This window comes from Hesperophylax consimilis, chromosome 7 (assembly GCF_061612785.1).
Source record: "Hesperophylax consimilis isolate HC1 chromosome 7, BYU_Hcon_1.0, whole genome shotgun sequence".
Classification (NCBI taxonomy): domain Eukaryota; kingdom Metazoa; phylum Arthropoda; class Insecta; order Trichoptera; family Limnephilidae; genus Hesperophylax; species Hesperophylax consimilis.
Window position 1 is genome coordinate 1,219,384 of NC_142842.1, and position 144,179 is coordinate 1,363,562.

The 144,179-nt window shown below is 35.6% G+C and overlaps 3 protein-coding genes across 4 annotated transcripts in view; all 3 read left to right on the forward strand.

Moving 5' to 3' along the window:
- The first annotated feature begins 13,636 nt into the window (after positions 1-13,636).
- Positions 13,637-35,725, forward strand: LOC149422112 (uncharacterized). Its single transcript, XM_089633605.1, has 2 exons — positions 13,637-14,035; positions 34,254-35,725. Exons 1-2 carry the CDS (start codon positions 13,932-13,934, stop codon positions 34,546-34,548), a joined length of 399 nt encoding a protein of 132 aa, XP_089489731.1. The 5' UTR covers positions 13,637-13,931; the 3' UTR covers positions 34,549-35,725.
- A 1,655-nt stretch (positions 35,726-37,380) lies between these two features.
- Positions 37,381-49,922, forward strand: Ppt1 (Palmitoyl-protein thioesterase 1). 2 transcript variants are annotated; one of them, XM_089633607.1, is made up of 5 exons: positions 37,381-37,638; positions 38,687-38,924; positions 43,893-44,057; positions 45,172-45,448; positions 49,228-49,922. In XM_089633607.1, the coding sequence occupies exons 1-5, from the start codon at positions 37,554-37,556 to the stop codon at positions 49,351-49,353; spliced, it is 891 nt and encodes a 296-aa protein (XP_089489733.1). In that variant the 5' UTR covers positions 37,381-37,553; the 3' UTR covers positions 49,354-49,922. The 2 variants fall into 2 exon arrangements, with proteins under 2 accessions (XP_089489733.1, XP_089489734.1); XM_089633608.1 differs by lacking the exon at positions 37,381-37,638 and adding an exon at positions 37,677-37,942.
- Positions 49,923-137,920: 87,998 nt separating this feature from the next.
- The window catches only part of LOC149422114 (uncharacterized), a 6,773-nt gene continuing 514 nt past the window's right edge, over positions 137,921-144,179 (forward strand). The window contains exons 1-3 of the mRNA XM_089633529.1: positions 137,921-138,127; positions 142,075-142,186; positions 144,083-144,179. The exon at positions 144,083-144,179 is cut by the window's right edge and continues 514 nt beyond it. Of these exons, the coding sequence (XP_089489655.1) occupies positions 137,921-138,127; positions 142,075-142,186; positions 144,083-144,179 (416 nt within the window). The remainder of the gene's footprint in view (positions 138,128-142,074; positions 142,187-144,082) is intronic.

A 144,179-nucleotide genomic window follows, 5' to 3' on the forward strand; every position in this document is an offset into this window, starting at 1 on the left:
ATATTGTTTTCTATGATTTAATATAATATTTTAAGCAGTTTTATTTATTCGCAGAAGCATTAATAATTTGTTTTAGTTGTCATAATAATATATCTTGGAATTAACTTGTTTTTAGAATTTTAATTTTGAAGGAATTGTTAAATTTTAATAGGGATTTTTTCTATGTGTATTTTTATACAATAATGTCTAGAAAATGTAAATATGAAGTAAAATTGTTGCAAGTTTTTATAAACACAATACTGCACTTATATTTTATTATACCTATGTTTTTAATAAACAATGTGAATGTAAAAGAAGTGATATTTATAATATTAAAACACAAATAATTATTTTATACCTGTACGCAGATGAATTTATGTAATAAAAATATATTTGCTCAAAATGTTCATTATTGAACACAATCCTTCAATTTGGGAGGCTGGTATGGGTACCGTCACCCCGGAAATCTTTGCCATAAGTCGTCCCAAGCGGTTCGCTATGTTTGGTGACTTAGCCGGGTTGCCCGGGCTCATGGGTGTGAGCTCTGGTCTGGTCTTGATGGCGGATGCATCTGTCCACCAGTTGCGTGATGGATGAGATCGGGTTAGGCCGGTTGTGGGAGACACTTTTTGACGTCTTCAGCCGGACTCTCTTGTGCAGTTTCACATTTAAAAAAATCTCCTTTCTTTCCACTACCTTCAGCTCCACAACATACAACAATAATTGGAATACCATAATCTCAGTGGCTTCAGATGGTTAGGAGCAGTTGGGACTCTTGTGTGGTATTCATAACTTAAAAAATATTAAATAATATTTTCAGGACTTGAAAGGTTCAAAAATCATCCCCTGAAGTTGTAGTCTATTGATTTATCATGATGGAAATAAATGTTTATTTTCATTGAAGCCAAAAAAGTATGTTGGTTTAAGGTTGACCAAATCCTTATTGAATGTTATCGACCTACTCGTATTACTAACTGCACCCCTGAGAAACATAAAACTCCACACACTAAGCAGAGAAATTGATACCACAATACAGTATAATATCAATTTCATGAAAATAAGCACTGGTAAGAATTTCGTATTATGTACGGTTAGGTAAATACATGATATTTCTAAAGTAAGCTTATAGCCCAGTCAATGAAGGTTTTGTGTCGGAACTAATTCCCCGGAAGCTGAATTTTTCACAGATGTTAGAAGACCTTTAGACATGTATTTTTACAAAAGTCCCCGACTTTCCCCCTTGTGCTTCCTTCCCCACCCCCTCTTGAATATGTTTTTCAAAGCCTTTCGGAATACGCTAATATCTCCTTAGTGGTTTTATTAAATCAAATAATTTATTTTTTATTTAGTTTCTGATAAGTTATTCTAAAAAATTGTATTCTTTCATTTTTGCGAGAAGAGCTATACAATCTCTACAATTTATTAGTAAAGGAAAAATATCAGTTTTTAAAATAGTATTTCAGAATATATTTGCACATAACTTTTTTCTGAGCCCGTAAATGACAAAAAATAAATCAATAAAACTTGTAGACAATACTTTTAGCTATAGAATAATGTATATAATAATGGGTTTTAATTTATAATAAGGCACGTAGGCTGTTAATAAGGAGCACGGCGCGCGGCGGCTCGACCGCGCAGCGGTTCGCGGCGCAGCGAGAAATTACAAAAACCTAAGGAAAGTAATGATTAATTCATGTGTTTGCTTTTTTTATAACAAATTCATTTAACTTTGAAGAGTTTTATTGTTATTTACCAGTTTTAGTTCGGAGGGGAGGGGGGGAATATAAATATTTTCCCCTGCCCAATGAAGCGCTTTCATTATCGTGTATATAACCGGGGCACATGTATTATATGTGCCCCGGTCTGGCTAAACAGTCATATTATGTTGTATGATTGTTTGTTACTTATTATTTAAATAAATGTATGTGGGAAATTTATGGGAATCACTTTACGCGTCCTCAACAGTAACCCACATGCTCCATGGACATGAATATTCTCGGGCAAACAGAGCCTACACAACAGCAGCGTCTCTTGTCCACGTAATCAGAGAACAATACCGAGATATTGATGGGAAATTAAGACAAATAGAAAATATGTATCAAGATTTAGTTACGTGGAAAAAATATATGGAGGAGGTTAAGACAATCTAAAAGAGACGATTCCATATACTGAAGCAAGTGAAGACAGGATTAAGGAATCATCGAGTAGTACTGCCAAGTTGTGGCTTTAACTTTTACATTGCATCGACCTCATGCTTAGATTTATATTTGCAGAGAAGTCCGGGAATCGGAAAATGCACCTAAATACTATTGTTGATATGCTTCCATTTTTCCACCCGGCAGGACATTTACCATACGCAAAATCAGCACATATGTACGTTCAAAGTATGTTGCAACTCGAATCAAGAATAACTAAAGAAGAATATAAGCTATTCACTGAAAATGGGTACTTTACATGAGACATGAGACATCGAGTAGTGTCTCATGCGACCAATGAAGTCAGTAGGAGGTTTGACACTTGGGCGCGGAATCACTGACAGGAATCAAAGTGGAAACTTGGAACCACTTACTGCGTGAAAGTGCAAGAGAGCATTGAAGAATTCATCGGTTTAGAATTTATTTAATTTTACTGAACAGCATGTTGAGCTGCGCGAATCACGGAAGAAAAGGGATGAGCTAGATATAGGAAAATATACATCATGGCTAAGACAGCACAGCCCGTTCACCAAGCTCTCGGGAGAACTGGTGTCTTTATCTTCAGGGTTTATTTCAGATAATAGTGTCAATTGTGATAACGCCTGGCAGCTATGCAAAAAATGAAAGGATGTAATTTTGGAGATATACGACTGAAAAGGAAAGACATGGTGACTACCCAGCAAGATTCAAATCCGCAACTGTTGGGACGAGACAAGTTGCAGTAAACCCCAGCAGCTATTTAACAGAATACTGTGCATTAGTGATAGTCCTAGCAAGCTTTAGACCTACTTAGGATATGAATTGGCTTCAAGACCCCTTCTATTTTTGATGAAGTCTCCCTTCGTAAAGGAACAAAATCATGTACGGCGAAAGTATTTAGCGAAAGTATTCATGACGAAGTTGATTTGGAAAATGCTGCAATAGTCATCGATGGGGGATACCTCCTACACTCTGTTGTTTGGCAAACTTAAACTACTTACGGAGACATCATTAAATCATACTCACGTTTCGTCCATACTAAATTTAGCAAACATTCTATTGTCGTTTTCGATGGATACCCTGAAGAACCGACTGTAAAATATGAAGAGCAAAGACAAAGGTTGGCTAACAACTCATCGTGCGATATTGAATTAAACTTCACTACAAGTTGTTTGACTAAAAAGGAAGCTTTCTTATCTAATAAGAAAAACAACAAAAATAATGATTGAAGCACTGTGTCATGAATTTAGTGAATCTGGTTTGAAAACAGTCACGGCCGAAGGTGATGCCGATATTGACATTGTACTAACCGGCATCGAACAACTCAACTTCTTCTCAAAAGTGATTGTTGTTGGCACGGATAGTGATCTTTTGGTATTACTTGCTCCTGAAGGAAAATTCGTTTTTTTCTGTAAAGATGTTGGTGGAAAGGCCCCTTCCAGAACTTTCTACATCATAGAGAAACCTATAATGTTACATAAAGATATTCGACGATGTTACATAAAAACTGTTGACATGATGAAAAACAATCCCGAGGCAAAACACGCAGCTGAGGCATTTCTGGAAAAAGATGCAACTGAAGAGAACTTGTTGCAAAATGGAGAAAAATTCGCTCTCGCCATGTATGGTCTTGGTAGCTACTCTAATTGAAACGAAGCTCGATACTATTAGTTTACCAGACTAACGACAAAATCAGCTTTTAAATCTAAAAACTACCACCGACTTCAGAATCGTGTCATCAACATTTGTTGAGAGTTTATTTGCAAGTACAGTTTTGGTTAGGAAACAAAACTAAACCCTATAAACTGGGGATGGAGGTATGAAAATGTAAATGAAAATTGTGGAAAGAAGAAATTTTTAAAACCATTTGCTCCTGATGACCTTCTTTCTCTGGTGTCCTGTTCCTGCAAGTCTGGATGTGGAAATTACTGTGGCTGCAGAAAATCTGGATTTACCTGCTCTGCCACGTGCTACAACCGTAACGAATTATTATTCTGAACACACCCCAGTATGACGAACAAATGGAAGACTCTCTTGACTAGAAAATTATTTTAATATTTGCCTAATGTTGTCATAGATAATATTGATAGGTATATAATATAATTTACAAACCGTTTTGTCATTATAATATTTTTTGAGGTATATTTTAAGAAGCTTGTTTGAAAGTAAACCATTTTAGATCTATGCACTGTTTTAAGTGATTTGTTGTTTCGGTATTTTATTGTTGATAGGTGCATATGATAAAACAAGTGAGAATTTCCACAAAAGATTTTTTAGAACTTCACCATAACATAAGGTCTGCAATATTTTAATGTTGTGAAAGAGTAGTCTCACGCTGTTGTCGGTATTTTTGGCTTATTTCACATAACTTTATTTAAATAATAAGTAACAAACAATCATACAACATAATATGACTGTTTAGCCAGACCGGGGCACATATAATACATGTGCCCCGGTTATATACACGATAATGAAAGCGCTTCATTGGGCAGGGGAAAATATTTATATTCCCCCCCTCGCCTCCGAACTAAAACTGGTAAATAACAATAAAACTCTTCAACGTTAAATGAATTTGTTATAAAAAAAGCAAACACATGAATTAATCATTACTTTCCTTAGGTTTTTGTAATTTCTCGCTGCGCCGCGAACCGCTACGCGTTCGAGCCGCCGCGCGCCGTGCTCCTTATTAACAGCCTACGTGCCTTATTATAAATTGAAACCCATCATTATATACATTATTTTATAGCTAAAAATATTGACTACAAGTTTTATAGATTTATTTTTTGTCGTTTACAGGCTCAGAAAAAAGTTATGTGCAAATATATTCTGAAATACTATTTTAAAAACTGATATTTTTTCTTTACTAATAAATTGTAGAGATTGTATAGCTCTTCTCGCAAAAATGAAAGAATACAATTTTTTAGAATAACTTATCAGAAACTAAACAAAAAATAAATTATATGATTTAATAAAACCATTAAGGAGATATTAGCGTATTCCGAAAGGCTTTGAAAAATATATTCAAGAGGGGGTGGGGAAGGAAGCACAAGGGGGAAATTCGGGGACTTTTGTAAAAATACATGTCTAAAGGTCTTCTAACATCTGTGAAAAATTCAGCTTCCGGGGAATTAGTTCCGACATTGGATCTTTTTTTCCCTTCATTGACTGGGCTATTATGTCAATAGGTATTCGAAATATTTAGGTAATTAAATAAATGATATTACCAAAGCGCGATTAGGTGAGTACCTATTTGATATTAAACTTGTCGTAAACAACAACTTGAGCGGGTCTTACTACTAAAACAAAAATTCAATTCATTCCGATCCAAATACAGAAAATACATGGATATTACTGAAGAGGTAAACAAATACAAAATGATTATAAATAATAAAATTTTAAAAAATATCAGCGACTTTTCATCTGAGTGAGGTCAACTCAACTCACTACATACAAAATTATAGAAAATCTACCGGGGAGCACAAAACGCCTAGAAATTTCATTTATGCAATCTTCATAACATTGGAGTTATTTACATTGCAAACTTATGATTAAGCAGGCGACCAATATCGAATTGAAAAGAATATTTTTTATTTCGTTCGCTTATACAGTTATTAGTGTTATTACGCTTTCAATACGTTTAAAAACACCTTTTCATCCAGCGACGGCCCTGAATTAAACGGCGCCTGGCGCGAGTATAATTTTGGCACCCCTTGTCAAAACCAGTAGACGCCTATGTAGGTGATCTGATTACTGTAATCAATAATATCCGGTGATTTGTACATTTGTGTAGCGCCGTTTTTTTTTAAATAATAATCAAAGGTGATGTGTTGGGACTGATAGGTGTTATCAGCGCCTTACGCCTGGAGCGGACTTATGTCTTCATCATTATGTGCTCTTGGTGTAGTTTCTAGTTTCCATGAATATGAATATGAACGTAGTGAAAAAATAAAATACCATCGTGATTTATTTTTCGGGTACTATGCCGAGTTGCATTTCCTCCTTCTTTAGACAACGTCTCGGGCAGTGTTACAATGTCCATTTGCAGTTGATGTTGAGATTACATCTGCCCTGATGTTGGACACTGTGACACCGTTGGAAAATTTGACTAAAGAAGGAGAAAGCGTAAAACTCCATAATACCTGAAAATAATAATTTGGCTACTAGGTAGGTAGGTAGGTAAGTACAACAATGAATCACTGACTACTTGTCAAATAGATTAGTATTACGAATTAATACGAGTTAAGTGTGTCACCTTTTCTGATCTTTCATTGTAATTGCTTTTGTAACTCAGATTATTAGAGATAAACGCAAAACGTTTTCTGGTAAGTTCGAATCTCAATAAATTGGTATATTGCTCATAGCTCCGCAATTTGTCTTTAGAATCCGGGAAAATCGAGTAAATAGTATTTAAATAAAATAAATATCTTTGCAGGATAATGAGCTTAACAAATATAAGAATAGACAGACAAATAAGTACCTATATAGACAAAAATATTTCAATGAGCTTTGATTAATAAGTTATTATTGTAAAAAAACATTATATAAAACAGGTTGCATTTACAATTATTGAAGAATACAGGGTTCACAGACACGGGAGGATTAAACGTCAGACATCATGTCCCATTCGGCTTTCTGTTCTCCTGTCACACTGGAGGTGAGGTTATTTCCGAACTACAGAGGAAATTCATTTTTTTATGAATGTTTCTCTCAACTTACTCAGTAACTTTTCTCTCTTTTTCTCTTTTGACACATTACTTCCAAATATTTCCAAGCTGTACGGGAAAATCTTCCAAAACTATAACTACCCTATCTCATTCCTCCCACAGTCCCATTGGTCTCAAAATATACCCCAATACTTGGGTGTGCCGTGTCTGAGATTCTTGTGCGGTATTCACATTTAAAAAAACGTTATGTTCTCATTTATACTTCTTCCGCACATTTATCTATATCACATAATATTAAAATAATTACATTCATGCGTCGATAATAATATACTCGTAACTCAATTTACAATTAATGGAGTTTTTATTTAAAACATCAATCGGTCGGGACTAGCCTTGCATTTAATGAATATGGCCGACGAAACCAAACAAGAATGATTCAATGTTATCACGCCAAGGCTGTTCTGTGTTCACTACACAGGTAATGCAATAACACTAATAATCATACATAGTATTTCTTAGCAAGAAGTCCCTACTCCGGGTACTCTGAGTAATGCCGTGTTACTCATCGCTTATTTTGTAAACAGTCTACTTCTCAGAATAAGTTTAGGAATGTGAAACACTGTGATGTGTATTGATCAGAATTCGATAAGATAATGACGAGCTGTGAACTAACTACGACGCTGAGCTTTGCAATAGATTTCTGACTAAATATTCTCTTGTAAATATTTTTTTTATTATATTATTGAACAAAAAATTAATCATCTACATACAGTACCTACTCAAAATTTTTTTAAAATTTATTTTAAAATTTCGGAAGATAGGTCCGTTTGATAGATTCTCCTCTCTTAACAAACGGATTGCAATCCTTATAGCCAAGGCGTCAGATAGGTATGCCGTCCTTGTTCTAGTGGTATTACAATGGAAGATGCTCCGAGGAACCAGCTTCATTGATTCCTTCGGCAACGGTGCATAATCGGGTGACATGCCAAACTCGCGCCCACACGGTTGACATTTGTCACATGAGAACGGGTCTTTAAGTTCAACAGCTTGGCTGTGAACGAGTTTCTTCCCTCCTATAACATGGGTCTCTTCAAGGTCAATGTTCACTCCTTCCTTTCCTCAAAAAGACCCCCCCCACAGCATCCTCAGAGATGCTATAGGCCCTGAGGGAAATTGTTTTCCTCGAAAAAAAAAGAATAAAAATAAAGTTCCGCCCTGGTGTAAGAGCACCATTCAGAATTGAAACTTGAAATGACTTTGGCCGTGTTTGGTGACCAGATCTGAATAGCCAGGTACTTTCCCAACTTTCTCTTCCCCATATCCTTCCCCTCCCCACTACATTCAGCCTCACAACATAAACCAATTGGGGATTCCATATTCTCATTTGCTCCAGACGCAGTTGGAAGCAGTCAGGACTCTTGGGAGAGTTTCGGTTTCCAAAACCATTCCTCTTATCATGCTTTGCTGTGCTAGAACATATGTTCTGCCATGTGGTTTCTTGAACAAGTCGTGGAGACGACTAATAAAAATATAGATATTCTACTTCAAGGGTTCATTTATATTATATTGTATGTTGTATCTATGCGTGTAGGCAAACGTAGGTACCTACTTTAATAATTTTTGGTAGACATCCGGGAAGTTTAGCGATAAACTCACAAATCACAAAAATACCACTAATTATCTGATAATTTCTACGAATAAATGTCCCCAGTTCAAGTCATGATATCCAGGAATCGGCGAATCCACATTTTAGATATTTTCAATGACTGGCAAATGGTTATCTCTATCTAGATTATCTAGATTAGTTGCAGACATTAAATATTAGGTAACCTGTAATAATTTCCCACTGAAAAGAAATAATCTAAACAACATATGAATTAAATTCAAGTTAATATTTACCATCTAACTTTTACAGGTGTTTTAGCACGTTTTTGTAAATACTTTAATTTTTAAAGTTTGCATTTTTACAACCAGCAAGCTTTGAACATAGGTTTCCTTCATATGTGTCCATCTTCTCTTTGGGCGACCTGTGCTTATCTTTCACTGCCACCACATGCATCCAAAACATTGTATTTCTGACTGGTAGCTAATGGCGTAGGTTCCGGTGACGTCATAACGTCCGGAGCGTTTACGTATTTTGGTTATTGAATCATTATTCATTATTCTAGAACCAAATATTTATCTTACCCATCCTACTTTATAAATTTATGATTTACACGGTATCCGAAAACTCGTAGTAAATCACATTATTAGTATTTGTGGTATATATTTTTTTGATTTGATGTTTCGTTTTGGAGTAAATAAAGTGCGAAGTTGGATTTTTTTTGAAATAACTAAATTTTTTACAAAATTATGGTTTTAAATATTTTAATAATCTAGTTTTCTTTGCAATATCCTTTATCGTTGAAAAAAAAATTCATATCATAATTTCACCCTTAAAAAAAAGAATTTGAAAAACATAGAATAAAAAGATCACTGAATAAGGATATTTTGGAGACCAAAAATATGATAGAGGACAATCGTTCGTAGCTGTTTAATAATTCGATGACCAGCCTCACAGGAGTATTTTTTAAATTAAAGTTGCTGAAAAAAATATCGAAAAAAATCGCCTTTTTTAGCATCTTTGTGTGATTTGAAATTTCCCGCTTGAAGTACGAGTTTCCGGGCACCGTGTATAAATATTTTTAATACAGGTTAACAATTTCCAGCATTTTCCTGGGAAATGCAACAACCTTTGTTTGTTTGTTTACCTATTTTAATTTCCCTTTTGTTTTCTGGAATGAATCTTGGAAGGAGAAATTAACTCCCTTCCCGACATCCGATCGAGCTGAAACTCGACAGATTGACTCGTTTTAGATGACGACGCATTCTATTAACTTTTAGCTCCAAACAAGCATACACACGCGGATATACGGACGAACTGAAATCGGATAAAATTACAGCAGTAAATATACGAAATAAATGTCGGTCCCTCCCAATCGGCATTTGGCAAGGTTGGTAGAGTTTTCGACTCCAGGCCCTAGGTAGGAAGGTTCAATAAACAGTGAAACAATTTTTTAGTTTAGTTTTAAAAGACATTTAAAAACAGATGTATTATATGTTTTTTTTTACTTTTGTTTTTACGAACGATTTTATGTTTAAGGTATTTTGAATCAAAAATGTTTTGATCTGAATTGGTTGAGTAATGTCACGGACATGCAGACGCCAGGTCACTGGATAGCGGTGGGGCGGCAGACCGCACTAGCAAGAGGCACCTTCAATTCATTAATGATTATTACATTAATATTAACGTGGGTTTATAGCCCTTTACAAATACTGAATCATGTTCTGTCAACCATTGGTTCATAACTGGCGAGCTCCGTGTCTGGTTTGTGGCTGAGTGGTCCAAAACAATGGGCAATTTAGTGATCCAAATAAATTTATTTGGATCACTAAATTGTAGAGCTGCTCGATCGATCATTTTACACGACCTCCTGGCAGTGATCGGGTCGAGAGTACCCACTCTTTGATCAGGTACTTGTACACATGCAAAAAATGTCACAGAGAAGAGAGAGCTACCGGCCTCCGTAAGTCGAACGTACCAGTTGTACCCGAGACCTGTCATTGATCGGGTACTTTCCTTTGACGTACGAATGGTAGGTGTAGAGATGTTTTTATTTGAAGTTGTATGTTCATCTCGACAACAGGTTTCGGAAATTAGCGTGTACGAACTACGAACACAGTAAAACATGATTTTTATAAATTAAGATAATAGATATAATATTTTTAACAATTTCCATTTCCAAAACTGTTTTTTAAGGAATTCAGTTTATAACGTAAATTTTCATGGGTCTGCGCTATTGTATAGGTGCAACATATAACACTAAATAACTTTTCACATTTGTAATCATTTATCCATTTATCTACACTTTCAATCAAATATTATTTGTAATACTTAATTACATTTAATATTAGTATTCAGAAATACGGATGCAGAAAAAATCATGACAAAATTAATTATAAATTGAAACTGTGGTGACATCCTACAGTTGTTATCAGTGGAATAAATTACCAAGTTACTGTTTTTATTTGACAATTATAATTAACCGGTCGAATAATTGAAGAATGTTCACAGTTGATTGAGTTGACATACCTATATGTGAATAATTGAAGAATGTTCACAGTTGATTGAGTTGACATACCTATATATGAATAATTGAAGAATGTTCACAGTTGATTAAGTTGACATACCTATATGTGAATAATTGAAGAATGTTCACAGTTGACATATATGTGAATAATTGAAGAATGTTCACAGTTGACATATATGTGAATAATTGAAGAATGTTCACAGTTGATTAAGTTGACATACCTATATGTGAATAATTGAAGAATGTTCACAGTTGACATATATGTGAATAATTGAAGAATGTTCACAGTTGACATATATGTGAATAATTGAAGAATGTTCACGGTTGACATATATGTGAATAATTGAAGAATATTCACATTTGACATATGTGTGAATATTTGATAGTTGGGGTTTTCCAACATCTTTCCGGTGACGATAGATTTTATCTTCTGTAATGAATACACTTTCCCGATAAGAAAGTCTGGTCTATTCGCGAAATAGGTATATATGGTGGATTATGATTATGACAATAAATTTCAACAGAAACCCATTTCAAAACACATTATTATTAGTTTCGATTCACTAAAAAATGTAGGTACTATGTTTATGGCAAAAATATATATTTTTTGAGCCAGTCTGACTACGGCATCCTCAATTGAGGTATGTTATGAGGCTGAAGGTAGTGGGGAGGAGAAGAAGTTAAGGAAGAGGAAAGTGGAGGAGTACCTGGCTATTCAGATCTTGTCACCAAACACGGTCAAAGCCATTTAAGGAAGATTTTAATTCCGAATGGTGGTTTTACACCAGGGTGATACTGAGAGTATCTTCTACTCTAGTGAAAATAAATGCTAAACAATTATTTACAATTACATTAGTGGGTTGTTTATCAGTTGTGTAAAATTTAAAATTTAGAAACACGTTTATTAGTAAGGCCCGTACTGTGTATCTATTTTTTATGTGGGGCGTGTAGGTAATTATTTCACCCGAACACGATTATTTCAAAACGAAAATCGAAAAAGATTTTTCATGTTTCATGTTGTGTTTTTGTAAAATTATTTATTATTTGAAGTAATTAATTAATAGTTACAATGAAAATCGATGTTTAAGTAAGATTATTTTGTCGTAATATGTATCATTAGCGAGAACAATGCGTGTCGAAAGTGAGTTAATTAAAACCTTACCAGTGTTATGAGTGCAATTTTCAGAAATGCTCACCGTTGGTTACAGAGTAAAATATGATCCGTGTGGCAAGCTAAAAATAAGTATTTCTCTAAGCTTTGATAAATAAATAATCTTTTTACACACCATTATGTAATTACTACCCGGCTTCGCCAGAGTTTCAACAATCTTTGTTTTCGTCTCGTATTATTTATTGATTAAATTGCATTTCAATAATATTATGTTTTTTTTATTATTTAAACACCCACCTTGTGGAGTAGTAGAATAGTTATAAAAAGGGTATTATTTTGTAAGAAATATATATAAATAAAAATGTTTGAATACATATTTTACTAAACATAAAAGGGATGAAGTCTCCCAAACACAAAAGAAAAATAAATTGCAATTAAGAGATTCACGGACACGAGACGAAACATGCAAAACAGATTAGATTGCCAATTAGGAAAGCACCTATGAATAATAAAATTCCGAAAGAAATTACTTCGTCAAAAAATATAAAACGTTTAAGCTTTAAAAATTAAAACAAAAACTTTCTGCCAAAATCATTGATGTTTAGTATGCAATTGAATATCTTAATTTTTTTTTAATATGTTTGCCTCATAATATTGTATATTTATGTGTGTATATTATTTGCCCGCATGGTTATGTGAGCTAATTTAAAATGATTAAATATATCATTCAAGAAGAAGATAAAACTAATAAATCGAAACGAAACATGAAACAGAACAAAAGAAAACGGTCTCAACTGGGAATTGAACCCAGGATCTTTGTCTTACCGGTACAACTTCACCATTGGAACCTAATTATTATACGTCATATTTCAAATTCAGAATTAACAATATCATCTTGCAACTAATTTTTCCCGTATTTTGAATTTTACAAAGTTCTAAAAAAACTGTTTGTAATTGTATTTATATAAGATACCCATTGACTTTTTCTAAAAGTCTAAATGAATATTCTATTTTTGAACAGAACGTTTTTTCTTCACTAACATTTGAAGCTAATATCGATCAATATCCGTTATATCCATCAATTTTGACGTCAGTGGCTAAGTTGGCATCGCGTTGGGGTCCCACCCAGACGTAGTGTGTTCAATTCCTCGGCTAGCTAAGTCCTCCATCACAACACAAGCAACATTTTCCGCTTACTGTGGTGATAGTAGGAGAATTTCAAATATCGTCAGGTTACTAGCAAGCCCGGGAATGTTTATCTTTCTTTTTAAAAATTTATAAAAAAAATAACATATCGTTGAAGAGTTAAATAATACCAACAAACCAATAAACCTAAAGTTATTAAAGAGAAGTTGTTCCAATAAAAAAATATGATATAAATATACTAATACTAATCAATTCCAATAATAGATAAAAGTACTTATCTAACATTCAGAGCTGATAATCATTACTGCCGACCTTAATAAAATGTTCCGCATCGCTTCGAATACTTCAGTGCATATTGCTTCAATGTCCTTATCACTTCACTTTCCCCAGTACGCTCTTCGTGCTTCATTCCCCAATCCCCACTTACTTCACACTTCACTTCCCGCCCACACTTCGGCTAGGCAACACCTATCACACATCAAGTGGACAAATATTGCAGAACTGTTCTGAAATATCGATAACCGAGTGTATTCAATGTAAATCATTACCACGCGACAGTCAAAGTGTTTTTTCGTGTTCGTAAGTTGTTCGCAGCTCAATAACAAAATTATAACTCAACACAACATTGTGTAAAGTTAAACAGTTGCATAAGTGAAGTTAATAAAACGAATTAAGAGTATTGTTGTTGTTTGGTACATGTGAAAAGTTTCAAATAATAGCGGACAATATGGAGTTAAGTTTTTACAACAGAGTTTGGGAATCTCTCTATTATGTGCTGGTTGTGGTTTCGTGGAAGTTCAGACTACTTTGGGAGTATTTGGAAAATAACAGGTAATACATATTATTGATAAATTAATTAATTTACAGGTAGCTGTTTTTTTCGTAATGATTTTATACGTCAAGACTGTTTTTATAGTAAATACAAACGTACCTGATCAGTTAATAAATAAGCACCTACCAATTAACAGGTAGGCATGATGCGAGTACTCAGATTATACACAAGTATACTCCTTACATTACAATATTAATATTTGAATAAAAAAAGCTTTACAATCTTATGCCGAATATTATATTATTTTGTGGTTTTATAATTTTTCTAGTGCACGGCTTTGCTCGGGACTTATGAATATTTACGGGTAAAGTTTTGAGGTTATGATGATTTCATACAGTTTAGCCGGCGTTAGCAATATAAGCGCCCGGAAATATATGTTTTACGACTTGATTGCAAAACATAGATTTTTCTGTACTTTCTATAAATATAACATGCGTGTGTTATATACAGGGTGTATCGGCACTAACCCGACAAACTTTAACCAGCTATTCCTTAGCACATTTGGAGTAAAAAATGTTATGGCACTTTGCTGTCCGGTAGCATTTTTTTTTTCAATTAAAAACAAAAATATTAAAAATTTCCACACTCCATCACTGTCATTGGCATTGCTTTTCTTGTTCAACAGCTGTTATAAGCAAATATGTCGAAAAGCGTCTTCACTCTTTCGCACACACTAAATAATAATAGTTAAAAATGAGACGAATGGTGCCGTGCCATTTCGTTGTGATTGTAAAAGCGCGCCAATATAGGAAAACACGTACATTATTCAACGGAATTCGAATAAAATATTGCCAGATGGTTTTTCAAATTTTGACAAAGGATAAAACAGTGGTGACATGTGGTGAAAATATGAATAGTAAATTTTTTTATTAAAAAAAAACGTTACCGGACAGCAAAGTGCACATAAGATTTTTTACTCCAAATATGCTAAGGAATAGCTGGTTAAAGTTTGTCGGGTACGTGCCGATACACCCTGTATATAAGCCTTCTCGAAGAAATTCTCTAAATTATAGTGAAAACCCTATCAAAATCTGTTGCGTAGTTTAAAAGAACTAAGCGCACAGACGCGGAAAGTTACTGTTATATATAATTTAGAGATTAGAGATTAGCACGAACCTGTGAAAAATCATTGGAAATTGTAAATCCAAATTAAAAAAAAAAACACAATTAAAATACGGTAAAATTGCAGAAGTACGTTGCACACTCAGTACCTACCCATTTTTTTAAATGGCACTTGGTTTCAGCTTCACTGCAAGAAACTGCAATTTGGGTCGGGATAGATGGTAATAGATACATTCACGTCTTGTCAATGATTAAACTTCCCTTGTTAACTTTAAATAATACAAACTAAGAGCATAATAACCTATTGTGTGCATATTATCTCCCCGATATAAATAATAATAAATAGTAATAATGAAGCTGAAATCAAGTTTTTATATTTTTTAAATCTGTCTATTTAATATTATATTACCGGTTACTTTAACGCTTGTCTGTGTTTGTTCAAACACATTTCCAAATTTGAAAATGACTCTTAAATTCAAAGCAAATCCAAGTTCATTGAACAGGAGTTGCAAGACAGGACAGGGCAAGAGGAAGGCGGGGTATGTCACTTATAGATCGCTATTCTAATTAGGTACGTAAATAGTAGTCCCACGGGTCAGTAAGAAATCAACATGAGCCAAATGCTGCAAGACACTGTGCCGAAAAGTCCCACACTGAACAGCGACCCGTGGGACGGCAGGCTTACTCACATCGAATAAAGACGCATTCGCTCGTATTTCCTTCAATATTTCTTTGTTTAAAAATATAATGAATTAATTATTGCGTATGTACCGGGCGCAGACAAATGCGAGTAATTTGTTTTAATATTTTAACAACTTGCAGAAAGTGTATTTTCATAAAGTAATTAAATTAACGCCAAATATGAATGCGTAGATTATAACATTACGTTTACCCTTAATTTTATCCTTCACGAAAAATACGGGGCAAATAGCCCCGTACAAAATCAAAAGATATGTTTTTTCTTCATATTCCTCTGGAAAAACACGGGTTTGAAAGTGTTAAATGTGATTGCAGTAACTTTGCTTATAAGTGAAGTTAGCGTGTTTATTTTCATACCTTATTATTAGTCCTTTTTGGGTCACTGTGCCTTGCCCTTGTGCCTGCTTTACACGCGAGGGACTCACTGCAATGGGCACGGCATAGTAACCCAGATACAAAGCATGAATAAGGGAAACTTTCACTCTTTTACATTAAATAATGTACCACTAACCACTCATCACTCACCACCTACAATACGTATTGTATTGCTAATTGCATATCGAGGCGGAAATTGAACCCTCAACACAATTAATAGCTTATTGGACAAATAACACAGACATAATAATTATTATGTTATTATGTTAAGTTATCATCTAAATGTGGCACAGTTTACAGTGCTATATTATGGCGCGTACATATTTGCAAGCCGTACCGCGATCCGAACCAAAGAACGAGCGGGAAAAGAACGAACCAAGGATTGGAAAATGGGTACGTGATTTGAAAATGTATTCCCGCGTAGTGCGTTAAATTCAAGTACAATGAACTTATTATTTTCAAAATTGGAACTGATAAGTATAAATCATATCAGAAAAAACAGCAAATTAGGAACCAAATCATTTTCTTAATAATGTATAATAACAAATGTGTATTTATTTTGTTTAAATGTTTGACAGATTCTTACAGATGTCCTAATTATTTTTATTCGAAAGGTACATTTGAAAAGAGGCAAATATTTTTTTCATTAAATACTTTCAGCTTCACAAATCCAACAATTATAATATCCCGTGATTTTTCGGCGCGCGTATGTGCTAGAACACATATAAAATTTCCGGTTTATAATCCTATGGTTATGTTATATATTTTTGATATAAAAACATTTCTGCATTACTGCAAAATCATGTGTTTTCGGTTTGCAAATTTGATCGCCTGGAAATATTCTAGAGGCTTTAATTAATCTTGGCGTTTGAAACAATCGAGGGTTTTTATAAGCCCAGAAAAAATAAAGTATCCGGCCTACAGAAAATACTTTGAAGTTCAAAATCTCATAATTATGAACCCCATTTTGGGTATGATTTTATTGTACGGTGTGGAAAATTATTTTCTTATATAAAATGAACATTTAAATATACCTACGTATGTAAATTTAAATGTCCCTGAATTCCTGTTCTTGTATGTGACTGAACTTCGCAAAAAATTAACTTTTTTCGACGTTTTTTTTGCTTGCATAATTCAAAACAAGCGGCTGGTGTTAAGTAGGAATTAAAAACTTATCGCCATCTATACATATAAGGAGTGTTGTTGGTAGCGGTCCGATTCCAAATGTTACACGGCGTGGTATTATTTTATTAATATTAACATTCCGTCTTCATTAGCAACATTTCACACTACTTGTCTAGCCTGTTCCTATATTAATTACTTATTCTACATTTATTTTATTTTTAGGAAAAAGAACAACAATGTTCGCATCCTATAAAGCACAAAGCCACTATCTCTTGTAGTCTGTTGATTATGTTCAAGGTTTATCGTATGTCGTTTGTCTTGTATGGGCGGTATGGTGTATGGCACAGGTTGTTTTTTGTCCAACCTGATTGTAGTCGGTTGGAAATTATGGCTAGTGACTGACCCTGGGAAGCAGCGAATCCTGAAACGTTGACTTGTATCTTCAGTGACCACTGAAGATACATGCCGATACGATAGGATAGAAGTGTGTTTTGATGCGTCCGTGCGAATGAGATCAGTTTCTCGTTACTAATTACACTAAAGCCCCAACTGCTCCCAATAATTGTCTGTTGAAAGGAGCGGGGAAGGGAAAGAGATAGGGAATTCCCGAGTTTTCTCTACACGAGGGAGTATGGGGTACCCGTGACTCTATCCTACTGACTTTCTTTTTGGTAAGCTCGGAATGGACCATCTACGGGTCAGAAGAGATGTTCACATTGCTACACATTTCTTCAGACTGATTCATGGATGGTTTTAAAAGTCGGTCATCACGGAGAGCATTCATTTCTATGTTCCCGATGATTATCTCCGTCACTGTCACCGACAGCATAGACTATTTATAGACTGACACGTGAAATTTCCGTCTAGGAAAAATAGAGATTATTTCAAACATATTATTTTTTTAATGATAAAATAATGTTTAAGAGAAAGGGTTAGAAGCAATAATTGTTGAATGAAAAATCCCAGTACACATTGAATAATTTGGCGGGTTTTGAATAAGTCGACGTAGCGCAATTGGTATAGCACCTGACCGACGATCAGAAGGCTGCGAGTTCAATTCCCGTCGGCGGCATGTATTTTAATTGATAGATTTTTTCAATTTATCAATATAGTTGTGTCAGGCTAATAATTATTGCTTAAAAATAATATATTATTTATAAATTGACCGTTGCCGTTTGAGATGAATTCTATTTTTTTAATAACATGAATGTTTTGTGTAGGTAAATATAATCCAAAAAATGAACTTTTATATTGCGCCAACAAAAATATCATTTCTTGTTGTTGTTATTTTCTGGGAATTATTATTATATTTTATGATATATTTTTATTGTATAAACGAAATAAAAAGTAAGGTGGCAGTTTTTTTTATTGATTCTCTAAGTAAAAGGAATGTGCTTTCAAGATTTCGCATTCTACAATTTTTCGACGTTTTGGGTAAAAATTTGTCGTTTTTTTATTTGTGTCTGGGGCTTGGGGATCGAAAGGTCTTATGGTACGTATACGTATTTGCAAACCAAAATGCAAGCCGAAGCACCAAGCGGCGTTTCGCGCCATTTGCGATTGCTTCGTTACTTTCCTATAAGTTGAGGTTCAGCTCAGCAGTTCGGCTCATTGTTCAGCATTACGTTAATTTTTGACGTTATTTATTTTCTTTCAAATCAGTATATATCGCAATTCTCGGAATGACCGGTTCAGTGGCAGTGACGTTACCTTGTCAGGAATTGAGTTGGCTGACTGCTGACTGTCTGAAGCTTGAATCCCAAATTCCCCCCAACCTTCCTAAACACCTAACTGCCACTGCCCGCTACTGCTACTGCTGCGGCTACATGCCATCACGTCTGGCCTATTGTTGCTTCATGAAGGATGAACAGGGCTGCCTGTAATCTCTATCTTCCAAAAAAGATCAACTATGGCTTTTATAAAATTTGTCTTTTCCGTCTAATTTTGTCTAATCATTTAGAATCACCCCCCAAAGTTAGTACACTTTACCCTCGGACACCCTGTATTTGTTTGATTAAAAGTTATTCCAATAAATTGAATTTTAAATTTATTTTACTTTCTAAACAGCTATTTTTTGCTCCGCGCTTTTAAATATAGTCTAATTTATGTGATTTCCAAATTGTATGACCTATTGTCCGAGGGAATTGGAAATTATAATAAATAAGTTTTAATACTTAAAAGCGCTTTAAGGAATAAGAAACATAAAAAACGGCGAAAATCGTAAACAAATTGTTTACTGCGCACCTTTGTCATTATATAGATAGATATACATTACAATCTTTGAAGGACATCGTCTATTTTTCTTGAAAAAGAAGAATGTAGGTACTTACCTTTTGTCACTAATACACAATAAACAAACAAAATGTACAAACAATTGGGTACCTACTTTAGATTGTTGTTATTTGGAATTGTATTGAAATTAGATTATAAGATCTTCGTTTATTTAGCCCGATTTCGCCATCATTACATAGAGCAACAATGAAAGACGCTGCTGCGTAGGTACTAATATTACGTAGAAACTTGTTCCAATATTATAACGCGTTAAGCGGTGCTCGTAGACCGGATTCGATTGTTTTAGTTAGAGCGTTGGAAGAGTTGGAGGTGAGTTGAAGGTAAAAAAGCGTAACCTATTTTTTCGCTTCATGCCTCATCTAAATATAATATATACATCAATGTATCATTATATATTAATACTATCGTGTTACAAGCACCGAGATTCAGTTAGATAAAAAAACGATGTTGTTTGTAGCTAAATTATTCATAAACTTAAGTGCGTGTGTAATTACCTACTACGCCATAAATGAGAACACATTTATTAGAGATATTTTAGTTTTTAGGCTGGGAGGACCCCACTACGATTTCTAATCATAAAGATTGTCCAGTCGCTAAAATAAAACACATTGTTTCAAATACAGGGGCACACAAGGCGATACAAGACTGTAATAACGGGGGTTTGCTCGAGTTTTTACTGTAAAATTAGTGGTATGCAAAAGATTTTATTTTTCTAGACGCTGAATTAGTAACTCCTGAGCTATTCGCTTAGAAAAAATTGAGATTTTAGTAATACGTTCATCAGAAATACTTCAAATAAATCCCACGAAAGACCATTTCTTTAGGCCTGCTAGCACAAATTCAACCGTAGGTCCATCCATCACACTGTCACTTATTGCCACTTTATTTTAGAGATTTGTTAAGGCAAATTCAACCATAGGTCTGTCCAATACACCAGAGCCGCGCGTCGCATATTTTTGTGCATGTCTTCATCACTTACGTCGTTATGATTCTGATTTTATATTATGGTATTATTCCGTCCTGAACAATCACACGATTGCAGCGGAGTCATCCCCTTACACTCCGATTGTACATTGAGATTAAAAAATCTTTTATGCTTTTGTGTAAACATTTTATTTTTGATTTAAATTTAAAAAAATAACTCATTAAATTCTAAGAAAATAAAGATAAGATTGTTAAACTAAATTAAGATTAAAAAACAAACAACATTATGCATTATATATCACATACCTACTTCAGATTATATGGGAATGTAATGTCTAATGAAATCACGTGTAATTAATTGGTAGTTATCAAATTTAGGGCAGGTGTCAGCCCTGGTTACGATTGCCCTCTCGCGGTTCCGTCCAATGACGTAATAATGTACCCAATGTACCCAACTTGCACCCAATGCACTCAACCAATAGGGACTCTACTCACCACTCTATTGAATACTTAACTACATGTTTAGTACACAAAGAAAACGCATTAGTTAGTGGCAAATGGTGCTCTTGTACTTTAATAAAACTCGACGGTAGTAATATAACAGTAATTATTTTGGTGTTAAATAAATTTTAAAGAGAAGATTGGTTTGCGATTTTCACTAACAAAAGTATTTTCCTGATTTATTTTTGGGATGTCATGCCGTGTTACGCTTCCTCCTTCTTAGCGTTATAGTATCCATAATCAGGGCTGATGAGTAATTACCTACACATACATTACATTACACATCCGCCCTGATGATGAACATTGGCTAAAGAATGAGGTAGCGTAACACGGCATAATATCCCAAAAATAAAGATATAGAAAACATGAAAAGTAAAAATAAATATAATTAAAAAATGGTTCCAGATATTTCTTCAAAATGACAATTAAACCCACATTTAAAAAGTTATAGAGTCATTAAAAGTGATGAAACAAAAACTAGGTTAAATAGTTACCTATGTAACCTATTTAACCTAGTTTTTGTTTCATCACTTTTAATGACTTTATATCACTTTTTGTAGGTGTGTTGAAATGTCATTTTGATGAGATACCCGGTCACTATTTTTAAGCTGTTATGCCGTGCTGCACTACCTACTCCTTTAGCCAACGTTACGGACAGCTTTACACTGCCCATCATCATAGCAGATGTGTAGATCGTGGTGAAGTGTGGGTTTATGAATGTAGAAGCAATAGTATTGCAAGCGTTAATCATTTTAATATGTAGCCGTCTTAAATCGGATACAAAGAACTATTAAGCTTGGCCCTGATGACGGACTGAAACTCTGTCCGAAACTCTAGCTAAAAAAAAAGAATGCGGCATCGTAACCCAAAAAATAATACGTATATAATTATGTTCTGTTGAAAATACCATAACAGTTGCCGGGTTAAATAATATGTTGTTATTTTGTATGCATGACCTCCTGGCAGTCCAGCCCAAGGATCTTACCGCTCTGCCACGAAGGTCGTCAACCTACGGGTGGTTGTCAGATCACGATTTTAATTTATCGACAAACCCTGCGGAAAACAGTCTACCTTCGTATCTGTTACTTTTCATGGTCAATCTTTTTTATCGTAAGTTATCTTTTAAAGTCATGTTCCATAGTCGTGCTAACTTGTCGCAAATATCGTGCACATCACTTCCAACAATAATAATGTTAGATTTTAATACAAAGTTTAAAACAGCTACATAATAATTAGTATCCACACCATTTGATATATAACAAAAATCATTTAAAATTTTTAAATGTTTAGACACTCTTGAGTTAAACCTGATGAAATAATCCAACATTCAGCAAATGTTGGCGATGTTGGAAGTGGTAATAGCCGTGTTCCGTGTTTACTTTTTACTGACCAGATCTGACCAGACCTTTCCCGTGTCCAGCTTCAACTAGGGATGCTATAGTCTCACTGGCTCCGGACAGTTTGTACGTTGGTTAAAAAACTACATTCCTTATGATAACTTATCCACTAACGATTCAGACCTTAGATCGTTCGAAATTTGGTAAGTCATTGTAACAGAATAATTACATAATACAGGGTGCGTTTTATGTCCCAGGTCGATGTTTTTTTCTCAAATTACTGTTAAATGAAATACAATTATCTAATTTATATTTTATTGCTCGATTATACAGTCTTAAACATTATGTATGGAATATAATGGCCGTGGCAAAAAGGCGGCACATTTTTGCAGACTTCTGGCGTTATTTCAGCAATTTCGTTTTTTTCGAGGTTGTGGTTGGTTTATTGGTGTACACCTTTTTCTTGAAGTATCCCCTTAGAAAGATATCGTGGGGGCCAGTTGATATCACCACTTTTACACGACATTATCCGGTTAGTTACGTAATTTTCTCCACGTTAACAATTGAACAATGATTTAAATAAAATCTTTTAATAATTTCAACACATTGTTGAAGATTCTCTACGACTGTCAAATGCCAACTCACAAATGTTATCAAAACCAAAAAGGTGGCCAAAAAAAATTGACCTGTAACAAAACCTGAGCTAAAAGTAAAAACTTTACACCCCTTGTCAAAACCAGTAGACGCTAGGTAGGTGATCACTGTAATCAATCATATTCGTTTGAATTGTATTTCTTTGTGGCGCGGTTTTTGTGAAAACTAATCTCATGGTCGATGTGTTAGGACAATTTTAGGTATTATCAACGTATTAGGTATAGTTAGTGTTATGTATAATCAACGCCTTGGCGCCTTGACAATTCGGCGCCCGGATCGGACTGTTACCTTTGCGCCGGCATAGGGCCAGCCCTGATTGCTGGAAAAAATGAAACAAATTTTTGGTCGTTATAATTGGACATTTCTTTGTTAAACAGGCATATATCGATTGTTCGAAGCCCAAATGGCTTAAAATAACTAGAAGTGCATTTATAATGGATAGTTCCGGTAGCAAGTATCCAGTCACCCCACTGGCGCTGCCCCATTCTTTTAAATATTTAACGACTTCGATTTTATAAACTCGGTGCATTCAATATTTATGTCGGGGTATCTATAATAAAGACGTAAATTATAATAATTTGTTCATATTTTATGGCTCCATTTTTATTAAAGAAGTTTTCAAAGTATGTAATTCTAAGGCGTGATTATGGAGGCAATTGAAAACATGAAAGAAAAATGTATGGAAATGTTAAATCAAAAGAAACACTATAATAAGTATATTTGTTTATGTTACCTACCTTTTAATTCACAGAATAAATCATTTTTATAAAAAATATATTATAAAACTACAGGAGAATCAATTGATATTACCCAAAAACTGATTCTTAGTTATGTTCAAGAAAAAAATTAGATATCCAACTTATATACTGTATAAGGAATGCAATGTCATGATTGACCTCTAAAATGTGTCATTCGCAGTGCTGAACTCGTGAACCTAAAAAGAACAGTGCATGAGTGCGATTTTGTATGAATAAAATTGAACTCAAATCTAGAATGAGGGTAATTTCCTGACTTGGAATGATTTGAATGAAAGTCGTATTATTGGTAAGTAAGTACTATTTTTATTTTTATTTCATATTGTTAATGCGATTATAACTGCTTATGATATTTGGGGAATTTTTGATGACAGGGAATGGGATATAACTGATATGTCTTTATTCAAAGATGGACTTTATTAGGATGTTCTCCGAACTTCTGACAACATTCTACCTGAAGAATTAGTATTAAAATGAATTAACTCTTCAGGTAGGATGTTCTGTCAGAAGTTCGGAGAACAAACTTCAGGTAGAATGTTCTCCGAACTTCTGACAGAACATCCTACCTGAAGAGTTAGTATTAAAATGAATTAACTCTTCAGGTAGGATGTTCTGTCAGAAGTTCGGAGAACAAACTTCAGGTAGAATGTTCTCCGAACTTCTGACAGAACATCCTAACTGAAGAGTTAATTCATTTTAATACTAACTCTTCAGGTAGGATGTTCTGTCAGAAGTTCGGAGAACAAACTTCAGGTAGAATGTTCTCCGAACTTCTGACAGAACATCCTACCTGAAGAGTTAGTATTAAAATGAATTAACTCTTCAGGTAGGATGTTCTGTCAGAAGTTCGGAGAACAAACTTCAGGTAGAATGTTCTCCGAACTTCTGACAGAACATCCTACCTGAAGAGTTAGTATTAAAATGAATTAACTCTTCAGGTAGGATGTTCTGTCAGAAGTTCGGAGAACAAACTTCAGGTAGAATGTTCTCCGAACTTCTGACAGAACATCCTACCTGAAGAGTTAGTATTAAAATGAATTAACTCTTCAGGTAGGATGTTCTGTCAGAAATTCGGAGTATTTTATATTATTCTGTATTATAAATAAATAGAATTTTTCTGAACGTATCTGAAAACTGAAAACTGTTTTCAAAGGATGAAATGCGAAATAAAATTGTATTATTAGAAATGAACATATTTTTTTAAATACAAAAATTTTCAATGCAAACATAAAAAAAACAAATAAAAATGGCTCACCTTAAGTTTTTTGTAACTAAAATTACTGATAACAGAAAATATATATCATTATACAAATGTTTTACAAACGTGTTTGTCTCATTCATCTCACTTTTTTGTCGTTTCATATAAAAATAATATATTTAAGTTTTTTTTTGAAAGAAAGTAACATTTCCGGGTTACGAATAACCTGACAATATTTGAAAATCTCCTAAAAGTACCCATTTTATTACTTATGTGGCTTATTTCTAGATTTGAATATAAAGCGAGGTATTTTCTCGTTCTAACACTGTTTAGATCATTTCTTACCATGACAGTAAAGGAGATAAAAACGATTTCCGTGAGACCATATGAGTGGTTCCCAAAAACCAACAAATTAGCCTGAATTGTTCTCGAATATCTCTGTCCAGAGCCCATTAGGTTCATGGTTGAACCATTCGTGTTTAATGAAACATCGACCTCAAGGAAAACAGAAAATGACATCACCATCGCAGTAGTAACTAGTACGTAGTTGATCATTGAACCGTTTCATAATTTCACAATAACTTGATACAATTTTTAGTGCGACAACTATTTATAGCACAGATCAATGCTAGCTGATAAAGCCGTGATTAAGAGCATAATAGAATAATAATATGACTGTGTATAGTAATATGGTGTGACCACGTTGACTCATGTGTTATCATCATTGCGAGAAAACCCACTCATGGATGCGTGAGACGCCAAGTAGGTACTTGCCTACATGGTACACACATCGTATGACTTCTTCCACTGAGAACTCCGTTGTGACCTCTCTAGTGTTGCGTGCGTCGTTTATTGAGTAAGAGAGAGACGCTACAACTGAGCTATTAGCGGTATGCAGTATGCCTGTATATGGAAGTATAGCGTATGGTGACCTATTCTTATATCTTATGATTTAGGTAGGTAGGTACTTAAGACTAGAGCGCCTTGAATGCATTTAATATTCCTCTACTGAGAATACGGAAGTAAAAAAGTTCTTACCTACATAGTACAGTTACATCATCTTTAAAGAGATTTTCGCTTGTGCAGTGGTGGTGTACTGGATGTATAACAAAGTGCCTAGTACCTTTTAACGTTTGACGTTTACAAAGACCAGATTTAATGTTTAATTTCATTTTAAAAATCACTACCTAATTTTAAAGAGGAACTGTGGTCGAGCTGAAGGTTGATTTTAAATGGAGATTTTTTTTAGTTTTGAAGGGAATCTTTGGGCTGCGGGGTAAGAGGGGACTGCGGGCGGTGTTTTGAACTAGTTCGTAAAACTTTCGATACTAATCGGTGTGCACAGATGTGACTTTATTTAATGTTACCCAATTTCAAAAATTGCGTATATATCTAAGTGTGTGTGTGTGTGTGTGTGATTACCATCAGTTGACAGAATGCATTGTCATCGACAACAAGTCTAACTGCTCGATCGGATTTCGGGAAGTTGGTTAATTTCCCCTTCCAAGATTTGCCTTCAATCATTACCGAAAACAAAAATGTAATTCAAATAAATGAATTTAAAAATGAAGATTTCTCGGAACTCCTTCCCGAACCGGAATAAAATAAATAAAAGAGGTTTGTTGAGACGAAAAAAAAATGTTGATCAGAATTACCTACATAAATATAGGTAACAATTACCCATGATTAAGTATTTATTATAAAAGTGCGCTGATTGTACTCTTGCAGTGCACTGAGTGCACTCGTTATCAGGAAGTGTTGCTAATCTTTATAATATGGGCATATTTATAACTAACTATCGCGATAACTCTATCCCATCACGCCGTTTTCTGGTAGGGGCAGACAGACAGGATAGACCGTCAAACAAATCAGTTTTGAAACACACTATTTGCTTCATTCAAATTCATACATCGTCACATAGTCCTCTTCTATTTATTTATTTATTGTTTATTTGCAAAAACAGTATGAACCAGAACATTGCAATATCGATAATTAACATTTACAAAAAATGAATAACAAATAGGTACATTTACAAGTGGGACAAAGAAAAAAGTTTCAAATTTAGATTTACAATTTTAAGTATTGAATAATAATATTTCACGTTTAAATACGTTGTAGGACATGTGGAAAATATCCACATTTCCTGCGAGGCAGTTAATTAACATAGTGATTCTTCCCAAGGGCATCACCATTGGTAAGTTAGTTCTGCACCTAGGAAGAATCAAAAGCCTGTGTTGGCGGCCTCGCGCAAAATTATCCGGGACATAAAATCTTATTTTAGCCAGAATGTCTGGTATTGATACTAAACCGTTTAGTAGCTTATACGCCATCAGGAGTAATGCAACATCCCTTCTGGAACTGGGCTGCATACACCCAGCATTCCCAAGATAAATGCTGTTGGAAACAGCCATGGGTAATAACCAAACTCTCTCATGTAGAGGTATCGTAAAAACTTTTTTTGTATCTTCCCGACCATTAGTACATTGACAGTGTCCTCTGGCCCCCATACCTGAGATCCATTCTCGAGAATGCTACGCACTAAGCTAAAGTAAAGCAGCCTTATTACTGCAAGGTTCGTCAAGTCTTTCGAATTGTGTATGACAAAACCCAACATCTTAGTGGCTGATTTACAGATCTTTTCAATATGAGCGTGAAATGTTAAGCGAATGTCGTACACAATTCCTAAGTCCTTGCAAGTTACCATGTGCTTCAGTGACGTATCTTTCATTTTGTAATTAAAATATATGGTCTTGTGTGCCCTTGTAAAGCACATCACTGAACATTTTTGAAAGTTGAACCCAAGTTTGTTATCAATACTCCAGTCAATAATTGCATCGATATCTTCCTGGAGCTTTCTACAGTCTTCTATCGATCTTATTCTCAGAAAGAGTTTGATGTCATCGGCGAAACGTAGAAAACGGACGAATTTAATCTTTCCCCGAATATTGTTTATAAAAATTAAAAACAATTGGGGTCCTAAATTGGATCCCTGCGGCACACCAGAATTTGTGGGATATGCATTAGAGTTGAACTCACCATAGAACACGAATTGTTCTCTTTCACTCAAATAGTTACAAAAGAGTTTCAATAAGTTTTCCGAAAAACCAATTTCTTCGAGCCTATTTAGAAGCACTAAGTGATCAACTCTATCGAAAGCCTTTGCAAAGTCATGGTAAGATGCGTCAACTTGCTCGTTGTTATCGAGTGCTCTCGACAAGTAATCTGTAAATACCATTAAATTTGTAGTGGTTGATCGGCCATGTCTAAATCTATGTTGTTGTTCGATCAAGAATGTTATTTGATTTCTGTTATTCTGACTCTTGATATGACCCGACTCCTCGGGAGTTCCCAACTTATACCATTTACATTCGTGTCATATTCTTAGATGAATTAAATGGGAATATAGGTTACTGAGATAACGCGCGTGGTTTACGGGCAAGCATGTGCGCGGCGAGCAGTCTGAGCATAACGTTGATACAAAAATGTTCGTCGCACCTGCCGCTTTAAGCTCGCAACTGGTGTCGCGAGGAGGCAAGAGAAACGAGGGGCGTTCATAATAATATAGCCGTTTCACCTGTACACATATTCTTTGAATGGTTATCTCTTTCTAATGCGTTCCGTTCATTTAGCTATGTATGACGTTGTTAGTAGCCATTTCATTCATTCACACAAATTCGTTGCGGCTATTCTTTTCTCGTGCTTTTCGTTATTCGATTTCAATCTAGAAACAGGAACGTGTCATATTTGGTGTTCGATTAGTAATACACTCCTTTCATCGCACAATTACAATACATGCAAGAAATAGGCGACCTGATTTCGTTATGCCTACATTATTTTACTATCGTGACTGCGGGCTTGATAGCGAGTCTAGGTACAAATGCACTACAAAAGATAACAACGCGATTATTTTGATTAGCATTAAAAGTAGTTCCTCGTGTTTCTTATCATCAAAATAGAATAATCTTGGCAAAACATCACCTTTTCTAAGACTTACCTCAATAATTCACCTTAATTTAAAAAAACGTTATATCTTTATATGATAAGAAACGTGAGAAATGATTTGTCTATTCTGACATCGTGATTTACTAAAAGTTTACCAGGAAACCTGTTGATTCATTCGTTAAAGCCTGCAATCCTGTTTTTAACCGGATTAACAATCATTTAAAGAGATTTTAAATAAATTAGCAATACTCATTTTTCTCCTCGTATAATGTGAAGTTGTGAAGAAACCTATTTATTTACGTATGTTCAAATTGTAAGTTACTAGTGAACCAAGGAGCTCACTTCTCTATCACTGAGATCTAAAAAAATGTAACACTCCCATTAAATTGGGTAGGTACTTATATAGTCAGTATTTAAAATGGATTACCTACCAGTATAATACCAATGCCCTTTGGTCATTATCTAAAATTTAAACCACAGCATTACTACCTACTCATATTGTTACACCATCGTTACTTACACAAAATCAAATCGCATCGCTTGTGTACATCGACTAAATATGACTACATCAATTCTTGTGTAGATATTCGGTGCATTAATTTATTTTTATATATTAAGATGTGACAAGTTTAGTACCAGATACACACATCAGCGTCGTCTCGGTCAGGTCCGGACTTGAGCCTAGGGTTCCAACCTTGGGGTGAGGGCCCCGGCGCGGCCAGGGACTGATTTTTATTTATTTTAAAACATTAATTCCACATAGGAGGTCCCGATAGGAAATATATTACGTTTAAGGCATAATATGGCATCTTTGGAGATGCTGTGAATGTATTTTATGTACACACTGAGGATACAGGAATTAAAAAATTCAATTTTCATATTTGTATGTAAGCGGAAATGTTGCTTGTGTAATGTAATGATGCAGGGTTTTGCTAGCAATTGTTTGAACTTGCGACGCCTGGATGGGGATTTTGTCCACTCGTCTACTAGCCAGTTTAGCTGATGCATTTTAAAGGTTTCCGTTTTAAACAACACGAAAATATCAAAGGACTTTCTTCTAAATATTGTTGGGATACAGACTCACCGAAAAATAGAAATCGAAAGCATACCTATATTGGTTTGCTCTTTTAGATAAATTTTCGCCTGCGGCGCTTTTTCCGTGTGTTTGTGAATGCAATAATCCATATTCCACTCCCCTCACCTAGACCACACACCTATCCCAATCGATGAAAACATGGAAAAATTTCACCCTCGGCGCTTTCCCGTGTCTTTGTGAGAGTTGTAACTAATTTCCATTTTATTCGTTCTCGTCACTTACTCCAGTTTGGGGTGCCATAGTTCCATAGGCTCCGAGGTTTTTAAAAATTTTCTCACAATATATCTCCAAATAATCACGATTACTACTTCAATAAAATTATATTAAAAAATATGGTTTGTTTGGGCCCCAAACTTGTATGCCCAATGCCCATGGCCACTTCACGGCTTTAGGAGGCCCTCTTCATAACCCCGACCAATATTTCTAGTTTATTCTGACTACTTCCTTGTTCCTTCCCTCTAGCTTGGCTGATTACACTATTACACTTAGGTGTATTATTATAATATTTTCCCTCAACAATCGTATCTTTGTGGTTTATCCTATTCCACACTAACATCGCATTCCATTGAGCTTCCGTCATATTTAATTGTAATGTGTACATTCCAGAATGTGCCAACATTATGAAAGAGTCTAGATAAAAATAAATGGTTTTATTCATTAATATTCTTTCAATAAACAATAGCTACTAATATTCCATTTAAAAAACACAAGTTTCTGAAATGTACATAATATAAAACTATTTATTTTGTGTATTATTGTTATAGTTTTAATTGATAGAACTCCATTTTAATAGAAGTTTTTTTTAAATATTTTATGATTACTATATTGAATTAATATTAAATTGATTATTCTTTGATTTCCAAGTAAATTATCAGAAATCCCGTTACTAATACGGAACAGGGCCGGCCCCATGCACTCAATTGGGTGGGCGTCCTTAAGAAGCCAAAACGCAGATAATACCTTACACCCAATACAGTGCCCTTGAGGTATTTACTAACGCCAGGCGCCGTTCGAATCAGAGCCGGAAGGCGACATAAGACTCTAATAACGAGGGTTTGCTGACGCTCACATTTCAATTATTTCTGATGAACGTATTACTAAAACCTCAAATGTTTGTAGAGGGAACCCTACGGATGTAAGTTATTTATATTTCAGATTAATAAAAACAGAACCATCCCATGAAAATATTTTATGTAAAATTTTATAAAACGTTTTTCATCTATAAAATTATATTAATATTTTATTTTTCTAGACGATGAACTAGTAATTTCTCTATGTATCCCTCTAGAAATATTTGAGATTTTAGTAATACGTTCATCAGAAATAATTAATATATACCCTGCGGAAAGATCGATTTTCTGGGCCTGCTAGGGCAACGTCGACCGTAGGTCCGTCCATTACGCCGGTCCGAGCGCCGAATATTGTTTGTACATGACTTCATCACTTATTTCGTTAAGATTCCCATTTTATTTTAGAGATTCGATATGGAAAATTCAACCGCATGTCTGTCGAATACACAGTGCAGCGCGTCGCATATTTTTGTGCACGGCTGCTTCACTTACGTCGTTAAGATTCTGGATTATTTTAGGGCATTGTCTCGACTTTGTTTCTATAATTTTCTTGAAAGTCAATAAGGGCGTAGGTAATAAAAATAAAGCAATTTGTCAAAAGATTTACACTATGAGAACCTATGTAGAAATAATATATCTAAATAAATAGATCGTCTATTAGCGGCTTCACCACAGTTTGATAATACCTAATACCTAGTTTAATAATTACACAGCAAAACTTGTTTATATATAACGTTACTACATAATTATTAAACACACTTAAACATTTAGTATTTTTATTTTCCTTTACTTTATATATTCTAAACAAAAGTGCTTTTATCCTAGGACCCTAGCAAAAAATAATACCTTCGTTTTCACTAAAAAATGAATATAATAATTTTTATCTTCCCCATTGTTATTTTTTCTGTTTTATTTGCGTAGGTATCTGTCTACATTCCAACTTACGACCCGTTTATTGTGCTTATCTGTTGTTTTTATTTAGTTCTTTCATGGCTAGATAATAAATAGAGAATAGAGATTACGCAAAGAAACATTCTGATGTTAGGGCAGGTATTTTACTTGCTTCATGCGCAATTCAATTCAATTCTCATGATAATGGGTGAGGAAAACCAACACATTCATGTATGTATTTCTGAAAAAAGGGGATTTTTTAAGATAGGGAAAATGTACTCGTAAATGATAAGAACCTTTAAAGAAAAATAATATATTTTACTTGTAAATAAATACTCTACTTTTATCCCGCAATAAACCTACGGAAATAGTGGATATTATCAAACATACTAATTTACGTTGGCTGTGCTGTACGTGAAATCTGGTCTTGAACTCTAAATTTCCTTTGAATGTAAGTGGGAGATACAAGATAATACAAAATATAATATAAAACTGTAGATATTGTTACACTTAAACAGGATTTTTGAACGAGTATATCTCGTAGGTATATGAAATTCAATGAGGTTAAGTAAATTAGGGCCGTCTATATTACCATTTACAATTTTGAACTTAAATATTAAGTCGGGTATATTTCTTTGATCTGAGAGTTTTAATAATTTTAGTTCTTTCATTACGTAATTATAGTTTATGCTTTCAACGGGAATACCGAGATGGTGTTAACATAATGTGTAATATCCAGAGATGTGCAAAATGGGTACCCAAAACCATTTGAAATGCAAAATGGAAATGGGTCAAAACTTTTCCATTTGAAAATGCAAAATGCAAAATGGTTTTTAGAAAAGCATTTCAAATGCAAAATGCAAAATACCTATTTTCAAAATGCATTGAAAATGCAAAATGGTTTTTCAGGTCAAACAATTAAAATAATTATAGAATTTTTAAACAATTTTGTCATTTAATAATGGACATCAATGTAGAACAAACATATTACATGATGGTACATCCAAAAACACCACGACTACAGATTATGAAGCCACAAAAAATTTGCGCGGGTCTAATGTTGCCAACGTAAAAACATAGAAACTGCTATCTAATATTTAATATTACAGCGTCATGGCCCCATGTTCAGTATTTGAATCAGTATTTTTTGTGATGGTATCACTCAATTTCCAGGGCTCCTACCAGGGAGCAACTTGACAAATGTAAATTATATCTCATAGCGAGGTTGAGGACCGACTGATATTTGGGGCTAATGAAAAAAAGATGAGTGGAGATAGTAGGAAGAATGTTGCAAAAAAGCATTTAAAATGGAAAATGCATTGAGAAAAGCATTTAAAATGCAAAATGCAAAATGGTTTTTAGAAAAGCATTTAAAATGCAAAATGGAAAATACCTATTTTGCATTTTGCATTTCCATTTGAAATGGATTTATTTGAAATAAAGCACATCTCTGGTAATATCATATATGATATAAGTACTTATAAGTAGAAAATTGGTCCCGGGGAGATATGACAATCGATTGAATCAAATTACCGGTTTGTGGCCGAGTTGTCCAAAGCGTCATGTTCCAACACAGGCGTCACAGGTTCAATAATCTGCTAGTTATCGTCAGTCACATATGACGTTTCAGTTCGATCATCGAACCTAATTCAAACCCGTTCGTTTGCCGCCCGAAACTAAAGCAACTTTCTTCAACTAACAAACGGTCCAATAATTCGTCACAGGAGGATTTATAAATTTATCCCCGAACTCTGTAACATCCGCATATAAATGGGCATGCGCGGTTTCGCGGAATGCCTAGGAAACGTACACAATGCATTTAGAAAAAGTTCGGTTATTGGCATTCACCTTCACTGTTCTTCATCATTGCACAAGCAATGTTCTCCGCTCATGGTAGTACAATGCACGAGTTCGGGTAAAAATATCATCAGATTATTCGCAAGGGGAATGTTTGTCTTCATTGTTCAAATGTACGAATGTGGATGAGATTTATCTGGAGACCGATAAATACCTCTTAGAAGATGTAGTTGAACTGATTGGCCGTTCAATATTTAACTAACTGAAGTTCTAATTAATTCATGTTTTGATGGTTGACTTACTTCAACTGTTTGTAGTTTTTCGAAACCTAGAGAAATCGTTTCTCAATTTTTCACAACGGATCCACTTTTACTAAACACCTCCACCATCTAAAAGTATTTGGTATGAAAAACAAAAGAAAGTATGTTAGTTATCTCTATTCCGATTGTTCTAGACTTTTATAGCAATTTAATATAAAAACCTTTCTTTTTATTTCCAGTGCACCAGAAGGCTCCTGCTTGACACAAAAGACCCCTCCAAATCCGAAGACCTTCACCCCCGTCATGAGGTCTAAACGGCTCACATCTTCCAAAAGGATCCTGCACAGCAGCTACAGAAAACTGACCCCCATGTCCAGACAACTGAACAAGAACCTTTTTGGAGACACTAGCGCCCTGACGACCCTTCGCCCCACAAAAACCCTATTCCTCGACCCCCCGAATAATGACCTTCCAGAAGAAGAATTATTTTTCCAACCAATCAGATACAGCCATGAACTTTGTCGTGAATTATAAATATAATAATGGATTCGTTTTAAATTCCCGCTCACTCAATATCGATTGATTTAAGTGTTGCACTCTCTATAAATGTAATCTCGCTAAAAAATAATGTTACGATGCTAGAAAAATAGTTTAAGAAAATTAAAAACACTACGTGGACGGTCAATAAAAATGTCGATATTTACGTCAATTATGCGACCAATTGACCATTTACAGAGGCAATTGAAGCGATTCCCATTTGAGACTTTTCACTAATAACGAGATTCCCGTGAGAATTTTGCAATCATTAAGTTTTATTGAACATTTATATTTATCGTCTCCACATCGTGTAAAAAGTTCTTGTCCGCACAGACTGAGAATATCCAGTTCTGAATAATATTACATTTATTATAGTATCATGTATGGTTATGATTCGGTATTCGGATTCATTTGCAGATAACGCTTTATGATACTAAATTAATTGATCCAGAATCGTTGCATTAAGCATAGCATCAATTGACTTAGCTATGCTTAATGACCAAATCTGAAAATGAGTAATCAAGAATTCTTTACACTTTCTATTCCCACTCTCTTTCCCCTCCACAACTTTTCAAACAGTTTTACAAAATTCCCCAATTTTGGAAGCTACTATTACACTGGCTATCACATAAAAAAACAGTTCAAAGTAACTGAAACATAATTTAAAAATTTGTTTCGTAAATGTAATTCCACTAAAAGCAAATATGTTGCATCTAATCGTAAAATAATTTATTTTAGAATTTGTTGTGTAAAGTACAGTCATTTCGCCATATTACCATACTTTTAATTAAAAATATTATTTACTTATAATTAGTCATTGTGTGAAAAGTAGAAAACTTCGTATTTTTTATAAACCTGAAAAAATAGAGACTGCTTGATATTTGTTAGACTTAAAATGTTATCGACGTGAAAAAGGTAAATGATTTGTTACGACTTTTACCTATTTACGTTTTTCCATTAAATGTAGTGTTCAATGTGTTGGGTGAGAAAATATTATAATTTTTGAAAAACAGTAAATTTAAAAAAAGTACCACAGTAAAATTATTGATTTTGAACAGTCTGTTTTTTTTAATATTATTAAAAGATACATTCTAAGAAAAGCGACTGTATTGTGTTCAATTATTTCGCTTTGGTATTATAATTTTAAACATAAAATAATGTTATTAATAACAGCATAAAATGTTCAAAGTTCCTTAATGTCTCAATAGTATTACAATGTTTTGCTCAAACATTAATTTTATTAATAATTCTTTATTTATAATATAATACTTTTAGATTAAGATTGTGTCGAGAAAATGGTGGACGCCCAGTATCATATTTTTATAATTTTAAATGTATGATATTGTAGATAGTAATAACCTAATTATAATTTTATAGTGATGATGTTTTATTTATTTATATTTAAAAAAATATTTGGGTGTACACATCAAAATAAAACTGAAAACCAAAGACAAGTTTTATTTTTAACCTCTCCCCTTACTTAACCAAAATAATAATAATGTTTGATAATGAACTTATTGCTAAAGTATGCTTACTTATTGTTGAAAATGATGATGAATTTCTATGACTTATAAAAAAATCGTTTTGCCTTTTTATTTGTTTTAAGAAAGACGAAAAAAACTTAATTTCACCTTAAATATTTGAAAATCTTCTACCATTACAGTTTATTTATTTCAACATGAGGGAGAAACAGTGTAGGAACCCATGTATAAAGGTATTTAATTGGAATTTAAATTCAATTATGGCAGAAAATCACTCAAAAAAGTAAAAGCACAACTAGGCGTAATAAAATGAAAGCTATATTTTTGCTTACAGAGGCAGCCTACGAATATAATGGATAAAAATAAAATCCAGCTTCCATTAGGGGTGGGGCAAGAAGAGAAAGACGTATTTCAAAATTTTGCATTAAAAGTAATTTAATATCATATGTATTCTGTTCGCCGAAATAATAAATTAATAATCGCCGCGCGTGAGCCGGATTTTGTAGTTTCCCTTCGTTCGGCGTTAGAGCGTTGGATGCCAAATCGGACTAATTGGACGTATAAATTGGAACCTATTTTTATTTGCTTCATGTCTCATCAAAATATAATCCACTCGAGTGATTGGTGTCATATTATACATACATTTACCATATTATTTCATTAATACCATTCATCAAAATATCAATATCTAAACATATGAAACTGCTTACTGCGGTTTAAAGCAAATGAATTCAGATAGATTTCACCATCTATTCCAAATTTGTAGGTTCTATAAATTTGACACATTATGGCAAATGATCGCTCAAACGTTTTTGCAAACATGGCATAATTTGCTAAAAATCACCCCAGTGGTTAAATCACAGTAGAAATATCGGTTTTTTCATCACTTTTGTTCAGTTTACACTGTTTTCTGTGTATTTCAAATGCGCTATGTGCACATTTTTTTAAAATTTTAGGTAAAATCAGATACTGTTCTAGAAACAAGATAAAATTATCTTTCCGGTGTAAGCATTTAAAATAAAAATTACTGTTTCTAAATTATAAGATTTCAATTCAAAAAAGAAGTCGGGGTCGCCCGAAGAAGACATGACACGATCAGGAAATCAAATACTTGAGTCGGGCCATGTCAAGAGTCAGAATAATAGAAGAGTATGTATGAGACGATGTATGACTGTGAATGAGGCAAGGAGTTTGTGCCAAGACGGAGTTGTTTGGCGGTCCGTCCTCTCTGCCTAACCGTGAGCAAACGGCGTGAGTTAATTAAGGTAAGAGGTACTCGATATAAATCTCGCCATATTTATTGATTTACTTAATGTGGCAGCACCACATTAAATAAATGGCCAAATGTCAGGCGGTGACAGTTTGACAGCGGTGACTTTTGTGTTGACATTTTTCGCAATTGTTGTTTTCTTCTGTCATTCGAAAAGCAGCATTGTGGCGCTTGTTGTTATCGATTGAGTTGTTTACAATAATTCAATTATTTTATTAATATAAAGGTTATCACCGGCGATCACTCTAGCAATGAATTTGTTAAAATTTATTGTAGTTTTCACTCTTTTTCAAATTTGTTATTGTTCTAAGCCGATAGTACTTTGGCATGGGATGGGTAAGCAAATACATATTCAATTTAATAATCTTGTAGGATAGCTGGACACGCCTTATACAATATTTTTTTGAGGTAACAGTATCGGTTCAATTTAATTACAATAAAAGACAACTATTAATTTAGGTCTGGGATACGATAAAAGATTGATTAAAGTTCCATTTTTATCAATCAAAGTTTAAAAAATTCATACCTTTTGATAGTTCGGCCATGTTTTTTTTCTTATTTGACATATTCGTACTAAGCGTGTCTAGTTACTCTAAAACTTAACTTTATATTTTTACAATTGGCATATATTTTTGATACGGTAAGTTCTTATGAACATTCTTTAATTTTCTGAAAAATATTTGAATTGTATTTGGAATCTTTGTTAGTATAAATAAATCAGACATGTTATATTCAGTATTCTGCCGCCGCCTGGACTTGAGAGCCCAGCTTTGTATACCCACGGGTTGGGTTGGGTTAACTACTCTTACTCAGTTATTATACCGCCGTCTAGCTTGGTTAGAGCTGACAATTTCACCAGGTTTAATTATTGGTGTTTAAGGACATTTTGGTTAGTCCTATGTATATTCTAGCAAATGTTGCGTGTGTATCTGTTCATTTCGCTCTGCCACGTCTTTCATTTGATTAACTTTACAAAATTGGGCCTTCTCACAAGTGTAAACATGATATGTAACAAATTTCACCCTAAAAACTCTTTTTATGAAATACTAGTGCAGAATTTTTAAAAAGATAATTTATTTAAATAATTTAAAGGATGTCTCTTGTAATATTATATTTTATTTTTCATACAAGTAGTTCAATTTTGAAATTTTTTTAAAATTCAGTGTAAATTTCAGTTCATTGAACATGATTAATTTCGCGCAGGAATAATGCACATCAAAGACAATCGAAATTAATATGTTTGGTGTGTGTTAATTTAGCCATATTTAGTGTGCACACACTATGTGCGCCACTTTCACTAATTTTTGGGTTTTTGGGGTGGTGGATTAGTGAGGGAGTACTTTATTCCCATCTAAAGTACATTGGTTACTTCCTTGACTCTCAGGTGATGCATGCTGCATGCCCTATAGCCTGGGTCCCTTCAAGACCTTCCTGGAGGAGCAGCTGGAAGGGGTGTACGTGAAGTCTCTGCGTATCGGAGACTCGGTGGCGCAGGACCTGGAGAACGGCTACTTTATGGCGGCGGACCGACAGATCGAGATGGCGTGCCGCCTGCTCAAGGAGGACCCCCTCCTGGAGGACGGCTTCAACGCTGTGGGCTTTTCACAAGGCAGCCAATTCTTGTAAATATACCGCCTATAAATACAAATTTAAATATACAGCTTTCTAAGTTTCTACAGGTCCAAAGACATGGTTCAGGAACCATCAATAGGCTAATCAATATGTCTAGCAGGGGTGCTCGGGGTGTTCATGGGGTGAGGTTTGTCCAGGTCTTGGCGGTGAGTGTGTGGCGGTGATTTCTACTAGACGCGGTCCGTCCATACATGCTGTGGATGCTCCGCATCCCTTGCATTTTAGAGTAAAAAGATTTGGATTTCTACAGCGACCCTAATGTGATGTTTTTTACAAAAACGGCGTGATAAAAATTCATACAAATATTATTATTATAAGACATCGTGAAGTAATCTGTAAACCATATCCAAGAATGCTAGATCGTACTTTTTTTCCGCGCATGCCCACTGAGACCCACAAGCCAATATCTTCGTCAACTTAATACGATTTTAATGACAGCATCCAACGTACAAAAACCGTCTGTAATGCTCATATGTATAATACACAGAATCGTAAACTCTATTACTAATCCATTGGATTGTATGCGCCCGCTGCTTTGACAGTTTGCTTTGAGCTTGGATACTTCGCCAACGTGTTCTAAATGATAAAAGTGAATTGTGTGGTTGTATAATTGAATCATTAATGCGAAAAAGTTTTGTGTCTCGGCCATTTGGGGAAAAAAAATGTTATGGATTATTATAGTTGTCACAATGTTACGATACTTACTTAGCCCATAGATGTGTTAATAGGCTGTTATTGTGTGTGGTTTTTCTAAGTACATTATTGACTGTTATTATGATTGAATAGTGGGTGGCCAAGTTTGACTTTGTTGGTCTTTGAAGGCCAACGCGCCAGAGTCCCTTCCAGTGGTTGAACTGGAAAAGAGCTCGCCAAACCGACCTACCGACGGTAGAGCATAATTCTCCATTCAGGGCGGGGAAAAATATATCCCATCTACATGATGTTTGAAAGGAAGTTGCAAGGTTATAGAATGAAAGTAATCTGGATAAACTTTGGACTGGCCGTAACAAGTTATATTTGATAAATTTCACAGAGAAATACAAAAAAAGGTGAAAACTTACCCCCATCGACCAGAACGTAGAATCTATCTACCCTGTCTAAAATAATATGAACGCACGTAGTTATGAGGAACGAACACTGAGTGCCGCGAATGGCGGAGTAGATGAATCAGCCATGTAGCTAGAGGACGGCAGCATCAGGATGTGGCTGGCCGACGGCCCAGTGTGGTCCAGCCAGTAGGAGTAGACGGCATCAGAATGTGGCTGGCCAACGGCCCAGTGTGGTCCAGCCAAGAGGAGTAGACGGCATCAGAATGTGGCTGGCCAACGGCCCAGTGTGGTCCAGCCAAGAGGAGTAGACGGCATCAGAATGTGGCTGGCCAACGGCCCAGTGTGGTCCAGCCAAGAGGAGTAGACGGCATCAGAATGTGGCTGGCCAACGGCCCAGTGTGGTCCAGCCAAGAGGAGTAGACGGCATCAGAATGTGGCTGGCCAACGGCCCAGTGTGGTCCAGCCATGAGTAGACGGTTAATCCGTAAGTTGCCCTTCCACGAGGCAAGGTGGAACATAATAATGCTCTGAATCAAAATGCACACGGCGAAAACAGTTTATCGGCAGAAATAATCACGGATCGCTTGGATAAATTCTGATTACCCCCATGGCCACACATGGCGAAAATACGTTTTCATTATCCACGCCACCCGGGGCGAATTCCACTCGCGGGAAATATTATTAGACTTCTAAACTTGAATCACAAACTGAACATTTCGGTATTAATCACGAATCCATGAAATATCCTCAGAGCCCCAGAAATAATAATTGACCCCCCGACCGGACACTCTCTCTCTTGTCTGTCCGGCCGGGAAGTGAATCCATCTTGAATTTCTTTTCACTTCCTCTTAAAGTTCTAAGTTGCCAGAGCATAAACAATAGACAAGATAAATCACAGATTTGACAGGTTCTTACTTAGAGTGAAAATCGTATGTTATTTTCATAACAAAAACTTATTCTGGATAGTGGAAATATTGAGTTTTGGACCTTAATGGATTTATGGAGATAATTTTAGACCTTACCTAAACGTATCTTGTTCGCGGGCTAGCGTCTAGATGTGCATATTTGATATCAAGTACTATGTATGTACGAGTATAAACATTTGATGTCCAGCATCCCTTCTGCAAAAAGTCACCGACCGCCACTGATTCCTACCTACCCCTCATAACTTTTTCCCAAAACCTCCTCCATTTCCTTAAAAGATTCTCCACACAGCATTTTTATTTTTGTGAATACTTCTAAAAGTCCCAACTGCTCAGAGCCAGTGAGACTATGTCATCCCCAATTGGGGTATGTTGTGGGGCTGAAGGTAGTAAGGAGGGGAAGGAGACGGGGGAGAGGAAGGTGGGTGAGTACCTGGCTATTCAGATCTGGTCACCAAACATGGCTAAAGTCATTTCAAGCAACGTTTCAATTCGGTCCTACACCAGGGCGATACTGAAAGAATCTTCCACTCTGGAACGTGCCGCAAGTAAAATATATATTATTTTAAATGAACGAATTGTGAAATAACAATTAATCAAATAAGTTTTACTTGAGCGTGCCGTGATTTGAACCCACGACCTTCGGATAGCTAGTCGAGAGCCTTACCCCTCGACCACAAAGGCCGGGTAAGGCCGGAGCATCCCCTTTTCAGGGTAATTATTTTGCTCGGGGCCTTCTGTTCAGAGTTAATACAAAAAAAAAGATTGCAATGGACTAGACATGTTGAAATAAAATGTTGTGTACATAAATAATTTCAAATAGGTTTCATAAATAATCTTGAGCAATAAACCGAAGTGAATGCGTGACTAAATAATATTCTGCATTGTCAATATTGCATTATTATAAGACTTAATAATAACACATTTGATTCTTTTCAATGGTAAAGTTTTGTCCCAATGGAAAGTTGTTAAAGCTATGCACTTAGTTGTTGTTAAAACATCGGCTCACCGGCCTTGGAAATCACTGTTTTCTCTAAACATAAAGTATTATTATATAAAGTTCTTGAAATCATAAGGTAGGCGACACATTACGCTATGCACATCATGGCCAAGCGATGCAAATATAGCGCGCTTATAGAGTGGTCTGTCACAGGTTAAACCAGCAATTGAAATATATATTGCTTCTGTAAATTGACTTTGATGTAACATTGTTGACTCTGCAATATATTATGTTAATTTTGAGTTTTTAAAGTTATATAAGTGCACAGTAAGAATATCTGCATATCAATGATTGTTTTCTTACACTTAATCTTTGTTTAAACACTTTGTCTCTGACTCAGATACCTCCAGATTACTGAATCAGTGAGAATTTACTGTAAATGTTATTGTATTATTTATCTTATTAGCTTCTACACCAGTCCACAATGGAGTGCTGATACCAACTCTGATGTATGTCAGTAGAAGGAGGAAAGTTAACTGAATGCTGTAGAAATGAAATCCCTGAGGTGCAACCATCACGCCGTTTCCCGCAGGGGTAGGCAGAGTGGAAGGACTGCCAAGAAACTTGTTCTTGGCACACACTCCTTGCCTCATTCACATTCATTAAGGCGCATGAGTGGTAAGACCAAGTACGACCACAGTTGATGTAATCGTAATAAACAAGATTAAGAAAAGGACCTTAACCGGTCAGCAACGTAAGCAGATATACACGATAAAATAACGATAGCAGTCAAGTACAATAAGCGTGTTTACACGTCAACGCGTGTGTTTCCACAAAAATCGTCATAACTCCGTTATTCTTCTAGTGACATCCCTAAAACAAAAAGTAGAATATTCGTATTGAATGAAGCTTCACATCTCTATTCAAAGTTATCCATAGAAACCCGTAAAAAGACCTACTCAGTGGAAGCAAATTTTACCCGCCAAATCGTAAAACGACGCCAAGAAAGCCGTTTGACGTGCCGACCCGCCTCGCAAGTTTAATTATTTTTTTAAAAATATATTTTGTATGAAATGGTCAAAAAGTGAAGTGACAGAATTGTTTATTGTACATTTGTACGATGAAATAAGTGTTTTTTTTTTACATTATCCGTGATTTTAGTATCGTTTTTACATAAAACATTACAGGTGAGTCATTTTTACAATTTTTTCATGTTTCCATTCTAAATTTAAATATTTACAAATGTTAATATTTATTTATGATACAACAATTTGAAAGCCTATTTTGTAACCTTTCTAAAACAGTTTTTACTATTCGGCTCCGTTCAGTAATGTTTCATTTATAGAGCTTTGATTGTGAGGCGGTAATAACACAACGTTTTCGTGAAATTGACATTTCGGTAAAGACATCTTAGCTTCAAGTTCGCGAAAAGTCGGAGGGGTTAAATGGCTATGTGATGAATGGGTATAACGAGAAAATACAGTGCAAAAAATTATACAATTAAAAAACACAATAACTGCAGTCAACAAACATGAAGACGAGGTTTGCAAACTTGAAGATGAAGTTTACAAACTAGAAGATGAGGAAATCAACAAACATGAAAATGAGGAAATCAACAAACACGAAGATGAGGTCCACAAACATAAACATGAGGAAATCGACGAACGCAGTCAACAAACATGAATATGAGGTCTACAAACTTAAAGATGAGGAAATCATAAAAATTATGAATTAACTCCAACACTCCCTATTGAGAAAGACTGTGAATATACTATTATACTATTTGTATCTTTAATAGTCATTGTTATTAATAATTAAAATATAAAAATGTGCATGGAAGAGAAAGTCAGGAACACCCCGGGGAAAACATTCCACAGTCAGTGGAATCAAATAGTTGAGTGGGGTCATGAAAAGAGTCAGAATAACAGAAGAGAATGTATGAAGCAAGGAGTGTGCGTCAAGACAGAATTGTGTGATGGTTAGTCAATTAGTTATTAGGATTAATAAACAAATAATGATTTGTATTGCTTGCACCTTATTTCTCAGGAGAGCTGTTGTGCAGAGATGCGGTGACCAAATCCCGCCTATTTTCAACCTGGTGTCCTTGGGGGGCCAGCACCAGGGCGTGTACGGACTGCCCAACTGTGGGGCCCTCGCGCACTCGGCCTGCGACTACATGCGGCGTCTGCTCAACCATGCCGCCTACTTCAGGTATTTCACGCTCACCGAATATCTCGCCCTGTCAAAATATTAAATTCTTCAAAATCATAGTGTTGTCAAACTAATAGTATTAGACGTGTGGTGTTTACAAGGTTTGAAAAAACCTGTTGTGACCATTCGACTCTTCAACCCAATCAATTTCCAAAAACATAACTTTTTCAAACAAGAATTTCAATATTTGAAAATGTTTTATCAATTTCACGCATAGTAAGAAAAAATTAACCTTACTGGTTTATTTCAACAGTTTGTATGACAATTTAATAAAAATATATGTTTTAACTTATATTTAAAACATTTTCAGAAATATAAAATTACCAAATAGATGACTGAGCATAGTGAAGTCCTGTTTTAACTCAATCATTTTGTATTTTGTCCGTCTGTAAATTTGTTTGTGCGTTCCGTTTCCAGTTCAAGATGGTGGCCCTTTTAATGGTTCAGTAAAGATTATTTCGTTCAAATGTGTAATTGTTTGACTTTCTTATTTGCATTTTTTAATATTGTGGTAGGTACCTACCTTTCTGAAGAAAGTTTTCTTTGGAAAAATTGTATAATTCCTTGTCTGAACAAAATATATATTACATAAAATATATGATTTTTATTTAAGTAGGTAGGTATTTATGTACCTACTTAAAATTCTAATGATTTCAGTGTAAATTTTGGTTTTGATTAATTAAATAAGATAAAATTAGATATATACTTTTTTGGACGCAAGGTCTTCTGTTTACAGAACTATGGGTAAATGGTAATGCTGACGCGTCAGCTTAAGTGCAGAAGGGAGTTTAAGAACTCAATAACGGTTAAGAACATGAACATATTATTCATTTACGCCCGTAGACCTTTTACATTAAACAAATATAAATTAATTACGTAATATAGTGCATTCAAATTAACATAATAAATGAAATAATAATATTTATATAGCATCGCAAAAAGCGTATTTTAATAAATCGATCAATGAAGACGTAGATTACAATGAACGTCACGTTTAACCCTAACGGGGACTGTTCTGATGTCAAAATTCTAAATGGAGTTGAAAGTCGATTGGATAGTCATCAAATGTAATAAAGTTTTTTTTATTGTAACATAAATTCTTCTAACTTTCCAGCTGGGTTCAGCACCTCCTAGTCCAGGCCACTTATTGGCACGACCCTCTCAATGAAGATGAGTACAAGCAGAACAGCCTGTTCCTGGCTGACATCAACAACGAGAACTCCGTCAACCAGAGCTACGTGGACAACCTGGCCCAGCTGCAGAACTTTGTGCTGGTCATGTTCGAGGATGACTCCATCGTGCAGCCGCGCGAGACCGAGTGGTTCGGCTTCTATAAGCCGGGACAGGCCAAGGAGATGCAAACTTTGCAAGAATCCGACGTTTACCAGGAGGTTGGTTGATTGAAGATTGTTGTTCTGTTATTAATTAGTATACTCCCCTAGTGTAATGCAATAGCTTTTTGCAACAAATGGCATAGAAACAAAAAATTAGAGATAAACACAAGAATGATACAATACAATAACTAACTAACGGTCACGCTGTTTCTCTGCGCAGGGGTAGGCAGAGAGGACGGACCGCCAAACTACTCTGTCTTGGCACATACTCCTTGCCTCATTCACATTCATACATCATCTCATATATACTCTTATATTATTCTGACTCTTGACATGGCCCGACTCTAATATCTGATTGACTTGATCTTGCCATGTCTTTCTCGGGCGTCCCTGACTTTTGCTACCATATTTGCATCACATACTCTCCTTTCTTCGCTCATTAGCTCTACCTGCCCAAACCATCTAATCGTCCCTTTCTTAATCTTACTCATTACGCTTACATCAGCCTTGCATTATTTGCAGATCTCCACATTTCTCACACAATCATGCATGGTTTTACCACACATATAACTTAGAACAGCTTCATCAATAGTGCGAACAAAATGCTTTATTTTTGAACATTCAGAAATGTCAAGTTATACGATTTTCCACAACTCGTTATAATATCATACATGAATATACAATAAATAATATCAAATTAATACCAGTGTCACAAATTCGTGACTTGGGTGTAATATTCAATGAAAACTTGTCATTCATTGCACACATTAACTATATAACTAATAAGGCTTTAAAGATGCTTGGCTTCCTTTGCAGAACTTCAACTGATTTTAAGTCCATAGACTGTATGAGAACCCTCTATATTTCATTAGTCAGAAGTCAATTGGAGTATAATAAAATTCACCTATTTGGTCCCCTTTATATAAAGTTCACTCCAATAATAATGAAAGAGTTCAGCACAAATTTCTTAAGTACGAAAATTTAAAGCTCAGAATTCCTATTGATTACATTGATTATGTCAGTTTGATGAATCAATTGCATCTAATAACACTGTCTGACAGGATAATTATTTCAGACCTGGTTGTGTTACACAGAGTCATTAACAACTTCATTGATAGTCCTGCCATCGTTGCCACTATTAAATTCCATCTGCCAACTAGGAATACAAGACAACATATAATTTTTTTCTGCAATACATACACAACCAACTATCAGACACACTCACTGACCAATAGGATGCATGATCTGGGCAACAAGTATGGGGGTTCTATTGATTTATTTATTGTCTCTATTTATAGAATTAAGGCGATTTCATACGTAGTAATGCAAAATCATGTATTTTTGGTTTGAAAATTTGGTCGCCTAGAAATGTTTCAGATGCTTTAATTAAATACTGCGAGTAGAATACATCTTGGCCTTTGAAATAATCGAGTATTTTTTATAAGACCAGAAAAAAATAATGTATAAGGCCTATGAAAACTGATTTTAAGTTCATAATCTCCTACTTACGAACCCATTTTCGGTTATGATTTTATTGTATAATGTGGCAAATTAAGTTATTTATAAAATTATCGAATAAAAATTAAATATTTATGCCTGAACATCCACAAAATAAAATAAAAGTCACTTTTTGGCCATGTTTTTTCTTTCATAAATCAAAACAGGCGGATGGTGTTTAGCGGGAATTTAAACCTTATCGCCATCTACGTAAGGGTTATTATTGATAGCGGCTCAATTTAAAATATTACACGACGTAGTGCATCGCCTTAAGCATAATCTATACCAACACTTTGTCAAATCCTACAAGTTAGAGTAGCGTTGGTAAATTAGTTTTAATGTTTTGTCTTATATGCAGTGTTGTTGTAATTTCTTTTTACTTTATGTTACTCTTCATTTTACTAATATTGCTTCATATTTAGTTTTTTTTTTGTTTTTTAATCATTTCTTAATATTTTCTCATTATACTTGTAATCACAATTTTACAATTGTGTATTTTGTACCTACTTTACAATGGATTACATCTATATACTGTCAGTATCTCTTGTATACAAATATTCTCCTATGTACACTGCATCATGTATCACTTTTATGTAAAAGCCTTTTTAGGCGTACAAATATAAATAAATAAATTTGCCCCAGGAATCTTATTTGTACGGCATTTAGTCTACTTTCATCCTTCCTCTGCCAGTTCTATGCCTCACTGCTATTCATCAGGGTAGGTACCAGCACTCCATTTTGGACTGCTAGCTTCGCTTCTTTGGACAGTTTTTTGTTAGTGTAAATTCCAATTATTCCAATACACAAGTACAGTTACATCATTTTAAAACGACTCTTGCTTGTGCCACCTCTGGATCTGAAGCCCCAAAATACTTGAAAAAACCCTTGACTGCAAAATCATTGTCCGTTTCATAATTCCCTTATCCAATCAAACAGCTAAGATAGGGGAATTATTAATTAATTATTATTAATTATTATAGTCCCTGTTCTACTGGTATTTCAATGGAAAATGCACCAAGGAACTAGCATTATTGATCTCTTCGGCCCGCACAACATTTGTACATACATGTTTGACATTTGTCACAAGCGAACAGGCCATTTCTAAGACTTGTTCTTCAGTTTAACTGCTCGACGGTGGGAAGATATACCCGCCTCTCTGTTTCCTCCCTCCTACAACATTGTCTCTTCAAGACCCATGGACACTCCTTCCTCCTCGAATAAACCAAAACCATTAACACAGCATCCTCAAAGGGAGGTAACTTATTTTCCTCAAAGCTTCCTGTGTGGATTAAAAAATGTAATATTTTATTTCCAGCATTGAAATCATGACTGTAATAAATTTCTTCACTTGGTACTTACAAAGATTAGATTCTTGCTGCTCATCCAAGGTGATAGTCCATATCGAACAATGAACAAGAATACTATTGGGTCATGATTTTAACCTTCAAATCAATTGTATTATTTATTACTACGTCTAATTAGTGTATTGTATTATTATCTCTCATGGCTTTATGGGTAGTTGTGTTATTTATTGCTAATTTATAAATTTTAATATGGTGAGAACAATAATAAGCAATAAAAATGTTGTGATGATCTGCAACTATGTCAGTAACGTGTGTAATTTTTTTTACATGGCTGCTCTATTCTGTATAGGTACTGCTGTTCCGATTATTTGTCAACGTGCTCCCCCCACTTAAACGTTTTCTTTACAAATAGACTCTTTGCCAAACAGACGTGTTGTCATTTTGTATGTACATACTTCTTTTTCTTCTTTTGTATGGTGGGGATCACAAGGGAACTATCGACGGTGAGTCTAGGTCAGTGAGTCAGTCTAGGGCCTTAGGCGTCGCCCTGTGGCCCTCATCAATCCCGTCGGGGAATGATTGCAGCGGGCATTCGTTGACCATATGTTCAGTGGTTTACACCGCACGGCATTCACACATCCCCGACCCTTTAAGGCCCCACCTATGCATCATGGGGTACGAGGCAGTGAGAATCCAGACTGTCGCTGAGTGGGGTTGTGCACGAGAAGGGGATACCTCACGTCGGCTGATTGCCACTCAAGTTTCCACGTGTCTTCTGGAGTGAGAGGTAATCGGAGGAGCCTCTCTTTTTCCATTTAAGCGAGATTTGTACGTGTGTCCGGCCATCTACCGCTGACTCGGTACATAATATTGCCATCTATTTACCGAATACCAAACTATATTTTAGTGTGTACCTTAATTAACTTATGCCAATGTTGTAATTTATTCATTCTAACTATTAGAATTTTGTCCATTTCAATACAATTTTATAAAAAGCTTCCACACTTTTTACTTTATTTGTTATGTATTTTTCAGGACCGTTTAGGTTTAAAAGCGATGGACGAAGCGGGGAAGTTGGTGTTTCTCTCAACTCCGGGAAACCATCTTCAGTTCTCCGACAAGTGGTTTATCAGCAACATCCTGAAGCCTTACCTTCTATAGATTAAACACCCAATAAATTAACCAAGGTTTTTATTTTTTTAATGATAAATTAATGTTTATAAGACAAGGTTTTATGCATAGCATAAAGGATAAAAAATAATTATAAGCAATAATTAGTCACCTGAAATATCAATACAAATTGAAAATATCTCCCGAGTAAAAATAAATGCCGCCAACGGGAATTGAATTAAATAATAATATTTGACAAGTCAAAAATATTTCACCAACAAATGAAAATATAATGTATCAACGCCATCTAGTGAGAAATTTAGCACTAACAAAGCCTTTCCTACTAAAATAAAGTTGGTTGTTTACAGGTGGAAAAAATATAATAAGCAGTAATTGTTGATTGAGGTATTAGTACATATTGAATCATTTGGCGGGTTGGAAATAAGCCGACATAGCTCAGTGGTTTCAGAGCACCTGACCGGGTTCAATTCCGTTGGCGACATTTATTTTTACTCGGGAGATATTTTCAATTTGCATTGATATTTCAGGTGACTTATTATTGCTTATAATTATTTGTTAACCAAGGTTTTATTATAAACACTATGCAGATCAATATTTAGGATGTTGTACCGGACGTGTACACCGACTTTATATTAATTTGCATAAATTTGAATTTACGCAGAGGCAGTTTCCTTTACAAACTCACCTCTGCGCGTCTTCGAATTTATGCAACAAACTCTCTCTAAAAATCTGTAATCTTATCTGCACTTGTGTAAAACTATAAATCTTATCTGCTGATTAATAAATAAAACCACGGGGTCAAGCAGTCATCATTATAGACAAAAAACAAAGGCTTGACCCCCCAACACCCTCTTATAAATTAAATACCTATCATCTGTACAAAACATGGAAGATTTGCATAAAATTTTGAAATTGTGCAAACGCAGTTTCCTTTACAAAACTTGCCGTTTGCACAAAATTGAATATTGTGCAAATCTTCCCCATTTAAATATATGTTTTCTCTCTTCAATATGTAAATTTGCACAAATTAAATATTGTGCAAAGCTGCCTTGTAAAAAATATTTTCTCTCTGTAATATGTGCAAACTCACAAAATATAATTGAATAAAAATGACACGGGCAAAGTGGTTTGAAGAACAGTCAGGACCTAGTCAAAATCGTCCCCTTCCAAGTTACGCAACAACGGCGCTCTCTCCTGTGACAAATTCCGGGAACCCAAAAATAATTCTCGGAATTTGTCGCTAACAAAGGGAGAGCTAGGCCCGTTGGTCCTTTAAAAGGCGGACAACTTGTGCAATTTGGCAGAGAGCCAGCAACGATCGGACCATCAACATCTCTCCTGGACTGCCCCTGACTGCCTTCTTCAAGCCTCTCCTGCCCTGGACCTTCACTGCAACCTGGCCTTCTTCTTTCACCCGGCTCCCTGGTGCTCATCAAGAAGAAAACATTTTCACAATAGTCGAAGCGTCCCTAGTCAGGGCGCAGGTTCCCCCCTACCTTCCTCCCCCCTGCCTTATACCTTTCTCCCACATTTTCCCCATTTCTCCCTTTTCCCTATATTTTTCCCCATTTTCCCCCACATTTTCCCCATTTTTCCCTTTCGTAATTTTTCCCCATTTTTTACCACATTTTCCCCCATTTTTGCATTTTCCCCATATTTTTCCCCATTTTTTCCATTTTTTCAACATTCTCCCTACCTTTTCCCGACCTTCCCTTCCAAGGCGTCGAAGCGGCCAGCCGGCCACTCCCGCTATATCGTCTGTGCGGCCGGCGACTACAGTGCCGTCCCGTACATGGTCCTTCGAGCCGGATCGCCTCTTCACGCCTTCACTCCTTCACGCCTTCCAGTGACGTCCCAAGATGCCGTCCCTGCGGAGTGGCCGCGAGGCTTCAGCCTCCACCCCAGATTCACAACCCGACGTGGAGCTGGTGACAGGCCCTCACCCAGCCGGCCCTGCCGGCCCTCACCCTGCCGGCCCGGCCGGCCCTGCCAGCCCTGACCCTGCCGGACCTGCCGCCCCACGCGCTGCCAGCCCTGCCGACACTCACTTTGCCGGCCCTGACAGCGCACCGTCCTCCGATGCAGAGGAGGATTCAACCACAACAGAGGACACGGTCAGGCAGCTCCGGAAGGCGAACCGGACAATGAGCAGGCAGCTCGCCGTGCTGCTCGCAGCCCTCCCCACCGCGACGCAGTACCTGCCAGGGGCGGACCCCCCTGGCACCCACCTGGGCGCCTACCCTGGTGCGGCCCCTGATGCGCACCCTGCCGCCTACCCTGGTGCGGCCCCTGGTGCGCATCCTGCCGCCTACCCTGGTGCGCACCCTGCCGCCTACCCTGGTGCGGCCCCTGGTGCGCACCCTGCCGCCTACCCTGGTGCGGCCCCTGGTGCGCATCCTGCCGCCTACCCTGGTGCGGCCCCTGGTGCGCACCCTGCCGCCTACCCTGGTGCGGCCCCTGGTGCGCACCCTGCCGCCTACCCTGGTGCGGCCCCTGGTGCGCACCCTGCCGCCTACCCTGGTGCGGCCCCTGGTGCGCATCCTGCCGCATACCCTGGTGCGGCCCCTGGTGCGCACCCTGCCGCCTACCCTGGTGCGGCCCCTGGTGCGCACCCTGCCGCCTACCCTGGTGCGCCCCCTGGTGCGCACCCTGCCGCCTACCCTGGCGGGCCCCCTGCTGCGCCCGCTGCTGCGCATCCTGGCGCCTGCCCTGGCGAGCACCCTGGCGCAGCCCCTGGTGCGCACCCTGCCGCCTACCCTGGTGCGGCCCCTGGTGCGTAACCCTGCCGCCTACCCTGGCGGGCCCCCTGCTGCGCCCGCTGCTGCGCATCCTGGCGCCTGCCCTGGCGAGCACCCCGGCGCGCCCCCTTTGAAGGTTACACCCGCCCTGTCCCACCCCGGTATAGGTGACTTATGGTCACCCCTTCGGAGTTCTCGCATGAATCTAATTTTTGAATAAACGGCTCTACAAAGTATATAAATGAAGCTAGACCTTCAATGTCCCCGCATACGGTGTTAGGAAGCGGTAGCGGTAAGCGGTAGGCGCGCCCCCTGGTGCGCATCCCGCTGCCTACCCTGCTGAGCGCCCTGGCGGACCCCCTGCTGCGCCCGCTGCTGCACATCCTGGTGCCTGCCCTGGCGAGCACCCTGGCGTGCCCCCTGGTGCTCATCCCGCCGCCTACCCTACCGCCCACCCTGGCGGGCCCCCTGCTGCGCCCGCTGCTGCGCATCCTGGCGCCTGCCCGGGCGTGCAACCTGGCGGGCCCCCTGCTGCGCCCGCTGCTGCGCACCCTGGCGCGCCCCCTTGTGTGCATCCTGCCGACCCTGCCGTGCACCTTGGCGCGCCCCCTGGTGTGCATCCCGCCGCCTACACTGCTGAGCGCCCTGGCGGACCCCCTGCTGCGCCCGCTGCTGCACATCCTGGTGCCTGCCCTGGCGAGCACCCTGGCGCGCCCCCTGGTGCTCATCCCGCCGCCTACCCTACCGCCCACCCTGGCGGGCCCCCTGCTGCGCCCGCTGCTGCGCATCCTGGCGCCTGCCCGGGCGTGCACCCTGGCGGGCCCCCTGCTGCGCCCGCTGCTGCGCACCCTGGCGCGCCCCCTTGTGTGCATCCTGCCGACCCTGCCGTGCACCTTGGCGCGCCCCCTGGTGTGCATCCCGCCGCCTACCCTGCCGTGCACCCTGGCGGGCCCCCTGCTGCGCCCGCTGCTGCGCATCCTGGCGAGCACCCTGGGGAGCACCCTGGCGCACCACCTGGTGCGCATCCCGCCGCCTACACTGCTGAGCGCCCTGGCGGGCCCCCTGCTGTGCCCGCTGCTGCGCATCCTGGCGAGCACCCTGGGGAGCACCCTGGCGCACCCCCTGGTGCGCATCCCGCCGCCTACACTGCTGAGCGCCCTGGCGGGCCCCCTGCTGCGCATCCTGGCGCCTGCCCTGGGGGCGGGCCCCCTACTGCGCCCGCTGCAGCGCATCCTATTGCCGACCCTGCCGTGCACCCTGGCGGGCCCCCTGCTGCGCCCGCTGCTGCGCATCCTGGCGAGCACCCTGGGGAGCACCCTGGCGCACCCCCTGGTGCGCATCCCGCCGCCTACACTGCTGAGCGCCCTGGCGGACCCCCTGCTGCGCCCGCTGCTGCACATCCTGGTGCCTGCCCTGGCGAGCACCCTGGCGCGCCCCCTGGTGCTCATCCCGCCGCCTACCCTACCGCCCACCCTGGCGGGCCCCCTGCTGCGCCCGCTGCTGCGCATCCTGGCGCCTGCCCGGGCGTGCACCCTGGCGGGCCCCCTGCTGCGCCCGCTGCTTCGCACCCTGGCGCGCTCCCTTGTGTGCATCCTGCCGACCCTGCCGTGCACCTTGGCGCGCCCCCTGGTGTGCATCCCGCCGCCTACCCTGCCGTGCACCCTGGCGGGCCCCCTGCTGCGCCCGCTGCTGCGCATCCTGGCGAGCACCCTGGGGAGCACCCTGGCGCACCACCTGGTGCGCATCCCGCCGCCTACACTGCTGAGCGCCCTGGCGGGCCCCCTGCTGTGCCCGCTGCTGCGCATCCTGGCGAGCACCCTGGGGAGCACCCTGGCGCACCACCTGGTGCGCATCCCGCCGCCTACACTGCTGAGCGCCCTGGCGGGCCCCCTGCTGTGCCCGCTGCTGCGCATCCTGGCGAGCACCCTGGGGAGCACCCTGGCGCACCCCCTGGTGCGCATCCCGCCGCCTACACTGCTGAGCGCCCTGGCGGGCCCCCTGCTGCGCCCGCTGCTGCGCATCCTGGCGCCTGCCCTGGGGGCGGGCCCCCTACTGCGCCCGCTGCAGCGCATCCTATTGCCGACCCTGCCGTGCACCCTGGCGGGCCCCCTGCTGCGCCTGCTGCTGCGCATCCTGGCGCCTGCCCTGGGGGCGGGCCCCCTGCTGCGCCCGCTGCAGCGCATCCTATTGCCGACCCTGCCGTGCACCCTGGCGGGCCCCCTGCTGCGCCCGCTGCTGCGCATCCCGCCGCCTACCCTGCCGTGCATCCTGGCGGGCACCCTGCTGCGCCCGCTGCTGCCTACCCTGGTGCGGTCCCTGGCGCCCCTCCTGCCGCCTACCCTGGTGCGCCCCCTGGTGCGCCTCCTACCACCTACCCTGGTGCGCCTCCTGCCGCCTACATTGGTGCGGCCCCGGGTGCGCATCCTGCCGCCTACCCTGGTGGCCCTTTTCACCCTGGCCCAATGCAGGATGCCCAAACCTAATGCAGCCTGGACCCTCTGGCCCCGTACCGCCCGCCCCTTTGATAGAACAGAGGCAAGCCGTACGAGCTGGACCTGTACCTCTGGTGGACCAGAGGTACGCATCACATGCGCAGCAAGAGCCAACAGGCCCTGCGCAACCAGCACCCTGGGCCATTCAGGGATGCCCAAACCTGATGCAGCCTGGACCCTCTGGCCCCGTACCGCCCGCCCCTCTGATAGAACAGAGGCAAGCCGTACGCGAAGTGCCAGCTGGACCTGTACCTCTGGTGGACCAGAGGTACGCATCACATACGCAGCAAGAGCCAGCAGGCCCTGCGCAACCAGCACCCTGGACCATTCAGGGATGCCCAGTACTGATGCAGCCTGGACCTCATGGCCCTGTGCTGCCCGTACCTCTGCCCCACCCGGGGTACCCAGCGCCGATGCAGAGATCACCTACCGGACTGCTGGAGCAGTGGGACATGACATGGAGACAGCCTGGACCATCTGGACCATCTGGACATGTGCTGCCCGTACCACTGCACGAAAAGGAGTATGGCGTGCCGGCACGGCCAGATGGCCAGCCCACAGCCAGTACCCAACATACCAGAGCCTGGGTTCAGCATGATGGCAGTCCCATGCCGCAGCCAACCTCCGCCCTGACAGAAGCCATCAGAGCTTCAATGGCCAAGGACCTGCCTCCCTTCTCTGGAGATCCACGGGAGCACGCCGAACGCTGGAGGGACTGGATGAGCCTGCTCCAGGATAGCAACGTCTCCATCCCACGACGGCCGCTCCGACAGAGGACAAGCAGCGTGACCCTGCACCTCTTCTGCGACACCTCGGAGCACGCTGAACGCTGGAGGGACTGGATGAGCCTGCTCCAGGATAGCAACGTCTCCATCCCACGACGGTCGCTCCGACAGAGGACAAGCAGCGTGACCCTGCACCTCTTCTGCGACACCTCGGAGCACGCTGAACGCTGGAGGGACTGGATGAGCCTGCTCCAGGAAAGCAGCGTCTCCATCCGGCCGACATCGGCACCCGGGACTTGGAGCTGCCCGACCTGTCTCTCCAAGGAAGATGGTTCAACGGCCCCGCCTTCCTCACCACACCAGAGAGCTACTGGCCAAAGGAGCGCACCCTCACAAAGCCATGACTACCAAGGGCATCGAGTGGCGCTTCTTCACCCCCCCTCAGCCCCACATGGGGGGAGCCTGGGAAAGGTTGGTGCGCTCGGTGAAACGAGCCCTAAGCGCCACCTTAAACCAGCGCCCGCACCGGCACCATCACCAGCGCCCGCACCGGCACCAGCACCAGCGCCGCCCTCTACAGCACCCGGACCACGGATGCCGCATGGGAGCCACAACCCCCAGCGGCCCAGGGGAACCGGACGTCGAGGACGCCGCCGACCTACACGTCCGGACCGCTAGGCGCAGCCGTGACTGCACCGGGGGGAGAATTGTACCGGACGTGTACACCGACTTTATATTAATTTGCATAAATTTGAATTTACGCAGAGGCAGTTTCCTTTACAAACTCACCTCTGCGCGTCTTCGAATTTATGCAACAAACTCTCTCTAAAAATCTGTAATCTTATCTGCACTTGTGTAAAACTATAAATCTTATCTGCTGATTAATAAATAAAACCACGGGGTCAAGCAGTCATCATTATAGACAAAAAACAAAGGCTTGACCCCCCAACACCCTCTTATAAATTAAATACCTATCATCTGTACAAAACATGGAAGATTTGCATGAAATTTTGAAATTGTGCAAACGCAGTTTCCTTTACAAAACTTGCCGTTTGCACAAAATTGAATATTGTGCAAATCTTCCCCATTTAAATATATGTTTTCTCTCTTCAATATGTAAATTTGCACAAATTAAATATTGTGCAAAGCTGCCTTGTAAAAAATATTTTCTCTCTGTAATATGTGCAAACTCACAAAATATAATTGAATAAAAATGACACGGGCAAAGTGGTTTGAAGAACAGTCAGGACCTAGTCAAAATCGTCCCCTTCCAAGTTACGCAACAACGGCGCTCTCTCCTGTGACAAATTCCGGGAACCCAAAAATAATTCTCGGAATTTGTCGCTAACAAAGGGAGAGCTAGGCCCGTTGGTCCTTTAAAAGGCGGACAACTTGTGCAATTTGGCAGAGAGCCAGCAACGATCGGACCATCAACATCTCTCCTGGACTGCCCTGACTGCCTTCTTCAAGCCTCTCCTGCCCTGGACCTTCACTGCAACCTGGCCTTCTTCTTTCACCCGGCTCCCTGGTGCTCATCAAGAAGAAAACATTTTCACAATAGTCGAAGCGTCCCTAGTCAGGGCGCAGGTTCCCCCCTACCTTCCTCCCCCCTGCCTTATACCTTTCTCCCACATTTTCCCCATTTCTCCCTTTTCCCTATATTTTTCCCCATTTTCCCCCACATTTTCCCCATTTTTCCCTTTCGTAATTTTTCCCCATTTTTTACCACATTTTTCCCCATTTTTGCATTTTCCCCATATTTTTCCCCATTTTTTCAACATTCTCCCTACCTTTTCCCGACCTTCCCTTCCAAGGCGTCGAAGCGGCCAGCCGGCCACTCCCGCTATATCGTCTGTGCGGCCGGCGACTACAGTGCCGTCCCGTACAGATGTTTATCACAGAATTTGAACAATTCATCAAATTTCAAAGTTAAGATTCAAGTTCTATGAAAGTCCTATTCAAGTTCTATCATCATTCAAGTATTGTGAAACAACCGGCCCATGGTGAAATAATAACAGAACTTTGAAATTAGATGAAATGTTAAAATTCTGTGAAACAACCCATCCGAAGAATAAGTCAACAATAATTAAATAAGTTTTTTTTCTCCGTAGTGAAAAAGGGTCAATAATTATAATAATACTCATTGTGAGATTCCAACTGATATTAATTTTTTAATTAAATACTAATTAATTACTACTCCGAGTACTATGTTACCAATTCATTTTCAGAGTTAATATTATTTTTTTGTAAGTAAAATATATTTTTACTGAAAGACAAACCAATGTGATAATAAATAATGATGTATTTTGGCCCGACATGTTGGTAGACAGGGTTGGGATGAAATTAGTTAATAAATGGAATATAAAAAATATTATAACTGTTTTATTTTTATGTTATACCACACAAGAATCTGATTGAGATGATTGTATCTTCGATTTTTTGTGAAGAAAGGTGAGGGAGAAGAAGAGAGGAAGGTTGGCAAGTGCCTAGCTATTATTTATATTTGTACGATCTGGTTATTTATTCATTTATTTACGCCCCATTTGGGCTTTTACATTTTATTAGATACATTACACGCATGATACAAATAAGGATATAATGTAATGAAGATAAAAATACAGAGTGTAGTAACAAAATATCAACAACTGTTTAGAATTTTAGAAACATTATTTTTTTAGTGCAGTGGCTGTTTGCGGGATTAAAAAGTGGGGAGGCACAAACATTTGTTTTAAGAGTAAGTATTATATGTACCCACACCTTCCTAAATAGAAGAAATAAAACCTTTCAACTATTATCTAAGAAATAAAACCTTTCAACTATTACAGCGCCCTTGAGGTGATTTCTCACGAAAACGGCGCTATATAAATTAGCCAAATATTATTAAATATTATCTAAGAAAAACTGTAAGAATAATAATGATGTGCAAACACGATCAAGTATCACAAACACAAGGAAGACCGTCAACTCTGCAAATTAATTCAAATAGGCGTACTCCGTAGGTAACATCACAAATCCAAACAAAACTTGGTCACCGTAGAGTTAACTTCCACTTCGGAAGTGTCAGTTTTTTGAGGCTCGCCTCAAACTAAACAATGTACAACTATGTCGGCTACCGTTTATTTCAAGTCCATGTGACTTCCCCTCTCCCCTTCGCCTATGTGGAATCAGCGATTCTCTGAGGCGGGCCCTATCTCTGCCTCACTAGTGTATTATTGTACTGCGTTGTGCAGAAATCCACTTGTGGCCGGCCACGTAACTCTGGTATCATGAGTTACATAAAATAAAGACAACCGGTTCCTAGTGAAATACGAAAATATTAAAATTCAAGTAATTTTGTACAATTTATAAATTGGTAACATTTGAATTAAAGTTATACTACCCCTGCTTCATTGCACGAACTGCCACTGCCTTGGTGTCAATATATATAGTGCTTATTTCCTGAACTGTGCATTCGGTTCATTGTGGAATTTAATTCTGCGTTAGTCCCTTTATCGTTACAGCAGTTGGGTAACTTCTGATGAACAATTCTTTTTGGTACATGATAGTCAATCAACAGGATCAATCGTAGGAATCGCTTTAAAAAATTAATATTATTGTTACGAATTTGTCAGAATTAGTTAAAATGGAGGCCTCGAGAAAATCCCCGTTATTAGAGTCTTGTGTTGCCTTAAATTCGAACTGGCTTCTGACCGGGTGTGCACATAATATTTTTAAAATCTTGAATCTTTGGAACTTCAATATGAAAGCAATAAAAAGTGGTTATGCTAGTCATGTGAGAAATTAATGTTAATTTCGTGTCAAGGCAGAACTTATTACATGTGAATTGATTCATTATTCATTTTTTTGACAACAGTCTTTCGAAAGTAAGGTATATCAAACAGTAATCAGGATTGCAAGACTTGCAGCGCCAATATATACGGAAACTGGTGGTACAAGCGGGAAACTGGTGAATTGAATATTACATTTGAAGTCGATTTTGAGGTGTAACTTTTTTGATTTGAGCTTTCGTTTTCGAGTTCAACTCCAAAGATGGTAATTTTTAGGTTAAATTTGAGAAAACTTCGTTGCAAGGGGTTAATGTCTACTGTCTTTTAAAATACGTATACCCGCTCCAAGAAATTTTTTAACGTAATTGTAAAAAGCATTCACTTTGTGGCTCATCATAATTTATAATAAAAACACATAAATTTGTTTTTGACCACGATAGTTTTAAATATAAAATATAAAACAGTTTTAAATATTCTCCTGACGAAGGAAGGGATCTTCCGAAACCGGTAGAGTGAAAATAAAACTATCGTGGTCAAAAACAAATTTATGTGTTTTTATTATAAATTTTTTTAACCCTTAGGTTGCCGAAAAAAAATCGAAAATAAAAAAAAAGTTTTTGGGTTCTCTATGAAAAGTAGATTCCAGTTTTCTGATTATAACATTAGTTTACGAACACCGTGTATTTAATATGCATTATTGTTTTTTATCGCCTGCCTTGTGCCATTTATTATCACCACTCGTGAAATAAATAAGTAAAATTTACGTGAGTATGACACAAAAGTACCAACTGCTCCCAACACCTGGAGCTAGTCAGGTTATGGCATCCCCAATCGGGGGGTGTTGTGAGGCTGACGGTAGTGAGAAGGGGAAGGAGACGGAGCAGAACATTGGGGAATTACCTAGTTATTTAGATCTGTCCACCAAAGAAGACCAATGCTTCGATCCTGAAAGCTCTGGGAAAGATCCTGGGCAATTTTGAAAGTAACTACCATTCTGTAACGTGCCGCAAATAGACTACATATTGTTTTGATTGAATAAATACAATTTATTTGCGTACACCGAATTTTAATCCGCGACCTTCGGATTCGTACTCAAGGGTCGTAACCATTCAATCAAGGAGGCTGTCAAATTGAAAGCCCAGTGCATAAGTCACTATGCCACGTCGCCCGCCACGAGATACAGTTGTTCTGAAGGTAGGAGTGAATGGTACAGGTAAATGATATATGTAACCCCTTTCTGAAGAAAGAATCTTACACATTTCATGCACTCTACGAAATGTGATATTTTTCCATGACACGCGGCGTTTCACGAGTCACGAGCAGCCCCGCCTGCGTTGTGTCGACTGTTGTAACAACGGGAGCGTCTTTTCACCTTAATGAAATGCCAACCGGAGCATTAATATAAAGATGTGGCATACGTGAGAGAAAGGTGGGGCAGGCGAGGTACGGACCACACCAGGACCAAACTCAGGTATTGTTGTACCACCTTTTAACTACATCAAATGGCAGGTAATCTGGAAAGCTCTAAGCAGATGGCGCTAGTGTGGTTGGGGGTCATTTTCATGACATGACAGCTATGTAATACGGTTTAAAAATAATTTTATTTGGATATAAAGGCATTTTTTAAAAATGGTTAAAAGATAATTAGGAGATTTCCAGTATTGTCGGGTTATTCTTAATCTGGAAAATTTGTTTTGTACGAAACGATAAAAACGTGGGGTGAGGAAAACGTGTGTAATATATGTGTATAATTTGTCTAATAATATATGTGTGTATTTGTCTAATAAAGGGTGAGGTGAGGATAACATGTGTAATATATCTGTCTAATAAAAGATGAGGTGAGGATAACGTGTGTAATATATTTGTCTAATAAAGGGTGAGGTGAGGATAACATGTTTAATATATCTGTCTAATAAAAGGTGAGCTGAGCATAACGTGTGTAATAAATCTGTCTAATAAAAGGTGAGTTGAGAATAACGTGTGTAATATATTTGTCTAGTAAAAGGTGAGGTGAGGATAACGTGTGTAATATATTTGTGTAATAAAAAGTGAGGTGAGGCTAACGTGTATAATGTTTGGGGATCAATGGTGAGACACGAAATAAAAGTCGGTGTCGTGAAGGTCACAGTGTTTAGTGAGTCAGAGTAGCCGTAACGAGAGTTGACGTAGGACAGATGTATTCACCGGATGCTGACTGTGTTGGCAGGTCAAGCGCGGGTCAGTGAGTCGACGCCGGGCGCTGGTGACCGGGACTCGTTGACTGTCAGGCACTGGCGATCTGGGGAATCAATACTCCAGTGCTGACGGGAAAGCCGAAGGTGCGGTGGACCTTGTAGGCGATTGAGCGGGAGCTGCGTAGACCAGTGAGGATGCTGCGTGTCCTCGTGGTGGTCATGATGCGTGGATGAATTGCTGGTCAGAGACGCTGGAACCAGGGCGCTGTAATCCGTGGTAGCGCTGGCCAGGGACGTGGCCGAGACGCTAATATGATGTCCCGATGGAGTCCATGATTGTACGGGCGAATCCGGGTGTATTGTCCTTCGTGCAAAGGTGCGCGAATTATCACTCATGAGATTTGTCCGCTGACGGCAGATTGATGACTGACTGACTGACTGACTCGCTGCGTCGGGCTTATTTATACTGTACGACCAGTGGCAACAGTAGGTAGATGAATTGCAACTAAATCCTAGGCACTCGCACAGTCTGGGTGTTTCAGGAATCTTCGACAGCGCGGCAATTATGCATAGGCGGTAGACTCGAACCTTCTGACGAGTTCTCGTAATGTGCCAGACCGACTGCGCGATAGTATTGTCGCCGGTAGGTTGCTTTGTTTTGTTTACTTATTTCGGCTGCAGGCACGTAACTCGGGAGTAGGTACTAAGTAGGTCGAGCGGTTTATTATTAATTAGTTAATCTGGATTCTTCTCGACCCCACAAATGTATGTGTCTAATAAAAAGTGAGGTGAGGATAAAGTGTGCAATATATTTTTTTACTAATAAAATAAGTGTGTTTTAGAAAGTCATTCCATTTTTTATGTAAAAATATTTTATTTACTAACAATGAAATATGAGAGCGTATTTCACCACCTCACATACTCGGTTTTTAGTTTTCGGATACGTTCAGAAATTTTCCATTTATTTTGATTATATTGGAAAGCTGAAATTCTCCGACCGTCTGACACAATATGCCTGAAGAGTTAAATATTTTGAGGTTATAAACAACTTCCAAAGGATTCCCCTTTCCCAATTACTTTTGAATTTCTACTCTAACAAACCGTAATATTTATCAACCATTTTATTGATAATGCAGATATTCTGCCGTTTTTGCAAACGGCTTATTCCGAAATGTTAATAAATATAGGACGAATACATCCCTGGTCCGGTGTATTGTGTCCCCCTACGAAGGCGTCAGGGGTGTATTTCTTCACTCCGGGTTATTGCAAAGCGAATGAGTGTATACCATTTGGCTGGGGTCTTAATCACCGTCGTATGCACTTTTCTTGTTGCCATAATGGATCTCTCTTTTTATTGTCAAATCATCCCGCGGGTGCATTTGACTTCAGACTGTACAGATGTGTACAGGTATGCCACCTACAGCCTGTCTACCTTTTCACCTTGATGTCGAATGAAGGTGGATTATTAGTTAGGTACCTACCTACCCGTTCCCAACTGAGTGTTATGTGTTTTTTATATTTTTAATTAGGCAACACTACGTTTTCCGTAGTGTCTTAGACGCTGTCTTTGAACTTGGAACACAATTCTTGAATTGTTCACCTTTATAAAACGTCACATAATATTCTCTTCCGTTATTCTCTTGACTCTTGACACGATTCGACCATTTTTTATGTTAGTAGATATCGCACAAGAGTCCCGATTGCTCCCAACCGTCTAGAACCAGTGAGAATATGGTATCCCCAATTGGGGTTTGAGGTGATGCTGAAGGTAGTGGGTAGAGGAAGGATTCATATCCTCGTAGAAGAGGAAGGAGGGCGATGTGTTTGGTCATTCAGATCTGGTCACCAAACACTGCTAAAGCCATTTCAAGCAAAATTTCAGTTCTGAATGGGGATCTTTCACAAAGGCGATAATGAGAGTATCCTCAACTGGGTAACATGCTGCAAGAACACTTTATATTATTTTTAATGAATTTATTACGAAACAACACAAAGTAATTAATTAAAGTTAATTGTACACGTCAGCATTTGAACCCGCGATCTCCGGTTTGTTGGTTGTGAGCTTTAGGTAGGTACCCCTTGACCACCGAGGCGACTAAATTTGTAGTATAGTAATTACTGTACCTAGGCCATTAGACAATATTTTTGATATCTGCTTGAACACAAAGAGATGTTATAAAATGGAACTGTTGCTTGCATTGTTCCCGTCCTCTGATTAGCTCTGCATTTGCGGAGGAAAATGATGAATCCAAATCTAAATGGACATTTGCCGGCAGTTGGTTTGTAGTTTAGTTGGAGGTAGTTGAGGAGGTACTAACTGTCCCTGTTCTGTTCATATTCCATCATTAATGGAGGCTGCATTCACCATTCACCCACCGGCCGGCGAACAAACGAATACCTGTAGTAGGTTGGTAAGTACCGCCGCGTCGCCCTCGACGAGGAAAATTGACAAATCGGCAACCATGTTTTTTTTCTTCATCATTTTTTATCATTATTAAATTATAGTTAAAGAACCAATATCTTTCGATTTCTAGCTACAAATTACACGGAGAGAAATCGGTTTGTGCTGTCACAATAAATTTAAAACATCAATTTAAGAATGTTTTATCGATTTGTCTTGATAATATAACATAACGATATAAAGGATTTTCTCCCTGTGGTTATTATCAGGGTGTTAATAATGGCATCCATATTATTCACAAAAAATAATAAACATAATTTACAAATTATATTATATAGTATTTTTATTTATTTTATTAATTGAGAATAACTCGTATTTAGAGAGGTAATAACGTTTTAAGTTTTTAACATTAGTTCATTTTTGGAATACTACCATACATTTAAACTTCGAAATTATGAACATATGTGTACAGAAAAAGAGAATACACTAGATATTGCAAAAATAAATAAAATATTTTACTCTTTTTTTTAAATTCCCTAGTGTATGTAAACAAATATTTCTATTCAATAATATACCAAACAACCCAATTAGTCTGAGGTATAGTGTATTTTTAGTTAGTTAATATCTATATTGCGATAAACTTAGAAGAAATATTAATTCTATTTCTAGCGACAAAAAACGTATCACCGCACGACATATTGTTTTGTAATATATGAGCTCCTTGTGAAAGCTGAAGAAATTATCCAATTATCATAAGGCATTATTATTGGTCGTTACTTTGGAGGGTGCTTATACAAAACTGCACAGGAAAAGGAGATAAACAAGGTTATTACTCAATGAGAGAAAATTGAGGGCCGCATTTCAAATATTCACTATTTGAAATCGGTTTTCAATAAAAATAATTGTACGTCAACCACTGATTAGTTTCCCCTGCCACAGTAAGGGTAGTATCGGTGCTGCTGCTGGTAGGTACCTGCTGAGGATATGGATCGCATCAGTATGAACATTGCGTAATTAAAATGGGGTTTTAATCAAATGGCTTCCTATGACTGTCGCGTCTCCGCCATTGTTATTATAGCTGGTTCTAATGCTACGTATACACACGCGAGCCGAACTACCGAACTGAACCTCATTTATGGGAAAGGAATGAAACGCCGCTTGCAGTTGCTTCGTTCCTTTCCCATAATTCGTGTCACGGTTCGCGTTTCAATTCGCAAATGTATTCGCACCATTACAGGTGGGCAGTGAGCGTTGCGCACTACCTAGTACCTACCCGCCCGGTGGGTGGTGCAGTTGCCCATACGGTTCGTACACACAACGCCCGCACAAGGCACTGAGCCGCTCCCAACCGGCAAGTAAATTAAGACAAGAGGGCAAAATAAAGTGTATAAAATCAATTGTGACTAAAATGGATAGTGTATTCGGGCCTTTTCATGGATAGGGGATTAACCCTTTCAACGGCATCACTCAGTTTCCAATAATGATTTTATTTAACTATTGAAGCTAATATTATCTATCTTTATGTATTATTGCAAGATTCTTCCCAAACTAAATGTAATCTAGATTAGTGTCCTGGATAAATATATCCTTTTTTATTTGTGCGAAATCTATTGACTTTTCTACAAGTTTAGGATGAAGATTTTTGATTTTTTGTTTCAAATTTTCATTTTGAGAATCGCTAATATTGTCTTCGATGATTAAATATTACGATTTGAGGTTTTTCAAAAATAAAAAAAATATTTTATTTTAACTGTTTGAAATACCGTAGTCGGGTTAATATACTAATATGTTTACTGTTTACTAAGTTTCTTGTTCTATAGTAATATAATATTTTATGTAATGTAACAAAAAATACTATTACACTATAATAATATTAACTAATACAATATGCAATTAAATAACGCTTTTTATTGTTCCTTCAAGTTTCTTCCCGACTACAATTAAGCAGTTTGTCAACAAGATGTAACCTTCGTGGCAGCCGGACAAGTCCGAGAACGCGTCCTGCAACCGCTCTGTGTCTTTTTAGTATTTTCGAGGGAAATGTGGCAACATCCCTTTGAAAATATTTTTAAAATCAACATTTTAAATAAACTCAACAACCAGTTATTAAAACTTAATAGTAATGAGATTTGAGTGCAATGTGTCAAAAGTGAATATTCGGAAATTTTGCTCAAAAATATTCGACATTCACTCGCGATGAACGAACGTCGATCGGTAAATGCACCCCAGATGTTTGCAACGGAATTCACGAAAACTCTGAAGGACCTAGCAAGTGTTTCGCTAAGCCCGGTGTAATTTATTATCCCGACCGTCGTTTTTTATTGCGGGCAGAATGCACCACTTCAACAATCACCAGGAACAGGATTAAATGGAGATGAATGATGGACTCGCCGAACGTCACAGCAGTGCTGCCAGGGTCTCTTATCTATGTGAGGATATTTTGTGTCAGCGTTTTATTAGCAGCAGACAGATACCTGGACGGATGACGAACCTCGTGCTGGTACTGTAGGTAGACGCGGTGGACTCTTCACTTTATTTTTGTAATATTTAATTTTTTTTGTAATATCTGCATCAACTGAAAGCGCCCCTGAGGTGATATCTCACAAAAGCGGCGCTATACTAATTGTCTAATAAATAAAATGTGCACGTTCAATTATAATGTAAATACGAAAAAAAAAATAAGAAAAAACACAGATTTAGGACATAAACTTAAAAGAATTTGGCATTCTCAGACTACAAAAATATTACCATTTGTTATTTCAGCTACTGGCATTATACCTAGCTCTCTCATTCAAAATTTAGGCTTATTAGATCTGTCAAAGAATTTATACATAAAAATGCAAAAATCAGTAAATTTAAATACATGTAGGATTACGAAATATTTTTCAAATATTCATATTGAGGAATCAGTAGGATTTATAGGTCCAATTAGAAGTTCTACCGAGCCGAACCCTCTGATATGAAAATATCTGGAGTCGGTGAATTATTTTCCCAAGTGATCTCTGGTGATTCGACGTGTTTTTTGTATTTATTATGATTATATAAAAAAACTTGCATAATGTGGATTGACTAGATGATAATTTGTGGAAAAGTGTGTGGAAGGGTTTAGTTTTTCCTGTGGGGAAGATTTAACCCGGACACAAAGTCGAAAAATTAAAAAATACATAAAATTATTACTAATAATATTAATACGTAATGTTTTGGCAACTTATTAGATACTCAGGTTATTATTATTGGCACACAGTCTACTGTCTATAACACTAAATCTACATGCTAATAAATAACAACTATTGATCGATGGTAATGATTAGTATAAAGTATTTCTACTTATGAGCCATGTTTTTAGCATATATCTGAATCTATTTGGGAATTTAAAATGTTTTATTTCTTGGCAACATGTTGAACATTTTGGGCACGTTGTATTCTAGGGTTCGCTGTCCGTATTTATTTTTATATTTTGGAACAAGCATACATTCTTTCTTCGTGAACCTAGTGTTGTGTTCATGTTCCAATTTATGTTTATATTCATAGTTAGACATATGCTAAATCAATATTTTGTCCCAAAGTAAAGTCTGCACAGGCTAGATATTGAAGTTTCAATATAACAATGAAATGTTACGTCTCTGTGAAAAAAATATTCAAATCATATTTAAATTCATTGCACGATTAATAAATTGAGAAGATCCAAAAATAAAGGCCACAAAACTGTTGATAAAACTTCGCAAAGCTCCCCACCATTGTTTTACGTTTTGATTTATGAAATTGGAACACAAACAAAACAAATTTAGCGTTCGACAGTTTGTTGCAAAGCTGACGAACAATGGGAATAGTTTGTCTATGGTAAAACGAGTTGCTTTTGTAAATCTCGAGACGAGAGCAGATGAGGACAATTTTCGGAATTAAAATTACTACAATGAGAAATATGAAATTTCTACGTCTTCTTTCTCCGGACAAAGCGAGTGACTTGTAAAGGGAAACTTACCAAATTGTTATGCAGAAAACTTAATGGCAGACGTCAAAGAAACTGCGCTACACAATAAATTGTCATCTTTCTACGAAATAATCTGCACACCAACGAAGTTGTTCAATTTCTGTAAATTATTCCATTTAACTGTTCCATATCAATTAATGAAAATAATTTTCTGATTATCGTGATTCATTTTAGTACTGTTATGCCGTGTTGTGCTTAATATAACTACGCACGTAGTCGAAATTTTCGTAAGAAGTTTACCACGGAAAACATTGCGTTTTTATCTAAGTAGGCAACAAAGTAATATTGGAATTCTAGTCGCGAATTTTAAACATTTACGTGCTTTTCAATTAAATAAAATAAGTTTTCCCGATCTTACAATAATAGATTTATACTATAAAGCCGGTGGAGCAGGTGCGCCAATTAGAATTTAGTGACGGGAAAAGTGATTAATGTATTTTATTTTCCTAACGGTGACAGCAGAACAACAATGGCGCCCATCAACCTACAACAGATATAACAACATGTAATACATACAGAGACCTACGTTCGCTTATTCCATTCCTTATTAATCCACATCTCCAAAGATTCAGCCCACGATATTATATATATTCAAGTACTCGTGCACTGGGTACAGGGGGAACGTACCTACAAAAGGTAAAATACATTGAGCGAAAGAGGATTTGTTAGATTCCTGACTAGACTTTCGAGGTATTTGTATACCCTTTTCTTCATCAGACAAAGTAAATATTAACATTCTTCTCGCGAAGAGCCCTTGGTATAGCTGAATAGCTACCGAAAATTGAATGATATTTTTTTTTATAAATTTAAAATAACATTAGGAGTGCCTCAAGGCTATCATTTAAACCCACTTCTTTTTATTATATTTATAAATGATTTGCCTTTGTGTTTCCATGTTCCATGTTAATGTTAAATTCATTATATTTGCAGATAAACTAGGTACATACAGCTTTTACCCCCCCCCCCCTGTCGAACTCGGTAATCCGTTTGGAAAAAAATACAATAGTACTCATAGACCACATTCCTGGAAAATACAATAATGTTATTTGCAATGAGTCTAGTTTTTGCACTGTTAATTCGTGGTGGAATTCCATTGTAATAGAATTAAAATTAAAAAACTTTTTCACTTTGTTCCACTTATTTATTATTACCAGGACCGGTTTCATCCTACTACGGACATTTTCAGACTGGTAGTTGAAACTCTTATGCTACTGATTTTATACAAACTTAGGCAGGGGTACACAACATTATTTATATATAATGAATGATTCTATTTTGTTAATTTGAGGTAGGTATTATGAGTTATTTTGTTAATTTAGGGTACATTAGGTAATTATAAAGTTTATTTTTACAAATTATGAATGATGTTACAAAGCAAGTAGATATTTATAGTTCATATGAATATAAAAGAATTTATATAATTAAAAAGGTTTGTGATTTCTGATATTTTATTTTTGTAATGTTGGGATATTCCCTCCTTGTTGCTTAGGGCTTATTGTCAAATATTGATAGCACTTAAATAATTATTATTATTAGGGTTCCCCACATATTTGGGTTATTACATCTTTAAATTGCATACTTAAATTATACCACTGCTCTCTGAAGTAAAATTATTCTAAGTGAATTATAATGGGTAAATTAATGGTGATTGAGCATTATGTTCCAACTGTTTATTCATAACATATTTACGATCTATTTTCTTCGTTAAGCGATTGATTTCTAGTGACTCTAATCTGTCTAATTTTTGTCCTTTGTTGCAAACATGAAGGATTTTTACATCTCTATCTTTGTCAAAAGTATGTTGGTTTTCTAGTAGATGCAAGGCAACGTTCGATAAATCTCCTTTTTGATTAACCCAACTAGCGAAATGTTCTTTTATACGGGTTGATACTGCTCTTCCTGTTTGTCCTACGTAATACGCGGGGCAATTCGAGCAGTTCACCTGGTAGACTCCAGAGTTTTCCAGATTACCTCTTTTATCTTTATTGTTTATAAATATTTTACCCAAAGAATTTACATTATAAAAGGCTGTCTTACATTTTTTATCACTGTCTATTAATTTTGAAATTTTATTTGATATTTTGCCAAGGTACGGTATTTTAGTCCATTGTTTTGTTTCTATTTCCTTGTCCGGCGTAAGGCCATATGTAATTGAAGCTACGGTGAGTTTTTTATTCTTCTTCTTTATTAGATTATCAATCATTATGCTATCGTAACCATTATTTTCTGCAATAGTTTTGATAACTTTTAATTCATTATTGTAATTTATGTCGTTTAGTGGTACATGTAATAGTCTATGGATTAAAGAATGGAATACCGACAATTTATGTGAAATGTGGTGTCTTGAGGAGCTGTGAATAATATTATCGCTATATGTCGGTTTCCTGTATATCGAAAATTCTAATTTGTTATTAACTATATTCATTCCTATATCTAAAAAGTTGATTTTATCTCCTCCTATCTCCATCGTGAATTGAATTGACTTATTGATTTGATTTATTTCTTTGATGAGGATATCTAGTTGTCTCTGCGTACCGGTCCATATGATCAAAATGTCGTCTACATATCTCCGATAGAAAATAACATTTTTAAATGATTTTAACTTTTCGATGGTTTCTTCTAAGTGGTCCATCATGAACTCTGCTAATATTGGTGAGATAGGACTGCCCATGGCCAACCCTTTTGATTGTAAATAGAATTTATTATCAAATCTAAAATAGTTTTGTTCAATGCACGTATTTATTACTTGATTAATTTCTCTCTTTTTTATTATATTTAAATTGATTTTCTCCATGTAATTATTGATTATTATTTTTAATTCATCTGTGGGTACGCTTGTAAATAGACTAACAACATCAAATGACACCAGAGAGGCGTTGTTTGGTATATGTATATCCTTGATGAGGTCTATTAATTGCAAAGAATTTTTTATTCCATATTTTGGTTTGAAATTTAAAGTGTTTTTAATGATTCTATTTGCGTATTTTGCTAACTTATAGGCTGGTGCTGAGTTATATCCTACGACTGGTCTCACTGGTATATCTAATTTGTGAACTTTAGGTTGTCCATATAGCCGCGGACATTGGGGGTTCATGACAGTGAGGTTGGATTTTTGGAATTTATCTTTAATGAGTGTTTGGCATGTACTAAGAATTGAATTTATTTCTGCGGTAAATTTTGGGGTGGGATCCTTTTTTAATAAAATTACATCACTAGAGTCCAGCACATTTTGGACTTTTTCAATATAAATATTTTTTGGTAGAATTACAGTGCTATTCCCCTTATCAGCTTTTGAAATAATTAAGTTATTTTCTTTAATTTTATTTTTAATTGATTTTATTGTACGAGCTTCGCTTGAAAACTTACTATTAGTTATAGCGTTTTTTATTATTTTTGAACATAAATATTTTTTACCGTAATCTGATGGAATTGCAATGTCTACGTCTAATGCAAAATTCTCGTAATCTTTTATGTGAATTGGTAAGTCAGGGCAATGTTTTAATCCTTTATCTAGCATTTTTATTTCATCTACATTAAACTGTACCTTGGACGTGTTTACTACTTTTTCGTAAAAAGTTGTTTGAGGTAATTCTATATTAACATTAGTCGGTGATTTTAATTGTTTTTGTGTCCAATACTTTAATTTTTCGATTTGTTTCTGATATGTTGAATGTATTTTATTATTTACCATAAGGGTAGTTTCGTTAAAAAGGCAATCAAATTCTATTGGATGTAATTTTGATGTGAGAGCAGTGTGTATGTAAAATAAGTACGTACTGACATTATCCCGGATGCTGTACCACTTCTTCATCTCCTGTGTGGTCCAAGTCCTCTGGGCTGCTGCAACTGCAAGTGTGGCTGCTCTGCTATTCGTGTTCGTTTTGATGTTGATGTATTTTGGTAAAAGTCCTCGTTTTTTACACTCACGATTGAACCAAAGGTGTTGTGTCGCCATCCGTCGCTTCAGGTTGAGTTTCTTGTATAGTCTCTTCAGTGTTGCTGTGTTTGCTGCTTTTAATGAGTCTAGTTTTTGCACTGTTAATTCGTGGTGGAATTCCATTGTAATAGAATTAAAATTAAAAAACTTTTTCACTTTGTTCCACTTATTTATTATTACCAGGACCGGTTTCATCCTACTACGGACATTTTCAGACTGGTAGTTGAAACTCTTATGCTACTGATTTTATACAAACTTAGGCAGGGGTACACAACATTATTTATATATAATGAATGATTCTATTTTGTTAATTTGAGGTAGGTATTATGAGTTATTTTGTTAATTTAGGGTACATTAGGTAATTATAAAGTTTATTTTTACAAATTATGAATGATGTTACAAAGCAAGTAGATATTTATAGTTCATATGAATATAAAAGAATTTATATAATTAAAAAGGTTTGTGATTTCTGATATTTTATTTTTGTAATGTTGGGATATTCCCTCCTTGTTGCTTAGGGCTTATTGTCAAATATTGATAGCACTTAAATAATTATTATTATTAGGGTTCCCCACATATTTGGGTTATTACATCTTTAAATTGCATACTTAAATTATACCACTGCTCTCTGAAGTAAAATTATTCTAAGTGAATTATAATGGGTAAATTAATGGTGATTGAGCATTATGTTCCAACTGTTTATTCATAACATATTTACGATCTATTTTCTTCGTTAAGCGATTGATTTCTAGTGACTCTAATCTGTCTAATTTTTGTCCTTTGTTGCAAACATGAAGGATTTTTACATCTCTATCTTTGTCAAAAGTATGTTGGTTTTCTAGTAGATGCAAGGCAACGTTCGATAAATCTCCTTTTTGATTAACCCAACTAGCGAAATGTTCTTTTATACGGGTTGATACTGCTCTTCCTGTTTGTCCTACGTAATACGCGGGGCAATTCGAGCAGTTCACCTGGTAGACTCCAGAGTTTTCCAGATTACCTCTTTTATCTTTATTGTTTATAAATATTTTACCCAAAGAATTTACATTATAAAAGGCTGTCTTACATTTTTTATCACTGTCTATTAATTTTGAAATTTTATTTGATATTTTGCCAAGGTACGGTATTTTAGTCCATTGTTTTGTTTCTATTTCCTTGTCCGGCGTAAGGCCATATGTAATTGAAGCTACGGTGAGTTTTTTATTCTTCTTCTTTATTAGATTATCAATCATTATGCTATCGTAACCATTATTTTCTGCAATAGTTTTGATAACTTTTAATTCATTATTGTAATTTATGTCGTTTAGTGGTACATGTAATAGTCTATGGATTAAAGAATGGAATACCGTATGCAATTATGCAATGCAATGCAATTTAAAGATGGATGCAATTATGCAATTATGCAATTATGCAATGCATAATTGCATAATTAATAATAAGTGGTACATGTAATAGTCTATGGATTAAAGAATGGAATACCGTATGCAATTATGCAATGCAATGCAATGGTATGCAATTTAAAGATGTAATAACCCAAATATGTGGGGAACCCTAATAATAATAATTATTTAAGTGCTATCAATATTTGACAATAAGCCCTAAGCAACAAGGAGGGAATATCCCAACATTACAAAAATAAAATATCAGAAATCACAAACCTTTTTAATTATATAAATTCTTTTATATTCATATGAACTATAAATATCTACTTGCTTTGTAACATCATTCATAATTTGTAAAAATAAACTTTATAATTACCTAATGTACCCTAAATTAACAAAATAACTCATAATACCTACCTCAAATTAACAAAATAGAATCATTCATTATATATAAATAATGTTGTGTACCCCTGCCTAAGTTTGTATAAAATCAGTAGCATAAGAGTTTCAACTACCAGTCTGAAAATGTCCGTAGTAGGATGAAACCGGTCCTGGTAATAATAAATAAGTGGAACAAAGTGAAAAAGTTTTTTAATTTTAATTCTATTACAATGGAATTCCACCACGAATTAACAGTGCAAAAACTAGACTCATTAAAAGCAGCAAACACAGCAACACTGAAGAGACTATACAAGAAACTCAACCTGAAGCGACGGATGGCGACACAACACCTTTGGTTCAATCGTGAGTGTAAAAAACGAGGACTTTTACCAAAATACATCAACATCAAAACGAACACGAATAGCAGAGCAGCCACACTTGCAGTTGCAGCAGCCCAGAGGACTTGGACCACACAGGAGATGAAGAAGTGGTACAGCATCCGGGATAATGTCAGTACGTACTTATTTTACATACACACTGCTCTCACATCAAAATTACATCCAATAGAATTTGATTGCCTTTTTAACGAAACTACCCTTATGGTAAATAATAAAATACATGCAACATATCAGAAACAAATCGAAAAATTAAAGTATTGGACACAAAAACAATTAAAATCACCGACTAATGTTAATATAGAATTACCTCAAACAACTTTTTACGAAAAAGTAGTAAACACGTCCAAGGTACAGTTTAATGTAGATGAAATAAAAATGCTAGATAAAGGATTAAAACATTGCCCTGACTTACCAATTCACATAAAAGATTACGAGAATTTTGCATTAGACGTAGACATTGCAATTCCATCAGATTACGGTAAAAAATATTTATGTTCAAAAATAATAAAAAACGCTATAACTAATAGTAAGTTTTCAAGCGAAGCTCGTACAATAAAATCAATTAAAAATAAAATTAAAGAAAATAACTTAATTATTTCAAAAGCTGATAAGGGGAATAGCACTGTAATTCTACCAAAAAATATTTATATTGAAAAAGTCCAAAATGTGCTGGACTCTAGTGATGTAATTTTATTAAAAAAGGATCCCACCCCAAAATTTACCGCAGAAATAAATTCAATTCTTAGTACATGCCAAACACTCATTAAAGATAAATTCCAAAAATCCAACCTCACTGTCATGAACCCCCAATGTCCGCGGCTATATGGACAACCTAAAGTTCACAAATTAGATATACCAGTGAGACCAGTCGTAGGATATAACTCAGCACCAGCCTATAAGTTAGCAAAATACGCAAATAGAATCATTAAAAACACTTTAAATTTCAAACCAAAATATGGAATAAAAAATTCTTTGCAATTAATAGACCTCATCAAGGATATACATATACCAAACAACGCCTCTCTGGTGTCATTTGATGTTGTTAGTCTATTTACAAGCGTACCCACAGATGAATTAAAAATAATAATCAATAATTACATGGAGAAAATCAATTTAAATATAATAAAAAAGAGAGAAATTAATCAAGTAATAAATACGTGCATTGAACAAAACTATTTTAGATTTGATAATAAATTCTATTTACAATCAAAAGGGTTGGCCATGGGCAGTCCTATCTCACCAATATTAGCAGAGTTCATGATGGACCACTTAGAAGAAACCATCGAAAAGTTAAAATCATTTAAAAATGTTATTTTCTATCGGAGATATGTAGACGACATTTTGATCATATGGACCGGTACGCAGAGACAACTAGATATCTTCATCAAAGAAATAAATCAAATCAATAAGTCAATTCAATTCACGATGGAGATAGGAGGAGATAAAATCAACTTTTTAGATATAGGAATGAATATAGTTAATAACAAATTAGAATTTTCGATATACAGGAAACCGACATATAGCGATAATATTATTCACAGCTCCTCAAGACACCACATTTCACATAAATTGTCGGTATTCCATTCTTTAATCCATAGACTATTACATGTACCACTAAACGACATAAATTACAATAATGAATTAAAAGTTATCAAAACTATTGCAGAAAATAATGGTTACGATAGCATAATGATTGATAATCTAATAAAGAAGAAGAATAAAAAACTCACCGTAGCTTCAATTACATATGGCCTTACGCCGGACAAGGAAATAGAAACAAAACAATGGACTAAAATACCGTACCTTGGCAAAATATCAAATAAAATTTCAAAATTAATAGACAGTGATAAAAAATGTAAGACAGCCTTTTATAATGTAAATTCTTTGGGTAAAATATTTATAAACAATAAAGATAAAAGAGGTAATCTGGAAAACTCTGGAGTCTACCAGGTGAACTGCTCGAATTGCCCCGCGTATTACGTAGGACAAACAGGAAGAGCAGTATCAACCCGTATAAAAGAACATTTCGCTAGTTGGGTTAATCAAAAAGGAGATTTATCGAACGTTGCCTTGCATCTACTAGAAAACCAACATACTTTTGACAAAGATAGAGATGTAAAAATCCTTCATGTTTGCAACAAAGGACAAAAATTAGACAGATTAGAGTCACTAGAAATCAATCGCTTAACGAAGAAAATAGATCGTAAATATGTTATGAATAAACAGTTGGAACATAATGCTCAATCACCATTAATTTACCCATTATAATTCACTTAGAATAATTTTACTTCAGAGAGCAGTGGTATAATTTAAGTATGCAATTTAAAGATGTAATAACCCAAATATGTGGGGAACCCTAATAATAATAATTATTTAAGTGCTATCAATATTTGACAATAAGCCCTAAGCAACAAGGAGGGAATATCCCAACATTACAAAAATAAAATATCAGAAATCACAAACCTTTTTAATTATATAAATTCTTTTATATTCATATGAACTATAAATATCTACTTGCTTTGTAACATCATTCATAATTTGTAAAAATAAACTTTATAATTACCTAATGTACCCTAAATTAACAAAATAACTCATAATACCTACCTCAAATTAACAAAATAGAATCATTCATTATATATAAATAATGTTGTGTACCCCTGCCTAAGTTTGTATAAAATCAGTAGCATAAGAGTTTCAACTACCAGTCTGAAAATGTCCGTAGTAGGATGAAACCGGTCCTGGTAATAATAAATAAGTGGAACAAAGTGAAAAAGTTTTTTAATTTTAATGTTATTTGCACCTATCTCTTTTAGCGATGTGATTTTGTTGAAATTAATTCAACGCAGGAGTTTAAAATTTTTTAAGGGGCCTATGTCGTCTTTGAGGATTCTGTATGGAGTGTGTCTTTTTAAGGAAATGAAGGAGATGAATTTCTAGAAAAGAAAAAAATCATGAGGGGTGGGTAGGAATCTGGGGATCAATGTGTCCAATAACGGTGAAGAGATTCTTAATATTAGCAAAAGTAATTATTCTCCGTGCACCTATGGATACTCCTTCGATACACCCATCTAGAATTCTATTATCTAATCTAAGTCCTAACACCAATTTGGAGTACAAATCAAATGTAGCGGAGAGTAACCACAGTTACATTATCCCCAGAACAGAGGGCAGGTACCTCCGCATTTCTACAAAATGAATGTGTATTCGACGTTCTACAATATTAATATTTGTTCGGGCGTGACAACAGGAATTCTGGTGGTAATAATGACATTGGAAATGTAAAGCGCGGTTCACACGGCTGAAAATGTTTTCCGGTTTCTTTTTGTTGTTGTTGCGCTATCTCCCGATATCCCAAACACTGAAGATTGTGAAAGACACTTGAAAAGAGATTTGTTGAAATCTTGTTGAAGTATAAAAGATAATTATTAGTCAATCGAATCATACTCATAAATGAGTATTGATATATTTCTTCTCAATTGCTATTAATTATAAACACAAACCGTGAACACTATAAACACTATCCATTGATTCGATAACCAACACCACTGCGATAGGTCACAGCAAGTCGCTACTTCTGGTGACTCAGCGGGGGTTATAGGGTGAGGTTTTTCCTTGTGTACTGGCGGCAGATGCCCACCAACTGCGTGGCGGGCCAGATCGGGAGAGGCCGGTTGAGGAAGACCCTTTGTCCTCTCCAGCGGGACTCTCTCGACCCATCTGGCTGTTCTCTGGCGCTCCCGAAGCTTGCCGGCTGCTTTTTTCTAGCGCTCCTAGATATATTTTGAAAATATTGGGAAGTCCTTGTTTGTTAAATTGTGTAAATATCTAAAAATAACCGTAATCATTTTTATGTTAAGTGTATACAATCAAAATAATTTTAATATCGCAGTTTCTAGCTTAATTGAACTTTTAATAAAATAACTCATATTATTTTAAAACTCTCGTTTCTTAAAACACAGTTGCGCTTCCATCCGATGGTCAACTGGACACATGTGCATACCGCACGTGGCTCGACCTAGCAGCTAATCCCAAGTGTTCAGTTTGTAGTGCAGTGATTTACGATGTTTACTTTGTTATGCAATGCATAATATAAACACTACTATTGTGTATAATAGGGCAACACTATTAAGTTTTAAAAATAAACGTGTATTGTTGGACCCTCTGGTTGCCGCAAAAGTAACCTTGTACAACCTTGTGCGTGACCCAAATGTGAAAGCTAGGTACCGGGGTTGTCGTGGAGGACAAAACAGGAAAAAATATCTATGCAAGAAGGAACAAGACTTTAAAACTAACAATAACTCTAATAATATTAACTCTCTATTAGAACAGGGTATTCAAGTGGTCATACCAACTGACAAACGGAGCGTCCTAGCTTCTGAAGCCCTACGCGATTCTGATAAATGTGACAATCTGAACTTGAATAAAATTCGATCAGAACGACATGCGAATTTTAGAAGCAGACGGCTTGCGGTGGGTTCCTGGAATGCACGTTCTCTGAACAACAAGTTAGAGGAGGTGGATGATGTTTTTAAAGATCAAAAACTCCACATACTCACCATCACAGAAAGCTGGCATGAAAACAGTGAATCTTATTCAATCAAAAGACTTCAAGCTCTTGGGTATGTCGTTCTGGAGCAGGCTCGACCCAGAGCTACGGAACACTCTAATAGTATATCACACGTAAATCATGGGGGTGTCGTGATAATAGCCCGACAAGGACTGCGGCTTACCAGGGTCGAAAATGGCACATTCAGTACATTTGAGTACATTGGCTGCCGTGTTTCTTCTGCGGGATCGTCATTTATACTATTAACGCTGTACCGACCCGGTTCGAAAACGATCTGTGTAGAATTTTTTAAGGAGTTTTTGCGTTTTTTGGAATGGGCAGTGGGTCTTTCCGAAACTCTCATCATCACGGGTGATATAAATATTCACCTCGAGCGCGAGACATCACCCAACGCTATCAAATTCATTGACCTACTGGATAGTTTTGGACTCCGGCAATGGGTCAACGAACCAACTCATGATGCTGGTGGAATTATAGACATTTTTGTATCCATGTGTAGTAGCCCACCACTGACCGCTAAAGTCTGTGATATAGGCTTATCAGATCATCGACTTGTCCGCACCGAAATTCATTTCAACCCGCCAAAAGTGTCCTATAAAACAATAGAATCGAGGGAATGGCGTAAATTTAATTTCGAAAATTTCCTTGAAGATCTCAAAAATTCTTCTCTATGCATAGAAAGCAACTGGGAAATTAAGACGACGACAGATCTAATCGAGGAATATAACACCACTCTTTCAAACTTATTAATAAAATATGCTCCAACCACCTCGAAAACGCGGAAAGTTCGAAAGTCTGACGGCTGGTTCGACGAAGAGTGCCGAAGCCAGAAAAGGCGAATGAGGAAACTAGAGAGGTCATATAGAAGAAACCCAGATGTTACTACACGAGATCAGTGGATAAATGCTCAAAATGAGTACAGAAGCAAAATAAGTGCCAAAAGATCCGATTATTGGATCAATAAAATTGACTCTGAGCGGAAAAATCCACGACGTCTCTGGAACTCGGTCAAAACTATCATCGCTGGTAATACTGTTCCAACTGCTACAGAAATTACACCGCAGGCCTTTTCTAAGTTTTTCTGTGAAAAAATAGAAACCATACGCGCCTCCACATCTTCTGCCCCTCCGCCAAGATTTACAGCCAATTCCACAAGGATACTGTCATCTTTTGAACCTACAACGCTGGAAGAAGTAGGAAAGTTGATCCTTAGTTCGCCAAACAAACAATGTACTCTTGACCCTATCCCAACGTGGCTTCTCAAGAAATGTTGCAACGTGTTATCCCCTTTCCTGGTTCACGTGTTTAATAAGTCCCTAAGCACAGGTGACTTCCCGGAGCCACTTAAGTCTGCTGTAGTTACCCCAATTATTAAAAAACCACAGCTTGATGCCGACAACCTGGGTAATTATCGACCTGTATCAAATCTGCCTTTCGTAGCTAAACTACTAGAAAAAATTGTGGCTTCTCAAATAATCTCCCACTTAAATCTTAATAAATTAATCACAAATCATCAATCTGCATATAGGAGGTTCCACTCAACAGAAACCGGATTACTTCGTGTCCTGTCAGATATAACCCTTGCCATAGAGTCAGGTAAGTTAGCACTTATTTCACTTTTGGATATGAGCGCTGCATTTGATACCATTGACCACGACTTTCTCATTAAGAGACTAGAAGTAACGTTTGGCTTACATTCTAACATCAAATATTGGCTAGAATCCTATCTATCCAATCGCTCGCAAGCAGTAAAGGTTGGAAATAAACAGTCCAACTTCTCAAAACTCTCTTCAGGGGTACCCCAGGGATCCGTTTTGGGTCCACTTCTCTTCATTCTTTTTACAAATGACGTCGCAAAAATTATCGAGTCATTTGGCCTTTTATCTCACTGTTATGCTGACGATCAGCAAATATACTTTTACTGCTCACCAAATGAGATCGACGGCCTAAAAATTCGCACAGCTGAGTGTCTAGAAGCAATCAATCTCTGGATGTCCTCAAATAAACTTAAGCTAAATCCTTCAAAAACGGAGTTTCTCTGGGCAGCCACACATAGACGCCAACATTTAATAGAAAACTCACCAATCGCTATTTCCGGCAACGACGTAACTGCTAAAACAACCGTCAAACTTCTGGGAGTTTATCTGGATTCAGACCTTTCTTTAAAAAGTCAGGTAAATAAGACCGTTAGCACGGGGTTCTTCTACCTTAGACAACTTAAGTCAGTTCGTAGAAACCTTTCAACAGAGGCAACTAAATTACTTGTGAACTCATATATAGTATCACGTCTTGACTATTGCAACGGCATTTATGCAAATCTTCCTAAATGCGAAACTGATAAACTACAATCAGTGTTCAACGCCGCAGCAAGGCTTATCACCGGGGTACCCAAGTTTTCGCACATTTCGGAACACCTCCGAAATCTTCACTGGCTGAAGTGTCCTGAAAGGATCCAGTACAAGCTATGCTGGATGGTGTTTAAAGCTATCAACGAAATTGCGCCACCGTATATTACTGAGCTATGCATTCCGGAAAATACTGGTCTAAGGCAGTCAACTCTTAGATCAGCGACATCATCTGCAATTGGAAGGTTGAAAGAGCCTAAGCGAAATCCGAACACTAAGTTTGGTGATCGTGCATTCGGAGTATCCGGCCCCAAGGCTTGGAATAAACTTCCTATGGAATTGAGATGTATAACCAGCCCAACAGAATTTAGATCCAAACTAAAAACTCACTTTTTCAGACACTCATTTCCATAAATCCGTCATTCTATCCAAATATTTCTTTTTTTTCATTTTTTTATACCGTAATTGTTACATTATCTAGCGATTCCGTTCATTCAATTTTGCTATTGACTTGCCTACCAGTGGACAATGGACAATATCAGCGGGAACATAACAAGTTAATCGGTTTAATTGTTGGCAGATGAATCATCTAAATGCGTTTAAGATTGGCGATTGATTGATTTTATTCATTAGTTTAATTCATTTAACATATAATATATCCAGCTAACAATAAATCCACCCTAATATAATAGAACTTCCTTCTTCTTCTGGCGTTAGTAAGATTAAATTGTTAATTTTAATTTTAGTTTTAAGTTGCCAAATATGTAAATACTCGTGTATATGTCGTTAAGATAGTAGTTATAGGCCTTAGTCGTAAGTCACTAGATATAAGTCTTAGAGATAAGTCAGTAGTTCTAGTATTAAATATTTAAGAAATATATTTGTACAGCGCCCTTGAGGTGATTTCTCACGAAAACGGCGCTATATAAATTAGCCAAATATTATTATTATTATTATCGCCTTGCAACGCAGTGGCAGAGATGGATTCATACGTCATCCCTGGTCACACTGACCTCCAGATTTCTATTCAACCCATTTACCATCTACCCATACTATTTCCTTGATAAAACTTTCTCTTCTTCCTTTGCTTGAATACTATCCACACCGCATCCCTAAAGATGAAAGCCCCGAGAGAAACTATTTGTGTCGGCGTCTCATATATGCGGAGTTGACTTTAATAAAATCTAATTTGAAATTCTAAAAAATAAACACGAAAACAACGTGTGTTTAGTAGAAATTAGATAAATCTAAATAAATATTTTCCATTAAAAAGAAAGTACGTGTATTCCACGTAGAATCGACTTCTGAGCAATATACAGAACTCTGTGGCTTTTTATAATGAATCTATTATAACTATTCTACATCCATTCATGAGTACAAGTTTATCTGGTTGTCCAGATCCTGTATTTTATCTCCCAGGGCGGTCGTGATCACTTTGTATTTTATCTCCTAGGGCGGTCGTGATCACTTTGTATTTTATCTCCTAGGGCGGTCGTGATCACTTTGTATTTTATCTCCTAGGGCGGTCGTGATCACTTTGTATTTTATCTCCTAGGGCGGTCGTGATCACTTTGTATTTTTTCGGCTTGAATTTCCTTACCTTTTTATTTTTGCCATTAAATTTTTTCTCAAAGATTTTTTTTTATTATTCAATATCTCCACCTTTCTAACGATCCAGTTAAAAATATGAAAAATATATACACCGAGAAATTTATACTGTTCATACTACAGACTTCGGCGGTTTTGTACCTATACGTAAAAACGTATTTTTCCTCTCCTAAATTGTATAATAATTTGTCCCAACGTGTAAACGTCATAATATCTGCCAAACAATAGCATTGTGTCTACAGAAGAGAGAGGAATCCTATAATTCTACATTTTAGCCCTCTCCATCCAATGGTTCTCAAACTTCAATTTCATCTCAAAAATCAATTTATATATCTTGTTTTTTATCTGTATTTATTTTAACAAACTTGTGTAGTAGTTTTGTTTAGTCGTTGTATAGTTGTTGTCCTTTTCAATAGAGATAAATAATATTATATGAATAGTAAATATTTTTTTAGAGAGCCAATAAACGAAAAATTATTTTTATATTTTCAATCATTATTATAATCATCCCCTAAACTGCCAAAGAAGTTTGTCAGCAGGTCAATTTCACAACATTAATTATAACACTACAGCACATATATAACGAGAATCTACAATATATAAAATATATATAGAAGAATAATATTTCAAGTGACAACAATACAAAGGTATAAAATACATGGACAGATAGATACAATACAGTCAACATACTCAAAGGCATACAATATACTTAAAGACACTTATAGTCATAATTATACAATTACATAAATATAATCAACGGCTACTAATGTAGCAAAATAGACAAACCAATAAAAAAATCTAACTAATCTGTTAACTATTTTTAAGATTTTTTCTGAGTTCACTGGTCCAATTGGTTTCGGTTTTTATATGCATTAGAAACTTATTAAATAAAGAAAGTACAAGATAATTGAATGTTCGTTGCCCGTTTATTAGTAATTTTTGGAATGGTAATAATGGTAAGTAATACCTTCATTTTGACTTTATCTTGTTATGTGGCGTGGTCTACTTTTTATTTATATTTGAAATCCGACAGTAGGATTTGGCATACAATTTCAAATGTAATTCAGAGGAGCAATATATAAATTTATATATTTGTTTTCTTGCGTTGCAAATACCGTTTTAAATAATTTTATATGCAAATTTTAGAAGTTCCCGAAATATCAACACTACATATTGAAAACTAGGGACGAAACATACTTTATTCTATGGAACCAAACAATTGCCCTCTTCAAGACTCGCATTAACAAAATGGAGGCCGTATTTTATTTTTTATTGCTTAATAAGTACTTATTAATTGCATACATTCAGAATTTGTACCCGTTAAGTTACCGCAAGTAGCTTGTTAGCAGGTGCGTACAACAACATTATTTATTGAGTGATGACAAATAAATAATACGCAATGCACCTTCGAGTATGTTTGAACTGCATGCTTGCCATAAATAAACCACCCACATACTTGCGCAACTGAATATTGCACAAGTTTAATCAAACTTGTGCAATATTCGTCCCACACACCTAAAATGTAAGTGGTGTATATATACCTTCAATAATTCAAGTCTACTTGCTCGTGCACAAGTCTCAGCTCAAGTATACTTGAAGGTGTATTGTGGAGTACCACAGGGTTCAAATCTTGAACCTTTACTAAGTTTCTCTCATTTGCGGATGACATTAAACTATACCGTTTAATAAAAAAAATTGTAAAATTGCTTGCTGCTACAAAGCTATATGTATTCTGTCGTCGGATTGGGATTTAATTTTAAGAAATGAAATATGTGCTTCACCAAAGCTCCAAAAAACCCCACCCTTTAATCCAAATACTTAATAAAACATATATACGTGTTCGACAATAGTTAACACACCAAATAAAGTGAATTAATGAATTTGAATGATAAAATATATAATTCTTCAATATCCAAATGAAAACGCCAATTAAAAACGTGGGAAATGACAAACATTCAGCGTACAAACTTTAGCGAATAAATAAAAAAGTTAAAAGTAATTTACAATAAATTATAAAGTATATACAGAAATCTTAGACAAACGTCCATACTTCCTACTCCTTAATTTAGAAAAACAATAGGACAGTTCAACCATGAATATCTCGGAGTTAAATTTTTTAACTCACTACCAGAAAAAATTAGAAACATGAATACAAATGTAAACGAATTCAAAAGCCACCTTAAAAAGTATTCCGAACAGTTTTTTTTTATTTTTTTTTTTTTTTATATTTTTTTTTTTTTTGTTACATACATGGTTTTAAAATACAAATTATGTTTTTTACATACATATTAAAAAAAGAAAGAAACAATGCGAATTACAGAAAAGTATATGTACACATGCACATATGTATACATATATAGTGTATTACACACCATACATAACATACACACACAATACACGTACACACACACGAGTTCATAAACAGCATATACATAAAAATAATAATATGCATAAATGTATGATAGCAAAAAAATCCCACATAGGCATCGCCAGTTCGTGGGTATACTTGTGTTTCTTTAAGGCAGTTCAGTTAAGATTACTCTAAATATACATATTTTATCTTTGTAGAAAATTGAAAAGAAAAGAATGAAAATATTTATAGTAAAAATCATTATTTACTGTATTTACGGGATTAAATATGAAAAATAAAAGTTAATAAAGATTTGTTAAAAGTTAATAGAGATTAAGATCAGATGTTACAGCAGGTAAATATTAATATCTATGGTATTTATCCAAGACATTATTACATTTTTATGTTTCCTGTAGGATGATATATTTTCACATTTGATTTCTGTATTGGTATAGAGTGCATTATAAATTTTTGGTGTAATAAAATAAGCATGTCTTTGCGCAAGCCTTGTTTTGCACAGTGGAACTTTAAATACATTATTTACCCTATTACTAGACCGATTTTCATTTTTTATAAAAAGAAAATTTCGAGCAAATATATATTTTAAACATTGTGTACAGTAAATTTTTCTTATCTCTAACAATTTAGCCTCTTCGAATAATTGCAAGGAGGGGTAGGTCATATCTTTATGCAACATTATTTTTAGTATTAGTTTTTGTGTTATTTCTAGTGGCTTAATATGGGTGTTATAAATCCCCCCCCATGCAATTATTCCATAAGATACTGATGATTGCACCAATGCATGATACACCAATTTGATTCTTTTGATATCTACTATGTTATTTAAACGTTTAAAAATATAAGTTAAATATCTAAGTTTATTTACAAGCTTTTCTACATGATTTGTCCATTTGAGTTGGCTGTTTATTATAATTCCTAAATATTTAACTGTATTCCCCGATTTCATTTCTGTACAGTTAGTGCATAAGACAGGATTGCAAGTATTTTTGTGAAACCTTATACTTAGATGAGTTAAGGGTGCCGCTTTTTTGGTATTATAAAAAGGAATATATATAGTTTTTCACAGTTCAGAGTTAGAAGGTTTTGATTGAGCCATTCTTTGACAATAATTGTGCACTTATTTGCATTTTTAGAGACCTCGTCCCAGGATTTACCATGAACTGTGATTGCAGTATCATCAGCATACGAGAAAAGTTTTCCCGGAATACTAATATTACATAGGTCATTAATATAAATTAGAAACAAAAGCGGACCTATAACTGTTCCTTGTGGAACCCCATGTCTCATAGATGCTGGTTTACTAATATTTACGCCAATTTTTGTGGATTGTCTGCGATCAAGTAAATAATTTGTTAAAAGTGACAGACAATTATTTTTGATTCCCATATTATTAAGTTTTCCAAGCAGTTTATTATGATTGACGGTATCAAAAGCCTTTTTTAGGTCTAAGAATATTGTTAAACTTTTCATATTCGAATCTAGATTGGTGTATAATTTTTTTGTTAGATTAAATAAAGCATCATCAGTACTAAGACCTGATCTGAAACCATATTGGTGTGGTGACAAGAGTGCATTAGATTCTAGAAACTCTAGTACTTGTATCTTTATGATTTTTTCTAATATCTTTGCAAGTTGGGATATCAGCGATATTGGTCTGTAGTTGTCAAGTTTAGAGATCGATCCAGATTTATGTATGGGTACAATAATTGAGAGTTTAAATGCATTTGGGAAAATGTTTTTTTCAAGGCAGGAATTAAAAATGTGTTGTAAGGGCATAGAAATGTGTTGTTTAATAGACTTGATTGTGATACAGCTTAATTCATCTGGACCATTGGCTGTATTTGTTTTAAGATTGTCAATGTGTTTTATAATTTCAGATTCAGTTATCCGTTTAAATTGAGATAAATTAGGAGTATATTCGGGGGTGGGTATGTCTATTTGGGTTGATTTATGTATACTGTTTTGAAATGAGGGATTATTATTTATTAAATCTGCGGCAACGTTTGTAAAGAAATCATTGAATTTATTTGCGATTTTTCCTACATCCGTTATGACTATTTTATCGTCTGTTACAATTTTTTCGGGAAATCTTTTTATTTTGTGTGTTCTATTCGTTATTTCATTTATGACTTGCCATGTTTTTTTAGAATCATTATCAGCTTTTTGCAATTGGTTTGCATAGTATTCTTGTTTACATTTCTTCATAAGAATATTAAAAAAATTTCTATAGATTATGTATTGCTGACGTAAATTTCCATTAGATGGTACACCTTTTACCATACAGTAATTCTCATGGTTTTTGTAAATTTTGTACAGTTTGTTCCTGTGTTGACTTGCAATTATCAGTCCACGCGTGATCCATGGTTTAATTTTTTTATGTTTTCTTTTAGGTGTTCGTGTTAATTCTAGACTATTTTTGATATTATTATTTAATATCGAATAGAATGTATTCAGTGATTGATTTGGGTCATCATTGGATAAAACTTGGTTCCAAGTTTCTTTTTTTAGAGAATTGTTTAGTGTTTGGTAGTTAATTTTATTTTTTTCCACTTGTTGTCCTTTAGTTGTATGATGAAAATTTAATTTACTGTGACCGAAAAAGGTTGGGTAGTGGTCTGTGATATCGAATTTTAGGACAGCTGATCTGGGTATAAAATTTTTATTAGTTTTGAGTAATATATGATCGAGGCAAGAATCAGCGTGATGGCCATATCTAGTGGGTTTATTTATGTAAGACAGATAACCCTCGCTATATATAACATTTAGATATTCGTTTGCAATAGGGTTTAGGATCGAATTATCAATGTTGATGTTTATATCACCTACAATAAATGAGAAATCGGATTGATTGCAATTATTTTCATTTATAAAATATTTAAGTTCTGTAATAAAGGATTTAGAGTCTAAGGAAGGGGAGCGATATATAGCAAGTATAGAGTATGTTTTACTGTTATGTGTGAAGGATAAATGTATGGCATTAGAATACTTAAATTTGGGGATATTAATTATTACGTTAGTTATTTTATTTGAACTGTAAAATATTGAGAGACCATCGTGAGAAGTATGTTTACAGGGTAGTGAGTAAGTCTCATAATCGGAGATGTGGTAGGGTATTGAGTCACACATTTGCGTTTCGGTAAGTATGATTACATTTGGACGAAAATCTAGAGAATTGAGGAAAATACAGAAATCATCAAAATGTTTGCGTATGCTTCTTATATTTAAATTTATTAAATTGAAATCTGTATTTCCCTCAATTATGTAGTTATTTAGTTCTGTCATATTTTCATAAACCTTAGTGTCTGGGACCGAAAAATCGTCGTAGTAATCCATTTTCAAATTTAATTATAAAAATTTCTTACTCTAGTAGGTACATGATTATTGGGTTGGAATGTCGTTAACATCATTTATTCTTATTATAGGGGATTCTTCGTTCTTTCTCAGTAATACATTTCCATCCTTCGTCCAAACGTATTTATATCCCAAAGATTTGGTAGATTTTGTTAACCAAAGAAGTTGTTTATTCTTTGGGGTAAGTTTATCATTTATGAATATTTTTTCAGTTGATTCTGAGTACCTGATGTCCTTGGGAGTGAAGATTCCTTTATTTTTTTTTTGTTTGATGACCTTATCCTTCGTTTCCTTTGTATCAAATTGAATAGTAATAATTTGTTTCACCGGGTTGTTATAGTAATTCACCAATGAGTTATTTTTTAGGAGGTCACTACAGTCTAGTGTCGACATCAGCATTTCTACTGGTTTTCTGATGTCGTCATTTTTTTTCAGTGTGATTCCTTGAATTTCAATGGATGTTTCTAGTGAGCTCTGTTGGATATGGTTTACTGACTGTTTAAGATTTTTTATTTCTTTTTGTAGTTCTTCAATTTTCGATTCATTTTTTTTTTGATGTTCATTGGTTTTTTTTAATTCATTTTCGAAATCATCAATTTTGTTAGAGCAGAATTCTACGCTCTTAACTATATCCTGAATTTCTTTTTTAATGTCTAAGAATATTTTATTGACATCTTTTTTTAGAAAATTTTTTAGTTGAAGGTCAATTCTGTCGCTCATTGTTAGTAACAATTGTTCTTTGAAACATTCTAATTTTTGTTCCATTGTATCACTTTTGGGAGCCATTTTTAAATGATTTTTATTTATTTTGGATAATATAAAATTTCAATTTTGGGCTAGAGTGACATCTATTGGCAGCAACTTATTTATGGTGTTTTTGGCAGCAGATTAAGCTTCGTCTATTGGTCGATAGATGTGATAAGATAAAAATAAATAATCAATATCAACTTTAGTATTATTTATTGCATTTGAAATTTATTTTTATACTTAATTATTAATTTTTATGTATGATGAGTAAAACCGCAGATGATTTAATGTCAAATTGATTGTTTTGAGTATCACTTTTTGTATCCACTATTAATTGTCCAAATTGTTATTGCCAATTTCTAGGTTAAGTTGATAAAAGTTTTTAACTGATATTCTTTTGCTTTATGTTGAACTAATCAGCTGATTATTATTATTTAATTGCTATGGAAAGCCACTGTTTTGTTCACTTTACATTTGCACTTATTGGATACTGAAGAATATAGTGTTGACAAATTCTATTCAAAGATAGTTAGAATTTGTCAGATAAAGTTCGTTCTATTGTGTTTATTTTTATTTAGGATTCACTAACTTGTGTATCAATTTAGGATTAATTCACTAGAACAGTTTTCTGTTACTATTTCACTTCAAATTCTCAAAGATTTCAAAAAAATATCGGAAGATACTTTGACAGCTGGTAACTGCTCAATTATTATATATATTGCACTATCACTATAAAAGCACTATGATTGAGCTATCAAATCACTTGGTAAACATAAATACGACGAATAAAAATCAGACACGATTGAAAGAGTTGTTACTTAGCCCTAGTTGTTTGAACCCCCGTCACATTTGACACCGTCACATTTGACATCGTCTAAAATCGTTAATCAGAGCCATTCACAGTTGAACTGAATCATAACAAATATAAACCAATATAACAACACCCCCATACACACAAGCCCTGCTTATTTATGGGGGTACATCAAATACATATATTATGTAATTAATAACTGTACTATATTCAATATTGTGTAATGTAAATCATGTATCTTTTTTTACTAATAAAAAAAAATAAAAAAATAAATAAACAGGCATTAAAGTTGAGAAGTCCATTAATTGAGGACAGGCGAATGAGTTTGAGTTGATTACGTTTGTAGGCGAGATGAGACTGAGGGGCGGGGTGGGTAGTGGTTGGAAGGGGGAGAGGGGGAAAGAGGAATAATATAAAATCATCTCCGGCCTCATCATCCATTTCCGTAACCAGCCTTGCCAGCTTCTTCCAACTCACACCACCCCACCCGCTCACCCATTCCGCCTTAACACTGTGAAAAAATTACACCCCCACCCCACTTTCAATCCTCCTGCAGCCCCTTATAGAGAATGGAAAACTAGTGGTCGGTGTTTACTAACAAACATTCATATTATAACCTCAACACAGGCTTGTCCTAGTGAGGTTAAAAATTCTAACGTTAAAAAGATACAATGTAAAGAAACCATCAACAATTATAAATATATATCTTGTATAGCTAACACTTCGTGGTTATCCATTGTAACTTCATGAAACAATATTTCACACTTTGTTTCAAGCCGTCAGGCTAATTTGTTCGGTTTTGCATTCAAACAGCTATTACCCGTGAAGTCAATTTGTTCGCTTTTAGGAACAGCTCATACAGTCTCAATGCAACCGTTGTGTCTACCTTCTTTTCATAGTGAGCAATATGATCTAAAATCTAAACGGTGTTAGAAACAGGAAACATCACACTTTATATTCAAATCTAGAAATTAATTATAGAAGAATTAAAATGTAAACCTCTACGAAACCAAAGGTTCGGTGACAATTTGAGAAAAAATTGTGAATTTTTTATAAATTATTTATGAAACGGCAAAAAAGGTGACGTGACAGTAATGTTAATTATTTGTCTGTTGGAAAAATGTTGAAATATTGTAAGGTAATAAAATAAGAAGATAATAAATTAATTACTTATTTCTCACCTTCAGTTTTTTGGCATTTAGTGCCTATTTTTATTTCTTGTATTCAACTATTAAGAATCGAAGTTTTGAAATGTCTTTAGCCGTGTTTTGTGACCAGATCTGAATAGCCAGGTACTTTCCCACCTTCCACCCCCATCACCTCCCCCTCCCCACTACCTTCAGCCAACATACCACAGTTGGAGATGTCATAGTTTCACTGGCTCCTTATGGTTAGAAACAGATGAGACTCTTGTGGGCTACACACAAAGGTTTTTTAAAAAAGACGTTGTATAAGACGTACATTGTCAGATCTATTGTTCCTATATGATCTGCTCAATAATAATATATACAGTCCCGAATTTTTATCTGTCATTGGTTTAAATATTCCAATAAGGCGTACTTCGCTTTTTATTATGGAAACCAACAACACCATTGCAGCAAATAACTTACAAATCACTCGCACAATCACAAAATACACCCCTGGTAAAAACTGCTAAGCCTGGACATTTTTCATGATTCTTTTCTAATATATAAAACTAATTTATCAAATTTTTTGGCGCGATAAATCATTTAAAAACTATATGCATTAATTATCTAAAACTTGTATTGATAATGTATTATAATTCGTGAGTTTGGTGTACTTATTTATTTAAATGAAATTCAAAAAATCTCTTCATCTCTCCACACACCTTCTTCCTATTTTGTACTATTTCTTTTTATTACTCATATTTACATCATTAGAAATAATTAAGAACTATAATTTTCATCAAAGACGAAATTAACAAGACACTTTAAGGACATAAGTATGTTAACTATTAATTGTATAATTTTATTCGAACCATATAACTTGAAGTAAAATGTACTGTGAACGTCCAAATAAAGAAATGCCGCCAGCAAATAATGTTCCTTGACGAAAGTCCGAATAGTTATTTGCATTGCCGAATGGTTTGCAACCACCACTTCATAACAGAGTCAAAACTTCCAAAGCACAAGATGAAGATACTCATTTACTAATATAATATTTAGCCCGACTGGAGAGGGCCGGGTGGGGCAGGGTGGCGCAGGGTGGCAACGGGTGGAGCAGGGTGGGATAGGGTGGCGCTCGGTCGCCCTGGGGTAGGTGGGCGTGTACCATTGTGAGTGGCGCGCTCTGCCGGGCCTAATGAAAATTATGCATTAGTTCTGTTTTGAAAAAAAGGAAAAGGAAAAAGGAAGGGTTCGCTTTTATTCCATGGAGATAAACGTATATGCGAGGCGTCTATTCAATTTCGTATGCGCAAAGTTCTCCATTGTAGTCTGTAGTCTCTAGTCTCTAGTCCCTAGTCCCTAGTCCCGCTTGCATATGAAACACCGGCTTTTATTTGATGTATGCGGGTACTCAAAATAAATGCATTTTGCAATCAACTCTGTAAAAAACGGTGGGGTACATGATACAAGTCTAAATATATTTCTGACCTAACATTTTTCATTTTATTTTATGATTTATTTGAGTTGAGTTAGGTTTGCTTTGAATGTGATTTAAATGCACGGAGATAAATGATGCTGATTTATTAAAAATTTCTTCGATTTATTGGTATCCAGTTACAAACGAGACTGCATGCCGCTTCCTGATAAACTTTTTGTAAATTCGTAATAATATCGAAACACGTGTTCATGCACCTGCGTTTGTCTGAACAATATATATAAATACATATTTAAATTAGCTCCACACAGGAGGCCTTGAGGAAAATAATTTCTCTCAAGGCCAATGTCATCTTTAAGAATGCTACGTGGAGGGTATTTTTAGGAAAGGAAAGGAGGAGAAAGTTCTGAAAAGGAAAAATTAATGAGGGTTGGGAATCTGGGGATCAGTGTGTCCAGGAGTGACGAATGTATGAATCCAAGCTGACATAATGACGAAAAGCAAAAATTTTGGGAAAATTCATTGGTTTTTTACTAAGAGTTTATCTGTAAACCTATCAATTAACTCATTAAGGGCCCGCAATCCCGTTTTAACCAGATAAATAATAATTTGAAAGAGATTCTTAATAAATAAACAATATTTTTTATCAGTAAGTTTTCTCCGAGAGACATGAGAAAAATGCATTGTCCTGATGTTTGTCATATTACGTTACTTAATTTTCTCCGAGAGACATGAAAAAAATGTGTTGTACTGGTATTTGTCGTATTATGTTTTGTAATTTTCTCCGAGGGACCTGAGAAAATTGTATTTTCTTGATATTTGTCATATTATGTTGTGTAATTTTCTCCGAGAGACTTGAGAAAAAATGTATTGTTCTGATATTTATCATATAATGTTATGTAATTTTATTTTTATTAGGTTGAATATATTTTTTTTTAATTTTAATTTTAACGACCCAATTTACCTTTGACTAATATAGAATTTATTACATCGGTTGAAATTATTGAAAATACTTTTATATATTTTTAATTTTGCAATTTTTATGTATTATGTTGAATTTATTGACAATTCCTTTTACATTGTTAATTCTGAAAATTGTTATGTCTTGAAATTATTGACAATAGCTTTTAATTTTTGATAGTGAAATTGTTGGCTTTTATATTTTTAACTGTGAACTTTTTGAGTGTTGAAATTTTTGTTCAAATTATTTTTGTATTTTTTATTTTAATTTGTTTTAATATATTTTTTTACTATTTAAAAACCTTCCATTGAATCAATTTTTCCACCTGGAATTGATATGCTCTTATATTCAGCGTTTTAATTTTATATTTTATTATATATATGTGTGTATGATATACAAAATCAAATTACCCAGTGACCTACACATCACAGGTGAAATCCAATGACATCGTGAACTCTTAGTGCGGAGGAAAATATACAATCTCTGTAAATAAACCATATGTTTAGAAGCTAAGATGAATTATAACAAAAAAGGGATGTAATAGTAATAATGCATAAGATCAAGAAAAGGAAACTAAGAATGTGATGAATATTTCGTTTTCTCCGCCTTCTAATACAAAGAAAAATGGCTGAGATTTAATTTACTTTTTGTATAAAAGGAAAATTAAAATATTTCTAATATTATTATTTTTCGGAATAACTTATTGAGTAAAACCTCAAATTATAATATTTAAATATTGAAGACAATATTAGTGATTCTTAAACGCAAATCTGAAACAGAAAAATCAGAAAAGGAAACGGTCACATCTGGGACTCGAACCCAGGACCCTTGTCTTTCCGGGACAATGCTCTACCAACTGCGCTAATGGGACCCTATCCTCATCGGTCACTTTTAACTGTATCATACTTCGAATAAGAACTACCAACGTTGTCTTCATTTTTTCACCGCACATTTTTTATTGGCAACTATCTTTATGTATGATCGCAAGATTCAACCCGAACTAAATGCAATGCAAAATTAGCGCAGTTGGTAGAGCATTGTCCCGGAAAGACAAGGGTCCTGGGTTCGAGTCCCAGATGTGACCGTTTCCTTTTCTGAGTTTTCTGTTTCAGATTTGCGTTTAAGAATCACTAATATTGTCTTCAATATTTAAATATTTCTAATATTTTATTTTTTTATTGTCTGATATTTAAAGATTTTTTTTTTAATATTTGTAGATTCCAATCTTTGGATCTGTAATCGAATAAACTCCTGTAAATTTTGCTTGTAGCAAGTGTACCGTGAATTATTTCAGAAGAAATTATATAACATTTTCAGACGCGGCGATTCAAGATTTTTATTTTCCTTGTAAAATAGATTGGAGCGCTTCCCTTTGTTCAATGTACGAGATGAGGTAGATGAGTACGAGGTAGGGTGGCGGGTGGCAGGTGGCAGGTAGGGGGGTGGCAGGTGGGAGGTGGCATGGGGCAGGGGGCAGGCGGCAGGTGAGGGGGACATTATATTACAATCAATTGTGATTGTATCCATACAGAAAGGAAATATTAAATTCTCAGGAAAGTCAATAATTCCGAAAGAATTTTGTTTTTCTCTTGAAATTTCTTATGGAGTTTGCGCTTCAGGGGGTTTTTCAAATATACAAAAAAAACAATCGTATATTTTTGTACAAATATATATGTAAATTCTTAGGTATCTATATTTGTTAAACAATTTAATATCCAATGAGGCGACGATAACGTGAGAATCAAACTGTAAGAAAGGTATCCGTTGTAAATATTTCATAACTTGCTTTCCCGGGCGTTGACAAGGATTTGGGCAGTTTTTTTTTTTAAATCAGAAATATACAGTAATTTTCTTTTATTTGAACATCAAGTGTTCAAAATTTCATCAATAAGTATAAAATTCTTCTTTAAAGTGGGCGAAAAGGGAAAAGAGTATTTTTTTCAAATCTCATATACGATATACGAAGAAAACTTACTGATGACATATTATTAATTTATTAAAAATCTGGTCAAATTATTAGTTTTCGTGTTAAAAAACGGGATGAATAACATATAAAGAATGAATCGACAGATTTCATAACAAACTATCAATAAAACACGAATATGTTTTGAGGAAGTTGGAACACGTGTTCTTAATCATATTGTCGCACGTCCATTGTATTTATTCGGACACACCACCTGCGTGTCCAGACATATTCTGAAGTAGTAATATTTTATTAGGAAATGGTCATGCAGTCACATTTTCAACACTATCGTGATAAAAAAACCGCACTAATTTTTCTTTGCATGTCATTTTGAAAGATTACAAAGTTCTAAAGAATTTTTTGTATTTTTGAAATAACTTCATGAGTAAAACCTTAAATTATAATGTTTAATTATTGTAGTGAATATAAGCGATTCTTAAACAAAAATTTGAAACAGAAAAATCAGAATAAAGATACTGTCACATCTGGGTCTTGAACCCAGGACCCTCGCCCTGCCGGGACGCCGCACAGTGGGCTGAAAATCGCCTTTCATAGACATAGAGACTTGAATTTTCAAGGGTATTTTTTTGGCTAGAAATGGATTCTGCTGATCATTACTATGCTATAAAATTTCATATGAAGCAATTGCGTGTACAAATGAAGGAGTTATCATTTTTTTAAGAAAAAATTGTATGGCACTGACATTAAAAATGAGGCTATCTCTGGAATCATAAGGTTGGCCATTCTATCCTTACACACAGATATACTACTATTTTTTTGTAATTTTTTGACATACTTCGTATAGTGGCGCAACGTGCGATTTTTTTTTTAAATCCTCAATGTTGAAAAAAACACTTTTTAATGTTGATGATTCATTTTAATGCTCAAATGCTTTACATATGAGTAGGCTTGCAGTGTTAAAATATTTTTAACTAGATAAAGCATACAAGATGCATTTAAGTTCGATCATAATTCGTCAGCAACACACCAGGCGAGAGCTCCTGTTTCGTCTGGTGACTTGATTCATCAGCAACACACCAGGCGAGAGCTCCTGTTTCGCCTGGTGACTTGATTCGTCAGCAACACACCAGGCGAGAGCTCCTGTTTTGTCTGGTGACTTGATTCGTTTGCAACACACCAGGCGAGAGCTCCTGTTTCATCTGGTGGCTTGATTCGTTTGCAACACACCAGGCGGAGCTCCTGTTTCGTCTGGTGAATTGATTCGTCAGCAACACACCAGGCAAGAGCTCCTGTTTCGTCTGTTTACTTGATTCGAGCAACACACCAGGCGAGAGCTCCTGTTTTACATAATCATAGACAAATATCGGAAAAGCAGTGCATAAAATCATCAACGACGAATTAATGACTGTGGTTGCATATTTTATATGTAACAAACAATCTAATAGTCAATCTTTGTAAGTCCATTTAAAAAAAATATATATATGAAGAAATTATTTAGGGGTATATGATATAATGTAATGAAAATCTGATATAATTCGTAAGTAATCAAGAAAATGTTTTGAATACATATGGCTGTTAACTTCAATCATAAATTACTTGTAATAATAATTATATTATTCTCAGATTTAATGTAGGTAAACCGTTTATATGAAAAGGATTCTGTCCGGATATAAAGTTATCTTTGATATGATTCAGGATGTATTGAAAGCTTTACTGCTGAATACCCAATTGGGTACAGCCGCTTACCAGATTAATCGGCCGATAGCTTTTGAAAGGAACCTTTCCCTCACCCCTATACCCTCCTCACCTCCCCTCTTCACTCTTCCCTCTTTACTTCCATACGTCAATCTCGTGTGTATTCTTAATTTTCAATACAGACGATATAAAGAAGGACCGATAACGTGAAAAGCTTGTAGATTCACTATAGAATTCCAATAATCTCTCATTTAAGACTCGCGTGTGGTGAAACTGACGTTCTGAAATTATTTTTTTTTTTCTTGACTTGGAATTTTTGCTCTTTTATTATTTCAGTTCGCAACGTAATTTCCATAATTACTAAGGCCGACTAAAGCATATAAGGATTAAGTCAGTGCCATCGACCAACGACAGTTTGCAAACGGCAGCGATTATTGTTGATACTGATTGATAATTTTATTCAGTGAAGTTAACTTATCGATAGCACTGACTTCGTAATTTGGCGGCAGCGCGCTGTACTCTAGTCGATGTATTTTATTTTTTATCAAAACCTTAAAAAACATTTAATAGTTATTTTTTATATATATATTTTTGCAAACTTGGCTTAATATGCCAAAAATCGCTTGAGTGAATACCTCGCAAGGTATTATACCTGTTCTGAGGTCTACATAATTAAATATTATTGTTTTATATATTAAATAAATAATAATAATAATATGTACAACATAATTTTACAAATATTATTTTTATCTAATAATAATGATTGGTATTAGAACTTATTATTCTTTTATTACTCATTATTCTTGTCCAGTTACATTGCAATTTTGCTCACTTATCTTGAGATTGACCTTTTTTTGGTTAATTATTTATTCGATTCTACGTTTTTAGATTACCGAGAATAAATGTGTATACGTACAGCCTATGTTTCTTTAAACCCTCCAGCGTTTTAGGGTCATATATGACCGAGGGTCCATATTTTATAAAAGTATTTTTACCTTTTTCTATCATTTGGAAATACATATTTTTTTGACGTTAGAAAGAGAAATAATAATTCTTTCGAGTTTGCCTCAAATATTTTTACTGGATTCCATTAATAAAATCCTAAAAATAGCCAAAATGAATAATTTATATTTCACGCCGCTATCGTATCAATTCAACTTTAAAAATCATTTCTTATTTTTTTATTATATGAAAAAGATAAAAGTGAAGTTACAGTTTTCTCACAACTTTTCCAAATAAAAGGAATGTGTTTTCGAAATCTCTTTATTTTTTCTATGATTGGAGTAAAAAAAAAATAATAATTTGGTTAGCGTTTTTGACTACATTTTTCACGTTTGATATTAAAATTTTATTATTTAGAAATAATATTTTTGATATGAAATGATAATTTTATCTAGTTTCTAAAACAGTTCTTTTACGGAAAATTAAAACATAAAATGTATACAGCGCATTTGAAATACACAGAAAACATTGCAAACTGAGCAAATGTGATGAAAGTACTGAAGGGTTAACCACTTTCAGTTTTCTGTATTGGTGTAAAATGTATGCACAATGTTCATTGACGTTTTTATAAATGATTCGTTTGTTTCCATTTGTAAATTAATAAGCATTATAACATATTCGTACAGTATTTTAATTTTATTTTCAGTTAATTCATTTCTTGGTATAATTTTTGATAATAACTTGGTTATAATTAAAAAAACATTTTTTTAAATAACAATCCGGAATGTTACCACTGGCAACACTGAGCATCTACAACATTACAAATTGCAAATGGTGCAACTGGTGGGTATTTATATGGACAGGCTCGTGCTTTTGTTTGGCAGTTGGTCCACCTTTTGTGGTGCAGATATTAAAATATTACGTACGAGTAACTCCGGGGGTTCTGGCGGATTAATATTCCGATGTAATTGTCCAACAATGAGATCGCAGAGGCGGCGACGGCGGCTGTTGGCTGTTGACTCCACTGATTATTTAAATATACCGAGGGGAGATGTATGAGATGCACTTGATTGTTATGTTTTCATTGTGATCAAATTACTTTTTCTTTTCAACCGGGATTTTGGTTCTCTATTTTCATTAATTTAATCAAACCTATAACTCCTACGCGAATCAAGATTAATAGTATATTCAGTTCAATGGTTTACTGTCACTTTTACATTTTGGATGTATACAAATGTGGTGTGAATTTGGCCTTTATTCAGTGCAGAAACGTGTTTTAAAATTAAATTAGATTATAATCTAAAGCACATTTTTGTTCACATCGCTTTTTATATGAACGGTGTCCAGAAACTCATAGTTCAAGCGGGCAACTTGTGAATCTACGTCGCATAGAGAACCAAAAAAACTTTTATATCTTCATTCTGAACATTTCTTTTTTTTACATTTTTACTTTTATCATCAAATAAAGGTATAAATTTTTTTTGGAGCCACATTTTGACGCATTTAAAAAGACAGTCCTCTGATATTCAACATTATGTGAGGTATTTCTAAAATAAAAAAAAAAACAGCATTCATGGCAGGTTGAAAAAAATCTAAATTGTAAAAATCAATAAAATTAAACATATTAAATGAACGGTATAAAGGGTTTAAACGCCGACGGTCCAATCAATTTAATCGGTTTTTAAAAACTCAAAAAGGGCGGCCGGTCCTTTTAGCCCCTGCCTCCCCTGCTGGTTCCGGGGCAATAATTGATGTCATTTGCTAATTAGATTCCATTCTCCATACAGACCATACTGCTGTAGGGGGGACGCGGGGCGAGTTTAGACCTAAGGGTTTGTTTGTATAATACTTATTGAATTGCTGTGAATGAAGCTATTAGCGGTCTGAACGAGATTAGTGGGGTGATAACGACTTTTAAATCCAGTTATATTAGTGCTATTTATTTGTTTAAAACCCTTCACTTTTTATTATTTTCCTGCCAAGAAAGTTCTTTTTTATTTAGTGTTTTAAAACATGTAGTTATATTAAATTATCCAGATATAAAAATACATTATGTTTGCCTAGTAAAATATAAAACACAGTCCATCTTTGTGGTGCTTAGTAAAATAAAAATCAACAATTTTTTGTATATATTTTATTTAGCTATAAAATTTAAATATTATGTTTAGTACTACTAACCTTTTTCCAAAAACTACTAAAAGAATATTCTACTACCTACGTACTAATATGTGGACTTCACCACATTGAGACCAGAGATGTGCTTTATTTCAAATAAATCCATTTCAAATGGAAATGCAAAATGCAAAATGGGTATTTTCCATTTTGCATTTCAAATGCTTTTCTAAAAACCATTTTGCATTTTGCATTTTAAATGCTTTTCTCAATGCATTTTCCATTTTAAATGCTTTTTGCAACATTCTTCCTACTATCTCCACTCATCTTTTTTTCATAAGCCCCAAATATCAGTCAGTGCTCAACCTCGCTATGAGAGATAATTTACATTTGTCAAGTTGCTCCCTGGTAGGAGCCCTGGCAATTGAGTGATACCATTACAAAAAAATACTGATTCAAATATTGAACATGGGGCCATGACGCTGTAATATTAAATGTTAGATAGCAGTTTCTATGTTTTTACGTTGGCAACATTAGTCCCGCGCAAATTTTTTGTGGTTTCATAATCTGTAATCTGGTGTTTTTGGATTTACCATCATGTAATATGTTTGTTCTACATTGATGTCCATAATTAAATGACAAAATTGTTTAAAAATTCTATAATTATTTTAATTGTTTGACCTGAGAATCCATTTTGCATTTTCAATGCATTTTGAAAATAGGTATTTTGCATTTTGCATTTGAAATGCTTTTCTAAAAACCATTTTGCATTTTGCATTTTCAAATGGAAAAGTTTTGACCCATTTCCATTTTGCATTTCAAATGGTTTTGGGTACCCATTTTGCACATCTCTGATTGAGACATAACCCACGACAAGCTGCAAGACTTTTAGCTTCCTTAACATTTACGACGAGTTCATTTAACATTTTAAAACATTTATTATAAATATTTTTTTGTGTTGCCGATAAATTTTAACGCGAAATAGTTGTCGAAATAACGTTTTTTCGATGAAAACATCGGAACAAAACACCAATGATGCTTCGTTGTGTCACACATTTGTAAATATGCCTAAAAATGTATGATTTGAGATTTGAGATTGGTGTATTATGCCGTGTTGCGCTACCTACTTCTTTAGCCAACTTTCCAGACAGCATCACAGCGTCCATCATCAGGGCGGGACAGATGTGTAATCTAACACTGAAATGCTGTCTGAATCGTTGACTAAAGAAGGCGGTAGCGCAACACGGCATAACACCCCAAAAACAATGCGACAGCGTCTTGCAAAAAAATTCAACGCCTATCGGAAAAAATAAAATAACTGCGCTTTTGTTTTGCAGTGGCTCTCTGTTTGATTCGTGAAGTGTTTCAATATGTTATTTATAATAATATTCTCTGTGCATAAAATTTAAAATAAACAATTCATTCAAATTCAGTTCCAATTTAACAAGTAAGTAATACATCTCCTTCCCATCGCGCAAATTAGTTAACTCAACGAATCTATTCTCTCTACTACGAATATATTCGTATTGGTGTCCACAGAACTTGAGAATTAACTTGGTCGTCTTGTCAACATATTCACTGAATTCGTTGTAGAGAAATTGAATGCCAATATTTTGCTGAAAATATTCATTTGCTAACTAATAATTAATCTGTTTTTTTTTTTTAAATTTATTTATTAATTAAACAGTGGTATTAATAGTACAGGGTGAGTATTTTAAATAACGGACTTATTATCCCGGATAGCCAATAAATAATAAGGTGTTTTCAAAAAACTGTACAAAATCTCGTGTTCTTTTGTAGTTGGAAAGTTGGTATCTGTATTTGCAGTAGATATTCATTAACTGAGTTTAATCATATGTTATCAATGAAGTCTGAACGGTTAGATATGTTTGAAAAAAACTAGTGAAAAAATACTACTTTCGGTTTGAAATTTTAAATTATAAAAAAATATAAATTAAATTATTATTTTAATTAAAATTTACATGCGTAATGCGCAAAATTATTCAACTTCAATGGACTTTTTTTTCAATATTGGAACTGATGAGCATTAAATAATGTAGATACCAACATTATTTCAAATTAATTAATTATTATTATTCTAAATGTATTTGAAATATACACTGGGAAAATGAGTATTGCTAATTTATTAATAAATTATTGGTAACACGGGATTGCAAATACAGATTGAAACCTATAAATTTATTCGTTAAGGGCCTGCATCCCGTTCTTACCGGATTACCAATAATTTGAAGAGATTCTTAATTAATTAGCAATACTCGTTCTCCTCCATGTGTATTTCTTTTGGTTACATTTTTGTCAGATCTTTGACAAATGCGAATAATGATTTTTAAAGTTTACTTATTTGAATCGTAAATTCCTGATCGTCTCTAATTATTTTTTGATGGAACCGATCCTGAGGCAAATACTTTCAGCTTCACAAAACTCAGAATTAGAATATTCCGTGATTTTCACGGGTCTAGTTAATAATAAGTGGCGCCCCAGAACCAAACAAATCTCATCCCCTCTCCCTCCCTCCCCCTCCCACACCTAGCCAGACCTCCCCCACCACCGCCCCCGCCCCCGGCCCCTTCCACGGCACGGCACGCCACTGCGGAACGCTCTCTACTTCATTAATTAAGCTGCCACTTTGGCGGGACGGCACTGCGTTGAAGGAAGGGCACTCTAATTTAATATTTAAAAAAAATCTCTATTTAAAAGTTATTATCAAAAATACTAATTTCTTTGGTTCAATGAACACGGATTGTGTCATTTAAAAAATTGGAATTGATCATGATACTGTAAATAATTCACACAAACAATAAAGTGCTTACATATAATTTAATATTTTTAGCACAAAATTATTTTGATAAAAAACAACTGATTTTTCAAAAATTCAGACTACCCCGTGATTTTTACCTGGTCTGCGCCAGTCAAACATATTATTTTTACCTGGTCTGCGCCAGTCAAACATATTATTTTTACCTGGTCTGCGCCAGTCAAACATATTATTTTTACCTGGTCTGCGTCAGTCAAACATATTATTTTTACCTGGTCTGCGTCAGTCAAACATATTATTTTTACCTGGTCTGCGCCAGTCAAACATATTATTTTTACCTGGTCTGCGCCAGTCAAACATATTATTTTTACCTGGTCTGCGCCAGTCAAACATATTATTTTTACCTGGTCTGCGCCAGTCAAACATATTATTTTTAGTTGTCTATCTGTGATTGTTACTCAGGTTCAATAAACTCCGATTTAATTGTTTGTTCTTGGTTACGGAAATCCTAGGCTACTGGAGAAACAATAACTGACCGATTTCAAACTTTAGAATATAAAAAAGCTTTATTATATCTAGCAATGAAAAAGTACCCCCGTCAAAAATAAGAATATATTTAATATATGCATTTAACGACAAAGACCTACTAATTCGGTTTATTTTTGACAAAAAGGTTGACAGGTAAAATAGTTTATCTTCGACATCTTCGTTTTGTAAGGAATCTGTCTTTTTGCAGGCGCTGACTGGACATGACTCATTGCTGAGGAATTGTTCAGTTAAGCAAACAAACTAATAACTGCACCGGTGTCAAATATTAAAACCTAGTAAAGGACCATTTTTGAAATCCTGTGTTTTTGCTATTCCGTTTTTAATATCTTATAATATACTAATCTTTCTCGGGCGTCTCCGACTTCTTCCTCCATTCACTACTGTCAGGAGTGCCAGGTCGGGCGCAATTAGAGCAGTCCGCTCCGGGCGCGGAAAGGCCAAGGCGCTGATAATATCTATCTTACAGTCATAGTGATTGAATAGATATTATATATAATAACAAAATTGTTTAATCAATGTGATAAATTAATGACTTTATCCGGATATTATTCATAATATCGGGTCAAAGTGAGCCAAAGTAATAAATACGGTCCAACTGACTTGTTAACCCCCTATCCTAACCTAACCTATAATAACCCAACCTAACCTAACCTAACCTATCATAACCCAACCTAACCTAACCTTCCTAACCTAACCTAACCTAACCTAACCCAACCTAAGCTAATCTAACCTATAATAACCCAACCTAACATTATCTAAAATAACCCAACCTAACCTAACCTAACCTAAAATAACCCAACCCATCACAACCCAACCCAACCTAATCTATGCTAACCTAACCTAAATTAACCTAACCTAACCTGTAATAACCCAACCTAACATAACCTAATCTAAAATAACCCAACCCATCCTAATCCAACCCAACCTAACCTATAATAACTTAACCTAACCTAACCTATAATAACCCAACCTAAATTAACCTAATCTAAAATAACCCATCCTAACCTAACCCAACCTAACCTAATCTATAAAAACAAAACCCAACCTAACCTAACCTAACCTATAATAACCTAACCCAACCTATAATAACCCTACCCATCCTAACCCAACCCAACCTAACCTAACCTATAATAAACCCAACCTTATAAATAAAAGGCAAATTGAAATATAATTTTATAATCTTTACTATTCCTACTTGTTTTATTACTTTATCCAAGTCTTTGAAGATATTATATAAAATGGCTAGTTAATGTGATTAATTCTGTGTCAATTATCACATTGTCTAAATTGGGTAGATATTATAAATAATTGCTGGATAGTATATGTAATATCCGGATTTATTACTTTGCCTGTGACACCTAACAATCCAAACACATCGCCCTTGAGATTATTTTTCATAAAAAATACAAATCCTTCGAATATTACTGATTACAGTGATCATCACCTGCCTAGGCGTCTACTGGTTGAGAAAAGGGGCGCTAAAATTTTACTCGCCCTGACTAATGTATACCAGAATGTTACTGTTAATAAACTAAATTACATCGCCTTTCATTCGACTCCATCTCATTCCGGTCCAGAGATATTGCATAAGTATTCCTCCAGCGTCCATGACTTCTTTTACTAATCGAACCAAGCTCTAAACACTCCGGGTACCAATAAGAAGAAACTTTATCGGTATCAGTCAACTACTTTTTTGATGAGTTTAGCGAGCGCAAACTACGCAGGCCGAATTTTTTTTATATATTAAGAAGATAAGATGAAATCAGATCGAATTCGTTAAATCCTCGGAAAAAACCTCAAAAGCTAACACGTCACGATGGTAAATTTAATTAAGCTTCGTAACTAAAATTTACTTACTGGGCTATGAAATCGCTACTTTTTAATTAATTTTTAAATTTTAGTTTATAGTTAAATCAAACAGATATACGTATTTTATATAAATAATTACATGTTACATGGTTGTATGAACCAGTAAAGTTTCCGCATAAAATTCATCCTACATATAGGAAAAAGAAACTTATAAGAAAGAAGAAACCTAAACGATAGATAAGTACAAAAATAATAGATACTTACCCACATCATAAAATAATGTTCAAATATAAACAAAATAAAGAAATAAAAACAACATAATGAAAAAGAGAAAATAACTTAGATATCTGACACCCAGTTAGGGTAGAGGGTACGTAAATAACAAGTTGATTTATTTATTTTCCAATATGCATTTAGTAAATTGAATAAGGACAAATGTAAAATATCGGGGTCTGAAAAGATATTATTGTATTTTGTGCACGTCCCTCTAAAAATGAATGTTGTGTGTAATAAGTTTTTGAGTGTGGAATGTGGATGGCTACAGGCACATACTGGGTTTTGAATGTGGGGTGTGGATGGCTACAGGCACATACTAGGTTTTGAATGTGGAATGTAGATGGCCAAAGGCATGTCCTAGGATTTGAGTGTGGGATGTGGATGGCTACAGGCACATACTAGGTTTTGAATGTGGAATGTAGATGGCTAAAGGCACGTCCTAGGATATGAGTGTGGGTTGTGGATGGCTACAGGCACATACTAGGTTTTGAATGTGGAATGTAGATGGCCAAAGGCACGTCCTAGGATTTGAGTGTGGGATGTGGATGGCTACAGGCACATACTAGGTTTTGAATGTGGAATGTAGATGGCTAAAGGCACGTCCTAGGATATGAGTGTAGGTTGTGGATGGCTACAGGCACATACTAGGTTTTGAATGTGGGATGTGGATGGCTAAAGGCACGTCCTAGAATTTGAGTGTGGGATGTGGATGGCTACAGGAACATACTAGGTTTTGAATGTGGGATTTGGATGGCTACAGGCACGTCCTAGGATTTGAGTGTGGGATGTGGATGGCTACAGGCACATACTAGGTTTTGAATGTGGAATGTGGATGGCTAAAGACACGTCCTAGGATTTGAGTGTGGGATGTGGATGGCTACAGGCACATACTAGGTTTTGAGTGTGGGATGTGGATGGCTACAGGCACATACTAGGTTTTGAATGTGGAATGTAGATGGCTAAAGGCACGTCCTAGGATTTGAGTGTGGGATGTGGATGGCTACAGGCACATACTAGGTTTTGAATGTGGAATGTAGATGGCTAAAGGCACGTCCTAGGATTTTCTACATACAGGCACATACTAGGTTTTGAGTATGGGATGTGGATAGCTACAAACACATACCAGGTTTTGAGTGTGGTATGTGGATGGCTACAGGCACATACTAGGTTTTGAGAATGGGATGTGGATAGCTACAAACACATACCAGGTTTTGAGTGTGGGATGTGGATAGCTACAGGCACATACTAGGTTTTGAGTATGGGATGTGGATAGCTACAAACACATACCAGGTTTTGAGTGTGGGATGTGGATAGCTACAGGCACATACTAGGTTTTGAGTATGGAATGTGGATAGCTACAAACACATACCAGGTTTTGAGTGTGGGATGTGGATGGCTACAGGCACATACTAGGTTTTGAGTATGGGATGTGGATAGCTACAAACACATACCAGGTTTTGAGTGTGGTATGTGGATGGCTACAGGCACATACTAGGTTTTGAGTATGGGATGTGGATAGCTACAAACACATACCAGGTTTTGAGTGTGGGATGTGGATAGCTACAGGCACATACTAGGTTTTGAGTATGGGATGTGGATAGCTACAAACACATACCAGGTTTTGAGTGTGGGATGTGGATAGCTACAGGCACATACTAGGTTTTGAGTATGGAATGTGGATAGCTACAAACACATACCAGGTTTTGAGTGTGGGATGTGGATGGCTACAGGCACATACTAGGTTTTGAGTATGGGATGTGGATAGCTACAAACACATACTAGGTTTTGAGTATGGGATGTGGATGGCTACAAACACATACCAGGTTTTGAATGTGGAATGTAGATGGCTAAAGGCACGTCCTAGGATATGAGTGTGGGTTGTGGATGGCTACAGGCACATACTAGGTTTTGAATGTGGAATGTAGATGGCCAAAGGCACGTCCTAGGATTTGAGTGTGGGATGTGGATGGCTACAGGCACATACTAGGTTTTGAATGTGGAATGTAGATGGCTAAAGGCACGTCCTAGGATATGAGTGTGGGTTGTGGATGGCTACAGGCACATACTAGGTTTTGAATGTGGGATGTGGATGGCTAAAGGCACGTCCTAGAATTTGAGTGTGGGATGTGGATGGCTACAGGAACATACTAGGTTTTGAATGTGGGATTTGGATGGCTACAGGCACGTCCTAGGATTTGAGTGTGGGATGTGGATGGCTACAGGCACATACTAGGTTTTGAATGTGGAATGTGGATGGCTAAAGACACGTCCTAGGATTTGAGTGTGGGATGTGGATGGCTACAGGCACATACTAGGTTTTGAGTGTGGGATGTGGATGGCTACAGGCACATACTAGGTTTTGAATGTGGAATGTAGATGGCTAAAGGCACGTCCTAGGATTTGAGTTTGGGATGTGGATGGCTACAGGCACATACTAGGTTTTTAATGTGGAATGTAGATGGCTAAAGGCACGTCCTAGGATTTGAGTGTGGGATGTGGATGGCTACAGGCACATACTAGGTTTTGAATGTGGAATGTAGATGGCTAAAGGCACGTCCTAGGATTTTCTACATACAGGCACATACTAGGTTTTGAGTATGGGATGTGGATAGCTACAAACACATACCAGGTTTTGAGTGTGGTATGTGGATGGCTACAGGCACATACTAGGTTTTGAGAATGGGATGTGGATAGCTACAAACACATACCAGGTTTTGAGTGTGGGATGTGGATAGCTACAGGCACATACTAGGTTTTGAGTATGGGATGTGGATAGCTACAAACACATACCAGGTTTTGAGTGTGGGATGTGGATAGCTACAGGCACATATTAGGTTTTGAGTATGGAATGTGGATAGCTACAAACACATACCAGGTTTTGAGTGTGGGATGTGGATGGCTACAGGCACATACTAGGTTTTGAGTATGGGATGTGGATAGCTACAAACACATACCAGGTTTTGAGTGTGGTATGTGGATGGCTACAGGCACATACTAGGTTTTGAGTATGGGATGTGGATAGCTACAAACACATACCAGGTTTTGAGTGTGGGATGTGGATAGCTACAGGCACATACTAGGTTTTGAGTATGGGATGTGGATAGCTACAAACACATACCAGGTTTTGAGTGTGGGATGTGGATAGCTACAGGCACATACTAGGTTTTGAGTATGGAATGTGGATAGCTACAAACACATACCAGGTTTTGAGTGTGGGATGTGGATGGCTACAGGCACATACTAGGTTTTGAGTATGGGATGTGGATAGCTACAAACACATACCAGGTTTTGAGTGTGGGATGTGGATGGCTACAGGCACGTACTAGGTTTTGAGCGTGGGATGTGAATGGTTACAGGAATTTACTAGGTTTTGATATTGTTGAATGCTGAACTTTTTTAGGTAGAAATTTGAGAACTGTGCCGTGATCATCTGCCTTAGCACCCGTTCAAACGCCCATCGCCATTACTTTTAATTATAATGTTCGAATGTAATCGTTTTCATTTGAGACCACCACCTTCAATAAAAACGATGAGAAAACTTTACAACAAACCATTGTAAAACGATTTTAATAAACAATAATAATAAATAAATCGTCCAGTCAACGCAACGCTTTTCCTACCCAACCACGTCTGATATATTGAATCTGCTCTTGTGGCTTGAGCCAGACAAGCCGCTTTTGTTTACAGCGGATCCGTTTATTAGCACTTTTTAATTAATTAACCGCTCACCCATATAGCGGTACGGCCGGCGAGCTCGGGCCCAGCAGTTTGTAGCTAGGAATGCAGCACAAAAGCGCATACAAATTCTTGGAAGGAAATCGAACCTGTCTGTAAGCTACTCTCGCAACAATCTGTGGAATATCTTGGAATACATTTTACAGGATTATTCCCTTGGGATAAGGTAATATCCATTAACTAACGCGATAAGTTACTACCCGAGTAAGTGGGTTTTGTAAAATTACATTTTGTAGAGATATTGAAGATTGAGTTGACTATTATCGACTAATGAAAAGTGAAGTTGAACTTTTTAGGGACGATTTTATATGCTTTACCATTTCTCAGATGTTAGGTACCTACATATTCCAAACATTGAATTAACTTAGATGGAATTCCTACAGACAGACAACGAAATGTTAGCAGTACAATCACAGTACAATAATTAGAGGAGAATAACTAAGATAACTACATATTCACTTTTGTATATAGACTTTCCTATGTAAATAGAAAAAAAATACATTCATTCTTTAATCGGGTTTTTTTAATTAGTCGTTGGGTATGCAAAAAACTCAATTATCAATGTGCTTATTCAAATTTTATATATATATCAACTAATATTTTGTATTTGAAAGCAAATAAATTAAGCAGAAATATAACATCAGAACTTTTTTTATTTTCTACATTACAAATGCACAGTAATTATATTTGCAAAGCGATAAAAAAAACAGATGTTTTATTTTTTTTAAATAATCGTTTTTTTTAATTGAACACTCGTAAACATTGTCAAAAAAGCACCAAAAATACACTAAAAACCACGTAAACCTACTATTTCGTAATGAGACTTCCTTTTTTTACTGTAACAATATTATGTCAGTTTTAATGAAATTCACCATCGTATGTACAATTCAATGTCTCTTCGCTAAATAATTCACCCAGTTGTGAAAAAGGCTTCAAACTTTCCAGTCAATGTGTTGCCTTCCTCTGACTTTCTGTTAAGGTTCCGGTAAGGTCTTGGTAAGGTTCTGGTAAGGTTCTGGCAAGGATCTAGTAAGGTTTTAGTATTTATAGTGAAAAATAAATCGTTCTACTTACATTTCTATTAGAAGTTTGAAAATTATGTAGTTTTTGGAGTGTATAGAGAATTTTTTAGAATCATTATATATAAATACTTTTCACCAGAAAACAATAATTGAAAAGTACTCAATTAAGTATTCCACAAAACGTAATTGATTGTAGCAATCAAATAATGGATTAAATATTAGCATGTTTGAACGGAACTGATTTTCGCTCAAGGAAAGTTTGCGAATCTCCGAAATTAAATTTGCCAAACCGAAACGAGATTTTCATTAACTGTTGCTGTAAAACACAGATGGGGTCTCCTACTATTCGTATACATTAATTTACTCTGAGCCAGCGCTTCTCAACATGGCCAGTATTCACGGTCAGCTCATTTAATATACATTATATTAATTAATATTTGATATTAATTATTATTTGAGTAATAATAATTAGTAAACATAATATTAATTATTATTCTTTGGCATTTATTATATTTTATAACTTCTTTAACAAATTTTACTTCTTTAATAATGTTCCACTAAATTATTATAGCCTATGTTTGTAAAAGCCCGTATGGGCGTATGATATAAATAAACAATAATAATTTTGGCGATTTATTAAATGTGTACCATCCACAAGGATTTAAAGTTTTTTTAAATTAATTTTTCAATTAGTAAATGATAATTATTTTCGAAACTGTTTTGTCCTACGTGCTATTTAAATGTGATGAAATATAAAATTTAAAAAATTAAAAGATTAATAATCATTTTGATGGGTTTAAAATTAAATTCTAGGCGGTGGATTTACGTTGGAATACAAATAAGTCGTAAATATCTATCTATCTACGTAAATAAAAATGTAAATGTTCGTTTGTTCAAAATCTTAAATCTATGAAAGTTCTTCACTTCATTAGAATACGCGTGTGTTTTTATAAACCTATATTATATAAATGTCACCTGTAAAAGGTAACAGGGTTTTTTTCACCTACCGAGTGCTCGGCCGAGTCAGTCAGTGGAAAAAAAACTGTATTTAGAATTTAAGGAGTTTTTGATGTTTGTTGTTATAAACTAATTTTTCATACTTGGCTAAACCAAGACAACACCACTTAAAACTAATCACAACGAACTGACTCGCCCACTGTCTCTTCTACATGTGATAACCTCCTCTCCAATAAGTTTTTCGGCGGAGTAACAAAGCCAGTGACGCGGCAGGTGCATTTCGGCCATAAAAACCAACACGCGCTACTATTTATCTATCTGCACAGACAGACTGAACCACACCAATGTGGCGGGGTACAACTAGTATTATAGTAAAAAATATAACTAACACTTGGTCATAAAAACAACTTTTTTAAGATGTTTATTTTTTTATTATTTCATATTTGATTAAGTATTATTAATTCTAGTAGGTAGGATTGTTTTTTAAATAATTATTATCGGCTCACAAAAAATGCCCAAGTTTTCTCTAAAACTGGGAAAAATTGAATTCTATGGCCTATGAATAAATACAATAGCTCACATCTTTACTAGATATTTGCAAAAAAGCAATCTCATAAAAAGGTCTCAAATGGAAAATTAAATTTTGTGATGAAAAAGCCCCGAAACCCTTCCTCAAGAGGCCATGCAACTTTTACTAGTAGAAATCAACCAAAGCTTTGATATCTGCTGTTCTGTAGCAGCAAACGGGTATTTATTTAAATAATTATAATGTTATAGTTATCTCCCAGAGACACAAACACGACATTAACGAAACTTGCCCGAATTACAAAAATATTCATATATTTTTGTAATTCGTTAATTGTATTAATGCCCGAATTACTATTAACTATTATAAATGTTACAGCATAATACTTAATAATGCATCAGAAGCATTTATATCACATTGTAAACAAAAACTTCATTCATTATAAATGTTTATACTATTAAGTTAATAAAGCTAAATAATATAAACTGCATGTATGAGACTGTTTATAACTGTTGAGACTGTTTTATAACTGTTGAGACTGTTTGATACTGTTTTATTACTGTTCAGACTGTTTATAACTGTTGAGACTGTTAATAACTGTTGAGACTGTTTATAACTGTTGAGACTGTTAATAACTGTTGAGACTGTTTATAACTGTTGAGACTGTTTTATAATTGTTGAGACTGTTTATAACTGTTGAGACTGTTTATAACTGTTGAGACTGTTTATAACTGTTGAGACTGTTTGATACTGTTTTATTACTGTTGAGACTGGACAATATAATTATGATGTGGTTTAAGTTAACATTAAAGTCAATAACCGAGTTTATTAATCACGGACTACTTTAAGTCGAATTAGCCAAGTCTAGCGTATTGGTGGCCGGAATGGTTTAGAATCAGATGAGGCCTTCTGATCTGCTACCCCTTCTGATCAAATTTGGGGTCAGCTGAAGGGGTGTGCGACAGGGGGAGGGGGGGGGGGGTTAATGAATTCACTTTGTGACTGTAACATGTAGAACCGATCAATGGATAGTTTTAAGTAATTACATCGGAACGGAGCGGGCAGGCTGGGAGGAAGTCGGATTAGACTGTAGCATATTCGTAAGTTCCTATTTATGTTAAATTTATATTTTTTAAATAATTTACTTTGTGAAGAAACAATTACATTGAAAACAATAACTTTTTTATATGTAGGTTATTTACTACTACCTACATTACAACTTCGTGTTTTTTTTTATTCGTGTTTTATTTAATTTAATGAGATACGTCCATTAATGTCTAATTTATAATCCTAAGAAGATAAGAAAAATACGCAGATTACATATTTTAAAGGCTTTATTATTATTTTCTTTGGCAGTTAAAACTAAACAGTTTTGTTTTATTTAAATCATCTCAAATTATTAACAAATGCCCTAGGTAATGACACACATGAAGCAATATTTTTAGGGTTCATAAATATTATCTGATGTAATTTCAAAACCCGCATTTTACATTGCGGGTTTTGAACACCCCCGTTTTCAATTTTGTACATAAGGGTTATAAACAATGGTTGCAAAAAATAATTTATTTCAGTAATGAAAGTGGTTAAGTGGTTTAAAACTGTATCAAATAAATAAAAAATAAACTGAAATAATATGTTGACATAAAAAATTTGTCGAAGTGTGTTTTAAACATCGAAATTGTTGCATTAAAAATGTCAATATAATTGGTACATTCATTAGGTATGATTTGAGATTTTCACGGCCAAATGTATTATAGTGATTTGTTTTCAAGGTATTATGCCGTGTTGCGCTACTTTAGCCAACGTTCGGACAGCATTGCAGTGTCCATCATCAAGGCAGATGTGTAATCACGTTACAAATCACATTCTTCAATACTCTCCGTGTCCCTATTCAAATAGTTCAAATTATTTTCAAATATATTTCGAAGACGCTATCATTTAAAAAATTGAAATAAACATTGTGTCTTGAGTATTCGCAAAGACAATAGATTGGCCTGAAAGTTAAAGTGCCCATCTGCCAATTGGGAAAAATCACCCTCATTGAGAGGAGCATCTCCTTTATTGGTGTGTAAGTAGTGTACACGTACAGTGTAGGTTGTTTTGCTCGCTGGAGTTCCGTTGTGTTTGTTGTGTTGGCGGGCGATTGTTTGAATTTAGAACAAAACCCCGTTCCACGGATCCACAGATCCACAGATTCAGCAGATCCACAGATCCCATACAATCCACAGAATAAAACAGATCGCGTCTCTTTATCCGCATTCAAATAACAAATAACCGATGGGGTAAGATTTGTGGAGGGTGCGATACTTTGACTTCGAGTTAAATGTGGAGCTGAGTCATGTATACTAAATCAATTAATACATTTTAGTAGAGATACTGCCCCGAAGAAGCTAGCTGGTAGCGAAGTCTGGTCACCAATATGTATAAAAATAATAGATATGTTTACATAGTTATTAGTTCGTTTTAAATAACACAGTATCTGCTTCATTATAAAATATAAATTTGAATCGATTAGACAAGGTCCAAATGACACCCTTGAGGAATTAATTAATAAAGAAAGACCAATGTTTAAGATCGACTTCTCTTCGTTTTTATTTTCGTTTGAAAGTTCATTTGGCAGCTATTTACGGCCTTTTAATCTAGTTGACAGTTGATATTGGCTTCATGAGAATGGGTCGCTTCTTCGACTCGTTTTTTGTATAAGACTCGTAGGTGGAACAAGTTACTGGCATCTGTTTTTCCTCCTTCATATAATTCGGGCTTTTTTAAGAGCCGCATTAATAAATCCCTTCCTACAGCCTCTGCCCAAACGGGTGGCGACATAGCTCCTCTGCCTTCAAACTGTACAGACAGTGGTCTTCTTGTGAGGTGTCACATAAAAATAAAAAGTTTCAGTCCGAAAAATACAATTTTAAGAATATTGTACGAATTAGCCGATATTCATGTAGGTCTTTTATTGATGATAAATAAATGTATGTATTCAATACGCAGAATGTCGGGGCCTCGATTCTCCTCGAAGTAATTCCACTCGAACAACGAATGGTTCGACCCACTCGTTGTTCGAGTGGAATGACTTTTAATGTTTGGCATATGAACATACTTACATACGACGAGACTCAAAATTTTGACCAATATACAGGGTTTTCCAATAAGAGGTGTTATTTTGAATAGCCCGCTATTTCGGTAGATGTTACTTTTGAAGCTGTCATTTGACATTTGACAAGTAAAAAATACGCCAATAATAAAAATGGAATACACGCTTCAACAACGCATTGAAATTATTAAAATTCACTTGAGTGAATCAAATGCAAATCATCTTGAGTGATGAGGCCCATTTCCACCTCGGTGGCTTCGTCAACAAGCAAAATTGTCGCATCTGGGGATCGGGAAACCCAAAGGTTATTGTTGAAAAGCCTCTCTATCCTGAACATGTGACTGTTTGGTACGGTTTATGGTCCGGCGTAGTTATTGGACCTTACTTTTTCGAAAATGAGGCTGGAGCAACAGTTACGGTTAATGGATTGAGCTATCGAGAGATGATTAATGATTTTTTATGGCCGGAATTGGATAGTATTGATCTGGACAACGTTTACTTTCAACAAGACGGCGCTACGTTCCACACAAGCAACGAAACCATTGATCTTTTACGATTGAATATCAAAATAACACCTCTTATTGGAAAACCCTGTACGTATTTGGACGGCCTGGATTGGAGAATCGATTTTCGAAAAGTCGAGAATCGAAACAATTCAATTTATCTACAAAAAATAAAGAAAATTAAAATGCTTTTTAAATATCCGTTGCAACAGCCAATTTTCGAGTAAGGATTAAATTTTTGTCATTTTTAAGTTTTATGGAATGTCAAAGATTTCTATGAAAAATAGCCGTTTTAAGATAAAAATTTTGGGAACTACTTTTTATTTTTATATAATTTGATGGTTAAACCCCCATCAATGTAATATATCGCCGAAGAAGAAGATAATACTCATAAATCTAAAGAAACGTGAAACAGAACAAGACAGAGAAAAATAAAAAGATAACGGTAAAAACTAGAAATTGAACCCAGGATCTCTTGTCTTACCGGTACAGGCGTCTTAAACCACTCGACCACTGGCACCTATTTATTTAGCGTTATATTTCAATTTCAGAATTAACAATATCACCTGCAAATATTTTTTTAAGGTTGTTGGTCGAGAGCCTCACCCTCGACCACGGAGGTTGTGATTGCTAAAAACCATGTTTAAAGCCGGGGAAAGCGGGGGAACTCAGCTAGTTGTGGATAAACTTCTAACAATTTGCAAGGTACAGAAGAGTTGGTTTTACATTGATTGTGGTTTATGCATCACATATTTTTCCTTCAGAATCTAAGAATATTTCAACATTTCATCTTCTTGCTTCATCCTCCAACATTACAAAATATAAACAAATAACCAACGGAATTCAGGTATAAAATGGCGGGCTCCGAACAAAGCGGGAAAGCGCATTTTCAGCTGAAAACAATCAAATGGTGTATTGGACGGGGCGGCAAATAAAGCAGCCCCTTCCCTCGCCCTCCTCTTTCTCCCGCCCCACAATGGCCAACGTAGCCCTGGCCGGACGGACGGAGCTGTTTTTTTTTCATTTTTGTCGAACGTGGATTTGCAATATTCATATTTTCGCTTCTCAAAACAATGAACGATGTACTCTGGTAGTAGGTAGTAGGTTGTAGGCAGTGTACGGTAACGTGAGGAGGAGTTGGACTTGTTAAGGAGAGTGGCTGTGGTGCCATTTTCTAATACAGGTTGTTATATATATAGTTACCTTCTAGATAACTATAACTTCTAGGTACCTTTAGAAGTCATAAAACGAGGATGGGTATGTTTAAAAATGTATTCCATGGAAATAATAACATTCAATCTACTAACAACAAAATGTATTAAAAAAACTTCTTTATACTAGCGACTTAGATTCAATTGTCTCGCTAAAATTCAAATGTAACATTGTCATCAAATGGCCATTCGAATTATTTTGTTTTTTTGACATTCGATTATTCTAGGTCCTAGTTTCAGCTTTCCATCAAATTGTAATAAGCTGACAAGTTTAACAACATTATAGTTGTCAAAAGCTAAAACGGACCATCAATCTGCATTTAATGGGAACCTTTCAACTACTGTCAAAAACAAAATTGCACTGAATGTCCATTTGATGACTTGTCACATTTGAATTTTTGGAAAAAAACAGTCCAAGAGGTAAATTAGGCTTTCAATTTGCATAAAAATACTACTAAATTTAATTTTGAACCAAAAACTAAATTTGAACAACCACAACCCAACATTAATAAATCAGTTAGTCGAGCGTATATACAAAACATAAAAGCTCCTTCGAAAAGCACAATCTTTGAACAAAGACACTACAAATACAAAATAAAGGAAACAAAAATCATTTTATAAACAAAATTAATATATGGATAAAACAACAAAAGATGCGATATTATTAAAAAAAACTTGTTTCCAAAAAAATATTCATTATACACAACATTACCAATAAGTAAGCATACAAATCGCCCATTTATATTTGACTTTATATTTAATTTTTATTAGTTTATTCATTTTATTTAATATTAGTTAGTTTAATTTAACTCAATTTCAACACAGTCCATTTTATTTAAACAAATATTTTGTTATACAAAATTATAAAACGGTAAATTGTAAACCACGGCCGAGCACTCACATTACCAAAAAATTCTGCTAATGTACCTATCAATATTTATTATTGTAAATATTGGCATCATTCCTCCTACATTGGAGACTTTCGTAGAGCGTTTCAGAGGGCTAATCCATGTTTCTTACAAACTGTTTGTTTAGTTTTGTAAGATTTGCGTAAAATAAAATATGTACCTACATAAAAAAATTTAACTATATACTTTTAAAAAATGTGAGGCATGAATCGTGGACTCACCGTCCATTCTCATAAAAACCTTAGAAACTTTTTTCAATTTGTTTAATTTATTGTATATATTTTTTTTGGTGTGAGGCTCAAAGTGCTGAAGCGTTTTCTAGTTTTAAAGAACATCGATGTCATTACTTGCTTATTACGTTCTTATCACAAATCCTCTTAAGATTCTATGAAGAACGCATATTATATGTTATACATATAATATGATTTCATCCTGACGTTGAAACCATTGGTTTTGAAGCATGTCGATCCATTTTGATTGAATAGTGGTTTATACAAAGTTCTTTATATATTTAAAATGATGCCACAAAGTGAATTTGCAATAGTTATTGAAGAAGCGATTATATTAAAATTTATTAACTTAAAATTATCAATGTTAATTGATTTTTAAACAACGTTACCATTCGCTTTCCATGCAAATAAAAAAGTACTTTTTTTCAATAACATAAATAATAATAATGGAAAATGTAATATCCATCAGCACAATGGCAACACAAAAGGTCAAAAGCTTTTAAATTTGAATATTCCATTGAATATATATTCATATGAATTGAACGTGAATTCTCCCGCCTAATTCCAATTTGGCGGGAAAGTTGCATAAAAAAGCGCCATTGAAAAGGCAATTTCAATTTCTTCACTGCTCTCTAGCTCCTGGGATTCGTTTCATTTTTAATACGTAGGTACTTTAATCAGAACGATTGCTAGTTTTTGATAACATTTTGGTGTCTTAAATTCGACAAGCTATCATCAAAAATACTAATTTCGGTTTTGAGTATGTGATTGTATCTCTGGTTCAATTAACAAGTGTCATTTTCATAATTCAGACAATTTATAAAGTACCTACCCATACTGACGTGACGTTTAAACATAAAATTATTTTAATTGTAATTTTAAAACTTGGAACCGATATATCAACAATTCTCTTCCTTGCAATAATAATAATAATAATAAAATAAAAACCTAAAATTGTCTTAGGATGTGAAGGTTATATAACTTTCGGAAAGTACGATTAGATAAATCAGAACACCATTTAGAAAGTAAAATTTTTCAAAATATTTTTAAAAAATAAGACCACTATGCTTTTTCGAACATGCTTGTATCTTCCTTATGATTCATCTTGATGTTGCCATTTAAAATCTTTTAATCGATTGCATCGCCCTTATTTCTTGTCTATCATTGTCAGATTGTATTCTGTTCTGTTCATATTATAAGCAATAAGAATTAAAAAAAACACTAATTTCGTGTGAGACACCGTCTGTCTGTAACTCCAGTTCAATGAATTCTAGAACTTTTGTTTTGAATTTAAGTATTCGAAGTTTGTTTGGAGAATTCAGACAAGCGATACAGCACCTCTGTTTGGTTTTGAAATGAGAATACGCTCGGTTCCTACAGGGATGTCAGTTTTCCAGTTTCTACCTATCCCTAACCATCACCTTGCTGGAAAAGTATATGAAAAAAATACAGAAATAAATATAGAAATTTGGAACAATGGTAAGAAAAATAATGCAAATTCGGGTGCGTTTGTTTTGAAAACAGAAAAACGTTTTAGACTACCTTGGAAGCACTCGAAAGCAAATTGTTTGAGTTGTTCATGTAAAAACTAAGAAAGGAGGAAATTGACTATCTTGGAGGTGCTTAACATCGTTATAAGTACTTTGTTGTTCCGATAATTACCACGAGGTATCGCGGTGGAACTCACTATATTGTGATTGTGTTGTGTGCTACTTCCAGAGATACAATGGTAAGTGTTTTTATCCTGTTTTTCCTTCCTTCCGTACATGATTCATTTCTACACATATCCCCCAATTCCAAAAAACACCAATTCATTTCAACTCGTTTAAATTATTAACAGTCCACTTTCAACAAGCTCATTACGTATAATATAATAATTTTACTAGAAAATAATTTTAATAGTAATTTTCATTTTTGGAAGTAATCTGTTGTAGTAGTATGGTATAATTACGTTATGGAAAGTTTAATTAATGTACCTACTTGTAGGTAGTATAATACCAGCGGTATAATATTCATTCATTCGGTGCAAAAAAGTAATCTCTTAAAGCCATTAATTAATACGGGCGTGGGCGGGAAAATAAAATAAACTCCGCGTTCCGTTTTCCAGTTGAAATAATTTGTCTCGTTCAGTATTCAGTGGGTGAGTGAGTGAGTGGGTGAATTGTAATGAAATAGAATATAATAATCATTTAGGGAGATTGAGAGCTCGCACAATGAGAGGTCGAACAATGCCGCGCAGGGCCAGGGTCAGGGGAACCTAACCTTTTATACTGCTTACCCACATAGCTTATATACGGTAGTTCTGTGAACAGCTGACCTCACGCCCAAAAAGCATGTTTCTAATTTTCTCTTAATAAATCAAAACCTAAATTTCCCCTGAAATCGTCATATTTGTAAGTAGCTATTCAATACCTACCTACTTAATTATAAACCATACATTATATTCAAAATCTCAGTTAAAGCCTCAATACCCTATAATAAAGTACAACTCCATAGTATAATAGTGGCAATATTAACAACGCTGGCCGCTAGGAGCACTAGTGTAGTATATTGACTTTGACATTCCCTTCAATGGCGGAAAATTGAATTTATTTAGAACTTTGTGGCGGTGTTTTGCGCTTTCTCATTTATATTTTGATCAATATAGATAAAAATATATTAAAATGTTTGAAATAGTAGGTTCTGTGTGTGCAGTTTACGAATGTAAAAATTACAAACAACAAAAACACTCAAGTCATTATCGGGATGCAAAAAAACGGTTACCGGTTATTTTGATGAAATATAATACGAGTTCGAAAATCCTGCCAAATAAAATGTTCTTGGTTACATAAAAAATTTAAATCTACAAAAAGGAAATTAAAAATAGTTCTTACAAATATGCAAGTATTTTATTACATTTCTAAGTCATCAAAGACAGATTATTAGCCGCTTAGTAGTTTTTATTTTGAGCAAAAAAGCTGTAAAATCGCACGTAGGTTAAATATTTTTTTCGATTTCTCTAATTTACTAACGTAGAATATAAAATTATTACTTACACATAAAATGGATTAACATGTGTGATAGAAAACCAACGCGAAAAACTCACGCCGCTAGTATGCGCTAGTGAAGCATTTTGCCATCAAAATGTATGGCAAAATGGTCAAAGTTAGCCACTGAGTCGAAGTCAAAGTAAGCCTTAATAAAGTGAATGAAAATGCAAATCAGTCAACTATCTAGAGGAAGTAAGCCTTGCTTGAATAATAAAGTGGATTCAACACATTTTCGAAACCGGGAGTGGAACGTGCAAACAAATTTATATACATTTAAAATTCGCTACGCTCAGTGAATTATGTAATCTTTCTTTCCAATGGTTCTGTATTTTTTGCTTGAATGCTTAGATAGTATTGGGGGTTTTATAAGAGTTCCATCAAAATAAATCATCTAGGTACCTAACTATTTCCGTAGATTTTGAATATGTATTATTATATTATTTTGAATATGAATATGTAATATTAGTTCAAATGCTCTATATTTTGTTACTAAATCTGCCAATAATTACTTCGTAAACTCTCCAATTAAAAGGCTTCATACACTTGGAAACAAATATAGTTCAGTCGATGTCTATCATTTCCAATCGGTTTCCAAATATAAAACCAAAATATTAGAACTTTTAAAATAAAACAATAAACATCTAGCTATTGCACCTCTTATTGAATTATTTCCTCAAGATTGACAAAACAGGCTTATACCTACAAACTATCATGTTTAGATTTGCCTTTTGCTTGGTTTTATATGTCTAATGGTGAATGTTATATTATTGCTTTACTAGTCTATATTTATAATCTTCACAATATTTTTTTATATAAACTATGTAAAATGGCTGACCAATCGCCCTCGATTTAGCAGGCCACTACAACCTGTCAAACGCAGTATATTTGTTAACAATACTGCCAATAATTATTTCGTTAGCTTTCTAACTCAAAGGCCTCACACACTATGTGTCGTATTGTATCATGTTACTGCTGCCACTACCTAGCATTTACATATAAACTTTACATTTATTATTAACTAATTTAAGTCTGTATAACTTAGGAGTAGGAATATTCTTATTCTTATTTTTGTACTATTTACTTGCTGTTATAATATGTCAAATGGATATGGTTATATGTATTTTTACTATTACTTTTGTGAACTTACAATCTTCAGAATATTATTTTTTTATGAACTATGTATGTAAAAGCCCAATGGGCGTATAAATAAATAAATAAAATAAATAAATATAACATTGTTCTCAGTGCTGATGTTAACCTGAAATGGCGTCTTGAAATTTAATGGCGTCATTTATCTACGTGATGTCCGGAAACTAGTGGCATAAGCGGGTAATTGTAAGTTTTTAACCGGATTACGAATAATTTTAGGAGATTCTTAATAAATTAGCAATATTCAACATTAGTATTTTTCTCCATGTGGTGAATTTACATCACATTTGAAGTCAATTTTATGGTATTTTTTGTTTTGAACTTTCGTTTTCGAGTAAATCGATTTCGAAGTAAAAATTTTCCAGCTCCAAGGGAGTGAATATCAACTGTGTCTTTTAAAATGCGACGAAGAACAGAATCGGCTCCAAAAGTTTTTTAGTGTCACAAAAAAGAAGTTTTTTTTTATCCATCTAAAGCCTATTTTTCGTTTTGGGTTAAATATGTTTTACAGATTCACCAGTTTCCCTCGTGGATATTTAGGGAAATAATAATTATTATTATCACCAATTCCAGGATACTGTGTATAACACGAAAGACATAAGTTCAATAATCGAACCCTGTGGCACACTCCTTTGAAAGCATCTGAATTAGATAGACAATTTCCCTAAACTAGGTAGCTATGGAGCAGATTTATGGCAGATTTTTGCAAGATTGATGATTTTTAAATACTTTTTATAGATCTATTTTAACATCCTCTTTTTGTTCTTCGAACAGTATAACTGAATGAAACTCGATTTAATTTGTCGTTGGGTCCGATACCAAAGTTGGCCATTACTGCCCGGGAGCTTTTAATCTATGGGGCATAGCCAAAAAGTCGTGAGTGCCTCACTACCAACAACCAACTAACAACCCTCGGTGAATTATTCTAGGCGTACATCGGCACGGGGCTTATTGTCACCACGTACAAGTAGGGTACGTAATAATTATGTTTTATTTCAAAGGGAATATTTATTATCAAATAGTTGTGTTATCCCATTGTTTGGTAGACTGGAGTAAGTCGAGTATAATAAATTTTCAACAAATAGGTAGTTGAATAAATTTACTTTAGATACGTGTGCGAAATAGTAAAACATTTTTTTTATTATTAAAGACCAGTGGACAACCATTGACATAACACACAGCATCCCAAAAGTTGACATAGGTCTTGAGGGAAATGTTTTTCTCGGGGCCTACTGTGTGGGGTTAATGTAAAAAAAAAAGCGGCACTTCCAGAATGGAAGATACTCTCAGTATCGCCCTGGTAAAAAAAACACCATTAAGACGTGAAACATTACTTGAAACAGCGTGTTTGGTGACCAGATCTGAATAACCAGATGTTTTTGCCACCTTTCTCTTTCTCATACTTTCCCTTCTCACGTCTCTCAGCCTTACAACATACCCCAATAATTGGGGATGCTATATTGTTACTGGCTTCAAACGGTTGGGAGCAGTTGGGAGTTGGGACCCTTGTGTTGTACTCTCATTTAAAAAATATAGTCGATGGCGTCATTTTGACCTTACCCTTATCTTAGATGTGACTAGGGAAAGATTGGGAACGACTACCCCAACAGTTCAATAATTTGCCCTCTTCCCCTTTGTGAAGTATTCACTTTTAAAAAAAAAATGCTGAAATTTTGTTGCTCACCTGCATTTATTATCGTAATTTAAAAATTTACATTACGATAGTAAACTACACATTATTTTGTCTTTGACTTTTATGAACAATGCTTATACTTATGTAAATGGTATTCATATTATGAAAAGTGAACCAGTGAACTCACCCAAGTGCAACGAATTTCAATGAGTATGTTGTATTTGTAAATAAATAGTTTTATGGGAAATTACATGTTATATATATTGGTAAACCATAGACAGTGTATTAATTTATTTTGCTCAAAATTCTGCCTCATTTGTAACTGGTGAGGCAGGTTAAGTCCTACTTAAATATATCTACTATTATTTTGTCGTTATTACTGCGCTATTACTTATACTTTTTTTGACAATAATTACATACATAATATTATTAATTCTGTTGTTCAATCAGATGTTGTACTGTTCTCGCAATGTAATTACTAATCATATTATAAGTGTGTTTTGTATCTATAACACAAGGTGTTAATGTGTAAAGGTGTTAAGAGCGAACTTGACTTATTTTACCAAGTATTTTCTGAAATTATTTGGGGTATAAAATGTAAATGATATTTTGGAATCCGGTGACATTGTGAGTATTTTTAAATTTATTTTTTTTTTAATTTTAAACATGGTAGGTATTGGACCATAGGATCGGGGTAAGGGGTTGGTCGGTTACTAGGCTGAGTGCCCAGTGACGAGATGTGGAATAATTTTTTTTGCATGGTTGGAATTTTTTTTTTTTTAACTTTAAAAAAGTCACCGGATACCAAAATTTCTTTTACATTTTTTACTCCAATAAATTAAACTTAGTCAAGTATGTCCCTTAACACCCCGTATATTAAGTAATTTTATTGATTTTCTACAAAATCTCTACGGTGAAGTTCATGAAGTGTAAGCACACCTCACTTACACAGGTGAATAAGTGACGTTAAGCGACGTACCTTACACACTTTAACCAGCGATTCCTGAGGTTATTTGGAGTAAAAATGTGGGTGACATTTTGGTCACCGGTGACATTTTGGTCACTTGTGACTTTTTTTTCACACAAAAACTCAAAATATCAATATGTATCGGACGTTTGGGTCGGAGTGGGGGGTTGGGCGGCTACCAAGAAGACGGACGACATGAAAAAAATTTCAGTTATAATTTTCGCTTCGAATCAGTTACCGACGTCTCTTAACACCCTGTATACAATAATGTAGGATCAGTGGGTCAACAGTGAACCACACTTTTTTCCGAGTTGACCTGGGCCACCAAAATTTAACGTAGAACTGTCAAATAAATGTTGTTGTCTTCAGTATTTATTTGGCTTTCTATGTGCATAAACTCATTTTCGCAGAAATAACTGTTAATTATATATAATGATTTATATAAAAAATGAAATTTTGGTTCACTGTGTACAATGCTGGTACACAGTGAACCGCAGGCATGGTACACAGTGAGCCGAAGAAGGACACAGTGAACCAACATATTAATTCTCCTGAAAATTATATTAATAATCCTCGCAATAAAACAAATAAATGAAGAAAATAATCAGGGCTTTATTTATAAACATAATTTATACAATATGAAAAACCCATAACTAAAAAAAAGTAGCAAGATAAGAAAATAACTACAAATTACAAAACATGAAAACTCGCAGAGCTATAAAAAAATAAGTAACGTAATTTTTTACCTTTAGAGCAAAAGATTTAGCGAATATTTATAGCAAAGGTAACATCAAACTTATAAAATGACTGCTGCTGCCTCTTAGTGCTTCCAGATACAATAGGTTTTGGGAGAATATATTTAATGTCATGCTCTTTTACATATGATAAGTCAGGAATATTGAGTAGAGAATATTGTTCTGGACCTCTTGTCTGTAGTCTAAGAAAACTGATGAAGTATTCAAGGGAATCATTCCTTGTTTCAAGAACTTTCCCAACATAATAAATTCTTGTTTTTTTCGTGTCAAACACTACCACAACAAAATCTCCTTCGCCGGGGGATCTCTCTAACGGTTCCATTATCATTTCTTCTGTCAGGTCTATCTCATCATTCTCCATCCAATTCATGTCAATGCTTGAATTTTGAATGGAGATTTCTGTTTCATCATCTGAATTGGATGCTAAAACGGCACGAATAATTTTTTTATTTTTGGCATCCTTCCTCTTTTTGGCAGCTGATCGCTGTTGATTGATTTCGATTTTTTCAGGCGTATCTGTAGCAATCAAACTACGACCTAGTTGTCTACGCTTTCTCATATTTTTCCGAGGGCCTGCCTTCATTGAATCGCGGAATTATTCAGGACCAATAAAAGAAACAGACTCTGCTCTTGAAAGCCCAGAGGGTCCAGCTATTGAAAGGTCTTCGAAGTCTGCTGGTGATGTATCTTTTTCAATAACTAAGTTTGATGGTCGACCATCTGGTAATGTCTGGACAGGAACTGGGCGATCTGTCACTGTGCTCGGTAAAAAGTCATCATCCGTAAATATATTTCTGTCGAATGGATAAATTCCGGTTTTTTTAAAAGCATGCATAACATTTACTTGCGTCATGGCTCGTGGGAATGCATATCCCACCATTTCGCCGATCTTGTAGATAGTCAGTGGAATACCAGGATTTCTCAGCAGCCATGAATCTATTGCACTATTGTAGGAAGCTTTGAAGGGGCCAAAAACACCAACGTCCAAAGGCTGGAGCTTAGCAGACGTGTGCGGGTGTAATATGATAATCGTTACTCCAGATGCTTTTGCCAGATCCAACGCCTCAATAGATAAATGAGATTCGTGATTATCAAATATCAAAATACTTGGATGCTGGGGTAAACTGCCAGAATGCTTGATGAAATGCTTTATCACCTCTACAAACAGGTCACTATTCATCCAACCTGTGGGAGTAGCCAGCCCCAATGTTCCAGGTGGTGTACCTTTGATCATTTTCGGTAAGAAGTTTTTTCTTGGGAATACCATAACAGGTGGCAAGGCTTGTCCACTTGCACTGATAATGCCACACGTAGTGACAAGTGTGCCCTTTTCACCACTCGTCACTTTTCCAAGATTTTTTTTTCCTTTTGGACCCAGAACTTTAACCGGTTTTTGTACGTTGGTGGTGGCAGTCTCGTCCAAGTTGAATATCCTGGTTCCATCAGCAAAAGCAGCAGGATTCCGCATTAACGTTCTTTCCAGATTATTAAAAAACGTATCCACATTTGGTCTATTGAAAGCGGTAGCTCTAGCCAAACTACAGGCTTCAGGTTTACGGAGAGATAGATCTTGATGTCGTTGGCGGAAGCCACGAAGCCAGTCGACGCCACCTAATTTGTTGGCATGCCAAGATGCCGGCACTTTTATGCCGTTCACGTTGGCCATCTGATAAGCTAATTTTCGGGATTCGTAGATTGATAGTCCATAAAACAAAGAAGCACATTTCTTGATATACTCCTTTAGGGTCCGTTCTTGATCTTCGCTAAATATTCTATTAACGTCGTAATGTGGAACTAATCTTATGGGCTGCTCCGAAGTCTTCGACTTGAGCCAGTAGCGCCGAAAAGTTGGGGTACGGGATGCCAGCAGCTTCTGCAGATTTGTGAAGACTATGCCCTTCTTTCATCATCTCCAAACCTTTTTTCATCTCTTTCTCCGTGTGTTTACCGATTTTCCTTGCATCTTTCTGCTTACGACCCATTCTGTTGACCAAAGAAAACACTTAAGTTGATCTAATTCTATGAATCCATATTATTTCAGAAGCCATGTACACAGTGAACCAGATACAGTGTACACAGTGAACCAGTTCACTGTGTCCCACATAACTCTGGTTCAGTGTGTACCATGATGCCATGTTGAATTAACTAGCCAATATTTCTAAAACCTATAAGATATTGAAAATTGCTAGTAATAGGTAACAATTAAAACTAAATACTTAATATGAAAGCAGTAAAAAATCTCGCCTTGGCAACAAAATAATTTAGTAATGAAACAAAAACACTTACGTGAAAATGATGTTGTGCTTTGCAAAAATCAGATATTAGCTTCTAAAACGTCTTGTCGCCTTTGCACACTGGAGCACACTAAATCAAATCTTGTCTGTTCCTGAGACGGCACTGCAATTACGAGCTTAACACTAACACACTTACAGTTATTGCTGTAGAGGTGGTGGTTCACTGTGTCCTGCTGGTTCACTGTTAACCCACTGACCCTACCTACCTCCTAATAAAATGAAATTATTATAACACGGAATAAGGGTAAGATTCTAACCGTGTTTCGTCTCCCAACTCTTTCTCTCCCTCCCCCCCCCCAGTTCTTCACCCTTCTTGGTCTTTCCCCTTCCCACCATCCTCCTGTAAGGGGTTAGCAGTGGTGGGGGTGGGTACAAAGCCCGCTCCGGTTGGAGGAATTAATTCCTCTACGTAATCAAAAAATTCTCGCCGCCACTGGCGGGAAACGTCATAATTATTGTTCCCTTCCGCCTACTTGCAAGGGCGGAAACACAGCAAGAGCTTTAATCACGCAAACACTTTTTACAGGTATCTCTTCTCTCTACACTAGTTTTGCTAATAATACTTGGGTGTAGATGATGTGAATCATAAATCTTCTATTTACATAAAGAAGAACGTCTGTGGCGGGCGGACGGTCTGACAGCGAACGGGCGACCTGGATTTTATTTGTTTACAAATCTCCAAATTTAATACAATACTGATAAAATTTTGGTCCGTAGGTAAAGTGGACAAACTTCGGTAGGTGATTCTGCATGATAGTAGAAGTAAAAACGATAAATAACTTTTTTCGAAATTCCATTGTTTTTTCCCCATACAAATATTTTTTTCCAGAGAAGAATTTTTTCAATTTAACCAATACAACTTTTTTACCTGAAAAATATCTCAAAACGTTGGAAAAAGTTCGAAAATAGTCTTTTTTACTCTCGAAGTTTTTGCACTCAACGTTTTGTATATTTAACATCAGAATACGGCAAACTTTTTTGCCGCTAGTATTAAATCTGGTTTTATAACACAGGGTCATCCCTAGCATGGAGGGTGAACTATCACAAAAAACACATGTCACACAATCATGTATCAATAAAATAAAATAAAGTAAAATTATATTTAAAAAAAAAACTGAACACGCGTAACATCATTAAAAAAATGCAGTAACTTCATTTTGAACCATATTTATATTTAATAATGTTATCACATCCTGTACTATCATATTACTTTTTACTCCTACACCAAACTCGAGAGCTAGTTCTCTTCATTGATGTAAAAATGCTAAAAAACATTTTTTTCACTATTTTATTCTTATGCCATTCACTGTGTATTTTTGTAAAAATATTTTCTTTTTTTATATGTTATGTATTTAAAAAGAATGAATTGTGAAATTAATTTTTCGAAATAAAAAATAAAAATATTTAGAGAGAAAATATAGTGAGAGGGTAATATCTAATGAACGTGTTTTGGATTTTGTACGGCTCTAAAACGGCTTTTTACGATGCATTAATGGTTGTTTGTCAGTTTTGTATTATTTAGAGGGAGTTTATCGCTGGTATGTACCTTATGTATTAACTTATATGTCTTTCAAAAACGAGTTGAAAATGAATTATGTAATTGTTTTGTATTGAATTGAAATGGCTACACTGACAGGCCACAAGTCTATTAATCTGACGGGCTGATAAAATATTTATAGCATTTAAATAAACAACATTTTAGAGTAGGTACTTCCTGATACCTACCTTACTCGACAACTACCGCAAGTTCCAGAGTTAAAATGTCGTGGTTTTTATTAATTTAATTTTAAAAACATCTTTTACAGTCCAAACTCCTGTTGTGAAGTGTACCTCTTTGGCGGTGATTAAAAAACTTTGTTTTTGTGAAGAGACATAACAAAAACAATAACAGATTTTGGAGGGAAAACCTAAACAAGGTTCCGGGAGATGATTATTTTTTCAGATTTTTACTCTTAATTAATATCTCTCCACCCCATTGTAGCCGGGTATTATGACGTACAAATTTATTTCAACGTTAATCAGTCCCGCTCTTAAATAAAAGATGATAATTAAAAATACTAATGAAATGTTTTGTCTTATTTTCAACAAAAATATTAATTGTTATTACTGATATAAAGTTCTTTATGCCAGGAACAATCACAACCAGTACTACTGTAAAATATTATAAATTCTGGCCCCCCTTACTAATAAAAGTGTTTTAAACTTTACACAGCTGATAAACAAGCATTTACCATACATTAGTGGCTGTTTAATAGTTGTGTAAAATTTAAAACATGTGTATTAGTAAGACCCTGGGTAAGCATGTAACTGTTAGTAATATAAATGCTAAACGACTTAATTAACTGATTAAACGGTAGACATTATACCTAAAATACAAAATCTCATATGGTTGTGTTGTGTGATTGCAACATTGGTTCAACGAACTCGGATTTGTTTTGAATTTAATTGCCAATTTCATAAATGTAACTGATTTGTTAAGAATTCAAACAAGAGTAGAGTATCTACCTAATATATAGTGTTTTTAACCAGAAAATTATTTTAATTCTATATTTGAGCTGTGTATTTTTAATGTTTAAATTTCTTAGGATTTAAAGTTTATCAGATTTCGTATTCATCAAGAGTCTGTGTTTTTTTGCTGCCATACAATTTATAATCAATCCTACAATTATAATATTCCGTGACTTTTCACTGGTCTATGCTAGTTAATGAATATTGTATAGTGAACCTGTGATTAGAAAAGAATTTAATATAATTTTCCCTTTGGTAACGAAGGGATTTTTGCGCAGAGAGACAATAATGTATGCATAATGTGTCGGTTTGTACTATATAATTTGGCTAGCCAGCTTGCCTCCTTCCTCTATCGTACAGACTGAGTTTGGGATTAGAACAATTATTTGTCATTCGAAGCTCGATAATCAGCGATGAACGGTAGCCACACCCCTAATCGGCTTTCCCAAACCCCGGATACTCCAGAATTTGAGGTTCAGGATTAGACTTTTCAGCCAATCGAGAATCTACAGTTTTTCTTCATATTCTTCGTCTTGCATTTGCCTTGACAATATATCATGACGAAATGTACAAATATTCTGTTTTCACGAACACGTGTTCCGACATCATGATAATATATTTGTCATTTACTAAAATTTTTCACGATACCTTTAATTCTCTCATATGGCCTGCAATCAACCTTTTTAACTTCTTAATAAATGAGATTCTTAATAAATTAGCAATAGTAATCTTTCTCCGTGTACTATACAAAAAGACGATAGTGGACGATACGCTCAGCATCGCCCTGGTGTAAGACCACCATTCAGAATTAAAAAAATTCTTGAAATGGCTTTATCCATGTTTGGTGACCGGATCTGAATAGCCAGGTATTTTCGCACCTTCCTCTTTCCCATCTCCTTCCCCTCCCCCCTACCTTGAACCTGACAAAATACCCTAATTGGGGATGTAATAGTCTCACTGGCTCGAGACGGTTGGGAGCAGTTTTGACTGCGGTATTCACATATAAAAAATATATATCAATAGTACAGTATGATAAAATAACTATTGTAAAATCATGCAATGCGCGGTGTTTCAAATCTATTTTATGTTCAAAATTGTACCAAGCTAATAAAACTGCGTACGGATATTTAAAATGACCTGTCAGGTTAGTATTTTTTCTATATCTGATTCTTCATAGTTAGAAAGAGATATATACAGCCCCCTTGGGGTGATTTTTCATTTCAATTATCGAATTATTGTTACTATCTCTCATGTGAGGGTTGTAGTTAGTTCTCCAGACTTATCCTAAGCCGAAAAGGATTGTACGTGGAGTTTACATGTGCTACCGAATACTCTACATTCTACCGTACAGTTTGCAGTTTGTGAACGCCGAGTGTGGATTTAATCATTTCCCACCTCCCCCTGCCACCACCCCACTCCACCCCTCACCCCCCACCCCCGGGCGCACCAACGAGTTTTTAATTAATCCGCAAAGAGCATTGTTTGTTTCGCATTGTCAAAAAGAGATGTCGCGAAATTTGTAATCTCACCTTTGAAATTCGGCAAAATTACAAAAAACTTCCGCAAAAAGAACGAGTTTTAATTATTGTTGGGAAATGTTAAATTTTTTTTCATCAGAATTTTTTTCTATTCTTGTACCTAGGTACCTACCTACTTACAAACAAAGTGAACTCTAGCTTTAAATTTTACGTTGATTTTACAAATTACACCAAATAAATAGGTTATAATTTATAATCTATTGGCGATTAAAGATAATACAACATACTAATTTCGGTGGTCTGTGATATTCCTGAATTGAACTCAAATTTACCTCGAAATTTTTCAAAATTGATAAAATTATTTTATTTTTATTTAATTAAATTCCATATTTTAAATGTGGTTTTTTGGTTTATATTCCATAAAATATTCCATATAAATTTTAAATGTATGTTTTTTTTTTTTAATTCTTGACAAATGATTTTTCAAGTTTACTATCGTTGTTCATTAGAAAGGTAAATTTGTATTAGTCTATCTAATTTGTCAAGAAAAAATAATGTTATAATGTAAATTAGCAATACATATTTGTTAATTGGTAATAAATTTTGAACAAATCCCACTGATCCCATCCCGTGATTTTCACGGGTCTGATGTGCTATGTTCGACTTACATTAAAGATTTCCAAATAATTTTTATTTGTTTTTCTTATCTTTATTTATTTATACCTTCTAATCTCAAAATTGTACATTTTTTCATACTTATAAAAGAGGCGTACTTTTTAGGTTTACATGTAATTTACCAAGGTTTACAATGTTAATTAAATAGCTTAGATATAAAAAAAAACATTTTATTCAAGTTTAATCTTTCGTGTTTCGTAAATTGCCTTAGATTAAATTGCAACAACCACCAAGAATACTCGAAACAAGCTTGAGGTAAGCAATACGCAACATAATCTTAATAGTTCACTTCTTTACAATTTGGGAGGCGGGTAAGGGTACCCCGAAGTGGTTTGCTACGTTTGGTAACTTAGCATCGGAGCCCGGGGTGAGGTTTGTCTAGGTCTCGGCTTCGGATGCGTTTGCCCACCTACTGCGTGGCGGGCCGGATCGAGAGAGAGGTTGAGGGAGATATTTTGAGTTACACTTTAGTGAGAGGGATGGATTCATACGTCCGTCTCAGATTCCCACCCACTCTTCGTACCATTTTTCCTCTCAGACCTTCCTCTCCTTCCTTTTCCCAAAAATACCGGATTATTATATTTTTTTTCAGAACCTCCGATATGGAGCTAGTGAAATAAAAATAAAATGAATATGTTTTTGTTCAGATGCGGACAAATAATTTAATTATGTTTCAAAAATTGATCTGCGTACATGTAAATCATTACGATGATCATGATAAAAAATATATTTAACATTTGACACTGATTTACTGGAGAGTTACGAAAAAAATCTAAAAATATGCCTGCACAAGGAAGTTAGGCAATACCCAGCATATATTTAATTTGTGAATTTTACATGCGTTTTGAAGTTAATGTGTTCTCCGTCTGTATTTTCCATCCAAATAATATCTGCCTGATTTATATAGCGTCGTTTTCCTGAAAAATCATCTCCAGAACTCTGTTCAATAATGCTACGTAATGCTATGTTAACAAGATAATTGAATGCAATTTTTAATTAATAATTTAAATAAATAACGATTCAGAAGAATTCATGCTTAATGATACGAAAGACCTTTTTTTATATGATACGAAAGACCTTTTTTTATTTCATCTAAAAATATTGTTTATTTAAAGGGATTGAATATTGTCTTTCACGATGAGAGTTCAACCGTGTTACTTTTCCAGGTCAATTTTATTCAGTATAGTGGAAGACTTTAAGAAAATACTATTAAAAAAAACATTCAAAATAGACAATATGAAAGCTATTTTAATCCAAATAGACAATATGAAAGCTATTTTAATCCAAATAGACAATATGAAAGCTATTTCAATCCAAATAGACAATATGAAAGCTATTTTAATCCAAATAGACAATATGAAAGCTATTTTTTTATTTTTTTTTATTAGTGTCTATTTAATAAGGTGTGATGAGATTTACATTATACAGGGTGTCCGGAAACTCGTAGTACAAGCGGGAAACTGGTGAATCTACATCACATTTGGAGTCGATTTTGTAGTATATTTTTTTTTATTTGATCCTTCGTTATCGAGTAAATCGAGTTAGAAGTTGATTTTTTTTTAATTTTTTTTTTTTTTTTAATCAAATTCTTATAAATTATTACTGAAGATCAAAGTACCCAACTAATTAAAACTATTTGAAAGTAAAACAAATGAAGAAACTCGGATTTGAAGCATTATTTTGAAATCACACTTCATTTAATCCGGTGTAATCATAAAATATTTCTGCTCTGCAGGGTTAAAACATCTGTTGTTCAACCCTAAACACCAGAAAAAACTTTAACCCTAAAATAGCCGAAAAATATTTTTTTTTGTTTTTTTTTTTTTGTGAAAATGCTCAAATCAAAAAACTTTATGTTTATTTGGGTTCCCCATGTGGTGTAGATTCTCCAGTTTCCCGCTTGTACTACGAGTTTCCGGACACCGTGTATAAAAATCTATAATATTTCATTCATATAGTTTTTTCTTAGTCCTCCTCACTAGGTAGTCCTGTGCTGAGGCGGACTGGTAGATTTTTTTTGATTTTCTGTTGTTTAGTTTCTATGATGTTTTTAGTACATTTTCTAGTATGTCTGCATCAATTTCTTTCACCCATGTTTTGATTTTTTCCTTAAGCTTATTTATCTTTTCTATCTTTTTCAAACTTGGAGGAAGGATATTGTAAAGTTTGGTTGCCAGATATATGTGGTTTCTTTGGCCAAAACTTGTCTTGAATTTTGGAACATCTCGTATAGCCCTTTTTGAGGCTCTTGTATCATTTATCCGAGTTTCATTAGGAGATTTTCTGTTTTTAAAATGATGTATTAAAATATTCTTGGCATATATTTGTTTTAAATTTAGAATATCAAAACACTTGAAAATATCTTTTGAGGAGGTTCTGATGGGTAATTTTAGTATGGTTTCAATCCAAATACACAATATGAAAGCTATTTCAATCCAAATAGACAATATGAAAGCTATTTCAATCCAAATAGACAATATGAAAGCTATTTCAATCCAAATAGACAACATGAAAGCTATTTCAATCCAAAGCTTTAAGTCTTCCATTGTAATTTAGATTCATCACAGTAGTGGACTTTGCTTTTTAAAGTAGATTATTTACAAAAAGTTACCATAAGATATTATAAACTAACTTTTAAATCCATAGCTTAAAGCGCCCGTATACCCACTCTCTACCGATTTATAAAAAGTTTCTCGTTAATTCTCGTTAAGTTTTTAAGTTCAAAAAAAAAAAATATTTTTGAAGATATCTTGTGATGCCAAAACGTTTATTATATGAAATTTTCTCTATTGAAAAAAAATCCCAAAATAAGCTACGAAAATGATTAATAACACGTTTTTTCGGTTATTTAATATTTTATAGGCATTTACAGTATATCTTTAAATGTAACCAAAGCATTTTTGATATATTTCAAACTAGTCACATTGTATTAAATATTTTTACCATTTTTGCTTCATTATTATCGTTTTTTTTTAATATTAGCGCTCTCCCTCTAACATTCGCATTTACATATTTCCCTTTCAAATCATCTTTGAACGCTTACTACGGGGCCTTAATTCTTCCACTGTAATGAATTTAAATATGTTCCCTTGAGAAAGTCGATATTTTATTGTGTCGTATAAGTACATTTTCCAGGGTGTGACATTATTTGGAGTAAAAACAGTAAATTAGATTTTGGAATCCGCTGACATTTAAAAGAAAAGTTAAAACATAAAAAAATCAGTAGGTATTGAAAAGTTCAAGTAGGATCGGAGTGAGGGGCTAGTCGGTTACTAGGCTGAAGGGACCAGTGACGTTGTTTGGAAGAAATTACAAAAATTTTTTGACAGTGGATAATACATTTCAATCGATTTGTGTAACTTCATAGTTAAAACCGTGTGTTATTTGATTTTTATCTGTAACTGTGGAATTCCCAGGGCCGCGGGCGCAATTGGATCAATTCGCTCCGGGCGCCGAATTCCCAAGGCGCCGAGGAGTTGATACTTGATACTACACCTAAAAGTCCTAACACATCACCTTTGAGATTATTTTTCATGAAAATAGTGCTATACAATAAAATCTAAAACATCTGAATATTATTGATTACAGTGATCCCCTACCTAGGCTTCTAATGGTTTTGATAAGGGGCGCCAAAAATTTACAAGCGCCAGGCGGCGTTTGGCTCATGGCCGGCCCTGGGAATTTCAATGCAATCCGGAATCATAACCATTATTAGATTACTTTCTATCTGTTATTTTATTAGTTATCTGATATTAGTTATTTTTTTGAAAATGCCTGAATTGAAATGTAAACGGAACTTTTTTCTAAAAATAAATTAGATGTAAATATTTCTGTGTATTAGTAAACATCGAATTTATTTTCAAAATTATAAATAACAATGTACAATTTGTTGTTTTTGGTTACAATCAAAATTCAGTCATTTAAGAAACTGTCTTTTAAAAAACCCCGAAACTTTCCATATTCCTTTCCAAAGTACCAATTTATCCTTTTCCCAATCTCTTGTGCGAATGTGTCGACTAGATTATGATATTCAATGTGGTGGCTACACACTATAATACCGGGCAATTTAGCGATAACCTAAAAATAAATTTGTCGAATCTCTTGTTTTCACTTTATAGTGTCTTGTTTATTGTTGTTGTTGTAGATACTTATTGTTTTATTTTTCCATTTAGTTGTAAACTCTAATTGGACGATTGGTATTTATCCTTTGTTATTTCTTTATATTTTAGTTCATTAACTATAATTATTGGGTCCAGGTCCTGCTCCGCCATGGAAAAAAATAAGGTAGTTAAGGTCCCTTCATACCCTTTTAGTTCCTTTGCTCAACCATTTAAATAAAATTGATACCCTTCGAAATATCTTCATTGTTTTATTTATTCAATATATTTTATTTGCGTTTTCCTCATTGATTCGGTACATGATTGTTTTACTAAAAATATCTATGTGTTATTGTTTGTCCCTGTGAAATTTGTTCCCAGGGAATCTGGTTCGATGAACTCAATTATACTATGAATTTAATTTTCAAATTTGGAAATGATTGTGTGAACGATTTAGACAAATGACAAAGCAAATACATTAACCTACCTATAAAATCATGTTTTAAGGCGAAGCTTAGTGCCAAATCACTATTTTGATTCATCTTTATAACGAATTGGTAAACATTATGAATACCAAAAAATATGCTTCAGATAAATTGAAGGTTTTTCTATCGCTTCGCTTGAATAGAATACAAATAAAAAATATAAATGTAAACTACAAAAAAAATTTTTTTCAATAGAAATATATGAAGGCATAAAGGAAACAACTTTTAAAAAAATACAGTATTATAGCTAAGATTATCTGTGATAGTTTCACTTGATTAACTTTTTTGCTTTCTTATAAAATTATTTAGAAAATAAATAAAAACCAGTTTTTTGCTTGAAATCGAAAGTTTCTAAACTCCGTTTGTCAAGCGATTTTAATGCCTATTACCTATAATATAAAATATACCAAGTATATACAAATTTTTGGCTTTTAGCTTCCTCTTAAGGTAAAATTATTTTATATGTCTTTTTCAAAATTCTAATTATACTATCCCGTGATTTTTCACGGGATTGCGCTAGTATATAACATGTACATCCTTGGAGAAAATATATTATTTCTTCGAAGGGTGTACCTAATCAAATGTCCCAAATATGAACATCCGCTACCCCTCCCCCCTCCACTCCCCAAAATACTCTCAAATCAAATATAAACGAATTATATCTACCCCTAATGGGTCATCCGATTGGTACATCCCCTCCGCGGCGGGCCCAATCACAGGGCTGTTCAAGCCGCGGGGAGGGGCCAGGGGGGTTAAATTGCGGAGCGCGCGCCGCCAGGGGTAGTTGCTCCGGGGGTCGCTAGGAGACAGGACACGTGCACAACCAAAATGGCGAACAGTGGAATTGCATAAATCTACATTTACGATAAATAAAGTGCGCGATTTTGAAGTTGATAAAATAGCCCAATTACAATAAGAATCGTTTTGAATAGCTAGTAGACGAATTAACATGAACCTTTTCGTGCTTGCCGGGAAAACAATGCACCTTTTAATGAATTTTTAATTTGAGATTGATTAAGAAATAAGTTGCTACATTGCAATTATAAAATAGGTTGCCGCAATAGTGATTAGAACAAACGATTGGTTAAAGTTAAATCTTAATAACACCTTTATTTGTGTTGCTGTAGTTATTATAATTGCTCAGTCAATGTTAAAAAAATGCTGTAGTTTTTCTGTAAATATCATCTTGATACTAAAATTCTTATAAATCGAGCTAGTTTTTTGGAATTCAACATTTGAAAAATATACTGCAGTTTTTCTGACAATCAAAATCAAAAATATTCTGTAGTTTAACTGAAAATCAAAGTTCTTTAAATATACAGTAGTTTTTCTCGACAAATATGCTGTAGTTTATCTGTAACCAAAGTTTGTTAAATTTGAGGTAGCTTTTCCATAAATTAAGTTTTTTGTGGAAATTAAAAATTTCAAATATCTACTACTGCAGATATTTTTTGGTCTGATTAACTTTGATTTTTACGGATAAATTAATAAAAATAGATACAGAAAGACACGAAAAGGGCTGTTGTGGGATTGGGTGAGTGGTGGTGCGATGGCGGGTCCCTTCCTCTCACCGCTGCCGGGCGAGCTGCTGACGGAGTATATGTTCGGGAGACGAAGGCAGCGCAGGAACCGCACCACCTTCAGCCCGCAGCAGCTGCACGAGCTGGAGGCACTCTTCCACAAGACCCACTACCCCGACGTCTTCCTGCGTGAGGAGGTGGCTCTGAGGATCAGCCTGTCCGAGGCGAGGGTTCAGGTAACACTTGCATCACTCAATCACAGCTTGTAGCCTGATCTGATAATGATCTGCATAACCCGCAGAGAATGTAATGGACTTTAACAGGAACCTTTCAACTATCAAAAAAACAAATATAGCTCTAAATGGCCATTTGATGACAATGTTATAATTGAATTTCTGCAACAACTTGCAGTTTTGTACAATATCTTAGGTGTAGACTGAAGGTAACGAAGTCCTGTTTTATATCGACTATTTGGCAGTTCTAATATTTCTATCTGTCTTTAAGTTTGTTTGTTACGTTCCAGTTCTGGATCAAGATGATAGAATCTTACCTTTTTACCCCACCAGGGTTCAGATGATCGTCCTTTTTACTACGAGCTGTCAAATCTGAATAATCAATAGCATGGTACCTATCGACTTGAAGAAAGTTTGAAAAAAGAATTGTCATTGGATGGTTACATTTCTTTGAACAAATTTTATAATTACCTGACAAAAAAATGTTACGTAAAATATTTGTGGTTTATAATATGTATCTAAGTACCAACTTAAAAATCTTATGATTTCAGAGGAAATTTTGGTATTGATTTATTAAATAAGAGAAAATTAAAAAATATATTTTTGGACGCGAGGTTTACTGTTCACAGAATTACTACTTTGCATCACATATTTTACTTAATAATTTAGAAAATCCGAGAAAAACTCTTCGGTAATCGATCTGCATTCAAAAATATAGCTTTCGAATTCCGACGAAATTACATCCCTCGGGGTAAAAGGGGACTGCGGGCGGGTGTTCCAAACACTATTGGTGTGCACAAATTCATTCAAACGCAGCCTGTTCACTTTTGCTTGTCCGCTACCAGGCTAATTACTGCGCATATTCATGATGACACTGCCCTGTGATAGTGACTTAAACCGCCCTAGTTATCTAATTGTTATTTTCAAAATGTGATTATAAACTTTTTCTCTCTAGATCCAGCAATAACGAGGAGAATATACATTTGTTATTTAGTTTAAATATGTATACTAATAAACACTGTATGCAGGAATATGCAGGGATACTGGTCTAGAGTCGTTCATAATAATGAAATGCTACATTTGTTGTTTATTTTTTTAAGTAGAGATTTGAGGTAAATGACTAAGGAGGTAAACAATCAGTTTCCTTGATCCCATGACAGTTGACCACCGGGACAGTTGATACTCCGGACAATTTATCCCTCTCCTCTCACTTCTTTATCCCCTGCTTGGATAGCTAGGTGTATTAAACATGTACTACGAATAGTAATAAGTATATGTTAACTTTCTTTACACACACTTATCTCAAGGTTGCTTCTTGCATATTAAATTTTAACGATGAATTGTTCCCATATCGGAGAGGTGAAATAATAGTCTTTACGTGCTAAAATATGAATATAGTTCATATTGACAATTGAAAGTAGGTAGGTAATAATTTATTTGTAGTGTTCTGTTTTTCTTTCTTTATCAAACAACTTAAGGCGATGCAATACGTAGTAATGAAAAATCATGTGTTTTTGGTTTGAAAATGTGGTCGCCAAGAAATGTTTCAGATGCTTTAATTAAATACTGCGAGTAGAATACATCCTGGCCTTTGAAATAATCGAGTATTTTTTAGATACCTCTTTTTATAAGCCCAGAAAAAAATAATGTATAAGGCCTATGAAAACTGCTTTAAAGTTCAAAATCTCCTACTTGCGAACCCATTTTCGGTTATGATTTTATCGTATAATTTGGCAAATTAAGTTATTTAGAAAATAATCGAAAAAAAATTAAATATTTATGCCTGAACATCCACAAAATAAAATAAAAGGCACCTTTTGGCCCTGTTTTTTTCTTGCATAAATCAAAACAGGCGGATTATCGCCATCTACGTAAGTGTTGTTATTCAATTTAAAATATTACACGACGTAGTGCATCGCCTTAACACATTAAACATACTATTTTTGGCTGTCGGTGCGTGGATCCACGGAGAAAACTAACTGATATGAAATATTGTTATTTTATTAAAATTATCAAATTAAACGTTTTCCTGTTAAAAACGGGACTGCAGGCCTATAACGACTGAATTGACAAATTTCAGAACAAACTATCATTAAAGCACGAATATGTTATGAGGAAGTCGGGAGATGCGTTCTTAAACATTATAATATTTTTGCATATTGTCTATTATATTTATTCGGACAAGGCCACCTGCGTGAACACGTGTTCAGATATATTCTGAATAACTTATATTCTTTTAGGAAATAGTCATGCTGTCACATTTTTAACAGTATCTTGATAGAAAAATTGTCCTCATTTTTGTCCGTGTGCGTGTTTTGGAGATGTTTTCCCGCGTAAAAATATCCAAGTTCAATGAACTTTTAATTTAGGTAGGTAGCAAAATTATTTTATAATTAATAATTATTTATTTGAAAATTGTAGTTGCTCTGTTTCAACGTTTGATTGATAGATGCCGCAATTTTACACACATTAGAAACATACAGCAATGATCCTGCGGCAAATATTTTTAAAATAAATAATTTCATCTTCAAAAATCCTATAATTATATTATGTGATTTTCGTTGATCTTATTACAAGGTTTCAACTTCTTATTGATATTATTTCAGAAAGTAAGAGCAAATAGGTAAAGATTTTAAAAGGTTATATAAATAATTACAACGATCGGTACCAAGTATCAACGGTATATCTCTATGAAATATTTGGTAAATACATTTTACCCAGTGGGGTTAGTACACGCTAGGGAATCATTTGATAAAAATACAAACGATATAAAAATGTATGTGGTGTATATAACACGTTGATTTTCTTAGGGCCGATATTTAAGATTTTTTTAATGTGAATTCTGCACAAGAGTCCCTACTGCTCCCAACCGTCTGGAGGTAGTAAGACTATGGAATCCCCAATTGAGGAATTTTGTGAGGCTGAGGGTAGTAGGGAGGGAAAGGAGATGTGGGTGAAGTTGGGGAAATACCTGGCTATTGAGATCTGGTCACCAAACACGGCCATTTCAAGCAACGTTTCATTTCTGAATGGTAGTCTTACACCAGGGCGATACTGAGAGTATATTCCACTCTGGAACGTGCCGCAAGTAGGTATACTACAGGGAGCAGCAAAACTGACAGTGCACTTTTGAGGGCTGGTACATCCCGTGAGGTAGGAACCTGGGAAGGTTCTTTTTGTGTCGGGAGGGTCGTGCCGTTTTTAATCGTTACCAAGGTTTAGTTCAAACAACACCAGGTCTTCGCCGTCCGCACGTTTCTTGAAAATGGCCTTCTTTCGTCGCCACCAGCGGGCCTTCCGGCTGCAATTTGCTACTTTTTCCTGTGAGGCTACCTGAAGGAAAATATTTTGAAACATCGGCCTCACACCTTGGAATAACTGAAGTAAATCGCCGCTATACCCGTCGAGATGTGCCAAGATGCGGCCGAAAATCAGTATTTAAACTGTATTGTAATCAGCAATCGCCTTCATCAATGTGTGCTGTTAAGGGCCATCATATTTCTGATGTCATCTTCAGGACTTGATGAATAAAACGTAATTATGTAATAGCCCTTCAAAACTGCACTGTCTGTTTTGTTTAATTGTGAAATAACACAAATCAACTAAACTTTACATGCATACGCCTGCAATTGAACCCGCGACCTTTGAATTGCTAGTCGAGAGCCTTACCCCTCGACCACGGAGGCCGATAAATTAATGAGGTTTTCAGCGTTAAGTTTTGGTGTAACCGTCAAGTACCGGATACCAATAACTATTAAGCTTAGCACCATGCGTCGTCTTTACTAATATTAATGTAGTTTTTGTAGGTTTCGATTTCCCCCGTGTGTGCTCGATGCGTTTTGGATCTGCCCAGGTCTTCAAGAACAAATCCGCTCCTGTTCGTACAATTTAAATGGTAAAATTTATACTCCTATCGACTTATCTAATGAAAATACTTGTTTGTTCCAAAGGTGTGGTTCCAGAACCGGCGCGCTAAGTGGAGGAAGCAGGCCCGCCTTCAGTTGCTGCAGGACGCCTGGAGAATGCGCTGTTTGGGACTAGCCTCCCCTCCCATGATGATGGGTAAAAACACACACTATTTTAAATTAATAAAACAGGCATGATGCCCAAACTTACATAATATGTAAATGTAGAGTAATAGTAATAATAGCTAAGTGAAAGCTAGTCAAAATTGAATGACAAATAAGTTAAATGGAAAAGTAGAAAACGTAAGTGGGTACATAAACAACAATTTAATATTGGCACCTGTGCTAATGACTTGGTAGGTATTTAATAAATATTGCCCGTCATTAATATATAGGGCTTTATCACAATATTACCTCTTTTTACTTTTGTTTTCGGTAATGAATGAATGCATATCTTGGAAGCGAAAATTAACCCGCTTCCCGACATCCGATAGAGCTGAAACTCCGCAGATAGATTCGTTGTCGATGACAATGCATTTAACACAGTACGCATTTCTCTGAAATCAGATAACATTATAGTAGTTAATATACTAAATAAATTTCGATCCTAGCAGATCGGCATTTGGGGAGGTTGGAATAGTTGTCCACTCCAGACATTATAAAATAGATGTATTGTAGTAAAAAATGTTTTTCTAAACTGAAGAAGCAGTATATCAGTAGGTCAATTCCACTAAAGCTCAAATAAACCGAGATAACACAATATATAAAATAAAGATAGAAGAATAAAACTGAAACTAACTACAATACAAATACATAAAATACACTGACATATATATACATATATGACACATGCAACATACTCTTTTTTTTTCTTCATTTTCTAGTTTCTTATTTTCCATGATATTTACTGAATTTAAAGTTAATATTCTTTATACGAATAGAACGGCGTCATAAGGCCTCAATTTTTACCTAGACTAAGAGGCCTTGTGTTTTCTCGGTAGGGAAAAATTTGTTACCTAAAAACCCTACTAAAATTGCATGTTTTGGAGCATCATATTATAGGCATATTTATATATATTTAGAGACAGTATTCGTGTTAAGATTCGTGTTCTTTAGCATTTTTGAATAGGTGCAGTGGTGCAATTTGATTCACTTTTTATATGCATTGACATCTTAATAAAAATAGAGTAGATAAGTTAATGTTCGTAGACCGTATTTATTTGTAATTTTTATAATAGACATACCATTATGACTAACTCCGTTGTGATTAAATATTGTGTTGGGTGTATGTTGTACTTTTCTTTATATATGGAATAAGACAATAGGTTTTGGCATTCAATTTTAAACCATAAAATCCCGCAAACAAGTAATATACTAACGGATTCGTATAATAATTATAGATCTTCTTTTATTCGATATGATTAATGGTAAAACTTTTTAAAGGTGTTTAATCAGGTATTAAAAATTTCTAATTCATTATTAGAGCAGTGCATATTGTTAAATTATTATTTGTGTGACCTAAAAAGCCCTGGAGATTAGTGCGATTTTGAAGCCAAATCTAGGGTGAGGGGAATTGCCTGTCAGCCATATTGACTAACTTTTGAATTGATTTGTACGCAAAATAGTACATAATGGGATAGGTCATTAAAAAACTTAAGTAGGTTTTGGCATTTTTCGTACATCTTCCCCTCACCCCACGGCTTCAAATTGTTTTTGCAAAGTGTTTTTGATTTTTCCAGCCGGCATAGTAATGTTGTTTCAGTTTTTTTTATTCCAGAATTAATAAAATAAAATTTTCAATTATTTTACCAACTAAAGTTTATTTTGTTAGTTCACTCATTTTTTAGCCAACGTTTCGGACAGCTTTGCGTTTTCCAAACATCAACCAAACAACCCATCCAAAAATCATAAATTATGTAATACTGCCACTGAGAGCTCCGTTTGTAACCTCTATATCTTTTTGTGTATTTTATGAGAGATAAGGTGAAATCATAAATTACCACAAAGCAATCAGCTGTTAAATAAAATAAATTGTTTGTCACATTATCCGCAGGACGACCTGGCCACATGAGCTCCCCAGAAGGCCTCGCCTCCCCTCCAGACAAACCATCATCAGAAGACAGACCGCCATCAGAATCAGGACATAACTC

Coding starts and splice junctions, on each gene's coding strand:
- LOC149422112 (XM_089633605.1), top strand. CDS start 13,932: ATGGAGTTAAGTTTTTACAACAGAGTTTGGGAATCTCTCTATTATGTG. Junction 14,036..34,253: donor GAGTATTTGGAAAATAACAG/GTAATACATATT, acceptor TTTTATTTCCAG/TGCACCAGAAGGCTCCTGCT.
- Ppt1 (XM_089633607.1), top strand. CDS start 37,554: ATGAATTTGTTAAAATTTATTGTAGTTTTCACTCTTTTTCAAATTTGT. Junction 44,058..45,171: donor AACCATGCCGCCTACTTCAG/GTATTTCACGCT, acceptor CTAACTTTCCAG/CTGGGTTCAGCACCTCCTAG. Junction 45,449..49,227: donor AATCCGACGTTTACCAGGAG/GTTGGTTGATTG, acceptor TGTATTTTTCAG/GACCGTTTAGGTTTAAAAGC.